The sequence below is a fragment of the Drosophila arizonae genome, chromosome 4 (genome assembly GCF_054131065.1).
Source record: "Drosophila arizonae isolate 15081-1271.41 chromosome 4, UAZ_ARI_1.0, whole genome shotgun sequence".
NCBI classification, from domain to species: Eukaryota; Metazoa; Arthropoda; class Insecta; order Diptera; family Drosophilidae; genus Drosophila; species Drosophila arizonae.
Window position 1 is genome coordinate 8,089,760 of NC_142924.1, and position 138,071 is coordinate 8,227,830.

Below are 138,071 nucleotides of genomic sequence, written 5' to 3' on the forward strand. Positions count from 1 at the left end.
TAACTGGGAATAATATATGTAAAATTGGAAAACAATAATAATTCCTGTACTAGATAAATGAATAAGGCTTCGTTAGAGCCTATATGACTCTGACTTTTGACTCTGACTTTGACTAAGCAAAGTACAAAGAACTCTATTAACTCTTATAGGTACTCTAAATAGTCTATCAATGAATTCTATTAACTCTTATAGGTACTCTAAGTAGTCTATCTAATAGTATTTCGTAGCTAACTGTAGCTTTGCAGCTCTCTTAATGCTCTGCGCCATGGCCCTTCCACATCTCTCTCTATTAGCTCTCCTGCTAACTCCTGCAATTCTTCTATGTGTGAGTTTTAATTCAGTATTGAAATGAGCTTCAGTTGCCATTGTTATGTAATAGGCGCTTTCGGCAGCTGCTTGCTTATGACTCAATCCATAATCTGTCATCCTCTTAGCCGAATTTCCCTCTGCATCGGCCTATGAGCACTCTCATCTGGCAATGTTGATGTTGCCGCCGCCATTTGTCCTCTTTTTGGCACTTACGCAGTCGCTTTGCCATTAACTGCTTCTGCCCCTGGCTTTGGCCCGGCCCACTTACGCCTGGCGATGCCAACTGATAAAAATTGATGCAAAATACGCAAAAAGTCGCGAAAATCCTCGTGGAAAATTTTCAAAATTTTCACAGCTGATTGTGCAAGTGCGACACACACACACACACACACACACACACAAGGCTCGTGGGACGTACGACCGGTCGCTCCTTTTTGCATATGCCTTACACCCGTCTCTATGTTGTTGCTCTCGCTCACTCTCGCTGCATCTTTCTCTGTCTCGCCAACAATGTGCATGGCATTATTTCTGGCAATGCCTTCGCACTCCCCTCCCATCCCTTACCCAGACAGTTGCTTCGCCGAACTCTGTTTGTTTGCATTTGCGTATCATCGACGCATGTCGCGAAGCATCGCCGGCTCGCTCCCGGCTGTCTGGTTCTGGTTCTGGTCCTGGTCCTGGCCGTGGCCCTGGTCCTGGTGTATCCTGACTGGTTGCCGACAACAATAATTCAGGCGAATTGCGTGCTGGATGGGAAATGCCTTTAATCTGTTCGAGTTGCCAACTGTCACGAAGCGAAATGAAATGGAAATCACACGCACTAATGGCAGACAGAGCCGGACCTAGAGCCCGGCCCAAGGACTCGCACTCGCACTCGTACTCGCACTTCTGCCAACCTTCGATCCGCTTGTTTTTTGTGTTGCTTTGGTGTTTTGTTGTTGCCATGGCATCAGCTTTACGCACTGTCTAATTCGATTTGTTCTACGCCAACACTTTCATAATTTTCCATATCCTTGCTTTACTATCCGCTGTCTATTACAGGCCCTCGACTCAATCGGACGCAGCGCTGGCTGTCTTATCTGCCATCTCGCAGTGCTATGCCTAACCTCAAGAGCAACCCCGTGCCCCTGCTGCCTCGCTGTCTCTAGTTTTTTATACACTTGCCCTAGACAAGGGCCCACGCTATCGCTGGCAATCAATCTGCCCGGCGCACATATCTCAACTTTTGCGTTTTTCAATCTGAGCATTTTGTGGGCTAAGTAAGTCCGCGATGGCCCCGTGCCGCTGGCGATGGCGATGGCAATGGCGATGTCACTTTCGCTGGCACAAGTCTTTAAAGGCCCAAGCTGTAGAGGCGGCCCAGCGGGAGGCCTTTTTTGATGTCACAAAAGGATTCACTTGATATTCATCAACATCAGTGCCTGTCAAACAGTCAGCCAGTGAGGCAGGGCAGACGGACAGACGGACAGGCGGGCAGACAATACCCCAGACCGCGCAACAGTCTCAGTCCCAATTTCAATACCAATCCCAATCCCAATCCCAATTCCAGACTCAACTTCAACGTCCATGCCATGCTGCCTGTCATGTTGCTCTGTTTGCTAGTGGACTGCACTCTGACTACCTCTCCCTCTCCCTCTCTCTCACTCTCTCTCTTTTCCGAGTGTGGGTGGCTCTCTGCAGCCCCGTTGCAATTTGATGCGTCTGGCTCGCATGTGCAACGAGAGAATTATATGCCATCGCGTTGGCGATACTAATCTGATTAGTGTCAAAAAAAAAAAAAAAAGTAGAGGAAAAAAATTCGCTTCAATTGCAGACGGACAGCTTTGACAGGGAGTTGGCGATTGAGCACTTTATGAGCGATGTTCTATCGGATTATTGTTGGGTTTCATAACTAGATCAACTGGTTAGCGGTTTCACGTGTCTCCATAGCTGAAAACGGCTTAAATATATCATATTAAACTCACATCCAATTATGCTTCAAGCGCGCTGTCTCAATGGCCCACAGAAGGAAATTTAGTTGTATAAATTTTAAAACTATATACGAACTTGTAATTATATTTAAATATGTTTTAAAACTATATAAAAAAAATTTAATTAATTTTCATTTGGGTGATTATATCATGTACTCATGTATTATACTAATCTAGCATTTTTTTTTTTAAATTGGCCAAACAAAATATTCTGCCTTGCTTCACATTTTTAGGCCTTGCCAAATCGCCTTAGCCGGCAGCACCACGCTGCGTTCAATTAAAACGCATTTAAAAGCGCTGGATGCGAATGGGTGGGTGGATGGTTGAGGCAGTGGCAGAGGCTGAACCCCAAAGCTTGACAAAACTGCGGCAACTCATTGCGCTCGAGCGTCGTTTTAATTTAAAGGTATTTAAGGCGATCCATCATAGCGTATCAGTGGGCCAGAGACAAGACGGAGTCGCCGGCCTCTACGCTTGCAACTTGATATGAGCGCAGCAATCTGTTATGCAATCGCCCAAGCGAGCGCCCGTCCCTCCTTCTGTCCGCTCGTCGCCCCGTGGCGCATTATATTGGCCTGTCACAAGGGAGCAATTCGATGTCTCTGGTGCTGCTGCTGCTGCATCTCATCGAGAGTCGAGCGGACGCATTAGTGGCGGGTCGGTGGGTGACAGCACTTGCGTTTGACTTCCAACACTTTGGGCAATTGTTTAGCCTCGCGTACGGGAACAGAAGGCGGAACAATCGCCGGAACATAAAAATGCCAAAAAGGAAGCAGACACAAAAAAAGGGATGTTCAAAGCGAACGGTGGCTGGTGTGGGATGGGTGTGGGGTGGGGGCAGAATATATGCCGAGCCGCTGAGCCGCTGAGCCGCTGAGCCGCTGAGCGTTGACAAAAGGCCTTGCCGTTTCATTTAGCAGCCATGCAGCTCGCCCCACCCCACCCACAGTCGACCGTGCACCCCTCTGCTGTTCGCTCTCTCGCCCTCTCACTCGCTCACTCACGCAGTCACGCGCTCGCTCTCTCTCTCTCCGTCTCTTTCGTGCGCTTGTCGCCTTGCTCGCGGTCTTAAAACGATGATTAGGTTGTTATTTTAATTTGCCCATTGATATATCCTCGTTGTTGTTTTGCCCTGACTTTGCCTTTGTGCCAGGGTGGCTGCTGGTAGGCATTTCAGATTGTTTGCTGTTGTTGTAGCTGTTGTTGTTGCTTTGTTCTGCTGAAGCGGTGGTAGCATTGTCAGCGTATTTAGCAGTCACGCCGTAGCCAACAGAGAGCCGCGGCTCAACTCGTCTTCGAGTCAACTACGCGTAACGTGTCCGCAATTTGTCATCGATTTTGTATTGCAGCATTTTAGGCGTAACGAGGGGTTGAACCCGGTCCGTGCACCAAATAGTGCCGCAAGGGTGCGAGTCGGACTGCTCTTGCTGCTCGGCAATGATGCGCAAATGTTTAAATTATACTAATTAATAAATTGACTTCTAATGCAAACATTTCGTACAAATGTTGAAATTATTTGACCGACTTCACACCGAGCTGCCTTCATGCGACCTTGAAGCGTCTCGTTGAAGTTTTTGCCGCTTAAGCAAAACTTTGCCAATTTACATTATTTTCATAATACGAAGAGCAAGAACAATAAGCTGCGTAGTTTATTTAAATTTATTTTAATGAAGCTACAACAAGACTGCCAACTGCCAATGGAGCAACATTTTCTCCATTCTCTGAGTGAGTGGGAGAGAGAGAGAGAGAAAGAGAGTGGGGCAGTGCGAGTGGGAGGCCACGCACGCGGAAATTTCATGCCCGAACGAATTAAGTTTCAAAAGACACGAAAGGGTTGCGAGGACACGTGAAAAGGCTTGTCTGGCAGTCGGCCCAAGCGGCAGGACGACGGTGTTAATGCGCTCGCCGACAAGTGCCTGGAGCTTCCTTGCGCCGGAGGCTTTCGCCGTGAAAGGAGTAAATTAAATGATTAATACGCTTCGACTGACTGCGGCTCACGTTTAATTATCCTTTTGGCCGGCCACGCCGTGTTCTGGTTAGGCATTGGCATTCGTTACGGTTTTACGCTTATCAGGCAACTGTCAACGCTCCGCTCACTCGGCTCATTAGGCGCAACAACAACGAAGCGAGTACGAGCTGTAGCTATAGCTGCTGAGCAGACACTAACAGAGACGAGCTCTATTTCAGCAGATATCCCTCCCTCTCTCTCTTACTCTATCTATCTCTCTCTCTCTCTCTCTCTCTCTCTCTCTCTCTCTCTCTCTATGTCTTTCTGTGAAGCACAAAACAAACAGCAACATTTTTTGCTTGTCAAACAGAGGCAAATCAAGAGGCAAACTATTCACAGGATATTCCCTCTATGTATGTGTGTGTGTGGCCAGCAATTGACCATGGACATGACCACCAAGCTCTCTCTTTAAGTATGTGTGTATGTATGAGTGTGACTAAAGCAAACTCCTTAAATAAATACTCGCAGACAATACATATATATAGCTGGAATCAAATATGTTCATAGAGCATACATACATATGTATTTATGTATATAAATACAGTATGATTATCATCGCTCAACTCTAGTTGGTCTAGGATTACTGCGCGGGCTGAAGAAACATTTAATTAAATTAACATTGAATTAAGTTCGCCCAAAGCCACAATTGTGTTTTCAAATATTCTAAAGAAATTGAAGCCGGCAAAAGCTGGCAAAAAGAACTAGTTCCATATGAACGCACCGTCAGACGTGCCGCGCAACGCTGGCCACAAAAAAGAATAAAAGAAAAAGCTCAACAAACTAAATGACGAAAAACACAGAAAACGCGAGCGAAACCAAGCAAAACAAATACACAAAAGAGACGCTCTCTCTCTCTCTCTCTCTCTCTCTCTCTATCAGGGCTGTCAATGCCGGATGCTGCCACTACCCTTGCCACAATAACAACAAGAGCAACAACAACAACGAGTACAACGCCAAACGAAAGCGATCCTCATTTGTATTCCAGACGCGCACTGCGATGTGAGCGCTGCAACGAATGCTAACAGGAATCCTCGACACAGGCTCTGCCAGCGATGCTGATGAAAGTGGGTGCTATGTGTGTGTGTGTGTGTGTGTGCTTTTTTGCGTGGGTCGATATAGAGGAAGCGCCAAATATTAAAGAGCCAAGTCTTTAAGCGAAACCTAAGTCCGGAAAGAAAGTGCACTTCAGTCCTTAGCTAATTGAAAAGAGCACAAAGGACATTCGCAGAGTACTAGACGCATCGCTGCCGCTGACAGCAGTGCGGCCATTTTGTCTAAAACTTGCTTAGACTAGGGCAGCGTCTGCGCATTGCTCGCATGTGGAGAATCTGGGCGAGAGCGTTAAGATCTTAAGTGGCCCAGATGCTAGGCGGGCCACAGGCATAACAGCAATCAGCTGATTGACAAACAACTCTCACACACACATACGCACACACAGCGACAAGGACATGGCTTGCATGCATGGCCATGCCAGGACCTTCGTCTAGAGGAACTCGTTGCTCGTAATTCAAATGCAAAACTCGTGCGAAATTTTGTTGCTGCTGCTGCTGCTGCCGCTGCTGTTGCTGCTGCTGGTGTCTCGCCTGCTGTCCTTGCTGCATCCTTGCGATGACGTCATCACACAGACAGTCGCCAGCGCCATTTTCGTCGATTTGTAATTCAAAATTTGTTTTCGAATACATTTTCCACTTCGACATTCACACGGGCGCGCTTACAGAATTTCAAATTTGTTTATTTTTTGCCGGCTCTATTGCCCTCTCTCTCACTCTCTCGATTCTGTTGTCTTTGTTGCGCTGCTTTGAGCTTTTCATTTTTATGCATGCAGCAGCCGTTAAAATTCAACAGTTTGCACAAATAAAAATTCGAAAAAAAACAGTTAACAAACATATCAAATATATGTATATGTGTGTGTATTGCTGCATCAGAGTGTCCACATGTGCGTGTGTGTGTGTGTGTGTGGAAGGGCAAGGTTACGCGCACGCGACGACTGCGACTCATAAACTAATTTATGATTATTACACGAGAGCTGATTTTTTATGCCTTCAGCGTATCGTACAGTAACCCCCAGCGCACACACACATACACATACATCTATATAGTAAGAGAGAGAGTGTGTGTGTGTGTGTCATCCCGTGACGCTCCACTTTCCATTTCATTCGCAGACTCTGCTCACATCTTCTCCAGACGCCTGCCGCCTCCTTGGTTGAGGTAGATCACGAAAAAGTTTTTATTGCAGAAATTTTACTTTCCTTTTTTTCACTTCTTTTTTTTTTTTTTTTTTTTTTTTGACTCATTTGTTACTTTTATTTTTCTTTACCAAGCAAACACACACACACACATACAGACACGCACTGGCAGCATTTGTGCTTTTGTTTATTGTGCCATTTTATGAGCGGGCCATAATTTGTTGTTAATATCGAAAGAGCAAGACGCAGTCGCCGGCTCTGGAGGAGGCTCGTCTCTAGCTCATCAGTGATGCAGACGAGCATGTGACCCACTGATATTGAAAGTTTTTATGCACTTGCCAGAGTAGCAGCAGACCAGAGCTGAGCAGCTGCAGTCTTTTGCTCCTGACCTTAGGCAATTTGCATGAAGAGCTCGGAGCACAGGCAGAGGAAGTGTAAATGCGAGCATCCTATTCGCATGATGATGAGGTGGCTTATAAGGCATTGCCTCACTCAAAGCCAATAGCCATGCCAGACACAAATAGAGAAAGATAGGGGGGAGGGAGAGAGTGGCATTGTATTCAAGCTAAATATATAGATATTTTCAGACGTCAAAACTAAAATTAGATATTTGCAAAAACTGGTTCACATGCCGGTCTCAGACGTAATCATCGTGAATTCAGCAGATTCAGAATAAGAGCTCTTGTTATCAACTCAGGTGTCACATAATTGAGCCTGTTCAACATGTTCTCGAATCGATTAAGATGCAACGCAGTCGATTTTAATGCTAAAACTTAGGGAATCGTGTGATTGGCATTAAAATAAATTAGGTATGCATGCATATTATTTGCTATCATTTACTTTCAACAAAGCTTAGAATGCACCATAAAATTAGTGCCGATTAATATAGAAGTTGACAAACTTGTTTGAACTCTATAAGTACTCTTCGCTTGCTCAATCCAATCCTAGTTCGCTGCCAGCTAGATACGTGACGAGATCGGCGAAATGATGTCCGCAAGTTGGCCAAGCCTGGTAAGTTAAGGACTTGCAGCACTCCTTCCTCAATAAAGTTAAACTTGTTACATATAGTTATTCCTGGTTCTACTTGCCCATTCGGCTATGCCATTGCAAGCGGATTCTTGCCAACCGTTCATTGAAATTGTCCATCTCAACGAAATCTTAAGGTAAGGAAAGTGCGGAAAGTGGGATTTACAGCTATACAAATAAATATGACTAACTGATTAACATATAGAGTTAATAAAAATGGGCGAGTTTATGAGACGAACATGACAGAAGCGGAAGTGCTTGAACAATTCAAGAAGCTATGCTTTCCCTTCGAAGAAATTGAGAAGCTGGGCGAAAACATCGATAATTTTCAAATCCTAACAACAATGTACAGATGCAAGTACGGCGTCTGTTTCCATTCTCCTGTAAATGGTAATACTTTCAAATGTTGTACTGGCTAATATATTTTATTTCGTTGCCATTGTGTTCAAGTATATCAACCAATAATAAAGTATGGTGAAGCATGAATCTTACAATATGAGCAAGCAAACGTTATGCTCATGTCTGTTGGATAGCTCTTCAAGCTTTCCCTTTTAATCTGAAAATATATATATGATTATGAGTACATATTATTATAAGTGGCTCTACAATAGATATCTAAATGCTGAAGATTTACAGATTTCAAATTTCAGTGCAGTTGAAAGTGCCTATTGCTATGTTACCTTCATGGCGCTTGGCATGAGCTGGGAAATCAACGCGCGGCAATCGGGAAAACTTAACAAATTTCCTGACAAACCGCTGCATAAGTTTGTGCCGGCTGCCACATCGATCATAATTTTCAACTGGCTGTAGCTGTGATTTGTACCAAGTCCTTGAGTTGTATGAGAGGGATAAAGAGAGAGAGAGAGAGAGAGACATAAACAGAAAGAGAGAGTCTTTTGGCAGCGCAGCACAAGAGCGGAAAATGTTAAAATAACGCGCTAACTTGGTTACCAAGTTTGCGCATTTTTCACTCGACTCGCTGCCAGCTTCACACTGGCTGCCCTGGCCTAGTCGAGCCTGCTTCAGTCTGGCCTCGTCTGGACTGGGCTGCTCTGGCCTTCTCTCTGCCGGCAGTTTTTCTTCGCCGCCTTCTTTTGTGCAATGTGGGCAAAAGTTTGGCGCTGCCGCTGCCGCTGCCGCTGCCAGAGCGTTTATGCAAATGAGGTGCAAACGCATGCACACAGCAACAGCAACAGGAACAGCAACAGCTAGAGCTAGAGATGCGAGCTGTAGCTGGAAGCTGCGAAGCAGACAGACAAACATGGCGGGAGGCGCCTTTGGGGCAGGGACAGTTAGACAAACAGGCAGACATTATCCTGTGTCGCTGCTCTGCATAACTTTCACTGACGTGAACGGAAGCGAGCTCGGAGACGGTGCTGGCACCGCCACTACAGACTGTAGCTGCTTTCGATGAGCAGGACAATGTGTGTGATTTGTGCGCCCCTTCTGGAGTGCTGCGAGCAGAAAGAAACAAAAGTAGACGCAGATAAAGCAGTAGTCAAAGCAATCACTCAAACGTGATGAATACGCTAACAGGACAACGCAGAGACCTCAAGGCTGATCGTAGAAAGCTATCTTAAGGAAATATCCCAAATTTTTATATTTTTAAAATTTATTTTCTATTTAAATCTATTTATCAATATATCAATATCTAATTATGAATAATTATTAAAATTAACTTTTGTGTTTGTAGTCAACAAAGCTTCGCTTTTTCACTTTTGCTATATATTTCCGGATGCTGATATTAGAACTTTAAAATCATAGGCTGGTTAATATACTTTTTATGTTTTTGTCATTATACTCAAATATTTCAATGATGTAGCACGAGACTAAGCTTTCAAATCCTGCCCTGTTAATCTTTGGCAACAGCTTCTCAGACTGATGAGCAGAAATAAACGGAACTACACACAGATCAAGCGTTGGTCGAAGGAGATGAACACGCTAGCTACAAATAACGGAGCAACTGAGAGACCTTAAAACTCTAGTCGGAAATTCATAAGTAAATTAACCTTTGATTTTGTAGAGTAACTAACCTAATTTAACTAATTTATTTACTATGATTTTATCATTGTTTCAATTGTTTCCATAGCTTCAATGAACGATTGTCGTTTTAGTAGAATATTAGAATGCCTATTACCCAATTTATAAACTATTTATTTGTAATAAAACAAAAGTAATCAAATCATTTTATAGCTCTAATAAAAGCTTTTACTTGCTTCTCAGCTCACTTTCTCTCGCTAAGCTCTCCCTCTCTCCCTCTCTCTCTCTCTCTCTCTCTCTCTCTCTCTCTCTATCTCCCTCTGGCTGCTGTTGCTTTAATAAAATCTATGAAACTTTGTAATTATATAGCAGCTACGCACATATAAGCAGCCTCCTTCTCCCTCTCCCTCTCTCTCTCTCTATCTCTAGGCTTCTCTTTGTGTATCCAATTTGTGTCTGGCTGCAGCTAGTTCTGTCTCACTCTCTCACACTCTCTCCCTCTCTGTAATATCAATTCATCATAAAATGAGATTTATGACAAAAACAAAAGCCTTATCGCAGACAGTATTTATGTAGACAGGTTGCAACTGGCACTGCACCACCCACCATCCATCCAGCCACCCAACCACCCATCAACTGATAGACAGACACGCCATTTGAAATGACAACACATACGAAAGCCACAGCCAAAACCAAAACCAAAGCCAGAGGCAGAGCCAGAGCGAAAAGCGAGAGCTCTGGACGATTGGGTGTTGAGCGAGGGCTTTAAAGCGGCTGCAAATCGATAAGCCTCAATTTGAATTCCATTTTAAAGTCGGCCCAGAGGGGAATATCGAGTATACGCCGTGTGTCGTTTGTTTTTCAATCAACGCGTGCATGAAGCCGCACACATTTGCCAAATCAGCTTTAATTAAGAAAATGGCACAAAAATAAAGGGAAAAGCAGAAAAATAGAAAAAACGAAATGTACTAAGGGTGGGTCAAATGTGTTTTAAGGGTACATTAGGGGATCGCATTTTGTTGCTGTTGCTGTTCTTGTTGTTGTTGCTACACCTCAATGCCAACTAGCAATTATTTATTATTTGGCGTTGCTTTGTTTCGCAGACCAAACGTGCCGAGCTCCCCAATGGGCTGCCCACACACACCGGAAGACAGGAAAAAAATACAACGGCAATGCGTGCAATACGCATGCGTCTATTTCCTGTTGCTGTGGCAACCCCCACACACACACAAACACACACACACACACACACACACAGGAACCCAGCATTTGAATATTCACGCACACAATAAACTCAAATACTATAAAAGAAGGTGGGCGGGGTTGGACACCTTGCCATGCAAATACGCGACATTCCCCCGATGGGAGCTGCCGCTGCCGACTCCTCTCTTTGGCTGCCTCGTCCTTCGTCCTGCGTCCTGCTGCGGCACTGCTTTCGGTTTGTGTGTTGTTTGTTATTTGTCGCTGCCAATGTGCGTTGGTATGCGTGCATGCGTGTGTGTGTGTCTGTGCGTGTGTGCGTCCGTTCAACCCCCAGCAAATGCTCGGCACGTTCCTCAGCCTGTCATGTACTCCCCCTGTAGGTATTTCCAGTTGGGCAACGAAAATTGGGAGCAAACTTCTGCGTCAGTCCATGTTGCCATTTTGTGTGCATGTGTGTGTGTGTGTGTGTGTGTGAGTGTGTGTGCGTGTGTTTGTTGTGGACACTGTCGCCAAATAGAAAAACCGTTCACATATCCATTGATATATATATATATGTATATGTATATATAATATCTTGTAGATGGCTATCATCTCAGCTGCCATAGAGTCTTTCGGTCAATCATTGATAAGATTCGGACAGAGATTCGTTTCATTAACGCACTGAGCGCCAGTCCTCGACAGGGCTGTCAAATCGGCGCACTTTATCGATTTGCCGAAAAATGATAGAGTGAACAACGCATTAAAATGGCACAACATGCAAATAAATTTGACAGATTGGCAGCGGCCCAAAGGGACGGCTGGGGCACAGCTCAACACGCACGACTGCAGAAGGGTTAAGATTGAAGGCATTCCACAAATGCACACACACACACACACACAGAGATTTGATTACAAATGTGTGAGTGCGTATTCATAAACATACATGTGCATACATTAGTATATAAGTATGTATGCGAATGTTTGCTAATGTGCATAGACGTAGCTGAACAAGTTTGAGAGGGGGTTGGAGTGAAACAGTTAAAGGCAAAGGAAATTCAATTTGAATTGAAATTATAAATAAATAAATATTATAAAATTTTGTTTTTTATGTTAAATATATTTAAATAAATATATAATAATGAAAATATAAATATATGAAATAATAGTAATAATAATAATGCTAAAGTAACTGATAATACATATCTATAATCAATATATAATATTGATATAATATATCTGTAATAGTTTGATATACATATATGGATATATATTAAATAGAAATCGAATTTCAAATCTTAAGGCTAAGATAAGTAGGAATGAAATATAATGCATTATACAATAAATTAATAATTATATCAAATTTTGTAGTTTTTAAACTTGGAAGTACCTCAAATAAGGAATATTTATATAACCGAATCTAGAATTTCATTGCTTGTCGAAATGATCTATGGGATTATCTATAATATATTCACATAGCTAAGACCCTTCTATTATGCTTGTTACTCTAAGCGACCCCCTCTACTGCACGCCTCTGCCGTGTGTCACAAACACTATTTCAAGTGCTGTGGGACATTTACTCCACTCTCGACTCGACTCTACTATGTTGGAGTTGTATTAGTCGTTGTACATAACCACAAGCACACACACACACACAGAGCCCCAACCTCACCTGCCTCTGCCCAGCACCAACCATCCCATGCCCACCCCCTTGGCCATAGGCTGCCAACATTTACCTTGTGTTTCGTTATCAATAAAGCGAAATTTAGTTTTGATTTCGTGTTTGTTGTTGTTATTGAAATTCATTGAACCAATTTTAATATTTTATTTGCTGCAGCACGCACAGGACATGAAACATGCCAGAGACAACTAACGGTACGTAAAACCCTTTCACATAAATGTGTGAGCGTTCGTGTGTGTGGGTGTGTGAATTGCGTTCCCAATGCATGTGTGTGTGTGTGTGTGTGACTATTTCCTGTGGCCGCCATTGTCGTTGCTTTTGTTGTTGTTGTCATAATAGCGCGCCACTGTTTCTGTTGTTTCTTTTAGGCTTTGTTTTTGCTTTTTTTTGTTGCTGCTTTTCACTGTTGTTGTTGTTGTCTTTTTGTTGTTGTTGTTTTTGCGCATCGTAACAAAATTTGAATATTTTTTCTCGCTGCTCAGCAAATGGATTTTTTTCACAGATTTTCGTTGCCCTTTTTTCGCGTGCTGTTGCTATAGCTCGCTCTGTGTGTGTGTGTGTGTTAGTATACTTACATATATATGTGCGCGTGTCTGTCTGTGTGTGTGTATCGCCTTTCGCTTTGTTCGCCCGCTTATGATACCGTTATGATGTATTTTATTGCCACAACAAAACCAAAGCAACGCAACGGAACGCAACGCAACGGCACGCCCCCAAAACACCGCCTCATAGAGTGCAGCCCAACCCCCACGCCTTTAGCCACTCGAGGCGCCCTAGCCCCAGCCCCTTCCGATGTTGGAACAGGAAACCGGCGACATTGTAAATTTTGTGTTGTCTCGTTGTGTTTTTTTTTTGTCTCTCTGCCCGCACTTTTTGGCCATTATAGATATGTTTTTCGATTCATTCAGCTTTTGGCTCGCTTTTTTTTTTTTTTTTTTTTGGTTTTGCTATAGAAAAACCAAAGCCTTTTGTAATTGTTGTTGTCTTTGTGCTTTGATTTAATGTTGATAACAATAACAAGAGAGTCAACAAAAAAATATATAGCCCAAAACTTTGACAGAACGTTAAGGAAAGTACAAAAAAAAAAAAAAAAAAAGGAAAGGGGAAAGACGAAACAAACTTTGACGCATTTTTTTATTGGCGGAATTTAAGGAAGGATGTCTGAGACCAGTTGAAGGGGTTGACTTTTATAGTTTGTCCTGATTCATTTTAATAGCCCCAATAAGCATGTCTAATGAGCAACATAAGTAGGTTGCGACAGCAACTAACAACGATGAGACTACACTGAAACAAAATTAATGAAATCTTAATGAAATATTGCTTTTAACTAATTTTGTCTATCTAACCACAGTGTTAGCCAAAGACAGCTACAAATAATTTATGAATATGCAATCCATATATATTATTTCAAAATTTAATTCATATTTCTTTCAGTGTAGAGATTTGACTTCACACACAAAGGCAGGTAGAGTTTGGTTATATAAATATATAACAAATCATATATCAAATACGCTTTTATATTTTCATAATTAATTTACCTCGACTAATTATGAATAATTTACCTCGACTAATTTCTGTCAGTGTATTTTTAGCGGCCATGCGTGTTCTTCCATAAAGTCACATTAGCTGCGTTTGTAGCTATATAACAATTCCCTATATATTATTACTTTGGGACTTTGATAGTTTTCTGGTCTTTGTTTTAATGCTTTCGGCACGCAAATTTCTAGTAGCTGCAACTAAGCTTAATCGGAAAGTATCAACAGCTCTCCGCCCTCTGCTCCCTGGTACCTGCTCCCTGCACTTAAAGCTGAATTTAAAGCTGAGGCAACGCCTGCTGCAATTTGGTTTCGCCTCGCCGCGAGACTCGTTTGTTTTTGTTGTGTGTGCAGCAATCGGTAGACAATGCGTAAGGATATGCCAGCAAGGATATGCGAGACAGTCGAGACACACGCACACACACACATAAACGCCCACACACACACACACACACATTTAAAATTATGCAAATTTTATTGCGCAAACTGCTGCGTGGCGTCGTCGTTGGCAGAGAGCGCACAGGAAGCATGTTTTACAGAGTCTCGGACACACAGCAAGGACCTGCAGGACGTGGCTGCCTTTAAATGAAGAGCAAAGCTTTCATTATGGCAACAATGTTAAAATTATTGAGCAGACGACCCTCGAACCCACAAGAAGAACAAGCAGACGCAGCTGCAGCTGCAGCAGCAGCAGCAGCAGCAGTCGCAGTTGGAGAAGAAGAAGACAAAGAAATAGAAAAGAAAACGAATAAGCAGAACAGGAAAGAACAACCTCTGATCCAAGACTAACAAAAATGCACTTTAGTCGCCGACGTAGCACAGCGTGAAAATCGACTAGGCGGCATTTAGTGGTCGAGTGAAAAATTGCTCAAGTCGTCGGTTGGCCGGCACGGAAATGCGCGCCTACAAGGCCGGGGGGTCAGCAAGCCGAGCAGTTCCGTAGTCCACGTCGACGGCACTCCTAACCCAAATCGCTTAGCGAGCGCGCCAAACAGTTTACAGTTTGCGAATGGGCCAAAACACAGGCACCAGCAGAAACAGAAGCAGAAGCAGAAGCACAAGCAGCTGCAGCAACAGAAACACCACAAACAGAAGCAGCAGCAGCAGCAGCTGGGTGCAAATGCCGGCACTGGCGCCATCTATCGGCTGTTGGCTAATGATAGCAGCCATTTTGTTTATGCTTGTCCCGCTCGCAAGCACGCAGCACACATAGCGCCGTCTCGCTCCTTCCAGTCACCTGCTCAGTGCGACTGCGTCGCTCTGGCAACGCCCACTCTCTGAGCGCAGCGTCTGCGCACTGCCATACGCCGACGCTCAGCCGCAAGCCACGCCCCGTCGACAGCCAGACACGGGCCAGCGCACACACACAGCCGCGCTTCTGTGTGCACATTGGCTTCCAGTGCGAGAAGAGCGCAGACCAGCTGGCTCGCTCTTCAAGACGATTTTCAACTCTGGGCGAAGCTTTTTTGCACGCGTCAAAGATGTTCACATTTGAATTTGAATTTGTGCGCCAAAAAGCGGCAGAAAATGTTGAACATGTTTTCGACAAAGCAAAAATTTGAATCAAATATCGCATGCTAAACAAGCGACGGCGCCTAATTTCATAAACAAACACTCCGCTCATTACGCCAATAATTAGCCGCATAAAATGTGTAACGAGCGAGATAACTGGAAGTGGCCGAGCATGTGACGTAGCAGTTGCCATGTTTAATAAACACTTTGCATGCTCATTAAAATTATCTTCAAGCATAAGCTTGAGGTGTGGAAAAAACACTCACACACTCACACACACACACAGAGCTGATCAGCTGATCTGTTTCTCTATGTCTGACGCGTTCGCTCTCGCTCTCGCTCTCGTTCTCTCTCCCACACTGGCTGCTGTTGATCGTACGTCTGTGTGTATGCAAATTGCTGGTCCACTCTCTTGCTCTCCTTTCTCCCTCTCACACACTATCTCCCTCCCGCTCTCTCGCTCTGGCTGTCTGTTAGCTTATTATTCATTTATTTGTTTGTTTTAATTTAATGATTTTTTGCGCGCAAAGCAGTTTTTCTTGCTCGTTTTTACTCGCTCAACGATTAACATAAAAATGCATTGAGGTGACTTTTACTTTCAAGGTGATCGAGAATAACAACAGCAACAAGAACGCCGCCGATGACGACGTCGACGGCGACGGCGACGTTGTGCCAGTCATGGGAGCTGCCTTTTAATTATGCTTTAGGCAGGTGCTCAGCTGCCGGCGAGTCCTGCGCGTCCTTTGGCTTGCTGGCATATCAATAAACTGTTTAGGGTTCCCTTTTGTTGCCCCTTAGATCGCTTATCGCGCGTAGCCGTAACTGACTTTATGAGCTCCCATGTTGCTAGGGGATCCGTTACATTTTCAATTTGGTCGCGTTACATGCTAATGACACACTGGCAGCTGCGCAGTCGGCGTCGCTGTCGCCGCCGTGAACTTGACCGTGGCTATCAGCGTTAAAAGATCTTTCTCTCTCTCTCTCTTTTAGATCAGCAACTTTTGCACTGGCCACGCAGACGGGCAATTTTCGGAGCGGCCTAAGCGTGGACCCGTCCATTAATAATGCCGGGGCCGAGGCCTGAGCGCTACGCTCCAGTGCACCCCAGTGGAACTCCAGTGGAACTGCATTTTGGGTTTTAGTTCACGCTCCGATCCGGTTATGATACGCTCCATGTATCTCTGGTCGCTGATCGCTGGTCTCTTGATCGCTGCTCAGCGCAGCGTGCCGTGCATTCCATTGCAATGGCCAGCTAATGGATAGAGCTGTCTTAGCTTACAGAACTGGGAAATGGAATGGGAATGGGAATGCGACTGCGAGTGCGACTGCGACTGCGACTGCGAGTGCGATAAGCCAAGTTGTTCAATTAGAAATGCGATTTGCGCTAATCCCAAGACATGCGAACAACTTCCCAAACAGCTGGCGAAAGTCACCCAGATAAACGGACAACTGTACGCTAATTACACACAGCTCCACAGACAGACTTGGAGCCAAATTCTAGACAGCTGACGAGTCTAGCTTCTCGCCAAACAGCAAAACTCGGATCATCACTCAAGACTCAAACGTGACTTTGGTTGCCAAAAAGAAAAAAATATATAAAGAATGCTGCAAACCACATCAAACGCACCCACATCAGCCACAGAGGCAGAGGGAAAGGGAGGTCGCTCAAAACCCAACCGAGTTCCATAAAAATTATACCAGTTCGCAGCATAATCTGGCAGACATGTGTGAATTTGCGGCATTATCAGCCAGCGAAGATCTATTTCAGAGCCACAACAAAAGCGAGACGAGCAGCAGCAACAACAAGACTTTGCTCAGATTTCACGCCAGTTTTCCCACAGTCGATCAACATAAAATGCGATATAGTCGAGATATTTGACAGTTACGTGATTTCTTTCTTTCTTTCGGTTTACCTTTGCGTTTCATATCATGTTTATAATTTTTATCGTGCAAATTGCACCAACAGCAACAGCAACAACAAAATATATTCAAATCCCAAGCAATTCGCGCCGCCAGATGGCGCTGCCCTTAGTGAAGCCACAAACCCAACAAGCCCCCCCAAATAAACAGAAAATAATATTCAATAGCCTTGTGCCAGGACATGCGTGTTGGCACTCAAAGCCAAAGCGACCCAATCCAGTTGGAGTTTATTGTGGAGTTTCTCTGTGGATTCAGTCTGCAACAGCAGCGACTCGGGGGCGGACGTTGCTGTGCGAAACGGACGGCAAAGGGCGGCTATATTATATTTTATTTTAATGAATAGGATAACTTTTAACTATTTAGTATAGCAATTAGAAATTAGAAATGTTTGTTAACTTTTAGTTTTTTTTTTGTTTTTTTTTTTTTTTTTTTGAAAAATTGTTTCTTTAAAGTTTGCTCTTGTTAAATTTATTGATATTTTTAATATATTTTAACTTTTCTTTTATTGACCAAAAATAAATTAACATAAAAGAAAAATATTGGCAAAATTAATGAAAGTCTACATCTATTAACATTAGAAGTGAAAAACTTTAGGAGGTTGAATATCTCTATTTTATTTTATGTCTTACCTTAAATATTAATATATATGTATTTAGCTAAAGGTGATTTTTCTTTGCTAGCTACAATTTTAAGATCCTTAAATAATAGTTCTTTTTGAATATGCATATATATGTTTTGCACTTGGAATTTGAATACAATAAATCTGGATCTAACTTTCTAAAGTTGATCACCTACTATTGCTAAGAATAAGCACTAATAGGGCGGTTGTTTATTCTACTTTATATAAATGCATTTACAGAAGGTCTTATCTCTAACATACTTTCGATATTTTCTACCTTAAGTAAAATTAATATTTTCTACCTTAAGTAAGTTTACTTGTCGTGGCTTATTAGCAATTCCAAGCAGCTGATATCAAATCAAGTCTGGATGTTTTAATATGTCAGGCATGATTTTAATAATAAATAAGTAATACTTACTTATTGAAGCTTTTATAACAATCCTCTTCTCCTCTATGATCTCAGACCGAACTTGATAAGCAGCACAACTAGGAGAACCTGGGATCAGTTTGAATCTCCAATATTATTCCCAGCCAAGTTTTCTCCAAGATCAAAATATTAATAATAATTCGTCCCGAGTTTTAGTACCCACTGTGTTCTACCCATTCTCTTCACTTTCCACTTAATACCCATTTGTTTTTGGCCGTTTCGAACAGCTTGAAGCAACTGTAAATGGTCTCACCCACGCTTCTGCTGGGAGTTACCATTTATAGTGTCCAACTGGCATAACATTCCCATGTTCCTCAATGCCTCATAATTTACCTGCGCCAGACACCGAAAAATAATACCAACAACAACAGCAACAACAGCAACAAGAAGAAAATATCATGAAAAATTAGCATAATGTTTTTCGATGGAAAACTGGCTAAACTAACAACGTGGAGCAGCGCTGTAGACGCAGCATTTCCACAACTTTGCGTTAATTTTCTAAATATTTTCTAAAAGTGTTCAAATTGCATTTGCGACTGGTGCCGCAGGCCATGGAAAATTGAGAAAATTCACTAAAGTTTGCCACGTTTTCAGCTTTTCCAGCAGCTACAGTGGAGTTTTTCATGTTTTTCTTTTTTCTTCTTTTTGTTTTTTTTTTTTTTTTTTGTATAATTTAAAATTATGAACTAAAATAATTTAATTTCAGAGCTTAGCACGCAGAGGCGATGACGATGACGACGATGCGGATGACGTTTGATGCCCCTGGCAGCAGCAGATGGGCGTGTTTAGGGGACGGGCAGAGGGGCAGCAGCATGGAGTGGGCAGTCAGGAAATTGAGTGCATTATATTATATATACATATATATAGTTATATATATTTTATAAAGTTAGTTGCTGGCGCACAATAAATACAAAAGCGCGTCGACTCTATAAATATGCATGAGCATTGTGTGCACAAAAGAATGCAACGCCCCTTCTGCCTGGCTCAGCCCCTCCTGCAGCTGCCCACGTTGTACACCTTGAGGCTGGAGGGCTGCATCCATTTGACATCGCGTGCCGTCGAGTGATTTTCCCGCCGCATTGGCCAATTCTAGAGGCGAACAGCAACAACAACAACAACAACAGAGATAATAATAATAATTAAAGCGCGCAGCGTGCAAAAGCAAATCTCAGATGCGAGTGGCATGCAACAACAATCAGAGAATCGCCTCTGCTGGCGCTGCCCCGTTTCGCCATTTTGGGGGCGCCTCACTTCCGGCGACCATTAACACATGTGTGACAAAGCGTGATGGCTACGAGCTGCAACGGTTGCTGCCGCAAGAGGCAGGGGCAGCTGAGCTGAAGCTCTAGCTGGAGCTGGAGCTGGATCTGGTGCTGCAGCTGGAGCCATGGCCAGGCAGTCATTGGGCATTGGCTGACATTTGATTGTTATTTTCCAGGTAGACAAACTGCATCTGCTGTGCTTCCCATTGCGTGTAATTCATTATTTTGTTGTTAATGCTGCACTGCGAGAAATTATGGGTGAAGAAAATGAACTCAACAAGAACGAGAAATATATTGACTCAACATAAGAACTCTGTATATATAAAACCAAGTTATCGATAAAGATATTTATCAATACACGTGATATCGATTTAATATTCAAAATGCAATATGTTAATTCCGCTAACTATTAGAGGAAATTCGAAATATAACAACAACAAAAATGAGCATCACACTTTCCATGAAAAACTTTTGTATTCCATATATTTAAAAAATGAGCAACATTTTAGTGTATATTATAGTATTACGTCAGTCAAGAGCATTTATATATTTATATTTACTTTGAAAATTTGTTAGAAAAGTTAAGGAATTTATACTCACGCCAAACCGATGTGTGGCCCATCGCTGTGATCACCAATGTTAAGGATCAAGGAGTTTCTGTGTCGTTATGGACTGTTAGAAATGACCGAACCACTGCCCAGCAGCTCGAACTGCACCATCTGCTTCGACATGGCCAACGATGAGGACGAGGTGCTGATCGTCCATCGTCTGCCCTGCGGCCACCTGTTCCACAAGAACTGCATTCTGCGCTGGCTGAGCTGCAACAACGTCTGCCCCAATTGCCGCCGCGAAGTGGACACGGCCCCCTGTCGAAGCTATCCACGAATCGATGAACATCAACCCATGGGCGCCGCAGTGCTCCTTTGGCCACGCGGTCGTCCGCCCGTCTCCACCTACATCCATCGCCTGCAGCCCTCGAGCAATGTGATGGCCGATCATAGCATGACCGCCGGCAATCAAGAGATATAGTTGGATCAGCCATATGCGTATGGGAGTGGCTATACGTTAGCACCCAGATATAATTATTTGTTTCATTATTTTTTTATTTCTTTTGGGTTACTGTTCAATATTTTTGGTTTTATTAGTTGCAAGTTTTGTTTGAAAATTCAATAAATGCTGATGCGTTTCTCTCAGTGTACGCGCATTGTTCATCAACAGTAGAGGCAGTAGCAACAACAACAACAACGAAGCAATACATAAAAACATTCAACATCCGCAATCGCAGTCGACGTCGACGTCAACGTCGCTGCTGCCGTCGCAGTTGTCTGGGCAGCATTGCAAATTTCTACATGGCCGCTCAACTGAAAATTGTTTGTGCACTTTTTAATTTTTCGCTTTTTTTAACATGGCGTTTGTTGTTGTTTTTCGCAGTTTCCCGTTGGTTAGGTTTTTTGATTTTATGTTTTTTATTTATTTTATTTTTTATTTTTGCATTTGTTTTGGTGTTATTTTTTTGTTTGCTTCAGTCGAGGGATTTATTTATTATTTTAATTATATTAATTTGATTGCGAGCCGTAATCAATGCAAAGCGCCTCAAGGCTTTGTAAATTATATGGATGATGTGCTTAATGGGAATTTCGCTCATTAAAATGACAACTTATTAAAATCGCAATACTTAAACTAAAAAAATAGCTATAAAATGTGAATTAAATTAGTATATTATTTTCATTTAATTGTTAAGCAAATTAATGCAAGTCTATCAAATGACAATTATTTATGCATATTTTACCTTGATTTGCGGTAATTATTTATATCTGATATGAGTCGAAAGCAAAATATATAAATCACTTTGCGTCTAGTAACAAAAAAATAAATTGTTTATATATAAATAAATGAATATATAATATATAATATGATAGAATGAGCTATAGATTATTTGTATATAGATTAGCAATACTTTACTTGAATTTTGATCTAAAAATAAATATTGTTGAGAATAGAATAAGCTAAAAATTTGTATTTTTTTTCTCTTTTTTTCTTAATAAATTGGAATTGGTAATAATTCAGAAAACATAATTAAAATAGTAAATTTGCTGAGGAATATTTGAAGTATATTGTTTTAATCACTTAATATAAAAGCAAAATATATTTTGAATGACTTTTGTAATGGAATATTGCAAGATATAAATGTGTATAAATGTATTAAATATAAATATTTTGCTTGGTGAGAAAATTGCTGTAGAATTTAGGTTACTAATATTGTTTATAATTCAGAAAGTATTTTTAAAGTATTTACTATAGATATTTTACACAATTTTTGCAGTATTTTTGATGTGCATATTATTTTTATATTTCAAGAATTTCTTAATCCCGATTTGAATTACTCAAGTGCCTCAACTGGACAAGATTAAGCAATTCTTGTAGTAACTTCTATAATCTTCAGCTCGAACCACATTTGGCTGGTCAAGAGAAGTCTTTAAATCAAATTGAAAACAAACAAGGAAATGTCTTGTATTTGACTCCTGTGGTCAGGAATGCAAATTCCTTGGCCGAGGCACGCCGGCAAGGAGCAGCATTTGTTTATTGGCGTTGCATGGGGCCCATTTGGACATTTGGACATTTGGCCATTTTTCGGACACACAGGGATCGCATGAATATCTTGAGCTAAAGACGGAAGTTTGATTTGCTAATGAACCGAAAGGATGTCCTGACTGTAAACTTTCGTCGTTGCTGGTCGAAATATATTGGCCAGAAAATCACATTTGATTTGTTGTTTGCGACTTGGCTTTGGCATGCCAGGCACGTTTGCGTGTTGCCACACACAGAGCACACCGAACACACCGAACACAGAGAGAACATGGTTGGGTCATGTTAGGTGTGTTTTGTTTGTCTATTGGTCCGTTGACTTGTTGCATGCGTGTCAAGTGTCAGGCGGACGTCAGGACAGAGCCCCTTGGGGTATATTTAAATGAAATTTTAGCGACAATTCAGCCTCAAGTGCTGAAATGAACCAGCTAATGGCCGTGCTTATGTGCCGGAGGCTTCATTATAATCAACAACATGATGGCAAAACAGCTTTTCTTGCCATTTCATTTGCATGCCATTGCCATAATTTTCCACCTGCCACACTCACACACACATAGACTAGAAATATTTACTCAGCCATTTGACTCAATAATAGGCATGATTGTTTATATGCTGCCCCCATTCGCTCGGCTTTTGAATGCTTTTTATTAAATTGCAGAAGCAACTGGCAAATTTATTGCAATTTCTTCTTCTTTTTTCGCTTCTCTTCTAGCGAAACGTCTTTGGCGCTAACCTTCAGCGGCTGTCGTTGCCATTAGCCAGAAAGCCACCACGGTCCTCCCCCTCTCACCCGCCCTTACGGGCGCCCTCTGTGTCTGTGCCTTTGTTTTTGAAGTAGGCAACATTGTGAAAGTGCAAGAAGGTAGAAGAAGCAAGAGGAAAAAAACCGAAGAAACAACATGGAGAACTTAAGTAAACATTAATTTACATAACTTCTGTGCAAATGACGACAACGGGCAGCGGGCCACCGAGTGGATGTGGATGTGGGTGAAGATGTGGCTGTGGCTGTGGCTGTGGGTCTATATCTCTGGGTAAGGGTGACCCACACACAAGTGAAACAGAAGCCGGATCTGGCTCCGGACGCAGGCGTCAGCGCTCTTGTAGCCCGGCGTTATTAAAAAATTTAAAGCATGTTTTGTGGCGCGGCGCGGGGCAGCGCAGGACGAGAGGACGAGAGGCGTTCCAGGCGCTTGAAACACTGGCAATATGGCTCTGCTTAGTTGTCAACGCCCCAACATTGTGTGCGCGAATATGTGTGTGTGTGCGGATGTTTGTGTTTGTGATCGACTGCGCACATAAGCAAGCAGCGTTGCTCTTGGTTTTTTTTGTTCCTGTTTCATATCCTTGTAGCGGCAACCGGCGATTGTGTCAGAGAAGTGCCAACGTCTGTTTTCAATGTTGCCAGAGTCGTTGCCTTTTGTAGCCACTTGTGTGTGTATATGTGTGGGTGTGTGTGGGTATGTGACAACACTAAAGAGTCAGCTATAACAACTGAGGCAATGCGCTACAAAGAGCTATAAAAACACAGAAGTTAAAGAATATCCAAAGAAAGAAACGTATATCTAGAATATAAAGAAATCCAAATGATATACATTTCTATGATTTATATTATGTTAATTTTCCATATTATTGCAAGTCCATTTCCAATAAACTATCTCTAATATTATGTTAATTTTCCACAGTATTCCAAAGCTAATGCATTTCTAAGAAACTATCTCTAATATCTATATATGCCACATCACAATTGATTCATTTTTTGCGTGAATCAAACATAGCTGAGCCCTTAAATACCCTACAGAAGAATTAATCAAGCGAGCTACAATGACAGCGCATATTATTTTCTTCTTTGTGTCATTACCAGAGCGCCCCAGCCCACTGCGCTAAAAGCAACCACTCTCCCTCCCCCTCCCCCTACGCCCTGCTCCACACAGCGCAGCTTAGCGAAATTGTTTGCGAAAATACAACACAATATTCAAGAATAATGATGACATTGTTGACTTCAGTGCCCCGCGCGTCATATCAAAAAAAAAAAAAAAAAAGAGAAGGAACAGAGAGAGAGAGAGAGAGTGTGAGAGAGAGGCAAGAAACCCCCATATAACCGCAAGGACATCTTCCGCAGGATTAAACGCCCTAAACGCCCCGCTTTAGACACTGCAACGCCCACAATGTGACTAAGCGAGAGAGAGATAGATATATATATACACGCATACATATATATAGCTGAAGAAAAGTTGAAAAAAATGCGATTACCATATTGTATGATATGCGGCTATAACCGGAAGAGGAACGGCACAGAGAGTGGAGACCGCGTTGCCCGCTTGGCAAACAAACTTTCGAAATATAAATTGAAATGAATTGAAGTTATGGCATTAGACAGTTTCTGAAATTATCATGTGACATGCAGGCAGAGCAGAGCAGAGCAGCAGCCCCCAAATCCCCAATGGGCTACACTCTCTATGCGAATTTGCATTTAGAATATGTTGCATACTTTTAAGCGCAGCGGACCTGAGTTGTCAGAGCCCATATAAGGCAGAAGCACAATCTTAATAGAATTGACTCGCAAAGGAAGAGAAGATCGGAGCTATCTTTATCTAGTTTACTAGATACTAGTTTCTAGAACAGACCAATAGCTTAACAAAGATTTTCTTAAAATTCATTCAAATTTATTTATAATTTATATATTTATTTATATATTTTTTATCAAAGCTTTATATCAAATATATATTTTATTTTAATGTTTATGTTTGTATTTCATTTCTAGGTTAATGAGATAATTTAAATTTGTTACAAGCGAGAGATTGGAAAACTTAGGCATAAGAAATTATAATTGTGTGTTTGAACGGTGCTCGTAGAGCTGCCTTCGTGATGAGCATTGAGTTGAGTTGATGATGAGCTAGACGCTAAGCTAAGGCTAAATAACTACGGCAAGGCCAAGTGGCTACCAGCTGAGCTCCTCGGGCAGGCCGCCAGGGTACTCGCCCGTGAGGCAGGCCGTGCAGTAGCCCGACTTGAGCGGATTCACGTGCGTCTTGTTCATCTGCACCGCCTTGATCAGGCCCTCGACGCTGAGGTAGGCCAGGCTGTCGGCGCCCACGTGTTTCGCCAGCTGCGTGGCGTTCAGCTTGTTGGCAATGAGCTCCTCGCGCGTGGGTATGTTGATGCCCATGTAGCAGGGATACTGCAGCGGGGGGCTGGCGATGCGAATGTGCACCTCGATGGCGCCCGCGTCGCGCAGCAGCTTGATGATGGGGCCAATCGTGTTGCCACGCACAATGGAGTCGTCGATGAGGACGATGCGCTTGCCCTCCACGTTTTGGGCGAGGGCGCCGAACTTCTTGGCCACGCCCAGCTGACGCAAGCGATTCGAGGGCTGAATGAAGGTGCGTCCCACATAGCGATTCTTACAGAGCACCTCGCCAAAGGGCAGCCCCGACTCACGGGCGTAGCCGTGTGCCGCCGCCGTGCCCGACTCCGGCACAGAGCTCACCAGATCCGCATCCAGCGGCGATTCGCGCGCCAGCTGCCGGCCGCACTGCAGCCGCGCCGAGTAGACCATCTGACCCTCGAACATGGAGTCGCTGCGCGCGAAGTAGACGTACTCGAAGATGCAGAAGGCCATGCGCTTGTAGTCCGGTCGCTCCACAATGTCCACGGTGCGATAGCCATTGCGGGACAGCTCGATGATCTCGCCCGGCTCCACCTCGCGCACGTAGCGAGCGCCGATGGAGAGGAAGCCGCAGCTCTCGCTGCTCACCACCCAGCCCTCGGCCAGCTGATCCTCAATGTTCGCGTGGCCGGCATCGAAGGCCACGATCTTGCCCAGGCAGAGCGGCCGATTGCCATACGAGTCCCGCACGGCGTATATCTTGTCCTTGTGCATGACCACCAGGGAGTAGGAGAGTGGCGCCAGCGTCATGAAGTGGCGTATGCGCGCCGGCCAATTGGGCCCATCGTGCTCCGACACATCCTCGGGCGCACAGCACAGTGACTGGGCGATCAGCTCGCTGTCGCTGTGCGTCGAGAGGCCCACGCCCCGCTCGAGCACCTCGCGGCGCAGCGACTCGCAGTTGACCAGCTCTCCATTGTGGGCAATGGCCAGGGCGCCGTGTGCCGTGTGAACAACGAAGGGCTGGCAGTTGACCACCTCGGAGGCCGCGGCAGTGGAGTAGCGGGTGTGCCCGATGCCCAGGTTGCCCTTCAGCTTGCGTATGGCCTCGTCGTTGAAGATGTTGTTGATCATGCCCATGCCCTTGTGCACGTTGAAGTTCTTGGAGCTCTTGCCCAGGCTGGTGGCAATGCCCGCCGACTCCTGGCCGCGATGCTGCAGCGCCACCAGGCCCAGGCAGATCATCTGTGCAATGTCCAGCTGCAAGCAAATCCAGATTCACACATCAATAATATTCGTGGCAAACGAATGTTTCGAATGCTTCCAATGCCATGGCAACAGCTGACAAGCTGACGACCGATAACGCGCTCTCTGATTCTCTGATTCTCTGATAGTGCACACATATTTTCCTGTTATTTTCCATTTCATTACAAGCAACAACAACAACGACGACGACGACGACGACATCAATACTATAACTGATTTCAAGCAATTACAACCGCAATGCTGCGCTCAGCTTTGAGCTGCGCTGCCTTGCATTGACGTCATCGTCATCGTCGCTGGCGCTGGCACTGGCCTGGGCCTGGCCCCCTCGACTGAGAAACGGGGGGCTGAACGAGCTGTTTCATGACCTACTTGCGATCAGTTTACACTAGAGGAGCTCTGCTCCAATGCCACCCAGCTGGCAAAAGTGATCGACGCAATCACGTGATCAATGAGTTTTTGAATCTAAATCAAAGATTTACCAATGGTTTCTCAATAAATGCTAAGAAATTCATAAGCGAGTGAGCTTCAGTGAAACAAAGCTAAATCTGCTAGAGTATATATATGCGTACGTATATAAACCATGAGATAATTTATAAAATTTATAGAGCGTGCAATAAATTTGCGATCGATTCAAATGCTGTCAGAGGGAGAAGAAATATATTCCATTCTATTTGACCCATGTGAGAAACTGTTTGATATGATTTATCCTACTAAAACTAAGTGAATAATCTAGGATAAGTTTTAATCTGAAACAAAAACTATATATTCGTATAAGTGAGAAGAGATCTGTATGCAAGGAAGGAATTGTCCATCAGCGCTCAACAGTTTAAACTAAAATTTACTTCTTATCTAGACTAAAGGATCCTCACAGAATTCTATATATGTATATATATATTTACATATATATTCCAAGTCTCACTCTCATAACAATATTATTTAATCACCTGTGTAGGATATTCGCCGCAGGCAATGGCACCAAACACTCCACACTCGCAGGTCATGCCCGTCACATGGTCTCCCTTGGGCTGCTCCGATTTGTAGATCTTATTGGGAAATACTTTTACGGCTGCACTGCTGGCAACGACTTCTCGCTCCCGGCTGCAACATGACTGAGCATCTGTTGAATAAAGATTTGCATGTTACTACAGCTGATCCTCGACTGAGCGCACATTCTCTGCCTGTGATGCTTACCACAAACATTTCCACATTCACTTTCAGCCATAGTCAGATTTTTATTTTGTATATTGATTTCTTCTCGAATCGTGTGTTTATTTGTGTGTGTGTGTGTGTGTGTGTGTGTGTGTGATCGATCAGTGCACTCCAACTGGCTTGTCGATCGTTTCCTATGTACAAATTGAGACACTTAACACTTGGCACGAGATCCGTTTCCTTCGAGTTCTACTATTCACGTCTGCATTGAATGAATGCCAGTGGAATTATGAGTGTTCAAGTTACAAGCGCGGTATATTAAAGCTTCGAAAATCAGAAGCACTGATCAGCTATATACATATACATATGCATCAGCGTATACATACATACATATACATAATCGTAAGTGTATATGGCATGTGTACATCATGTAGCTGATGCTGATAACTGCGTCGCTTGCATTTTCGCAAAAGGTTCCCAACCGCAGCAGATCACTTGATATTGTTTTCAATAGCACTGCGAATGTACAACAACAACGGCAACAGCAACAAAAATAAACAAATCACAGATAAAACAAACAATGCTCGCATTCCATGCCACAAAATTATGTTGAGCGGCTAACTCGATCAACTTCTCATTGATCTTGGGGCCAGGCTAATGGAATTTGAAATTGTACAATCGATTGTATTGATTGCAGCATTCGGTTACCTTGACTCACGCTGCCAGATAATTTTCCACAGCGATCTTGCCTCATGCAGCGCCGCTTATCACAGCTTTGTTGCGGCTTACCGCCTTATCACCAAGCGGCGCATTGGAAAATGCGTGCAATGACGCATTTTGGTTGACTTAGAAGCGTAAACAATAACAGATTAAAGATTTCAGATTCCAGATTTGTTATTATTTTCCTTTTGCAATAATTGGGCTGCATTATCAGAAGAGTTAATAATACACAGACCCCCCAAGCAGCTCGATCGATAAGTGGCCAAGCGGAGTCGATCGCACGATCGCAGAGCTGTAAACAAAACCAACAGAGAAAAATCTCTGAAAAGTTCTGCAAGAATATTACGAAATTGAAATACTCTAACTGAAAGAATGTTGAATATATGCAAAATTACTTTAATATACATAAGCTATCTTAATTTAGAATTGCTTATCGATAACTTGATATAAATCGATCTTTCATTTTTAATTAACAAAAAAAAATTTTAAAACTGTCTGTATATTTAAAAAAAAATTCACCGATGAGAGATCATAAAATGAAATCGGTCAGTCAATCTAAATAGATCTACCTGCTTTCGATAACAGATCATGCAAATTTATCGATCAGTTGATATACTAACAATATCTTTCCATTCAAAAACTCATTTAAAATGGAAATATCAGTTTTATAATTCAATTGGTAGTTAACGATCGTTTTATTACAGTATAGCTCTTAAATAGTCTATAAAGCTTAAACTCATAAAACTCATATAACTATTAAATATATTCAGGTAAACCTGCAGTAACTGTAACTGTAGTAAATGCGACTTATCGCCATCTATAATTAGCACGCGCACGCTCTTATATACATGCATATATTATACATGAAATTATTTATAAACAAGTTGTTTATGTGGTTGCCTGGCTAACTTGTCAGACTGATCGATCGATCAGTTTAACTGATTCCTGGACTAACCTAAGTGAGCTGTTGAGGTTGCCGATCTGATTAGGTGGGCCAGTGTGTATATATAGATTACCGTAAACAGGCATAGGTATCAGCATGCTAATATGTAGAGCACCCAGAGCAGACCAGACAAAATGTGATGATATTTACGAGCAGTATTGCGTAAGATTAGCACTGCGAGGTCTAGACAGAGCATTTCGTGTGCTGTGCATGCTATTAGTGAGAGTTATTTGAAGCACGCATTACCTTCTCTTCTTTTATTACCAAAAGAGACACACACACACACACGCACTCGCGCGCACATCTGACCATAAAGAAACAAACAAAGCGCCAAGCAAGCAAACATACTTAGTTAATAAGATGCCGCATAATGTGCAAATGAAAATGACCAAAATGACGAGGAAAAGCGAAACCCAGTGACCAGTGTCCAGTGACCAGTGAAGAAAAATGGGCATCCGAACATGGTGGTTGGGCTGGGTGGTGCTTTGGCATCGAATGTGTAACCACTTGAATTTCATTTGGCGAAAAGCTTTATCGAAAATTATGCGAATGCTGCTGACTTCTGGCAAGTGGCTGAGGCTGAGGCTGAGGCAGCGGGCGATGGCGACTCCCTCCTTAACTCTCAACTAACTGCTTAGAAGCCTGATAAAAATCCAGCACACAAAACTAGACAAACAGATAATAAAGAGGGAAAATGATGCTGCCAAACCCAAACCCAAACCCAAACCCAAACCCCAAGCCCAGGCATAGAGACAAACCGAAACCGAAATGAACCGCATCGCAGGCGGTGGGTGAAAGGGGCAGGAGGTCGTGTGGATTGTGTGGATGCTTCGCATATGTGAGCCCCCCGCGTTGTGAGCGTGGCGTCCAGTTGCTGCCCTCTGCCCCGCCCCGCGCTGCCCCTCGAGCCGGCAGTGCCACAGCCTTGGCTCATGCATAATTCAGCAGAATTCTGAATGATTATTCTTTATGGGACTGTTTATTTCTTTTGACCATTTATTTCAAGTTGGTGCGTTGCGTTTCTTTTTTTTTCTTTTTTTTTTCTTTTTGCTCTCTGCGAACAGCTTCTTTTTTTTTTTGTGCTTTTCATTATTTTTATACAGTTTCCAGTTGCTTGCGCTCGGAATGATTTCGAGCAACGGTGACGCAAAAATCATCAAATGGACAAACGGCGACTGCTCGAAAATAACCACATGAAGGCACTTGCCTTGTCCTGGCCACTGGCCACTGGCCACTGGCTGTTGGCATCTGCGTTGTCTATTCAACCAAAAAGTGCCACACCCCCGGGCGGCCACTCAGCCAACCACACATGACTCTGACATCCCTCGGCCTTCTATTGTAGCTGCTGGACTGCGCCGCTTTCAACGCATCATTTGATTTTATTTTATGTGCCCAAAGTGGCCAAAAAATAAAATAAAATAAAATAGAAACTGAAAAGAGTAAAGACAAAAAACAAAGAGTTTTTATTTGTTTTTGTGTGGCCGCAATTGAATAAAATGTTACTCTAATGCAAGTCGAAGGGGCACTTGCCGTTATTGTTTCTCCACTTGCCAATAGATATTGGCAATAGCTCTGCCAGATAGCGGGCATCGCAGTGCGGTCGCTGCATGAGAATAACTTCATTAGGAAATGGCACACCCGTTCGCCGACAGCCGACAGACGACGCTGTCCAACAGCGGACTGCCAAAGGTAGACCCCAGCCTGGGAGACCTACAGAGATCATGTGAACTCTCCCGCGTTATCAGAGCAGCAGCAGCGGGCGATAAAGCCGACGCCCAGTCGAACAGAGAACACATAAAAATAATGAATGACTTGATATTTCGAAATACCCTGTATATATCAGTTGCATGCTCGTTTCAATGTATATATTTAAAGATTGATAATGCAATGCAATTTGGTAAATGACCAGACTAGAAACACAGATAAATGTAGGTGTGCATATACTCAACATGTAATCAAATTACTTTTACTCTCCACATTGAGAGGAAAGAGAAAAATAAAGTGGGGATAAGATTTTAAATAATATAAAGGAAAAGTAAGTCTAAAAAAGTCTCTTTTTTTATGATAACATTCCAAGCAGTAAAGCCAATGAGTCATAGTTGAATTCAAGAGATACGGAAATAAAATATGAAACCAGGATACATTACTTTCCCAAAAGGTAGACGTATTTAGATATGTGTGTGAGCTTTTACGTCTGCTCTAGAAGGATGATAACTGCTTGGTCGTCAGTCTATAAGTTATTCTACCTACTGCACTAACTTTAACATTTAATCATAATTAAAGTTAAATTTATAATAATCCACTTTAGCATCTCTATAATGCTTTTAAAGCTTACACATATATAAATTACAACACATAAAGGGTATTTTCCAATCGACTACTCCCAAATATTATTTTTATCAGTGCAATGCAGCAAAAATTTCTCAGCAAATGACATTTAAATTTTTTATAATTTAATTTCTATGAAATTAGAAGCTCAAAATCAAGCGCTAGCTAAATTATATATTTAATAGCTATTAATTAGACGCTTGATAAATGGGCTAGCCATAATATGGTATAGCTATAATATTATAATAACAAAAATAAATTCATTTGAAAATTCGCCTTTTCACTTTCTTTGCTTAGTCATCCAACGGAATCGCAATTACAATTGCAGCGAATAAAAGTTTTAATTACGCCAAAAAATCAAAATTTACTTTTCACGTTTGTTTTTGGCGAGTCTTGGCTGAGTCTTGGCCTGGGTCGTGTCTCTGGCTCAATCGATGGGAATTTCAATTAAAACTAATTGAAAAGCGCATAAACTTTGTCTGTGGCCAAGTAAACAAAACCAGTTCGCCAAGTCGAAGAACTTTGATGGCTTCAATGGCTCAATATTGAAAGGGCAGTTCCTTGCTGCCACGCCCTCCTCCTGCTCCTCCTCTTTCGGCAGCGTCCCCCCTCAATTGAAGGACAGTTCGTTTGGCAACGTTTTTAATTCGTTTACGTTTATTATTTATTCCGCGGCAAAAAAACAAAAATAAAAACGCTTTTCTCTTACGGTTTGGCTGACTTTTCCTTTGCCCTGCCAGCGTTTTCCTAAATTATTGTTCACTGTTTGCTCGCCTTGTTGTTTGTGTTTGCGTTTGTCTTTCGGCCATTCTTTATATACAATTTGCATATACACACTATGTAGTATTTTATATAGAGAGAGAGAGACGTCGTTCACAATTTTCATTTAAGCGCGCGCTTCTTATATTTTTGTTTTATTTTCTGGCAACATTTGCATAACGAAGCAGCAACAACAACAACAACAACAGGAACAATCAGCAGCCTGGCCTGACGTCCTGCTGCTGCGCTCAACTTTTAAGTTGGCTTCGAAACGCGTATTTAGGTGGCATTTGCTTTGCCTTCAATTTGTCCAGCGATGCGTGGGCCGGCACGCCCAGAAGCCCAGACGCCCATGCGCCCACCAAACGTCGAGCTCTAATTAATTTCCCCAATAACCGTACAAGCCCCGCTAAAGGTAGCAGCTGTCCACGAGGCCGAGATGTATCTGCATCTGGATCTGGATCTGGATCTTTACGAACTAGCACAGCAATTGTTGTTGAAGCGCCAGGCCGCATAGCTAATGAGCGAGGGCCCCTAGACAGCCAGACAACAGATCGTAGCCCAAAACTGATTGATGTGTGTCAGTCCAAAAAACAACAAAGTCAGAGAGAGAGAGAGAGAGGGGGAGAGAGAGGGAGGGAGAGAACGTGCCCGAAAACCTTTCGAAACACATAATCTTAATGGCTTTCAAATTGTGGCACATTAAGCAGCTGGTAATTGATATACAAACAAAGTGTGACAGAGAAAGGGCGAGGGAGAGGATGAGGCTGCAGAAGGGGAACTGCGGCCATGTCTACATGTGTAACGACAAGCTGCGCGACTGAGAACAACACAGAGACCAAGACAGAGACCGAGAGACACCCAGTGAAACTCGTTCGCAAGTTAATTAAAATTTCAGAAACGTAAATTGAATTACGAACACAAATTGTAAGCGACTCGTCTCCACGCTCAGCCACCAACTGCTCCAGTTACGCGTGAGAATTTCTGCCCACTCTCTGCATACAATTTCAATTCCGACAATCGAAGGGAACGCTGCGACACATTCCCAGGAAGACAGGAAGGCTGCTCAATTGCAGCCAATAATCATAAAATTTAATAAAGGTATTTCGCTTGACCGTTAACGCGCAGCGAGTCTCCCTCTCGCTCCCCCTCTCACCACCTCTCGCTGTGTGGCTAGGACGAGCACTGCTGGCAACAGTGGGTTAATGTATGCAAAACGCATTCAAATTTTATGTATCGCCCGCAACGATCTGCTCTATCCACTTACTACCTCCCAACGGCAACAACAACATAATTCGCTCTGCATTTGGTTGCCTACCTTCCATGTGTTCCATGTGTGCTCTGTGGCTCGCCCCTGCCTCAGTTCGTGGTGCTAGATACACACATATACAGATGTATATGTGTATATTGCATGCTCTATTGGGTTTTGGGCAATGCTCGTATCTATGGCACTTAACGGACGCGGCCTTCTCTGCATGTAAATTGCATAGTTTGGGACACTTTGGGTCAGCTAATGAGGGCGATTTGCAGGCGCTCGTCTGGCATGGGAATGAGCTGAGAAAAAGTCGCGTTTCTTCTACACTCGTCAACATACATAGTATATATGTATATAGAGCAGAACAAGGTCAATGGTATAGTTAACTGATTCAAACATAAATCAAGCCATTAAATTGAAAGCTTTGATAGCTAACTAGGTGTTACAATGTATTGGCAGAGATATGAAGACTTAGGCATACATAATTAAATCTTTATTATAATTATAATTTCTATTGTCACTTTCATATAAAACTGGATCTCTACTATAAGACAGCAGCTCAGTTCCAACTCTTGAAGAATAAAAGCAAACTGTATAAAAATTTACTTTTCCAAAACATTTTACTGCCAGATCCAAATCTTTTTTTTTAATCTTCATGATCTTCTTAGAAATACATATATGATTGTTATTTAGTAACTCCAACTTAATTGATGACTCTCACACTCCGACCAAGAGGGCTATCTAAATTTAGTGACTCGTTTATCTTCGTGCGAAATCTGAAGAGAAACTAAAAACGGAAAGCACTAAAAAATCTCGCATATGCTTAAGCCATTGCGAGTGCCACTCGAGGGTTTACAGACAATTGCACTTTATGAACCGCAAATCGCATCAATTATAAGATGAACTCGCAGTGCTGTGCAAAGTTTTACAACTTGGCAAACAAGTCGACGCTTAAGTTTTGGCAATAAATCAAATTTGCTTCAAGCCATAAAAACGCCACACATTAGCACAACAAAAAGGACGCAGGACAAAGCGCGCTATCCACCTACTCCCCTCTCTCTCCCGCTCACGCTCTCGGATAGTCGTAAATCTGAAAATCACTTGTCGCGATTTGAGCTGCCGTGCTGCTAGCAAGGACTCGGCTCAAGGACTCGCAGAGGCGCATTAAATTTTACGCATTATTAGAAGAAGCCAACACAAAGGATAACAACGAAAAATTAGGCACATTTGCGGCTAAACGCAGGGATGTCAGCCTGTCAAATGTCCTCGACTTGGCCAGGGGTAGGGCCAGCAGTAGGGGTAGTGCCAGCAGCAGGGGCAGAGCCAGGGAGCCGGGGTTGGTTTAGAGTTTAGCGCTCGTCGCATCATTCCACTTCATTGGCGGCTTTTGTAACATTTGTTTGTGACGTTAATTTATACAATAATTGTGACAAGGACCAAGGACCAAGGACCAAGCACCATTTAGCCATGGACAACGCCGCATGCGCTGCCCCAAAAGGAAACTTCCGCTCCCGACTCCAACTCCGCTGACTCGGCTAGTTAATATAGAAACGCGAGCCGACATTTGACTAAGGTTTTTAATACGCATCTCTTCATCCGGACATTGGCCATTAGCCAGCGCTGTCTGACGTCACGTTTTTAATGGAATTTTTATGTATTTGTTGTGTGCAGCTTTTACATGCGAATCAGGCTTGGAATTTCACAAAATTTATTCTAAATTATATTCATATAAATGTTAAAAAAGTTGCACGGCCTGCACACACACGCACACACGTGTGACACATGAATATTGAAAGTGTGTGTGTGTGTGTGTATGCCTAACACACACTCCATTGCCAGTCTGTGCTTTGCCATCTCCAACTTTCATTACGAAACGCATCTCATATGAGAAAGTTTTGCGGCCCAGCGACAAGCGTCCAGCCCCTCAGACCCGGCCCATTTCTGCAGCTGCCACATCCACCTGAGACAGACAGGTGTTAAAAGCCAGGGGTCTGCATATATTAATATCCCAAATGCGAATGTTCCGGCACAGGTAGCTTAGCAAAAGAGAACAGAAAAAAAATAAATAAAAAACGAAAGAAAAACATTAAAATTTTCATGAAAAATGTCATCAACAAAAGTTTGAAATGCAAATAATTTTGTTGTTGTAGTTGTAGTTGTTGCTGCTGCTGCTGTTGCTGTTGAGTGCTCTTCGGGCGGACAAAGAATGTCTCTGCGGCAGACACACATCAACACACACACACACACGCACACACACACAGTAGTGTGATATATCCATTTGATATGCTTAGCAACTGCGTGAGGAATGGAATATATAAAAAAAATAAGCGTAGCTTGCTTTTTGGGGCTACGTTTTTGGCACACACATCACGAACGAGGCGATGAAGCCATCAGGCATCAGGCAACGGGCCCAGCGGCATTAGAATGCATTTAGAAACGCATTTATCATCACGTCGGGATTTGTATTTGGCTCAGAGCAGGAAACCACATTGCAAACGCCAGGCACAATCAGCGGGCAAATCCGCAGCAGCTGATCGATTATGATTGATGTGTGCTATAAAAAGTGGCAGATAAAAGATATATATGATAAACCATATATATGATAAACCAATTGCAATTAAAATTTAAATATAGATAAGCGCGCGGGCGTGGCTCTACGTGATTTCATTAGCAAATCACAGAGAAATCAAATCAAAGCCAAAGCCAAAGCTACAGCTCTGGAGCTGGTGCTCGCTCCACTGCAGCAATGCTGCGAGGGTGTCTGCTTGGCTGCATGGCTGCCTGGCAGCCTGGCTGTCTTGTCCTTATGGGCGCACTCAACGCTCAGCACTTGGCTGCACTCAAGTGTCGCGACGTCGCCATTAAGGCATTCGCCACGCTCAATTCGCAACATGGACACACGGAGTCCGCATCAGCAGCAGAGCCAGCTCATACGAGTCGCGACAACAGTTATAATATAAAAATGGCGTCTTAAGTCAGTTGGCTGACGCCCCCAACTGGGCGAGCAAGTCATTAACTCGGCTCAAGAGCTTTTATCTCGCCACTTGAACGCATCTTAGCCTACCCCTGCTCGAGCACAACAGCCTCCCATCCGCCCGATTTCCCCCACCCTGCTGCTCTCTTCCACTAACTGTCATTGGCAGTCGCCATTTTCTACTGCTCGCTCTCTCTTTCTCTGTCTGTCTGTATCTGTTTCTCTATATTTTCTGTTAATTTCCATGGCGCAATTACACGCAACTGATAAACACACAAATTGCACCCAGATTAAAAAGCAAACGGGAACAAGTTTTATGGCTCGCCCGTCGCGCTGAACCGACTCGACCGACTGACTGGAGCCGACATAAAAATTAAATAATTTCACTACAATTGTCTAGCTACAAAGAAAAAAACAACAGAATTATCTAAATGAAAGATTGCACTGAACCATCTGAAGACATTCAATGGAGTTTGTTTGCAGCTGCTGAGAGTAGAGCAAGAGATACAAAGAGAACTGCAATTTATTGTATTTTAATAGTATATTACTAGACAGAATTCTTGGAAATCGATAATCTGATTGTAATAGAATAGTCGACAGTCTCCATATATATAATATTCTACTAATATCAGATTTTTGATTTTAGGAAATGCTGTCCAGTAATATTTTTCCTGAATCAAACATTCCCCAAATGAAATTCATCTGCTGCATTATTATATGTTATATAGAAGTTGATTTTGAATAAGCAAAATTCTTCTCAAATTTGTAACTATATACATAATATTGTAGATGGAGAAAAAGAAATCGAATAAGATTTGTCAGGGAAAGAATCTTCTGTTCACAATCTATATAAGATTTTTCAATTAAGTTTTCATACAAGAATCAAAGACCGCTAGAAAAACTGATGTATAAGGGAAATATAATACATTTTTCTATTAAAATACTTCAAGAATTTCCTTCCACTCCACTCTATAGAGCACTCAAGTTTCGACTCTGATTGCCTTTCAATGATTTCCCATTTGATTGCTGAGTTGTCAAGAATTTTGCGCGCATTTTACGAGCGCTATAAAAGCAGCAGAACGACATATGTAAGCTGGATATCAAAAAGTCAGATTGTATAAATTGGAAATCGTGGATAAATCTATTAACTAATTAAAATAGTTGCAGAACATAAAATCGAATGGCGCACATGCAGCAATCAATTAATTCTGTGCGTGGGCGTCGCTGGACAAGCGTGTATCAATTATTTTAATGACGCCCTGGCCAAGGGGGCGACAGAGCTGATGGTCACTGTCTGTTGCTCACATTAGGATGCACCCCTGTGCAGTGGTCAGACAATTGACAGTTTATCAGCTAAGAGAGGGGAGGGGAGGGGGGTAGCTGTTCAATGAGGCGTTGAGGTGCGGATTTGTATATCGAGCTGAACGGAAAGTCAACCCTCGAATGCGATTTTAAACAATTTGAACAATTTGTTAAGCAATTTGCGGTTGACGCCTCGCACACCAATAACAACAATAAATTAGTTCGATTTCGGGGTGCCACACCCACGCGAGGGGAGTTCATACAATTAAAATGGATTCGACATTCTGTTAACACTAATGAGCCACGTTCCCAAGTGCGCATATGTGCGCGATTTATTGGCAATTTAATTGGAAAATTCATCAAGTCTTAATTGCTCATTAGGAAGTGTCGACTTGACTTGACTTTTGCATTTTACTTGCATTCGAGATTTGTTGCCAAATGCTGCAAGACAATGCAAATTTTGCGCAATGCCAAAACTTAAATCTCCACAGTCGCAGCCGCAGCCTCAGCTCTCTCAAGATACGCGACCACAAGCTGCTCCCCAGCCACGCTTATCTCGGCGAGGAGTGACATGGCCGCAGGAATTAATGCAGTTCTTCGTCCGATTTGCATAATCGCTGTCAACTCAACCCAAAGCCAAAAAAGTCGCACGGCCCCGGCCCAGGCCCCGGCCGTAGTCATGGCTCACTCACTCATGCAATTGACACACATCATTTCACGCACTGACGCCTTTCAATAAACCAAATTTATCACAAGCGCACAATCTAACTAGTAGCTGAAAGACAGAAAGAGAGAGAGGGGGAGAGTGGGAGAATCAACAATTTAAAATCCTTGAACATATTTGGGAAACGACAATTGGGACACGGGACACACGCGCCCGCTACCAAAGCAGATACAAGTGTAATCAGTCAAGCGTTTTGTCAGCCATACACAGAGTGACATCATCATCATCATCATCATCGTCATCGTCATCGCCATCGCCATCCTCTGGCTGAGCCAAGGACCTTGTCAGGAATCTGCATATCAAAAAACCCAAACAGAAAGGCGAAAAAAACTCGAGCCCTTACCCCAAATTGCTGCGATGAGTTCGCTTCGTGTCGCACTCTGAAAAGGGTTGCTGATTAGAGACCGTTCAGGGTAGGGTTCGTGAACCATGAATGAATGGATGATGGCTCGGTTTGCGGTTCGCCTGCCACGCCAAGGTGCGACACCCACCACAGCAGCAGTAGCAGCAGTAGCATCAGCCAAGCCAGCCAAACCAACTGCAATCCGTTCTGAAATTATCCACACTAATTCCAGAAGCCTCAACGCAGTTATTTTGTAAATCTCGACGCATTCTGTTGATGTTTTTAATTAATTTTCAACGCCAGCGCTGACAGCTCTTTCTCTCTTTGCGTTTGGGTAGGGTTTGGATTTGGGTTTGGGTTAGGGTTTGGGCTCGGAATTCTCCATTTCGCTTGAATTTTTTGATATGATAAACATGTTGAGGTGTTGATTTCTGATCCGCATTAATTTGTCAATCGCAAGTCGTGCGTTTTGCCACTTCTCTTTCCTGGAGTGAGCTAATCCGATTCCTGTTTGATGGGTTCATCGTGGCTTCAGATGACATCAATAATTTAATGTAAATTGCAAGAAATTCCTGATTAGATTCGATAAGATGAAAATATACAACAATTCCTTAAACATTTTTGTAAATTTATTACGTCTGAATTTGAAACATTTCAAACTTTAAGCGAATGTATCTCGATCACTTCCCAAAGTATTTCTGCCAGTTTACTAAGACTCGACGAGTCGAGGCCCGAATGGGACTTATTAATAAGGCCAGTGGACGACTCCTGCTGCTTGGCGGAGCTCAATCAACATTGCATTGATTCATAAGCCTCATTACGACACCCAGCACAGCACAGGCAGTTGATATGCTGGCCAGGGCGTCTGTTCCTGCACCCGCAGCTGGCCATACCCGAGATGTTTTCATCATGAGCTGCTAGCCGCAAACGGCCAACTGACGATTGCAACTACAACTACAACTTGTTGTTGTTGTTGCTGTTTTTGTTGTGGCCTGCCGGCCATTCTGCACATTCACAAAATTGATTTCATTCACAACATGCCACGTTTGCCTCATTAAATCATCACTCAGAAGCTATCAATGTTCGATTTGCCATTGGCCAACATATGCTTCCAGCTGCCTGGTTGATATTCATGTAAAAATCGCTTTAAGCGCACAAAAATGCAAGTTGCTCGACAGGAGGCGGGAGACGGGAGACGGGAGACGAGTGGCGTGAGGAGAGAAGGGCTCCAGTGAAGCAAATTAATTATGAATCAGAGAACAATGTAATTACATGAAATCCGATCGATGAACATGGGGCCCACTGGCACAAAAGGCAGTGAAAAACGCTCGGCCAGAAAATGCAATTGACATTTTTACAACGTTGTTGTTACAAAGGAACGCCAACCATGTCGCCTGGCAGCCAAGAACAGCAGGGAAAGTTGCTTGAGAAACATGACAAATATCTGTGACAATCGACTGATTGTTGGGTGCCAGCATCAGCTGCAGTTTCAGCTGCAGCTTCAGCTTCAGTTTCAGCAGCGAACTGCAGCCATGTGGATCCATGGAACCCGTTTGCGCACGCGTGAATGCCGCTGAGCCAGCGGGAATTGTTTAATGGCGCTAAACGGCCTGTTGTGCCAGCGGATGCAGTTCGCTCCAAAAAGTGCTCCCCAGCCCGCTGCCCGCTGCCCGCTGCCCCCTGCCCGCTGACTGCCAACTGCCAACTGCCAACTGCCAACTGCTGACTGCTGTACTAATAGTTAAAGATAAATATCGCAGCGGGTTGGCAGTGTAGCTTTAAGGCCAAAACCAGCCGACGGACTACGCCTACATTCTGTCTAAAAGCAAACCCAACATCTGCAGGGGCCTTGCCAAACAACAGAGCGAAAAAAAAAAAATTGAATTGACTACAAAGCAGCTCCGCCTTTTTCGCATTAGTTGGAGCATATAAAAAGGAAAACAGAAAGCCCTAAAAAAATACAAAAGCAAAGGGTTGTGTACGCAAAATGTGAGACTAAAGTCAGCTAAATGTGGCCAAAATATTTAAAGTTATTTTTACTTACATTTTCATGAAAAGTTCATTTCAATACATATAAAAATACAAAATAAAATATAAAAATTTTTTACTTGTTTCAAATTTAGTTAAAAATTGTTTCAACAAAGTTTCCTTAAAGCTTATATTTTTATATATATACAATTTTATTCGTATTTATTTTGTTCTTTGCATTGGCAACTGCGCATGGAAAGTTTTTTGCATTAGAGCTCCTCCTATTTTGAACGCGCGAATGGCAAAGCGCACACTACTCACACAGCGAGACAGTTGCCCTTACTCACACACATACAGACGCACACAGACTCACACAGGCAGAGACCGAGTAGGAGCTCTCTCACATACGGCAGCTGGCGCAGCTTCGACTATTTTCGTAGCATACTTTTAGGTGGTGGCTGCATCTTCGTACGAGCGGCAGTGTCGCTGCTTATATACCCGCCACTAATACATACGAACTATGTGTATATATTCATTTATACCCTGACTGTCACTGCAGCGGCACGCCCACCGACTGCCGCCCATCGGCCACCTGCCCGCCTGCCCACCTGCCCAGCTGCCCACACGTAAATTTCAATTTGTCTGCAGCTTGGAAATTGCTTTTTTGTGCATTTTGTCAAATGAATTTTCCACGTCTCTCACAGGACTTATTTGGAATTTGTTTGCAGCATCTCTTTGCTTGATTTATACGCATTATGTTTACTTTTTTTTCTGCTCTTTTTTTCTCATTTCTTCTTTTTTGTCATCTTCTTTTACGGCGCTGCTGAAATTCTTATCTCGTCGTCAACTAATTTTGTGATTGCACGCTGCGAGCCAGCGAGCTAAAAGACAGAAACGCTCTGAATTTAAATTGGATTTTTGCGCACATTAAAATGCATTTTACATGGTGTTAGTTATGAATGCGAATATGAGAAAATAACGAAGCCCCAGCCAAGCCAGCCCCAACGTTGGTGCTCGCCCTCAAGTGGGCCAACAAATAGCCAGACCTGGCCCGAAATACACTAAATGTTTACGTTTCCTGAGCGTTGGCAAACATTTAGCAATGTTTCCACAATTCGCAAATAATTGCCGACATACCAAGAGTGAATGGAGCCATAAAACGAGGCCCTGCCCGGGTCAGCTGACGTGACGCCTGGCCACAAAATGCACAGCCAGCAAAATAAAAGGAAAACAACACAAAATAAGCTGAAAAAATGACCAATGTAACGAAATACTCGTTACGTGGCCATAACACAGAACATGGCTAATTCTTGCATGACAATTTCACATTCATAACCCTTTTGTCCACGCTGTCCGCTTTTGGCTGGCTGCCAGTCTTCCGACCCATAATTATGCTCTCCCTATAGACCTCAACAGCGCTGGGGCATTGCGACCTGATCAAGGCGTTTGCCAAGCCAACATCTCTGATCTATTTATCTAACTATAGAACTTGCTTTTTCCTATAATCCTAATAAATCCACTCTCTATATGTTTCTCTCACAATCGTGCTCTCTGTTTTTATCCCTTTCTATTTCATTCTTCCTCTTACATTCTCTTCATTTTTGTATCTTTCCATATCTACCTCTGTTTCTCTCCCGCTCTCTCTACATATATATCTCTCTCATTCTCTCCCTCTATAACTCTCTATCTGTCTCTTTCTCGCTTTATTTATACATCTCCCATTCTCTCTCTAACTCTCTCTATATTCCCCTCATTATATCTATCTATATCTATATCTCCCCATTTCTATCTCAATCTCTCCATCTATCTGTCTCTCTCACTCTCTCACACACACTCTCTATCTATTTATCTTTCCCATTCTCTCTCTATCTCTATCTTTCCTTCTCTCTCTCTATCTCTCTCTCTCTCTCTGTCTCCCAACCTTCTCTTCCTTTTCGTCTCTCTCTCTGTCTCTCTGTCTTTTTATTCTCTATCTCTATTAAATTTTACTGAATTAAGCACTGCTCTACACAGAATCTACTAGTCGAGCATTCCCCACTAAAATATGCCTAGACATTTTTTATATATATGCTGCGCGGCTTTTTTTGTAAGCCGCGATTTGCGATTGTTCTTTTCAAGCGTTCTGTTAATTGTTAATTTTTATGGTCTGGCAATTGCCGCAGCAACAACAACAACGACAACAACAAACACAGCGACAACAATCAGATGAGACAGACAACGAGAACCAGTGAAAATGAAGAAATTAAAGTGCCCCAGAGAGGCAAAGGCAAAGACTGGGCTGGGACTGGAGCTGGTTTTGGGGCTGGCCAGCGCAACTAGAGGCAACTAGAAGTGGCAGCGCCTATAAAAACAATTTAGCCAGGCTATAAAATACCGAAAATAGCTTCAAAATTGAATTTCCAAGATGCGTGCAGCGTTTTATTGATAGCCAGATAGAGATACTTAGGCACACACATACATATAGTATCTATCTGCGTGTGTGTGTGTGTATGGGAATTGGGTTCTTTAGCGATTGCCTGCCAACACCCACAGCAACACGAAACATCAAAGCCCAAACCAGTCAGCGAGCCCATTAAAGGCGATTCGCTTCTTTTTTTTAAATATATTTATTTTGATACTCTGATACTCGGGCAACCCTTTCACGCACTTACGCAGCCAAAGCAAATATTGAGTGCGAATGGGGGTGGGGGGTTGGCTTGGGGTGGTGTGGTGTGGGAGAGAGTATTTCAATTTTAAAGTAAATATTTGCCTCCAGGGTGCTTTAGATATTTATTACCTTTTTTTGGAAAGAACTGCTCGCCGGACATCGATAGGGCACTGGTCAGTAGTGGACATTAGCCAAAAGCAATTTAGGGCCATAAATTTGCGACTTTCGAGTGGTGGCAAATGGCGTTAAATGCGACTGTCAATTGGCAACTGCCACTGCCACGGCCAAGGCAAATGCAAACAAATTACAATTATGCTAGAGTCCCCGAGTCCACCATAATGGTCTAATAGCCGACAATCCCCATGAATAGACAGCTGACAAATGATGCCGGAGCTGGGCGACATTAAGCGATTAACTCGTTCCTCGAAGCCCTGAGAGTCGGAGCTGGCGAAGAGGCAGGTGGAACTTAACATATTGTTAACGTGGGCAAGCGAATGTCTTAAGGGGATTTCAATGTCCTTGCCTGATGATGCGTTCGCTGCGCTCTCTCTCTCTCTGCTCTCTGCTCCCTGCGCTCTCTGCCCCTGTCGGCCGGCCAATGACATGCAAATATATGCAGATCTGCGCTTTTGTCATGTCAACGCAGGCAAATCGAGAGGTAACCCAAAAAATTTTCTAACCAACTTAACTTGTCGATTTTATTTTTCTCTCTTCGCATTCTTCGGCTGTATAAATTGTACTCCTTTTTGGATATTTGCTTAAATCTGCGCGCATGTTTTCTGTGGTAAATAAAAAATGCAAAATAAATGCGTAAATCTCTGGAAACTGGAGGAAAGGTCGGGGCCCACTGAGCACAGCAGCATGGTAAATGTGTCTGCAAACTTTTTGCAGGTGCCATCCGTATCTTTTGTGTGTCTGGCCGATTTCAGATTTCAGTTTCAATGCAGACGAGCACAACAACAACAGAAACAACAACAACAAAGACGACAACGACAATGTTGGCAACAACAAGCAGAGACAGTTCATCAACTTGACTTGTGATTTCCGGTTTTTTCCTTTCATTCTTTTTAGACTCATTCACGAAAGTGAAATGAGTATATTGGTTTTGTGCAATGTCCGTCTTGCTGTCCGTCCGTCTGTCCGTCTGTCCGTCTGTCCGTCTGTCCGTCTGTCCGTATGAACGCAATCTATTTCGGCGCTATTGAAGCTAGAGACTTGAAATTTGGAACATATACTCGTGTATATCTCCGATTTATAAAGTGTTAAAATTTTCCCGATCCGCCCACTAGGGGCGTGGCAAATCGGAAAATGCATTTTCCGATATACCAGAAATCATGTTTGTTGAAGAGCTAGAAAGCTGAAATTTGGTATGTAGGTCCGCGCCAACCACCCAAGATCACAAGCTATGGCGGATATATCTCCGCCCATTAGGGGCGTGGCAAATCGGACAAAACTGTATCTCCTAAAGTTATAAACCTAGAATGCTGAAATTTTGCACGTAAGCTAATGTTTTAATTCTATGAAGATGGGTGAAAAAATTATATATCTATGTCCCTTAGGGGCGTGGCAAATCGGACCTGAAGATATAGTGATTTTTCGAATTCTGCTATATGTTAGGCACTATTGATGCTAGAGATCTGAAATTTGGTATATATACGCGGGTTGATCACCCAAGTCCAACGAGCTATGGTAGATATATGTCTGCCCATAGGGGGCGTGGCAAACCGCAAAAGTTTATATCTCCTACAATTTAAGAGCTAGAAGCTTCAAATTTGGATAGTTAAGTTACTGGTAGCCTCCTCTATCGATGCCCCAAAAATAATTTTTAAGCCTCTTTAGGGGCGTGGCATATCGAAAAATACCCTGTAATTTTCACATTTTTTGAGCGTAAGAATTCAAATTTTGCATTTAGGTAACCGGTTACTCGTTCTAAGAACTGGCTAAAATTGAGGAGTCGACGGCCACTAGGGGCGTGGCAATCGGCATTTACAGTGCCCGTATCGCGACATTTATATGCGTCAGCCATCTATTTATGCATTTGTACATATAAATAAGCTTAATAGATATTCATAATACAAAAGGAAACATTTTTATGAATTTAAAAAAATTTAAAAGAAGCTAAAATAACAAAAATTTGCAATTTACAAAAAAGTGTTTTCCGCGGGATTTGAACTCGCACCCAACCCAAACAGCATGTTTGTCAAAATAGCTAAAATTATGGTCGTCGGCGCTTCAGCCTACAGCACCACCGCGTCGTTTCGATCAATAGAAGTTAAAACGAAATCACATTATTGTTATGACGCCACATAGCAAAGAAAAGCCAGAGTGGTGGCTGGAAATTCAAAAACAATGCAAAGACAAATCAATCGCGACGAGATTCTTAGAATATGCTAGAGTACGCATTTATGTGTGCATACATACACACATACAAATGAGCGCGTGTATAAGGCTGGAATGCTTGATGCTATGCGTGCAGACTTACATATATACATATGTATGTATTTGCATATATGTATTTGAGGGCTATTTAAGAAGAAACAAATTTAAACTTATAAAATTATTCGACTAAGAAAATGAAAAGTATTAAGTGCCATTCAGTCAAGCTCGCACCTTCCCAATAAAATATCTATTTTATAAAAAACGAAAAATGTATGAAAAAAAAAAAAAAAACATAGTAGAGGTTCGAACCTCCCTACTCTAACGTTACTTGCGCCGCCCTTAGCACCCGCGCCATTGCTTTGCTCGAGCACTCAGCTGCTAAAATAGAATAGCTTAATAAGAGAGCGTCATCAGACAAAACTACAGTAACGGCTAGAAAGTCCAGAAATCAATCGAAATTCTAAGAATGTGAGAAAAGGCGCGCTTCTGTCTGTACGCATAGAATAGACGATGAGTGTGTGCACATGTATAGTAAAATCGCGCTGATCTGCTGCTAGCTTGAAGCCGGTATCCAATATATGGATATAAATACATGTATATTATTAAAAGTCAAAATTGTATAAATTATATACATATGCATGTAATTTGAATGCAATTATGCAATGATCATAGCAATAGCTATCGATGATTTTCCCATTTTAAATGGGATCATGCCCTGTTTTTTGTTGCGCACTAGACTTGAAAATTGCACTATATACTCTGGTTGACAGCGTTTGGGCTGTGAATGAGTCTTCTGCAATCGGTATCGCCCGACTGCAACGTTCTTACTTGTTTTTTTTTGTTCCTCGTTACTTACTTTAAAAGCGGATTAGGCGAAGACAACGCCCACGGTGGCATGGGGCTGGCAAAGGCTTAACGTGCATGTCTGATAGTTGACTTGGGTATGTATGCAAAGCCCATAAGGCATGGAACAGACTGGAAATGCTAAGGCGGTAGGGCTAGTGAGAAGTGCATAGAGAGGCGAATGAAATACGAAGGCAATAATTAATGACAGCTACGGCTGGTTGGGCATGAAATATAAGAATACTTAAGGGAGCAAATGTATATGATATAAAAGAAAAGCTCAATGTCATACTTCCATTAAAATAATATCATATAATAAGAAACTAGTCCTAGCGTGAGGTGAAAGCACATCTAGAAAACACTTATATGATGCAGCTAAGTGAGAAGCGCATAGAGAGGCAAACATGAATAAAAAAATAAATACGCAAATAAATATGAGTAAACATATGTTATTTAGTATGAAAAATTAAAAAAAAAAAAATATTTAAGAAATTAAAATAATTTACTATTAATAAAAATAAAAAATACTTTTCAGAAAATGAAATTCTTGTGTAAAAAAATGATAATAAATTATATCAGTATATTAAATAGGTGGATTAAATTTGTAACAATGCTTAAAATATGTTATGTAGTCAAAAAGTTACTCATCATTGAATTCGGCTGGGAACAATGCAAATACATCCTTTGATCCATATATTAGGTAACTCACTCGCCCGTTTTTTACAATTGAGAAATTCTTGGCAAAAAATGAAGAGGAGAGCTCTGTACATGCCAAGCTCAACAGCTGGCGCAGCTTGTTTGGAATTCTCACATCGTGAACCGTGTTTAGAAGAGCCCACCAACGCCCACCCAGTGCCGAGAGGCAAGGTGTGTGCCACACCCACCACCTACCACCCATCACTCTGTATGGATGGAGTTGGCATATGCGTGGCACGACGATGCAGCAAAAACAAATTTCGAGCGTAGAAAAAATAAAGCGAAAATGTTTTAACGCTTCGCCGCGTAATGACAACAAACAAATCGCTTCATTTAACAAATAATAGCTGCCAGCAGCGACGCCAAAGAACAAACAGCAGCTACAACAAAAGCAACAACAACAACAACAACAGACAGTGAAAACAATTTACGGCACAAAGAATTTTCAACTGAAAAAATAATCGCTTATTGAACACGTCGCCGACGCTGAAATACACAAAAGAAGCACACGGCCCACATGCCACGCCCACAAACCGAGTGGCACTTGTGTCAGACGTCGCGTCGTATGAGCTTTAGATCACACGAGCGTGCATATTTGGCAATTAAATGCGAAATACCAACGATGGGCAGCCAACAGGTGAACATTAATTATGCCACGCCCATAGCAAAGGTAGAGTCGTGGCGAGGGCGTGCACAATGCATGAGCATTTTGCTGCAACTAGAATGAGAATGAGAATGTAGCTGCCGCAGCCATAACATGGCCCTAATTAACAACAAGGCGGCTTACAATAGCCAAACTGTAATTATCAAGATAATAACCACAATTCGTTTATGAGGAATGGCCACAAAGCACGCAGACTAAACACACACACACGCAGAAGAGGTGAGACAGAAGCTTAAGCAATTATCCAATTGCCGTGCAAGATAAAGTTTAATGAATTTTTCAAATTTATTTAGCTATGTCCAAAGCACTAAATACACCCATTTATTATTGTATTATACCCACATCTAAGCAACTAGCGATAAGAAGGGCTTATAAAAAAGCCATAGACTATGGCGAAAGCCCAGACAGTGAACTGATCGTACGCTGGTGAAGTATGTATCTAAAACTTGTGCTGCTGTTGGCCTGCCTGGGCCTGGCTAGGACAGTCGAACAGGTGCGCTATGACAACTACAAGCTATACCAAGTGCAAATCAATCATCTGCAAGACTCCCAACTGCTCCATGGGAATGAGCAAGTGCTGAAGGTAAGTTCTGATCTATCACTGCGTATTTCCCTAAAGCCCCTTCTCTGAAACAGCTCGATACATGGCGTGAGGCGCGCAATCTGGGCGAATTCTCGGACATTATGCTGCCGCCTGAGTACCAGGAGATGTTCGAATCGCTGCTCAACTACCACAACGTGAGCTATAATCTCAGGTTCAACAACGTGCAGCGCCTGATCGACGAGCAGCGGCCAAAGCAACGAACGAGCTCGATGGAGTGGACCCAGTACCACACTCTGGACGAGATCTACGCCTGGCTGGATCAAATCGAGAAACTTTACTCGCACCTTGTGACGCCCTTTACGATTGGAAAGTCCTATGAGGGTCGTCCGATACGTGGCATCAAGATCTCCTACAAGCCGGGCAACAGCGCCGTCTTCATCGAGTCGAACATTCACGCACGTGAATGGATCACCTCGGCTGCCATCACGTACTTCATAGAAGAGCTGCTCGTGCCGCGCAATCCGGCTGTCAGAGACATAGCTCAGAGTATGGACTGGTATATAATACCTGTGCTAAATACGGACGGCTTTGTGTATTCACACGAAGTGGTAAGGCCCCATAAATAATTTGGTAGCCCCACTATGTATTGCCTCTGGTCTGCCGACTCGATTACGAGGCGTTTTTCTGTCTTATCAATCGCATCGGCAGCTCGCTCTTCCAGTTTTTGATTATCTTTATGATTTCCTTTTGTATTAGGATCGTTTTTGGCGTAAATCGCGTTTACCCTCAGATCCCACAGGAAAATGCATAGGAACCGATTTGAATCGCAACTTTAATTATCGCTGGATGCGTAAGCTAATGTCTATATAAACTGGTAAATCTATTAATAGTATTTATAAATTCCTCTTCAGAGATTGGCGCTTCTGCTGATCCTTGTATGGACACCTTTGCTGGTCCCTACGCCGAATCCGATCCGGAAATCAGTCAGCTGACGAGCTACATCAACAGCTCCATACCCGAGGGCAGCATTAAGATCTATATATCCCTGCATTCCTACGGCCAATATGTGCTCTCACCCTGGGGCCACACGGCTGAGGAGTTCCCCGAACACTATCCACAGATGATGGCTGTGGCCAAGGGATTTGCCGATGCTCTCCACAGGCGTAATGGCACGGTGTTCACTTATGGCTCCAGTCCTACGCTTCGTTGTAAGACTCGTCTATTTATAGAACACTATATGCATCTAGTTAACTCTCTAATACTATAGCTTATGTTACTGGTGCGGGTAAGGAATGGGCCTATGCTGTGAAGAACATTATCATACCCTATACCATAGAGCTGCCTGACAAGGGCCAATACGGTTTCGCATTGCCTCCAGAGTATATCATACCCGTATCACGTGAACTCACTGATGGATTCGTTGGCATGATACAGGCAGCCCGAGAAATTCATGTACTGTAATAAAGCACGACCCTAAAACTGGGAAAGTATTTTAATATTCTAGCCTTTATCTGGTAAATTTATTCTATAAAATTGTTTAATTTCTTAGGATTTTTTATATACGTCACATTAACAAAAAGAAAATCTCTTTATCAGTTGGAAAAGAGTTAAAAGTAGCTGGGTCATATTTCAAAGCTGTGGCCAAAACCTTGACATGCTGCTTCCTCCACATTTCATAACTGCGGCTCAGCGCATACGTGAAGAGCTGTCCGAAAAATATTTAAACAAGCAAATTGAACTTGAGGCAAATATGCAACTTCCTTCCTAGCGCGGCTCGCTTCGCTTCGCCTTGGAGCTGGGATATTAAGGCTACGTAAGTCTACAACATGTGGCTACGAAAAAAAGGCAGAGAACAGCAAACGGAGGCAAATGCTAAACACTTTCCGGCATTGACATTTCTTTCAGTTTGTTGCACATATTGCGCATACGCCACGTCTGCATCGGACTCCCGATTTATGTAATGTCAATGTTTTTAGCCACAATTAACAAGAGCAGAGTGCGGCAAAAAAAAAGCACGCCAGGAAGCGGCTGTCCGCGATATTTATGACATTTTAAGGACTGGCATCCGGCTAACAGCGCGACTCGCCGTATTAAAGCTGCACCCAAAGTATTCTGGGCCAAAGCCCCAAATACAGTCATTTATTGTATTATACCCACACCTAAGCAACTAGCGATAAGAGGAGCTTATCAAAAAGCCATAGACTATGGCTAAGGCCCAGACAGTCGACGACCGATCGTTCGCTGGTGAAGTATGTATCTAAAACTTGTGCTGCTGTTGGCCTGCCTGGGCCTGGCTAGGACAGTCGAACAGGTGCGCTATGACAACTACAAGCTATACCAAGTGCATATCAATCATCTGCAAGACTCCCAACTGCTCCATGAGTATGAGCAAGTGCTGAAGGTAAGTTCTGATCTATCACTGCGTATTTCCCTAAAGCCCCTTCTCTGAAACAGCTCGATACATGGCGTGAGGCGCGCAATCTGGGCGAATTCTCGGACATTATGCTGCCGCCTCAGTACCAGGAGGTGTTCGAATCGCTGCTCAACCGCCACAACGTGAGCTACACTCTGAGATTCGACAACGTGCAGCGCCTGATCGACGAGCAGCGGCCAAAGCAACGAACGAGCTCGATGGAGTGGACCCAGTATCACACTCTGGACGAGATCTACGCCTGGCTGGATCAAATCCAGAAGCTGTACTCGCACCTTGTGACGCCCTTTACGATTGGAAAGTCCTATGAGGGTCGTCCGATACGTGGCATCAAGATCTCCTACAAGCCGGGCAACAGCGCCGTCTTCATCGAGTCGAACATTCACGCACGTGAATGGATCACCTCGGCTACCATCACGTACTTCATCGATGAGCTGCTCGTGCCGCGCAATCCGGCTGTCAGAGACATAGCGCAGAGTGTGGATTGGTACATAATACCTGTGCTAAATACGGACGGCTTTGTGTATTCACACGAAGTGGTAAGGCCCCATAAATAGTTTGGTAGCCCCACAATATATTTGAGATAAGATTGTATCCAAACAACATAAGTGCCGACTCGATTACGAGGCGCTTTTCTGCCTTATCAATCGCATCGGCAGCTATTCCAGTTTTTGATTATCTTTATGATTTCTTTTTGTATTAGGAACGTCTTTGGCGTAAATCGCGTTTACCCTCCGATCCCACAGGAAAATGCATAGGAACCGATTTGAATCGCAACTTTAATTATCGCTGGATGCGTAAGTCTATGTAAACTGGTATACCTATTATAGTACTGATAAATTTCCCTTCAGAGATTGGCGCTTCTGCTGATCCTTGCGAGCAAACTTATGCTGGTCCCTACGCCGAATCCGATCCGGAAATCAGTCAGCTGACGAGCTACATCAACAGCTCCATACCCGAGGGCAGCATTAAGATCTATATATCCCTGCATTCCTACGGCCAATATGTGCTCTCGCCCTGGGGCCACACTGCTGAGGAGTTTCCCGAACACTATCCACAGATGATGGCTGTGGCCAAGGGATTTGCTGAAGCTCTCCACAGACGTAATGGCACGGTGTTCGTTTATGGCTCTAGTGCTACGACTCTTTGTAAGACTCGTCTATTTATAGAAAACTATATTTATCTAATGAACTCTCTGATATTTTAGATGAAGTTTCTGGTTCAGGTAAAGAATGGGCTTATGCTGTAAAGAACATTATCATACCCTATACCATAGAGCTGCCTGACAAGGGCCAATACGGTTTCGTATTGCCCCCCGAGTATATCATACCCGTGTCCCGAGAACTCACTGAGGGATTTGTGGGCATGATACAGGCAGCTCGTGAAATCGATATACTCTAATAAAGCGCGAGTCTAAAACTGGAAAAATATTTTAATATTCTAGTCATCTGGTTAAGTTATTCTAGAAAAATCATTCATTTGGGATTCTTAAATTTTGAACAAAAAAAAATCTCTTTAGCAGTTGGAAAAGAGTTAAAAGTGGCTGGGTCATATTTCAAAGTTGTGGCCAAAAACCTTGACATGCTGCTTCCTCCACATTTCATAACTGCGGCTCAGCGCATACGTGAAGAGCTGTCCGAAAAATATTTAAACAAGCAAATTGAACTTGAGGCAAACATGCAACTTCCTTCCTAGCGGGGCTCGCTTCGCTTATCCTTGGTCCTTGGACACTTTTCGCATGGCATGCAAAGCTGCCATTTGTGGAGCTGGGACATTTTAAGGCTAATTAAATCCACAACATGTGGCTACGAAAAAAAACGGAACGGGCAGAGAACAGCAAATGGAGGCAAATGCTAAACATTTTCCGGCATTGACATTTCTTTCAGTTTGTTGCACATATTGCGCATACGCCACGTCTGCATCGGACTCCCGATTTATGTAATGTCAATGTTTTTAGCCACAATTAACAAGAGCAGAGTGCGGTAAAAAAAAAGCACGCCAGGAAGCGGCTGTCCGCGATATTTATGACATTTTAAGGACTGGCATCCGGCTAACAGCGCGACTCGCTGTCTTAAAGCTGCCCCCAAAGTATTCTGGGCCAGCTCAGTGCAATTAAATATGCGGCGCTGGCTTATCGCACGCGCAACCACGAGTTTTTCTTTGCTTAAAAGTTTTACACAATTTCCACGCCCCACGCGCCAAGGTGTTGAAAGTTGTTGAACGCAACTTTTCGCCACAGGCCCCTCCCCATGACACGGACGGCTTTAATCCGGCTTGCTAGCTTTATTGCGCGCTGATAAGAAATTAATGTGCATGAATTTATTGGTGCGAGTCGCTGCCTGCTGGCAATTAGCGCGCTAATCAAATAAGCCACAGCTAATTGTTGTTAGAGCTGAACATTGCTGAGCAGCTAGCAGTAGAGTGTCGCCCCACAGAACCACAGTTGTCTCTAGTAAGCAGGGTAACTGCATGCTCTTAACTAAAATAATCCAAGGCAAGAGTTCTGAGTGGTGCCATAGCGGTACATGTTATCTGCACTAGTCCAGGGTCTAGTTGAGTTTAGGGTGAGTAAAAATTCGCTACTGGTGAGGAAGCATAGAAATTCGCTCCTACCAGAGCTAGCCACGGCAAATAATTTCTATCCTCTCAGCTGAGGCTCTGCAAGCAGCAGCAGTCGATAAGCAACTGAAAGTAAAATTCATTTGAGTTGATCGATATTTTATTTATTAATATTTGGCGCTTACAGTAAATTAGCTAAGCTATGCCAAAGAACAACAGTTCATGTTACTGACTGATAACGAGCGGCAAGCTAAGAGCTATTAAGTAGCCGATAAGATATCGATCAGCTGCGATACTATATCAATCATAAAGCTCTGCTGTAGGGCAGGTATTGATTACAATCATAACTTTTAAAGCTAACTAAAATCAATGATAAATATTACAGCATGTACATATTTTAGAATTTACAACTTATCGATATAATATCGATGAACAGAGACAACTTAACATCGATCAATAAAAGCTCAACAGTAAGCTCTAAAAACTTTTTAATAATTAAACGGCTGTCGATATAAGCACAGATTATATTATATAAACAGGTAATAATACATCTAACAATCCAACAGGTTACGATATATACAAAAAGGATATAGGATATAAGGATAATAGGCTGATCAAGTTAATCGAAAACGATATTATCTGATGAAGCCACAGCTTAGGTAAATCATAAATAGTCGATATATGATCGATGTCATTTATCGATATAGATAACGTAAACTCGATAAACTTAGACTTAAATTTTTATCAGCTATTCAGGTTTTATATTGATTATCACACGCATACAAAATCAACTTAAATCAATGTCGATCGATAAAGCTTTATGTTTTTATAAACAATCCATAAAGTTTTTGGCGCACGAGCCTTTATTTTAATTAACATTAGATTGGCTGTTACCAACTACTAAAACCTAGTTGATGTCTACTTATTTTTTTAAGGAAGTATATATGTAAAAGCTGCCACCTCGCCCTAGATGCCCTTAACTGCCTGGGAAGTCTGATGGGTGTGCGACTGGCGTTCTGGCCAAGTGGCACCATCTAAAAACCTCACACTCCCGGCAGGGTCGTTAATAAAACACACGTTGGCACACCTCATGCGGTGACAGCGACAAGAGCAACTACAACCCCCAGCTAGCTGTGCGAATCTGTGAGAGCCGCGCGAAATATGACCAAGAGCCGAAAGTCCTTTAAGCACTCGCCGCAGGACAGCTCGGAGGCATAAAAAGGCCTAAACAGAATTTCGCACTAATACCGGCGACAAGTCAAACTGAAGGCTGAAATCTCCACCAGCGAGCACAGAAATTTATGTGCTCCGGGGCGGTGCCTTCATTATGCAGTGACCTACAATGAAATGGGCTGCCGTTGCACAAAATTTATGTGCAAAGTTGAGAGACAGCCTAAGTACCACGGGGCTTGCCCAGACAACTTCAAGTTCTCAGCTCTATGCTGACACGGCAGCCAGCTACAAGAATCAAAGTTTCCAAAAGCTTCAATTCTGATAAAAAATAATATAATATAAAAACTAAATTGCTTTCGATTCAATGAAGCATATAATAAAACCAGCGATAAAATCGCCAAATCAACAAGCATAGGCCATGGCTAAGACCAGGGCAGTTTATCGCAAGTGCTTCGATCGAGAGGTATGTATCTAAAATTTGTGCTGCTATTGGCCTGCCTGAGCCTGGCTAAGGCTACTAACCAGGTGCGCTATGACAACTACAAGCTGTACAAAGTCCATATCAAGGATGCTGCAGATCTCCAGCTGCTCAATGAGAATGAGAAAGCTCTGAAGGTAAGTTCAGCCTTATTTCGTTCCTATTTTCCTACAGCCTTTCCTCTGAAACAGCTTAATAAATGGCGGCCTGCGAGTCGTCCAGGCGACTCAGCGGATATTATGCTGTCGCCTAGGTACCAGGAGGCGTTTGAGTCTCTGCTCCACAGCCACAACGTGAGCTATAGCATCAAGATCGACAACGTGCAGCGCCTGATCGATGAGCAGCGGCCAAAGCAACGAATGAGCTCGATGGAGTGGACCCAGTACCACACTCTGGACGAGATCTACGCCTGGCTGGATCTGATCGAGGCGCGTTACCCTCACGTAGTCACACCCTTCTCGATTGGCAACTCGCATGAGGGTCGTCCGATACGTGGCATCAAGATCTCCTACAAGCCGGGCAACAGCGCCGTCTTCATCGAGTCAAATATTCACGGAAATGAATGGATCACCTCGGCTACGATCACATACTTCATCGATGAGCTGCTCGTGCCCAGAAATCCGGCTGTTAGGGATATAGCCCAAAATGTGGACTGGTACATTATTCCCGTGCTAAATGTGGATGGCTTTAGCTACTCACACAATGTGGTAAGTGTAAAAAAAATCCGCGTGCTATAGATGATTGCTGTAAATATAAAGATAAGATTATATTGTTCTGATTATAGAACTGCCAAAAAACAACTAAGAGGCATTAATAAATTTGATAATATTCTTTAGAATTGTAAATAGTCATTAAGCAAATAATATTTGATTATTCAGGAACGTTTGTGGCGAAAGTCTCGTCTGAGCTCGGATCCCACTGGAGAATGCGTAGGAACCGATTTAAATCGCAATTTTAATTATCGCTGGATGGGTAAGTAAACAACTAGGAAAATCTTTTAGCTTTACAATGAAATCGATATCGATTTTCAGAGGCTGGCGCTTCTGCTGATCCTTGCTGGTCCATCGCCCGAGTCCGATCCGGAAATTAGTCAACTGACGAGCTACATTAACAACTCCATACCGGAGGGTATTATAAAGATCTACATATCCATGCACTCGTATAGCCAGCTAGTGCTCTCGCCCTGGGGCCATACGGCCGAGGAGTTTCCGCCACACTATCCGCAGATGATGGGCGTAGCCAAAGGATTTGCCGATGCAGTCTCCAGGCGCTATGGCACGCCATATAGCTATGGATCCAGCGCCGCAACTCTATGTAAGATCTATGGGCTTCTGTTCTGATTCTATATGTTAACTGTACTTAAACACTTCAGATGAAGTTTCTGGTGCGGGCAAGGACTGGGCCTATGGCGTCAAGAACATAACCATACCCTTTACCTTAGAGCTACGCGATAGGGGCGAATTCGGATTCTTGCTGCCGCCAGAGTATATATTACCTGTGGCCCGTGAGACCACGGAGGGATTCGTCGGCCTGATACAGGCTGCCCGTGGAATTAATGTCTTGTGAGCAGCTTAGCACTCAATAAAGAAACCCCCACCAAAAAAAAAAAAAAGAAAAAGAAAAACACAGTCAAACAGTCAGAAACAGCCCCCATTGTTGGCTCCCCAATGCAGACGGCGCCACTGCGCTCAGGGCTTTTGCTCCGCCCCAAAAACGAACAGCGCGCCGAAGCTTCCAATCAGCGACGACGATGCGGCCAAACAGAAACGAATCGTGCCGAGCTCTGGCACTGTGATAAGGCAGAAGCAGCAGCAGCGAACAGCTAACGGTTGTCGCCTGCATTTTCTTTGCCTTTTTTTTTTTTGTGTGTTTGCGCTTTCCACACAGGCTGCTGCTGGTTTTCTTTCTTCTTTTCTTTTTTTTTTTTTTTTGTTTGCTTTTCAAGTGTGAAAGGCGCCGTTGGCCGCCAAGTCTCCGCCTATTTTCAACGCGCGCGCAGCATCCTGCTGGGCTGGATGCCAACTCATCATGCATGCGATGAGCATACACATAACTGTATATGTGTATAACTGTGTGTGTGTGTGTGTGTGTGTGTGTGTGGGTCTCCTACTCGTATGCGCGTTAGCAAACAAAAATAAACGCAGCGAATGAGAAGCGACCAACGAAATTCTTTAGTTCAGTTCAACATGGCGTCTATCCAGGCTTATATGTTACCAGATATATATATATATATATGTATCTATATATAGTGCTGTACATAAGCTGTTCATATAACGGGCAACGCCATGTCTATTATTATTATTGTTGCCTTGCACTTATTTTTTTCAATTTGTCTAATGAAATTGCTTTTTCCACTTGCAGGCCAAAAACGAAAAAGAAGCAAAAAAAAATGAGAATAGTAAAAGAAATCTTTGGGAAATTCGAGAAAATATCACGTTGACACTTTTCGCACTGCTCCTTGGCTGCATGTATATGTACGTACACATGCGTATGTATACGTGTGCGTGTGCATGTGTGTGTGTGTGTGCCTTTTTTACTCACTGCTCATTCTGCATATAAATTGAAATTTACGAGCTTCGCTTTTCTTGTTTCTGCCGTTGTTGTTGCTGCTGCTGCTGTTGCTGTTGCTGTTGCTGTTGCTGGTGTTGTCAGTTGCACCTTTATGACAATTTTCCTAGCTGGCACTTTTCTATTTCACTGTTTTCTTTCTGCTAGCTTTTTTCCTTCCTCTGATGTCGTCTGTGCTGCGCATATTGCGGTGATGAATTTTTCCCTTTGAGTTATGCAAGCGCTGCTGCACACCCAAAAGCCAGCAATAAAAACTTACTTAGCCAAATTGCTGTAAAGCAAATGAAGGATAAGAAATTTGCCTAATAAAAGTGTCCCGGGCAATCAGTTATGGCAATTGAAATAGCTCCCAACGGATTCGAGCATCAAAATAATGCAAAGCATTTTCATAATATACAAAACTAATATCGGGAATTGGGGGAGCAATGCTCATGAATGCAGTAGTAGTAGAAATATAATTTAGATAGTTTTCTAATAAAGTTTGTTTCGATAGAGAATATGTAAGTGTGTTATTCGGTATGATTATTATTATCACTTAATCAAAATCTGTATAAATATATCATTCTATACGGCTTAAGCTATGATCTAAAGTGGCTGAGTGGTCTATACAGGGACTAATACATTGCCCTCTTTCATTATCTAAGCCAAAGCTCATATATTTAATATTTTAACAATGATTTATTATTAATAAAAAAATAAAAACAAATTAAATACAAATCATGATAAAAACGATCATTATTTTTAATGATTTATGAACGTTTTTATCATGATTTGTTTGTAGAAAGTGTTATAAACTTTCTATAATCTAATCTATTATAAACATTCTACAATCTACCATTTAAAATTGTATGATTAAAGTTGTATGATTCATAACGTTTTTATCTTATTTTGATTTAATTTTATAACTTCAACTAACTTTGCTAGATACTTTAGTAATACTTATAGTGATATCTCTCAATTTCTGCATTCACACTGGAAAATTCTTAGCTACTTTAGTAATACATATAAAGATACCTCCAATACCTTCCTGTGGTATACTCTGTTTACACATTCAACGGCAGACTAGAGGCTAGAAAGCATATGACATTGCCTGACAGTCAGTCTGGGTCTGAGTCATTCATTAGAAGTTGAGTTGGATGCAGTTGGCTGCCAATTATGAAACGAGTGCAGAGAGCCGTTCGTTCGTTCGCTCGCTCTAATTTGATAATTCAATTCTGCAATCAATTGCCGATGACAGCCAATCAAAAATCAAATCAAATGCGTTGCCTTTACGCATGGCCAAGCCCCAAAACGAAATCGCTTTAATTGCTGCCAAGGCAATAAACTTCAACGCCAATTGACGCTTGACACTTGAGCTGAGCTGAGCTGAGTTGAGTTGAGTTGAGCTGAGCTGAGCTGAGCTAAGAGCAGTGAGAACGAATCGAAGCGTAGCGACTGATAGCTCTTGGAGCTTGGAAAGTATGACGAGGAGAAGAGCTGCTGACTGGCTTTTGATATTCCCAGGTGCGGCGTCTGCGCCATTTTAGGACGCAATGGCAACGAGAATGTCCATAGGAGAAAGAGTCTTGGCCAGGCAGAGGCATAGTGCACCATTTCGTGGCGAGCTGGGTAACTGGGATCGGGGCTCATGGTACGCCTACCAAGAGTTATGACAGGCCACAGAGCCTGGCATCCCAATAAGGCAAAAGGTGCGTCCGTTTATGGACTGACGGCGACGATGGCGTGTTGACAATGATGTGGATGATTGGTGTTTGCTGTGTTGTTTCGTAAGAAGCAAGGGTAAACAGTCCCCTGACCCCGCCAAGACGACTTGTCCCGTTTACGTTTCCTGTGAATTGGCCAAAGCACAGCAGATCAGCAGGCATCTAGAGGGAAGAGAGAGAGAGACAGAGAGAGAGGGAGAGAGAGAGAGAGTCGCGTCGCCGTTGCCTTATATGAACCGGGGAGACATTTGTCTAGACGGACTGGAAAAAATCACAGCAGAATCATTCAACAATGCCAAGTTTGGAGGCAGCTACTCAATGATTGCCATGAATGAAACCCACGTTGCCCAGCCGACCGAGCAATTAGTATGCGCCGATTGTGATCAGTCGGAAGTAATGCTAATTTTATCTTCTTCTTATTCTTCTCCTTTACTCTTTTTGTACACACTGGCAGGCAGCCCTAAGTAGCCCCCAGCCTCCCAACCGAGCCATGGCCTTTCACTTGCTCCGCAAGCTACTGAGCTACTTTTTCCAAGGAATCCAAAAATGGTCTGATGCATCGGCCCAGGAGATGTCATTAACATTAGAGAACAGGTGAATGAATGCACCTGACAGACGACAGCCGACAGCCAAGAGGCGACAGCTAACAGGCGACAGCTGAGCCCTGGCAACTCCATTATGCAGTCTATGCCATTAAGAGCGTTAACGGGGAGCATTAGTATCCTGGCAGCAACACCTGACGCACCAACAACAGCAACGAGGTCAACTTCAGACAAAGGCATGCAAATGCGATTTTCCCGGGACCCAAAGCCTTGTTGCTGAAATAAGTAAGAAAACAACTTTTACGCTAAGCAGATGAACAACATTTGCATACAAGCCCAGGCGAGGCGAGACGAGGCCAGGCCAGGACACGCTGCGCCGCTGTCCTTGCAGGACTTTTCCTCTTCTTTTTTTTTTTTTTTTTTGATGCGGAGGATGCGAAATCAAAAGCTTTTTAAAGGATATTTCATATAATTTCACGCTTAAGCGACAGCATGGGCCGGACAAGTTGTTTGCTTAGCGGCCAAGGAAATTGGAAAAAAGCCGGAAAAGCGGGCCAAAAAAACACTCGAGACGCAGAGAGACGACTCCCCCGCAACTCAAGAGCAGCCGTTACTTTACCCACGTGCCTGGCCAAGACGAGCTGAGACAGGCCGTGTGCTCGTCTTTCAATCTTACTTTTGATTGGCGCCCCTTCCTGCTGCTGCGGCTCCTGCTCCTGCTGCTCTTAGAGAAAATTTGCATGCGCCTTTTAAATCAATTATTGTTAAATATTTATTTCTTGACAGTCCATTTTAGAGGGGTTGGCCTGTGTGGCCGGGGCATATTATCCTAACATAAATTACATGATTGATTTCATTCGAGCGCAACAATAGAACTCAGCCACATAGGAGCTGCCTCCAACAGGACGTGGAGCACGCAGCGCGTAAGCACTAGAGAAAACAATGGCAGAAAAAAAAAGTAAAAAAGTAAACAAGATGCAAATACACTTCATACTATGGCTTTGCCTTTGCCTTTGGCTTTGGCTTTCTCTTTGGCTGTGGCTTTGGCTTAGGGCCTTGATTAAAAAGCTTCTGAATTAGCATATCATTTGCCGCACTGTAGTCTCTATAAATACTTAATGGAATGGCAGGGCCTGAAGTCTATATGATATATGTAGCTGTGTGCCATGCATAGCAATAAGAGAAAACTCAATTGATCTGTCAAGCACTGCAGAGATGTCTTCCAAATATATTTAAAGAATATGTTTCCATGCTGAAAAATATATCAAAGGACATGCAAATTTAATTAGAGCATCCTGTAGTAGCTGTAGATATTTGATAGGAATAGAGGCGTAAGGACTTCTAATTGTTATGAGTTCATGTTCTACAAAGTAAGAGATAATAAGCTAATATTTAATAATAATAAAAATATAATGATTAAACAATCTGACTATAAACTCTACACACATACTCTATATATTTTATTTTTTTAAATATAATTATATTTTTCTGAGTGAAACTTCTTTGTATTATTAAATTTTTAACTATTAAAATATCTTTTTAATATATATTTATTTTTATTGAAATATCATCATTATGATATTTTATATTATTATTATTTTATTTTTATATAAAACTAATTATTTAAAATATTTTCATTAAATTATTCTGAGATTAACTTTAACACATACCAGAAATATAAAAATCAATTGAATTAAAATTTCTGTTTTATTTTCATTTTATTTCAATTATTTTTATGCTTGACGAGATCTATATAGATAATATAAAATATAATATATAAAATATATTAGATAATTCATATTATATGAAAAACTATAATTTAAATTTAGCTCTACATAAAAGTGTAGACATTAAATTTTAGTCCAACTTCTGCCTCTTAGGCTCTTTTGGCTTGCTCAAAGCTTCTCCTAGCATCCACCTCAGTTCAGTTTGTTTTTCTCACTTACTACCTGTATCAGTATATTTATTTAGGTTTATATTTCTTTGCGTATTTCTTTTCAGTTTTTATTTCGTATGGCCTGTCCGCTGAGTCTCTGTGTGTGTGTGTGTGTGTCGAGAGGAGCTGCGTGTGTTTTGCTCGCTGGCGCGTTGACATTGCCATCAAAATGCTTTGACGTGGTTTTTGATTGACAGGAAACTCATAAATAATTCATGTCATTAAATCATGTTACATTTTTTCTCTTCTTTCAGCTTTCCAGCTTCATCTTCTGCAGCCGCAGCAGCAACATCTTCAGCTCCTCCAGCTGCGTGGCTGCGGCTAGCGGGCTGAGGGCAGCCGCGAGTCCATTGAAACGGGTTTTCCTGGAGCAAAGTGGTGGACGGCGCATTGCTGGACATTTAGCGAGGCTCTGGCCAAGCTCTATGCGCAAGAGCTAGCAATTAAATGTCAAGACTGTTTCCCTAGTCTTGGCCCTCTCTGCGCCCTCCACGCGCCCTTCCTCACGCATCTTCTTGATGTAACTGTAACTCAATTCAGTGGGCACTCGAATTTTTTAATATTTCTTGCTGAAAAACTTGAAGGAAATAAGTTTTCAATGAATATAATTATGCAAAGCAGCTGTTGCCTCCTTCCATGCGCCCCTGCCCCCTGCTCGCTCAGTGGGTGGGCTCGGACCTTGGAAGGCGCTAAAAAACGCATTAAAATTACCAGAAATGACGTAGATGACAAAAAAAACAAAAAACAGAAAAAAATTTAGAAAATGTTGATATGAAAGCAGCTTGGGCATATTTAAATAATTCCAGAGCCCAGTCCCCAGCACCCAGACCTCAGACTCCCTGTGACTCCCAAGCTTGCTGTCATAATATTTTCATATTATTTTTCGCTTGTTTTAATTTCTTGTAGCAAGATTTCATATATATTTTTTTGTTGCTTTTCCCGTCATTTTCCTTAGATTTGCTGTCAATTGTCCTTCAGCGCGTCTGAAGGCAAAAGTTTTTAATTTTTATCAAAGATTTTCGGCGCAGTTTTTAATGAAATTTCTGCTGCTGCTGTTGCTGGTCTGCCAAAAAGGATTCTCCTGCTTGCTGCGCGCATAATTTGCATAAATTTCTTTCATATTTTTTTTTTTTTTTTTTTTTTTTTTTTGTATATTTGTTCCGCTCGCCATTGGCAGCGGCAGCCATTTTTAATTTGTGAGTGTCCTTTAAGGAAACTTCTTCAGCAAGTTTTAATTAAAGTAATTTATGAGCTTGCTCTGATCGCTGCTGCTGCTGCTGCTGTTTACTTTAAGCTGGCAAATCATTTTAATTGCTTTGCGATTTCTCTTCTTTTCGGTGCCACGCCCACTCGACAGTGTCTGCCTTTGTTGTTTGTGCGGCGATAATAATTACACGTCACGCTGCCACGCAATCAAAACATTATTTGTGCAAAATCACGCAGCTGAACTGAAGCGGAAGTGATGAAGGACTCCAGGACCTATGTACAGGACTTATTGGCTGCACGCGTCCTCGCGTCGTCGACGAGGAACAAAAACCAAAAGCCAACAGCAAAACAAAAAAGTTTAAACAATTTTTGTTGCCTTCCCATAAGCCACACCCCAGTGTCTAGGCTGACGTTCAACTCTCAACTCTCAACTCCCAACTCTCGAATCTCGAATCTCAGTCTCTGCCCCTGGGGCCGGCACCTCACGCGTGTTAAATTCAACGCAGCGCGTGCGGTCACGTGGCCGATGGGCGGCCGGGCGGGTTGCCACGCCCACAGCCATGATAGTCGCAATCGCTGTGCTGAGATTTTTCATCAGTCACTCGCTGATTTCTCATCAAGCACCAATCAACAAATGGCAGCGGGGAAACAGAAATCGCAGCACAAAATCGACGAAAATTATGTAAATTGTTTTCCATTTTTGTGGTCGCCGAGCGAAAAAGGATAAACGAGTGCGAAAATTTGCCTAAATGCTTGACAGCCAGCTGTGCCAGGACTGGCAGGACTAGCAGGACATGCCAGCAGGCCAGCCAGCCAGTGCAGCAGCAGCGGCAACAACTCCAAACTGTTGCACGCAAAACAATGTGACAGAAACATATGTTGCCGCAATCAACAACAGCGAAAACCCCCAAAACCCTCGAGCCATGTGCAAATGTATGCGCAACCCTTTGACAGATTGACAACAGCTGAAATTCACAATTGACTGTCGATATTAGGGATTTACGAGAGAGATAGAGAGTGAGAGACTCAGAGTGAGTGGTACGATGGTATGGAACACTCCAATGAGTTAACTTAGACGAGAGGAATGGAGAATGGTAAGTAGGCACGGTGGCTTTTGCTTAAGCGAGAGGAAGAAAAATGGAATAGATGGAGTTTTGCCTATCTTTCAATAAAAAACCTGCAGTGGAATCAGAGTATGCAACAATAAATAAAAATAATTACTAAGATCTCTAAGATCTCTAAGATCCATAGATGAAAAAAAAAAAAAAAAAACAAATATAATATACGACAAAATTATAATAATTAATAAGAAATAATTTTAAGATCTATAGGTAGGTAAAATAAAACATATTAAAATACTACCAAAAATTATGGTAATAATAAATTCAAATTGTCAAATAAATGCTAGATATAGGTTTTTAGTTAAAATAGTTGTAACATATATATATATAAATTATTATTATTTATTTATTTATTTAGGCAATTCGAAGAGGCATGCCACAGCTTTATTATTTTTCTATTCAATTTTAATAAGCTTAATTTTATATAAAAAATCTCGCTCTTAAGCGGATGAATTTCGTTTCCCATACATATTTCATATATTAGCAAGCCCTTAGATTAATCGAGCTCTTATATAGCAACATAGTCTCAACTCTAACCATTTACATAAGATGTTACTCTGTTTGTTGGCTTGTGTAATGCGAGCGCTAGATCAATATTATGATATGGCTTCGCATTTGTTGTTTATTACTTCCTGCTCGTGCTCGACACACTATCCATTTCATATTTCGAGTTGACTTTGGCTCCTTTATTTTTTGTTCCCATCGGAAAGGACATCCCCTGCTAGTTATCCTGTCCACCCCCTGCCGGGCTAACCGACACACGTCCGCGGCAATAAAAGCGCAAACGTTTCAATTCCGTTGCGGCTGACAAATGCACAAGAATTGCCAACGATTCAGCCCCAAAACAGCAAAAATATTATAATGATAAAAAAAATAAAATAATACGCATAGAGTAGGGCAGGACATCTGAACTTTATCTGACGGCCGTCGAGTGTTTTGATTTGTAACGTTTCTCACTTCATTATTATGCAATAAATTCACATGGCAAACTCGCATAATGGCCACAGACTAGCGGCATATCTCATGTGGGCCTAGGGGCGAGTTATTAGGGGGTTGTTCACCCTGTTGTTTTTGCCAGCGGAAATAGAGCATCACACTGGACGCTCAGATTGTGCAAAATAATGATACTGAACATGACAAAGCGACGATTTTCTTTAATATAAATTACACAAGAGTTTCCCGGACTTTGCACTATACTAAATTATCTGTTCTTTGCCAAAAGCTTTATGCTTGGGGTTGAAAAATCAACTTTAAGAAGCTGCGTGTTGCCAACTACATGCGAAAAGCTTCTTCAAGCTTTTGTGAAGCACAAATGCGCATTACCAAAAAGCTTACAAAGCATGAGCTTTAAGTTTCAAGCAAATCAGAATTGGACTTCAGCTTTCATTCAAGCAGCGAAAAGCATGCCCCGTAGCGCTGAAAGCTTCTCAGAACACAAACCCCCACCCAACAACAGCAGCAGCAACAAAAAGTGCTCAATCACTCGAGAAACAAAAACCCACCCCTTGTGTTTGGCACAGACGTGAGAGACGATTTGATGTCTTGAGCATAAAAGCTCTCTGGCCATGCTTTGGCATGTGTGTTGGCATGTAAGCTGCGCTCCGCTCAGTTGTCGTTGCTCTCTCTCTCGCTCTCTCTCTCTCACTGTCGCCCTCACACTCTTGTTGTCGCTCTCGCTATTGCCACTGCCGATTGAGAAAAGCACAAAAAGTGCTGTGTGACACAAAGAGGAGTGTCAAGCAGCATAAATTTCAGCATACAAAATTCCACACACAAGCGACGCGTCGCAGTCCGAAAACTTTTTCGGCGAGTTTTCCGCAGAAAATCCATAAAAATGAAAGAACCGAGTGTAAATATACAATGAAAATTGATGCGCAAAAGTTCCTTTTAGTCTTAAAGCAAATTGTGTAAATAAAAGTAAGCGGTAAATGCAGCACGGCACAAGCAAAATATGCCGCTAAACAAATTGTTTGTGATTCCGGAATCGAAATTGAAAAACGCTGCTCGCTGGGGCCGAGTGATGGTTGTGCCCAAGTGGCGCTCCGTATAAATCAAACAAGTTTCTATGAAAACGCGCACACGTTAAAACGAATATGAAAACGAAACGTCGAAATGCTTGAATACAAAATGCCAAATGGGAAATGAAAATCATAAATAAAACATAAATTATGTTTTTGGCAGCAGCAACAAAAATAATAATCCATACAAAAAATATATGTATATATAGTAAATATATATGAACGCCGCGCAACAAACGAAAATACAGATATATTTTGATTTTTTTTTATAAATAGAAAAATCAATTTCGCACGCAGCGCGCACTCAAACACACACAAACACACGCACACACATAAAAACACACACGCACGCACACAGGAGCAAGAAGCAGCAGCAGCAGAAGCAGTAGAAGCAGCGGGAAGAGAGAGACAATGCTGGAGCTTGCTCTCGCTCTCGCTGCGGCTCTCTCGCGCTCACTCTCTCTTTGAACGAGTGTGTTGGCTTCGGCTACTTGGCGCCTCGCTGCCTGCCCCATTCGCCTGCCCAAGTGGGTGTGTGTATGAGCGGGTGTATGTGTGCGTGTGTGTGTGCTTGTGTGTGTCTATTATAAGTTTTACTGTGAGCGAGCAAGAGGCAGACGCTCTGCTATGGTCAGCTCGCTGCTGCTCCGCTATGTGAGAATAATTGAATATAATTCAAGTGTTTTTGTTGCATTATTTGTTGTGCTTATTATTGTTATTTGTTTAAATTAGCAACAACAACACAAGCAACAACAACGCTCGCGAGTGTTGAAAGCTGTAAAACGCGCGCGTCTTGGCAGAAGCTAAAATCCAAGCAGAAACATAAATCGAAACGGGAGTAGCAGCAACAACAGAAACAGCAGCAGCAACAGTGACGACAACAACAATTACGGTAGTGAGACAAATAGTATGGCAACCCTAGAGCCAAACCCTTTTATGGGTCCTGTGCCGCGGTGCCGTGTGCATGTTTACAAATTGACGCTGCAAATTGAATTTATCGCTCGCACAGAGCGAAACAAGTGGTTGGGGCCACACACACACACACACAAGCACAAACACAAGCTCACACACATACGCGCGCACGCACAGTCGGAGAAACAACAACAGTGGGTCGGCCGGGTGGTTCAGTGTGGCCAAGCAACGGTATTTGCAACGGTATCTGTCGCTAGGTACGGTCCAAGGCAAAAAGTTAATTTCCGCTACTTTTAAAAGTTTTTATGCGCTCAGTGTATGCGTGTTTGTGTGTGTGTGTGTGTGTGTGTATTTGTGTTTATGTGTGTTTGGTTTGATCTGGAAATGATGGGGTGGGTGGGCGTTTTACGCACGACGTCGACTGAGCAGGCAACAACTATGTCGTAGACATAGTCGACAAATGAGATTCTTGAACAAGTGGCCAATGTGGAATGTTCCATTCTCGCAAATGTGTTTTCATTTTGTTGTTATGATATTTTTGTACGATTGTTGTTGTTGTTGTTTGATGATGATGTTGATGTCGCATTAAAAAACGATCTCGACACGCACAGCAACAACAACAAGCAGAAATCAAATAAATTAAATTTACACACATAGTTAAATTAGTGAAAATTGAATAAAATCGAAAGAAAAAAAAAAGAAGAAACACAGCAGAGACGTGTGACAAAAACGTAAATAAAATAGAGGTATACAAAGAGAGCGGGAAAGAGCGAGAGAGGGCGAGCGAGCGAAAGAGAGAGACCTACAAAGAGCGCGCCAGCAAGCGAGCGAGGGCAGCAGATACAGGTCGTCAGCAGACTACACAGAACGTGTCGAGCAACAAATTAATGAATTAAACAAAACAAAATAAGTCCAAAACATACAAAAACAACAAATAAAAGAAGAAGAACAGCAACAAAGGCAACACAACAGCACAACGTCAGCGTCAACGTCAGCGACGCCGTCAGCAGCCGCAGCCGCAGCCGCAGTCGCAGCAGCACAGTCAGAAAATGGGCTGTGGGCAGAGCAAAATACATTTATATCCCAGGAAATCGAAGAGTAAAGCAAACGGCAAGAAAGGAGGACACGGTAAGCAGCAAATCAAAGGAGTTGCGCCTATGTATGTATATATGTATGTACGAATGACTGTATGTATGTGTGTGTGTGAGTGAGTGCGTTTGCATGTGTGCGATTGTGTCTATTTGCCTTGACGACACACACACACACACACACACAGTCACAGATGGGCACATATGACAAAAGCTTACACGCATGACGACATCAATTTGCCTTGCAGCTATGTATAGGTGCGTCTGTGTGCACGTGTGTGTGTGTGTGTGGGTGTGCGTGTAAGCCACCTGTTTTCACAATGAGGACATCATTGATTAATATGACAGCAGCAGGGCTTAGGCCCTGCAGTTGCCAACTAAAGACTAGGCTTATAAGCTGCACACACATGCAAGCCTTAAATATAAACACGTGTGTGCCTGTATGTACGTATGTATGTGTGTGTGCATGTGTATGTGCGCTTATAATAAAACACAGTAAAATAAAATTGTTGCCCTAGCCTACATTCAAAAGTTTTCGGCAAAGCCCTGAGAGCCTTTTGTCATCAGGTTGTTGTTGTTGCTGTTTTTACAGCCTTTCTCTCGCTTTTGCGTGTGTGTATGTGTGACTGTGTGTGAGTACGGATGTGTGTGCGTGTGTGTAATTAACTACTAAAAGGCAACTTGTTGTTGCAATGGGCGCACCAGTTGTGTGGGTGTGGTCCCCTTGGGGCCCTTGTCTCTATTTATGTATGTGCATGAATGTCGCTTTGTGTATGTATATACACACGGATGTATGTGTATGTGTGTGTGTGGGTGCTCGTGTGTTTGGGCTGCGCTCAAAACGGGTTAACAAAAGTGTAGCATACACAATGGCGCCTTTGTGCCATAAAAGACCCAAATTCTGATGGCCTTAGGTTCGTTCGTCAGGCTCTCGCCTTTTTCGACTATGGCTAGATTAATTATAAAGTTTTTCATTCATATCGTATTTTTGTGCTGCGGCTGATGAATTTGCATTAAAATGCATGGCTCGTCTTAATTAAATTGGCCAAAGGCAGCGCCAAGTACCTCGAAAAGGGATGACGAACCGAATCAGACTTTAAGAAGATGATCCAAGGATGAGTCCCTTGACAGGATATCAGCTCAAGCGAATGTTTCTTAACTTTTTAATTTTGGATTCGAAACCGTAGCTGTTTACGCCTCGATTCATGAGCATTACTGATATCTCGAATACTTGAACTGCCTTCAGCTGTTGTCCTACTTTTCTATGACTTCGCCAAATGTCCTTCAGGCACTCGCTGTGAACATTTTATTGCTTTAGTTTTCCACTTAATGAATACTTACATATGTTGTCTCCGTTCATTTTCTTTGCTTAGCCGACTCGGATGCTGAGACGGATGAGGATGAAGGTCACATTGAGGATGCTGAGAAGGCGCAACAACGCGAGCGCGAGAAGCATGACGAGACCGAGGAACAAAGCAATAAGGACATACAGGACACCGAGGAGGACGTGGCCGTCTCGCTGCTGCGTGCCAAAAACCTGTCGCTGCTCCAAAGCCAGTAAGTAGCAACTATCCAGAGTGCCATGTGCCACTCCCCCCAACCCCCCAAAATCCATCTCAACTAAAACTGCCTGCACCTTGCAGAGAAATATCATCAAGCCAACAGAACTTCTTTCGCATGCTGGACAAGAAGATCGACGAGGTGAGCCCAGGACCCAATCACTAAGCCAAGACTCGACTAAAGCAGTTCTCTTTGCAGGGGCCCGACTATGACTCGGCCAGCGAGACGGAAATTGCCTTGGAGGAGGCACGACTGAATGCGCTGGTACAGCATTGGGAGTCCGCTAGCCTCTCCGCATCCATATGCTCCTCCGCCAGCCGCTCGCTGCAGACGACGCCGATACGTCAGGTGGCCCAAGTGCCGCTCAAGGCGAGAGGCGGTACGAGAGAACCCGCTGGCCATCTACTGCAGCCCTCCTCGGCGTGCAACACGCTGCCTACTACTGAGTATCTACCTCAGCACGTCATGGCGGGGCGACAGCAACAGCAGCAGCAGCAGCAACAGCAGCAACTACAACAACAACAACAGCAGCAACAACAGCAGCAGCAGCAGCAACATCAAGCGGCAGCGATCTATCAGCAGCAGCAGCAGCAGCTAATCCTCTCGCAGCAGTTGCTGCCACAACTCGATGCCAATCTCGTCAATACGTCCAATGCCAATGCAGCGGCCGCCGCGCAGCTCAATCAGCTGCAACAGCAGCAGCAACAGCAGCTGGTGCTCTACCAGCAACATCAGCAACAACAGCAACAGCAGCAACAACAACAGCAACAGCAACAGCTCGCTACGTATGGTGGGCATATGTTGACGCTTCCTGCCGGCGCCAAGCCTCAAACTGTCAGTCCCAAGCGACTGCTCTATGGCGCCATACCCCCGCCGCCCGTTTGCGCAGCTCCTGTTCAGTATATTGCCGCCAGCTCGCCGCTGATGCAGACGGGCGTGACGGGCTTCCTAAATGGCGCCGGCGCCACAGCCGGTCGCGCACCCCTGCAGCTATCCTACTACGGAGTACCGAGCACTGCCTCCCAAAATGTCGCCCAGCAAGCGGCTCCAGTTCCCATCGCCTCCGAATCTTACGAACCACAAACCGCTCCACACAGCCAAAGCCAGCAGCAGCAGCAGCAGCAGCAACACTTACAGCAGCAACAGTTGCAACAACAGCAGCAGCAACAGTTGCAGCCACAAACGTCGCAGCTGCAACAGCCGCCAAATGCAGCCGGCGCCTACTACGGCGAGGTCATGCACACTGTGCAGGTGAGTGGGCGTGGCCATGACTGGGCGGTTTGAAGATCACAGAGATCAGTGGGTATTACATTGGGTTGGGTTAGTGAGGCGTCTCGAAAACAAAGACTATTCAGTTATCCATATGAACTCCACTTGAGACTCCATTAAATATTATTAACAAATTTCTATCGTCTGCAGCCCGCGCCACCCACGGAATACAAATTTCCCCCGGCAATCAGCGTGCAGAGATTGGCGCCGCAGGTGCAGCGGCAGCTGCGCGAGACGCAGGAACTCATAAAAGACTCGTGCCCGCAGCTGTATGCGGCGGGCTATGGGAGCCCAGGACCACCGATACGCAATCCCAACAGGAATCCAACTAGAACTAGACCCACCCTGGAGACGCAGTTCTCGCAGGAACTCTCGTGATATCTATATATGTAAACAGCAAAGCAAGCAGAATCCCCTAGCAAACCACTAAAACAAAATGCAAAAACAAAAACCAACACAGAATTAGTCAACTGCGCCAAAGAACAAAATTAAGCAAAATTAACAAACACAAAATTTAATTATACAAAAAAAAAAAAAAAAAAAGAAAAGAAAATGCAAAAAAAAAAAAAAAAAACGAAAAAAATCGATAAAATTGTAAAACTGCACTCAATGTTTCAGTACTCCTCGCCCTCCTCCCCCCAATTGGGTAGTCAAGAGCCCAGAAAACGACAAATTAGAACAGCAACTAATACTACTGAAAATTATGCGAATCAGGAATATATTGCATTATAACTATAACTATATATATATACATAGTTATGCAGACACACGCCCCCAAGTAATCAGCCGGCAGCCAAAGAGCGGGGGATAGAATGCCAGACAAATAGTTTAAGGATCGAGTATATAACACTTTACTATACAATGTACGCCAAGCAAGCCCAGACGTTAGCAAGTTACAAAAGCAACAAAGCAACAAAAACACAAAGAAAACAAACACAACACAACACAACAAAAATGACTTCTACATTCTCACAATTTTGTTAGTCATAATCATATTCATCGTGTAATTTTTAAAAATCAATTCTGTAAAATGTGTGAGGTAAACAAATTGTCAAGAAACCCAAAGAGAAAATTAAGCTGGATCGGATAGATGCAAAAATGATAGCCACTGATAAGAGATCATTTCAATTAATGATGATGATGATGATGAATGATGATGATGACGGTGATGCTGTCTAGTAATATTTGTATACTTTAGTTCTATTTATTATTATGATAATTTTGGATGTATAATAGTTTTTTCTTATATAAAAAAAAAATATATATATATATATATTTAAAAATGAAAATAAATGCAAATCAATTAAGTTAAGCGAAAGCCATCGATGAGTCACCAAGCGGAGGAACCGTAAGTAAAGACCAATTATTGCTGATGTTGAATTAACTCCTTTATTCATAAGTTGTAAATCAATTCATAAGTTTACATTAAATGGAATTATACATTTTAGTTATTTTTATTTATTCTTTTGTTGTTCTTGTTGCTATTGTTTTGTGAAAGTTGTTGTGAAGTTTCAGCTAAGCAATTAGACTAGTCACATAATATGGTTTAAGACGATGTAACACGCATTTGATTCTAAGAAATTATATCATATTTGTTTGTCTCTGTTTCAGTGTCGCTTGGAGCATTGCAAATTACAATTTTGCATTATTATTAATATAGATTATTGAATAGGATTGATTATTCGAGAATAGTCACAGAAATCAAATACGCTGGGGCCAATTATAATCTAAATCAGTTGGCAACCGAATTGCCCAAATGTCTGACTAAAACAAATGCTTATAACTAAATGATTTGTGGTGTTTGTATGTGCTTATGTTAGAGTGTGTTGGTGTGTTCGTGTGTATTTATGTATGTGCGATTACAGGTGAACGAAAAGTGAATTTATCAAATTGCAAGCGTATTTGATTCCAGTTTAAACCATATTATATTACTAATATGTGTGGGCGGAGGAGATCTACTTGAGTCTGGGATCTTAGATGATGCCTAAGACTTTAATATACTCGAAGTTGCATACGCTGATGTGCACGTTTTCTTTTGTCTGCACGTGATAGTGTGAGTGTATGTGTGTATGTGAGTTGTGTGTATTTATATTTTAGTGATGGAAAGGAAATTATATTCGAGCAGAAATTAACCTAGACCCTTAGGGGATCTAGTCCTTTAGGCTCGTACAATTTGGCGTTACTGTTAAGTTTAGTTTTGTACGGGTAATGGTGGTGGTGGCATCACGTACGGCATTGCGTATGGGGCTCGATAGGCGCTAGCCGCTATGCTGGGTGCACCTCCGTTCAGCGACACTGTCGCCATGCTACTGGACATGCTCGTATACTGTCCGTATGCCTGTGGCGGCATGGCGGCTGCTCCTCCCACCGGCAACTGCTGCGGTTGCGGCTGTTGTGGCTGCTGTTGCGGCTGTGGCTGCGGCTGCTGCTGCTGTTGTTGCTGTTGCTGCTGCTGTTGTTGTTGGTGTGTAATGGGTGGTGGTGGCATATTGAAATTCAAGGCGAAGCGAGAGCGCTTCTGTTCGACGCCATAGCCATAGCCAGCAGCGGCTGCTGCGGCTGCCTGAGCAGCGGCCAGATGTTGTGGCTGCTGATGCTGCTGCCCGCCCGAAGCTTGGGTCTTCGGCTCAAAGCAAGCGGCATTCGGATTGAAACGTGAGAACTGCACTCCATTGGGTTGCTGTGATGGTGTCTGCTGCTGCTGTTGTTGTTGCTGCTGCTGCTGCTGCTGTTGCTGTTGCTGATAGCCAATGGCTGGCGGACGATAGCCACCAGAAGAAGGCGGCGAATTACGCGATACCTTTTGGTCATAGCGCGGCGGACCAGCCGGGTTGTAGCCATTGTTGCCATTGCCATTTCTATTCATGTTGTTGTTGTTATTGATGTTCTGGTTGTTGCGATAGTTGTTGGAGTTGCCCATTTGCGAATTGCGCCCCTGATAGCCACCAGTGTTGCCGCGATAGTTGCTGCCACCACGTTTCTGATAGCCAGCATTGGAAGCCATGTTCATCAGCTTGGGATTAATGGTCTATATAGGAGAAAATAACAGGAGACACATTTATAAAGAGGATATAAGAGCTGAAATGTTTGGTGTTCAATCAATTACCTGATTGGCCTCGCGCAGCACTTGAATCAAATCATTGGCCTTGTTGGCATTGGAGTGCGTAAACAAGGTGTACGCAGTGCCCGTATTATTGGAACGACCGGTACGCCCGATGCGGTGCACATAATCCTCCGAGTTGGAAGGATAATCATAATTGATCACAAACTTGACATCGTCAACGTCTGTTTTGCGTTTCGATTTGAAAATTGAAAAAGTTATGAATGTTAAACATGTTTTACAAATTATACGTTTCTCTTTGATATTCTCAATACATACTCAAGAACTATAAACAAAAACAGAAACTTATGTGTGTGTTTTATTCATTTTGTGTGTGTGCTTTTTTTTTTTTTTAATGAAATATTTTTTGTTTGTTGCTAAAATTAATATAAGCACTTTAATTTATAACTTGTTTTGCAAACACATTCGATTTGCTCTACATATTTTATGGTTTTGATTTGAACAAAAATTTCGCCATCAATACTATTTAGCGTATATTAACAACTATACATCTTTGGCAAACAGATATATGTTTTTTCTATACTGCAGAAATGGTGGACCTCGACCTTTGTGTTCTCGTTTTTTTTTTTTTTTTTTTTTTTTCATTTTGAAATACACAAATCTTTATTTTAATATATATTATATTTTTTTTAAGCTTAATGCATACAAGAGACGGCTTGATTAAACTTAAGATGTAGGTTTTATAATAAGAATGTGATGAGTGGGTGCTAGGAGCCAGTTAGTTCTTATGAGTCTACCGGGGAATGGGGGAGAGGTTGAAGGAGGGGGTGTGACTATTATTAACGGTAGGTTGCTAGGACGAAAGAGGGACGTGTTAGTGACTGACTGACTGACTGGGTGAATGAGTGAGAGAGGAGGAAGCGAACGAGTTGGTTCATAATTAGCCTAGTACTTACCCCGTGTGCGATCTATGATTAGATATTAGATAGGGCTTACGTAATAAATGTTGTTACGGCACTGTTGTTGTTGTTTCGGTTGTAGCTGTTGTAGATGTAGCCTGGGCGCGGAGCTAAAGTGATGAGAGTTCCGCGTTGCTAAAAACTTAAGAATTCAACCCTCAACTTGTATATAAAGCTTAACTTTTTTATCTGTTTTGTGTATACAACTTTTAACATTTAACTTTTCTCTTGTTATGGTTTTTCTTTTTCTTTTTTTTTTACTTTTGCCATATAAAAATCGAAGTCCATTTCAAAAAGTGCTGATGATATTTTTGTTCACACACAAATTTAGGTTTTATACATATAGGAGCGACGTAATATACAATATACATAATACTTTTATAATAATTACAAATAAACTACGAAAATAAGCATCAGTCAAAAATTTCTTGGCCGCAAAATATATCGCTAACTCAATTTTTTTTTTTTAATTCCGAATTCAAACAAATAAAAAATAAAAATATTGTTAAAAAAATATTAGTTTACAACTCTTTGAAGAACTGGCCATTCTATTCAAGAGCGTAATTTAAAAAAAAATTGTCAGCGATCCTTAAATGTATGTATACCGTTGTAGAGTAGTTGTCTAACAATTCGTGAAGGATATTTTAGAGAATATGACTTATCAGTATCAACAGTCAAGTCATGTATATCAGTTCTTTCAGCTCTAGCCTGCTATCAATCGGAAAAACTGCGCTAGATTTCCTCTACAAAGGCATTTCATATTCGGCTAACCGAAGAACCCGATTTCTTAATTTTCTTATTTTAGATTTAATCAATTTACTCGTATTTTGCTAAGCCATTGAGTCCTTGACTGACAACATATTGCATATGGTATGTTAGGTTACTCAAGTGTAATATGACGAAGCACAACTAAAGACTAGATAGAAAAACGTAGAGCAACAAACTAAAAACACAATAAAGTACATATATGTGGAATAAACTTCATATAACCAGCAAAATGCAGGGAGAACACATTCCCTCATTATTATTTCGACCACACCATTTTAAAGATATTTTTTTAAGTTTTTCTTTTTCTTTTTGGGAACGGCAAAAAAAAGTTTAAAGCGAACGAATAAATGTAAATAAAAAGAGAAAATTAAAATATCTTTCAATGCTTCGCCGGTCGGAAGCAAACGAGAGGAAAGTTGGATTGGAGAGAAGACTTAGACATGCAATGCACAAATTAACCTGTAAATGCACAAAGGTCAACTTGTCCCACTCGAACGGTGAGAGAGAAGCGGAGAATAAGAGAATGTGAAAGAAAAGTGAAAGCCAAGGAATGAGAGAGAAAGAGTAATAGGCTGGTCGGTGTTGGCCGATTCATCGCTGACTGTCGCTGCCAGACGACGACGACGACGAATCAAATAATGAAACAAAACCATTTTGGCATTTGGCATTTTGGTCATGTTGTTGATCCACAGCAACACTTGCTCGGTTATTGGTTATGGAGCGCATCAAAAAAGACAACAGCACAGCTTGGCATTAGCCAGCTGCTGGCGCAAAAGCTACGAAACACTCACCCAATCCGCGTGCGGCCACATCGGTGGCCACCAGTATGGAGTGGCGTCCATTGCGGAAACTCGATAGCACAAAGTCGCGTTCCTGCTGCGACTTGTCGCCATGAATGGCACACGCACGCCAGCCCTGGCGTGATATATTGCGTGTTATCTCATCCACACGCTTCTTGGTCTCCACAAATATGATGGTCTTGGTCTCATTCTCACCAGAGATTTGGGTTAGCAACTGTATGAGCTTAACGATCTTTTCCGACTCATCACAGACATCGACAATCTGGAGTATGTTATGATTGGCGCTCAACGACAGAGAGCCAATGTTGACCTGAATGTAGTTGTTGAGAAATTCTTCGGCCAGCTGGCGAACCTCCTTGGGCCAGGTGGCGGACCACATGAGCACCTGACGATCTGGGCGTATCTGCTGCATAATTTTACGGATTTGCGGCTCAAAGCCCATGTCCAGCATGCGATCGGCCTCGTCCAACACCAGATAGGTGCAGCGCTTAAGCGAGGTGGTTCCGCGCTCCAAGAAATCAATCAAGCGTCCAGGAGTCGCAATGACAATCTCGACGCCACGCTCCAAATCGCGAGCTTGCTGGCCCTTGGGGGCACCGCCGAAAATGCAGGTGTTGCGCACCTGAGTGTTCGACCCAAACTCACTAGCTACCTGCTGGATTTGCTGGGCCAGCTCGCGTGTGGGTGCGAGTACCAAAGCAATGGGTCCATCGCCACGTTCCAAGCGCGGCTGATTGTTAATGTGGACCACAGCGGGCAAGACATAGGCCAATGTCTTGCCCGAACCGGTTTGGGCCACGGCCACCAGATCACGGCCACTTAATGCGATGGGCATACCCTGAGCTTGAATAGCTGTGGGCTTGGTAAAGCCCTGCTTGCGTATCTCATTCATTACATAGTCAGGGAAACCGCCCTCCTCAAATTCAATGCTAGGAGTGGGCACCTCATTGCCTTTAATAGTTATCTCGTTGCTGCTCAAGAAGGTTTCTGTCTCCCCTTGAGTGCGAGCCAACACAGATTCACAAGGCTTGTAGAAGTTCTTGCGGAATGGTGTAAGCGACACCTCTGCCCAAATAATTGATGGCAGATGGGCGCCATGAGTGGACGTGCGGTTGCTGTTCTGTCCACCATTAAAACCTCCTCCATCGCGAGCTCCTGGGCCGCCCATATTCATGCGACCTCCATTGAATCCACCAGTACCAGCGCCACCGCCGGGTCCACCACGAATGTAGGGAGCCGAGCGATTACGCTGGAACATTCCAGCACCGCCGCCAGCGCCCATACGATTGTTGGGCATACCACCGGCGGGTGCACTTCCCATATAACCATTTACCTGTCCGTTATACCTGGAACGAGCGTTGTGCGCCATTAATTATAATTTTGAGCATCAAAAGTAGTTCCAAACTTTTTTTTCTACTTTTCGATGTGATTTTCACTAGCTACTCTCTCGGCCATTTTGAATTATCGATTTTTAGCAAATCTACGAAAAAAAATTTCCCCCTCTGCAGCAGTCTCATTGCCACATGTGTGGTTTTTTACGAAAAACAACGTAAATATGATGTACCCCAATGCAAATTATTGTTACTTACATGTTCATTTTTATCAGCACTTAAATTGCACAATTATTTGCCAAATATTTTATCTTTTTTCACTTTTTTTTGCAATTTTCACTTCACCTTACAATTTTCCAGGTTTTGCACCTACGTCAGTATTAGAGATGAAAGAAACTGCTGGCTTACTTATGCTCGATATTGGACTTATTCGATATTTATAAATCAAAGCAACTCTGTTTTACACAAATAGAAAAAGCACTAAAGTAGAGTGACACCATTAAATGTATACTGAAATGAAATGAAATGTTATGACTGCTGCATTTTTATTAGAGGTTGCAATTTTTAATGACTACTTTTTAAAAATAAACGGATTTTTTGCCTTTGTCAAACACTGTTTATTTTCACTTTAACAGATAATTAATCGCAAATATGCTTAATGTCACTCCACCATTATTTAAAATTGATTTCAGCCTTTATTAAAAATGCGCACCAGCTATAAAAAGAATCGTCCATTTGATTTCAAGCTCATCGATCATGTCGAGCCTAATACCGTGTTGTATAAACGCCAGACCGGACTTTCGAACTATGATGTTATGAAAGTTAAGACGGAGATCTGGTCGAAAATAGCTGAGATAATGGATTGTGATGGTAAATTGGACTATTTCTTAGTGAACTATCAATAATTGTGGATTTCTTTTCAGTGGATTTCTGCCTAATGCGCTGGAATAATTTACATTATCAGTATCGCAAGGAATCAAGGCGACCTGGCGGTTCAACCTGGCCCTATTTTAAGCGATTACAATTCTTAACAGATGCGCGATCGCGACCTAAGGCCAAGGCGAAAGTCGAGAGGCAACCAAATGTAGAGCAGAAAGAATCCTTTGTGGATCAGAATACGTGGCAGTCGTATGAAGATTGCGTTGTGATGCATGTTACCGATATGGAACAGCATGATGACAATACCTTGATAATTGAGGAAATTATTGAGCCAAGCGATCCAATGCTACAAGAAGAAATCATTTTCGAGGAAGCCGATGAGGTTGTGGAGCAGCATCTGCAGCCAAGCATAGAACCCACTGCTAAAGAAAGGACACCTCTTGCTGTGGACGCACCGCCATCGTCATCCACAAGCGATTATCTGCAAATGAGCCGGATTCTGGGGCAACTTAAGGGCGTACAGAAAGTGCGAGCGGAACGTCGGATTTTGGCTTTCCTGCTCAAGTGTCAGCTTCGAGCTCTAGTAGACGAGCCCATCAACGATTTGGTTATTTAAATATAAGGCTTAGCATTGTAAATAGACCTTTAATAAACAAACTAAAAGAAAAAATAAAACATTTTCTATGCATCAACCTTGCACTTGTCCAAATCATGCCACGCCACGTTTGGCTTTGTTATGAACTGATCGCGACTTAAACTATCCAACATAAGTGCCTGTATCCTCACGTATTTCACCAGACGCTCAATTTGAGTGTAATCGTCACAATCCATTTCGAAGAAGCGACGCCATAGAGCAGACGCCAGCACTCGATCATCGGACATGATGCCCTCGTCGTAGGCGATCAGTGCCGCCTGAAATTGTTCCGAGAGAGTCTCTATTTGCCTCCTCGTTTGAGAGGGATTATTCGCCTGCAGAGCAAATAAAATAGATTAATCAACGACCTTAGTGGAGTTTTAGCACTTACCCCAAGTTTCTTGGCGCGTGTATTTACATCTCCCCACATTGCCTCCACGATGCAGTTTCTCAGGAAGCGTCCATCTTCGCCAGTTTCTGATCCTTCGGCCATGGAGCGCATCATTAGCAGCCAGACATGCAGCTCAGTGACCAGGAACCAGGAGTTGAACGTGTTTGGCAAATTAAAATCGCGAAAGAAGGCAACATAGTTGATCTTGTCCGCCACACTCTCATACAGCAGATGACTCGTGACCTTGAGGCGCTGCAATGAATTTTGTTTTTAGATCTATCTATTATGTATTCTTTATTTATAGTACTCACGGCTTTTGTATTGGGCGTAAAGCCCACTTTGTTCAGAACACGTTTCAATATGCTACCATCTTCCGCAGTTTGTTTTGTTGTTTTCCCAGGACTGTCCACAACACCAGTGGAGCAGAGTCGGCATTGGTGGGTGAATCTTACTGCCGCAGTTGCTGCCACACGATGCGTATATGTTTGTTGCGCTACCTGTGGGATAAAAACAACCGCCAGTGTCGTTTATATAAGAGTGGTGCAGGTGCAGTTGCAGAAGCCACTGCTAAGAGTCAAACTTTGTGATTTCATTTGTTTACATACCAGTCCTGATGTAGTTAAGACACTCCCAAGCCTCGCAGCTGCGCGTGTGCACAACATGCTTTAATTAAACTGAATTTTAATTGTTTAAACCGAAACGCAATGTTCTAATAACATGTAGTGCTGCCAACTTGACCAAAACCAATTCCGGCACGACAACCAAACAGCTGCCTTAACACCCCACATCCGACTTAACAGAGCCGCTCAACAGCAATAAACAGCTGACTTGTTAGATTTGCTCCACTGTTAACAGAATTGTAATGTTATGACCAGCTTTTTCAATCCGTTTGTGAAATTGTATTAATATAATAAGAACTAATTATGCTACGCTTAAGTTCTCAAATATGCAAGCAAAGCGTCACACTGCAACGCCTGGCTGGCTGCACAAATACGATTCCCACAATCAGGCTGCAATTGGTCACCAGAAAGATGACACAACAGCACCCAAAAGTGGACTTCACAACGAGTATTCCGATTGCCAAGAAGAAGGATAAAATCACAGCACTCGGTTGGTTCCTACTCGTAAGTAAGCTGTTGAAAAGCCTTACGTCCACTAATCGGCTTATGTCAGATCATACCCGCCACAACATTTGGTCTAGGCGTTTGGCAAGTGAAGCGCAAAATCTGGAAGGAGCAACTAATTAAGGACCTGGATAAGCAACTGCATATGGAGCCCGTTGATCTGCCGGATGAGTGAGTGGAAATGCTGGCATCAAAAGCTTCTGATTTAAGACTGCCTTTTTTATTTAGTTTAAGCCAGCTATCACAAATGGAGTACCGTTTGGTTAAGCTGCGTGGCCGGTTTTTGCATGACAAGGAGATGTTGATGGGACCCCGCTCGCTCATCCGGCCAGATGGAGGGGAAACACAAGGTGGACTATTCTCACAGCGCGACTCCGGCAACGGCTACCTCGTCATCACACCGTTCCAATTGGCTGACAGGGAGTAAGCCCTAGAAATACTATATCAATAGTAATCCCTTAATCCAATTTCGCTTCAACAGTGACATTGTCCTGGTTAACCGGGGCTGGATCTCGCGCAAGCATACTGAGAAGGAGACACGCGCCTTGGGACAGTACCAAAACGAGGTGGAACTGACGGCCGTTGTACGCCAAGGCGAGACGCGTCCACAGTTCACGCCAGATCACAAAGATGGCCAAGTCTATCTCTATCGCGACTTGAACAGGATGTGCAAGAGCTCTGGCGCCCAGCCCATCTTCCTCGATGCGGTCTATGATCCAAAAGCGCCAGAGGGCAGTCCCATAGGTGGACAGACTCGCGTTACACTGCGCAACGATCATCTCTCCTACCTGGTTACCTGGTTCAGCTTGTCCGCAGCTACCGCATACCTTTGGCATCGTCAGATTGTTAGGAGAATACCGTTTTGATTGATCAATGCATGAATAAATGTTTGTTTATTTTATTATAAAATTTACATAATATGTGTAAATGCTTGTTCAGCGATCAATTAATACAGAAATGCAGCTCCTGTATATAGTAAAGAAATAGGGCAGCCCGTTTGCAACGGCAATCGTTATATATGTATTTAGATATTGCAACTGGAACGACATCTGGTTGTAGGAATAGATGTGGGAATACTTAGGCGTATCTAGCGGAATACTTGAACTATTTATATATATAACAATACATATATATATATAAAGCACAAAAGCATATTTACATTTAGGTGCGTAAATACTGGAAATTGTTGACAGATTTAAGTCTTAATGCCACGCCCACACGCCTACAGCTGCGGCACAATGCCCCATGAGCGAAGAAGTCCCGCCCGTTGATATTTCTTTCCAATCGTCTGCACATGGAATCCAATCTGCAACAAACGCTCGTGATCCAAAATCTTGCGCCCGTCGAATATGTACGCCGGCTTCATCATCGACTGATAGATGCGCTTGTAGTCCAGATCCACAAATTCATCCCATTCCGTGCAGAGGACCAGAGCGTGCGTAGCTCGCACGGCGCTATAGGGATCGCTGTGTATCTGAACCGCCTTCTTGACATTCTCTGGAGATTCCGTTACGCTGGGATGCGTTAGATCGTCAATGATTTGCTCCGGCTCCACCTTGGGATCGTAAATGTCCAGCTTGGCGCCCTCCTCCAGCAGCGTCTGGCAAACGGTAATCGCAGCCGTTTCGCGAGTGTCGCCCGTGTTCTTCTTGAAGGCGAATCCAAGGATTGCAATGCGCTTGTCCGATACCGTGTTGAACAAGCTCTCGATGATCTTCTGTGAGAAGCGGCGCTTCTGGTATTCATTCATGTCTATCACCTGCTGCCAGTAGGCCGCCACCTCAGGCAGGTTGAGGTTCTCGCATATGTAGATCAGGTTTAAAATATCCTTCTGGAAGCAGCTACCCCCGAAGCCGACCGAGGCTTGCAGAAACTTGGAACCGATGCGCGAGTCCAGACCCACGGCGCGCGCCACCTCCGACACATCCGCTCCGGTTGATTCGCACACCGCGGACAGCGAATTGATGCTGGAGATGCGCTGCGCTAGGAATGCATTGGCCGCCAACTTGGAGAGCTCACTGCTCCACGTATTCGTGGTTAGTATATGCTTCTTCGGTATCCAATGCTCATAGATCCACGACAGCTTCTCCACCGCCTGATGGCCCTCGGCCGTTTCCTCGCCGCCAATCAAGACGCGATCCGCATTCAGTAAATCGTTGATGGCAGTGCCCTCGGCCAGGAACTCGGGATTCGATAGTATGTCATAGTGGATGCCCGGCTTCTGATTCGCTCGCAATATATGCATAATGCTCTCAGCCGCTCGCACCGGCACCGTGCTCTTCTCCACGACGATTTTGTTGGACTGCGCTATCTCGGCTATCATGCGTGCTGCACTCTCCACATACTTCAGATCCGCAGCACGACCTGAAAGTGGATACAGTCTAATTATAAATATACGATTAATGTAGGGGGAGGCGAGTCTTACCCTTGCCGCTGCCGCAGGTCTTCGTTGGCGTATTGACGGAAATGAAAATCAGATCAGCTTCTTTGATGGCTGTCGTAATGTCCGTGGAGAAAAATAGGTTCACATTGCGGCACTTCTTGACCACCTCATCGAGACCGGGCTGCGGCGCAACAGAAATACCGTTTTAATCGGAAAATTATAAATATATACATATTAAACATAGATTAATCTGGCCCCCTTTTAGGCAAAGCGAACAACCCAAACGTTCGTTCCACTGAATGGATTGAAAGAGATAAGATTATTCGAGGTTTGCCTCCAGCTAATCTTATCAAATGTTTTCTTTTTTTTTTTAGATAAATAAATACATATACCAAGAATATATTGAACCAGGTATATGTATGTATTTATTTAAATTGGTAATTTTCCATAGACCATCAGGTTTGCATTTTAATCAGAATTATGGTTTATTGAACTTTTTACATGATAATTTTGAAGAAGAAGCAGGCGCTAAATAATGTGGAAATGAGAACAAGAAGAATAAGAAGTTGCGGAAGTAGAGCAAAACACAAATGCTGAGCAAAGCGCAAAACTCTGTTTGTCATCAAATCAGTTTGAGGCAATCTAATAGCTAAACTAATTTTAGAGTTATCTTTTATTTATTTATATATTTTTTAATGGACTGCTCTATCACATAATTGATTTTAGGACTATCGATGGCCATGCAATTGGTAAACAAATTTGAAGTTTGCCTGCTCTAATTAATGAAGTTCTACATATATCTGTCTGTCCGTTGATAAGCTGCAAATGGAAAATGCAATTAGCGTATTTGCATTTCTTAGAGAATTGCAACAGTCTATTTGGCACCTGGGCAAATATGTGCACAAGAAACTATGAGTGCAGTCGATGTCAACATTATCTATTATTATTTTTATCTTTGTTCCTCCTCTTATTTGCTATATCTGTTTCGAAAACATTGTTAATGCAGTTGCAATGATGTAATCACACTGAGATGGCCATCAAAACTTTTATATGCATATGCAAGGTGGTTATGTTAAAGTCTTGGACTATTGACAGATATTACGCCATAGAATAAATAAAACTTACTCTATTGTTCGGCTCTCATCCGTGGCAGTGGGAAACCCGTTTGGAATTCTTGCAAAATTTAATGTTATTTTTTTGTTTTTATATTATCCAGCACGGACTGATAAGGGGACACTGCTGCTTATCTGGCTCACAAGACGTAATGTGGACGGGCTGATAAGGATTGGGGTAATAATGAGGCGCGGGCGGAAACGAGTCTAGAATATCACAAAATAAAAAGCGAAAACGGAAATGCGACAACAAAGAGGAGTAAAAGAGAAAGAGATATTGCCCAAGCCCAAGTAACATGTGAGGATTCTATCAGCTTTGCCTTAAAGGGCTTCCCACCTGCCACAGTAGGTCAAATCGATATCGCTATCTTGTAAGCGAGTGTAATTATTTGGCAAGCATGTACACGCACTTGTGTTAGTGAACACATATGTCTGCACTCTGTGTGTGTGTGTGCACCTTGTGAATGACTAATGAATGCTTGCCTGCCGTCGGCATGTGAGGTTCACTCTTCTCTGCTGGGCAGCAGAGGGAGGAGAGTGACCATTGACCTTGCCGAGCACCAATTGTGTTTGTGTTCGCAATGATCAGGTGCCCTCTCTCCGACTCTATTGTGAGCCGAGCAGCACGCAGTCAAACGCACGGCTGTTGTGCGTGCTTCAGATCGAGAGGGCTAGAAAGGTGCGCGCTGTGTACAATTCAGTTTTCAAACCGTTGGGGAACTGGTTTGCGTCTCTAACTGTTTGTCAGACAGCCGCTGAGCCGTGTACTTGAAACATGGACAAGAGAAGTTCATCGACGTCTGGCCACTTGTATCTGTGGCTCTGATTGATGTGTCTGTTGTTTGTTTAGGATTCTTGCTTGAATTTATTATTCATCTCTTGTATAGCACGAGCGTGATAGATCTCTATATCAGACGCACACACACGCACGTACACAATCAATGCATTTGTTCTAGCACACTCTCGCACACACACACAAGCACATTGAAACAAGCATTCGCAAACGTCAGTGCATCTGCACATTTGCACATTAATTTATTGCGGATGTAACACGATCAACAATTTGACAATAACTTAGACTAACCTCGTAAATGGGCAATTTCTCCGAATTCCATTGTGCGATTCTCTCGGCGCTTTTATCGACCAGCGTTATGCTTATATCTGGACACTTCAGTGCCATTACCGCACATGTTGGGCCGCCGACATAACCAGCGCCAATGCAACAGACCTTCATTGTTGTATTAAATCGATTTTATAATACACACACGCAGAAATAATTTAAAATAACGCCCGAATGTCAAATTACGCTCAACAATTATTTGAAACAATACATATGCACGCAAGTGTTTAATGCTTCCTCGACGGCGTCTGAATAACATCTGTTAACAAAAAGTCCAATCAGACTGTAAAAAGGCAAAAGTGCTCTAAGTTGTTGGTGAACTGTCAGACACCCATTACTCTGTTTAAATGGCTTGAAACTCACCACTTCTACCAAATGTTATACATATGTTTTATTTATTAATTCCAACATGCATTTGTATGCTAGGCAATAAAAGGCGAACTTCTCGCATACTAACTTTTCACTTCGGTCACGCTTAATCAATTTGAAATGTATGTGTAGAAAAGAGTAGAATATATGAGCCTTTAGTATTTAACCAAGTATACCCCATATTGGCATTGTTCTGTGGAATTAAATAAATCTTAATCTCTACAAATAACAGTTGCTGTTAAATTTCGCTCTTGATAGTCCAATGTAAGCGTTAACAGAATTCTGTTAATAGTGGTCAGCTAACAGCACAGTTGTTGACAAAGAACAATCGATAACGCTTGCATTAATGAGACTGTTGGCGCACTCTTTTGAAAACGAATTAAAATGAATAAAATTGTTACAGTTGGCTTGGAAGTTAGGTTTTAATGAATATATGTATTTATCTAAAAAAATCAGTAGAATATTTAAATTTTAGTCTCCAGAAAAAATTTTAGGTCTGCTTCTTCCCTAAAAGCCATGCTTCAGTTATTAAGTCTTGTAAAATGGTCTCGGCTGAGATTCCAAAGGATTCCATCAGTAACCAATGCAAATTTTCGTTACATGTCCTGTAAATCTAAAAAGCCAGAAGGAGGCGATAAAGACAAAAAAGGAGGTAAGGAAATAATTTCATGTTAAAGGTATGCGGTACCGAGCTATTAACTCTTGTAGCTAAGGAAGGAGGGTGCAAGGAAGGAGGCAGCAAAAAAGAAACGGATCACACTAAAATTAGTGGCGGAGCCAAATGCCAAAAAAAGAAGCAGGGCGGTTCAGAGGAAGAACAAAAAAATGCCGATCAGAAACTTTGCGAAAAGTTAATCGAAAAACGTGAGAAGGCAAGTGAAACGTCAAAAGATAAGGGTAAAGCTGAGGGAAAAGGCAAAGCGCCGTGCGCACACGCCCAGGCAGCTTCAGCCCCAAAGTGTCCGTGCAAGCCGTGCCCCACACCACGTAAGGCAATCAGCATAGTATTATTTCAACATTAATTTAAGCGAATATTCCATATGTCATCTAGCACCGTGTGAGGGCCATGCGAAAATGTGGCAGAGAATCACCTTGATGTGTGCACTACCATTGATAGCCATACTGTCAGTCCTTGTCCTAACCGGACATCATGAGCATGAGCGGCCCGAATTTAAAAAGTGGGGACACATGTATGTGCGCACAAAGCCATTCTACTTCGGCGACGGGCTTAGGAGTCGCTTCCACAATCCTCACGTGAATCCTTTGCCGGATGGCTATGAGGATGAGATCGATGTGGAGGCCATTGGCAAGACACCCGAGACGGACAAGGAGAGGGAGGAACGCCTGAAAGAATTTGGAAAGTTGAATAAGACCTGGCAAAAGCACAATAAGAATCGGGAGGCCGAAGCTAAGAAGCGACAGGCAGCAGCCGACAAGGAAGCCAAAAAACAGCTGGAGCAGGCCTTGAAAGAAGAGAAAAAACAACAAGCAGAGGAGGCCAAGGAGCTTAAGCGACTAGAGGCCGAAGCTGCCAAGGAGCGCAAGCGACTAGAGGCCGAGGCTGAGAAGGACCGCAAGCAACAGTTGGCCTTCAGTGAAAAGGAGCGCAAGCGACAAGAGGCCGAAGAAAAAGCTGCTGCCAAAGAAGCCAAGGAGATGAACTATGAGTTCACCAAGGATGAGCCTGAGGAATCTGATCCCCAAGAAGACTTCAATTCAACGAATTCAATCTAAATAGTCCTGAAGCAGCTGGCGTCGAAGCATAATAAAATTTTGGTGTGATAAAATACGTTTGGGAACATGCTTCTTTTATTGTTTTTATTCTAATGAGATCTACATTGAAATTACAAAAATACAGAATCTAAAATATTCATGAAATATTTTTAACTACAGCTAAAATAGGGTTTGTCTGATTTTTTCTTAAATGCTCTTTTTTATTAGTCTATGCTAATAAAAACGTAGAAGTGGGAAATTGAACATCTTAACATTTCCTTACGTCCGGCACAATCTTGCACTCGGCAAAGGCGTCAGCGGCCTTGCCTTCCTTCTTGGCGCACGGTGGGCACTCGACACAGCAGATGTCGTCCTTGGGCGTTGCTTTCAGCAGCCCATTGATATTCTCGCCCGGAGCTGGCTTCAGGCGAGTGCCCGAGTCGACACGCGACTGGACAGCTGGTTTGCCCTTCGGCTGTGGCTTGGGCAGCTGGTAGCTGGGTCCGTCCGGTGGATTGGGACTGCCCCAATGTTCCTCGGGCACTTCCCAAATGATCAGTGATCCATCCGTGCTGCCTGTAACGAAAGTCTTGCCACATGGACTGTACGCAGCGCTAATTACGGACGAAGCATGCTCCGAGCCAATACCGACCACATCGCCACTGTTATAGTCCCACAGCTTCACCTGCAGATCGCTGCCAACGCTAACGAAATAGTCGCCTGTGGCATTCATGGAAAGACAGTTCACCGACGATTTCTTCGAGGCGGCTAGTTCGCGTATTAGTGCGCCGTTGTAGACCATCCAATAGATGATTCGGCCATCGGAGCCGCAGGTGAGTATCTGCACTCCAGTGGGGAAATAGAGCACCGACATGAACTGCGTGTTGGCAGTGACCACCTGCTTGCGGGTCATGCGATTGATGTCCCAAATGACGCAGGAGCCGTCAGTGCAAGCGGAAATTACTTCCGTGTCCAGATAGTTGATGTCCAGCGAGGTGATGGGACCCGAATGATCCTTCAGCACGCCCACTAAATTCTGACGATACGGTTCGATCTTCCACACGCGCACCTGGCCCTCGATGCCTCCAGTGACGATAAAGCGACCCGTTGATGCAATGGCCAACGCACTGCAGCCTAAGAGAATATCCAGTGTAAATGGTAAATGGACTACAATTTAAGAATCAAAATTCACCCTTGTTGTGAGCATTGGGTATAGCATAGATGAGACGCCCTGTTATGGGGGTAAAGGCGCGAATAATGCCGTCGTTCCATACGGACACAATGCTGGTTCCGTCGTGGGCGAAGCGAACCGCGGCACAGTTGAAATTGTACACCATGATCCGCAGCAGCTCCTGCTTGCGATTGGAGGACCAGATGCGAATGCTCTCGTGGCCAGCGGTGGCAAAAACAGCTGCATAGTTTCTGCAATAGTTGGGAATGAGGAGACAAACATGACGGGAAGCACTGTGGCTGGACCTACTTGGGAAATGTTATGAAGTAGACTGCCTTGGCATGGCAGGTGCGCAGCAGCTTCAAAATCCAGGAGTTGATGTTCAGCATGTAAATTTCATTCGTGTCGGTGCAGATGTAGAATTTCTCCGGAGTGCTGCGCACAAAGGACGAGATGCGACCCGAGACGCGAGTTCGCTTAACCTTAATGAGCAGAAGGAGAAGAAGTAGCTTAAAAGGAACATAACTGCAGAAAGCTTAAGTGTGGGGCTTACCACGCGCAAGTAGGGCCAAGTGGGTTCCGGATAGTCTCGGAAGTTTATCAATGGCACCTCGGTACGCTCCTCGACCAGTTGCACCTCACCATCGCCAGCGCCAATCAGCAGACGTCCTCCCTCCAGCACATAGAGGGCACGCACGCCATTCACATAGCGATTGCAGTCGCGCCCCGTGGGCTTGCGTGGATTGTGCGTGCCGAAGGCACCTAGAATGCCGCTTGTCGTGCCCGGCCGGGTCACATTGTCCCTGTCGCAGCAGTTGAGTACGATCTTAATGATGTCGCCAGTGCCACTGCCCAGATACGCGAACTCATCCTTTTTATCGATGCGAGCACAGTAGAACGTGCGAGTTTTGCTGGCCAAATGGACGTCCTGCACATAGAGCTTCTTCTGCTCGCGCACAATGCTCCACAGGCGCAGATGGCGATCGCCAGCAGTGAGAAAGAAGTACGGATTGTTATGCATCGGACGGATGGTCAGGGCATTGCCTGAGATAGCACGTGAAGCGGCTTGGCGACAAATGGGCGAGCTGCAAGTGGAGAAGAGAAGCAGTTCATCAACTGGAAGAAATTGGAGGCAGTTTGCAATAATTACAATGTCTGCACATCAAACACAATTACGGAGCCGTCATCCTTGCCGCCAATGGATATAACAAAGCGTTCCTCGGCCGTAAAGCAAATAGCCTGCACCTTCACCTTGTGCAAATCATGACGTCCAATCTCCTTGCGTGACTCATAGTCCCATACGATGACATAGCCACGGAAGCCCATATGGTTGATCTGACCGGAGGCGATGTACTTGCCGCTCTTGCTGACATCCAGGCAGGATATGCTGTTTGTGTGCCCGGCAACAAACTCTTGTGTGTTCTTAGCGAAGTCGGCAATGGCTATTTTGTTACCCAATGGAAAGATTGCAGCCCGGGTAACGGGATGCTGACGCACACCATTCTCCACTTTGCCATTGATGCCGAAAATTGCTAGTGGCGTAAGCTGCTTACATTCTTTTATTGGGTTAGCCATTATCGTACACAAAATATATATTTAAATTATGCTGTTCTACGTTCTGGCTTGTTGGACTGGCTACATCGACCTGCCACTGACAATATGCACAGCAACTGCTTATTTTTTGTTTGAAAATTAAGCAACCGTTGCCTGGGAGCCGTTTTCAAACAGGGTGGCAGCGTCGTGCCAATCATTTGAGTACTTTTCAAATGATTTTCCAGAAAAGCTATTATGCCAATATTCCAATACATCTGCCAGCAGCAGCCAGATGTTACCTATAAAAAGTAGAATAATTAATCTCTAGCACAAAATAAGTAAACAGTGAACGCAATGTTTGCAACTAGGTGGCAACGCCAAATCACAGCCGGCAAAATAACAAAGCATAAAGAAATCGGTACGCATATATGTATGTGTGTCTATATACAACACACACATACATACGTATGGCAAATAGAACTATATAAGTTGCATTCCTGTGCCATTTTTACAGTTAGTCGAGCAAACGGCGGTTGTGCTAATCAAATAACAGCTCACTTGACCTGAACTCAACAATAATAACAACAACAGCAGCAAAAACAATAGTAAAGACAACAGCAAAAGCCAAAGACCGCAGCAATTGTGATAAAGCTGAAATATGCTACATCCCAAGGGATTATGTCTGCCTCTTCTGGTGCTCGTCTGTTTAATTGCGCAGTCCAGCAGCTTGGGTTTCCGAAACGGCCGTCATATGAATGGCTTTTTGGGGCAACCAAGTTCGATGCCCACCTTGCAGCGATCTTTGGATGTAGAGGATTTGTGGTTCGAGCAGCGTTTGAATCACTTTAAGCCAGACGACACGCGCACATGGCAGCAGCGTTACTTTGTAAACGATGCCTTCTACAGGAATGACAGTCAGGCTCCGGTGTTTCTGATGATTGGCGGCGAAGGGGAGGCCACGAAGAACTGGATGCGTGAGGGTGCTTGGATCCACTATGCCGAGCACTTCGGCGCGCTGTGCATTCAGCTGGAGCATCGTTTCTATGGCAAGAGCCATCCGACTAGTGATCTGTCTAACAGCAACTTGGCTTACCTTAGCTCGGAGCAGGCGCTGGCCGACTTGGCTAACTTTGTGTCGGCCATGAAGCGCCAATACAACATGGCGGACTCTCAGAAATGGATTGCTTTTGGTGGCTCTTATCCCGGTTCACTGGCTGCTTGGGCACGCGAGAAGTATCCTCATTTGATTGATGGCGCCATTAGCTCCAGTGGTCCACTGCTGGCCCAAGTGGATTTCACCCAATACTTCGAAGTGGTAAAAGCATCGCTGGCCAGCTACAAGCCGGAGTGCGTGGAGGCTGTGTCACGTGGCTTCGCACAGGTGGAGATTCTGCTGAAGCACATGATAGGCCAGCGCAATCTGGACGAGAAATTCAAGTACGAAACCAATTTCTACATTATATTATATATATATATGTATGTATATTCATTCATTTTATTATTAGAACGTGCACGCCCCTCAAAGATTCAATTGAGAATAAATTGGACATTGCGAATCTATTTGAGAACATTGCTAGCAATTTCGCTGGCGTGGTGCAGTACAACAAAGACAATAGCCCGCATGCCAAGATAACCATCGATCAGGTAGATGCCACTTAGCCAAGCCAATGCACCTTCTAGCAGACCATCCCCTTGCTTACAGATCTGCGACGTGATGCTGAACACGACTATGGGACCGCCAGTTACCCGTTTGGGCGCTGTTAACGATCTGTTGCTGAAGCAGTCGAAGACCAAGTGCCTGGACTACAAGTACGACAAGATGATAGCTGAAATGAAGAACGTGTCGTGGGACTCTGAGGTGGCCAAAGGCATGCGCCAATGGACGTACCAGACTTGCACTGAGTTTGGCTTCTATCAGACCTCTGAGAACAAGTCGGACACTTTCGGTGATCGCTTTGGCATCGACTTTTTCATACGCCAGTGCATGGACATCTTCTCGGATCGCATGAATGGCAAGTTTCTGGAACAGGCTGTGGCCCAGACGAACAAGTACTACGGCGCACTTAAGCCAGGGACAACAAATGTACTTTACGTGCACGGCTCCATCGATCCATGGCATGCACTCGGGCTCTACGTCTCCACCAATTCAAACACGCCCGCAATCTATATCGAAGGTGAGGAGTCGATTTCACTTGACTGGATGTAATTTCATAACCAACTGAATATTTTTGCAGGCACCGCACATTGCGCCAACATGTACGAGCCGGCCAATTGCGATCCGCCGCAGCTGAAGGAGGCGCGCAATAAGATACTTAAATATTTGGCCAAACTATTGGACGGCTATGCCAGCTTCGCTAGCTTCACCTGAATTCGGAGCAACAAAATATCAATTGTGCGAACAAAGCAAACGCAAAAGCAATAAATATACCACAAATACACTTACACATGGCGCATGTGTCATGAAATTTGAGATTTATTAGCTTTGTTTAATGTTTTGCGTATGCCGTACATGACATATATATATATATATGGATTGAGGTTTATATATACATTATATCATGCTTCACTTCCATCTGAATTTGATTGCTGTGCTTAATCCTTCTTGGCCTCCTCCATTTTCTCGTGGAATTTCTTCCAGTAGAGCCTGACCGTCTTATTCTGTACTACCTTCTCATCGACGAAGCGGATGGTCCAATTGGCAGTCAAGAAGAGAAGGTCATAGATGAATGCCAACGTCCGAAAGACGAACTTCTCCACCTGCTCCTTGCTGGGCAAATTAGCGGCCGCATCCTGCAAGTTCTTAATGGCATCATCGACCATTTTATTCCCAGAGCCCGATCCAGAACGTTCAGGATCCGACGGTCCACTTGAGCTAGACTGGCCAACCACTTTGTTCGATTCCTCCCCCGACATGGGCGAACAGGTCGACGACTGCGACGTTGATGACGATTTGGATTCATCTCTTCCATGTTTTTCACTCTCTGTAATGATGTGTGTGGCGGCCTGCAATTGGGAGGTGACCGCAGCCCGCTTACTAGTTGCCTTGCCATAGTCGCGTATGGGGTCACCGCCCAAAGCAGCTGGCTGCGGCTGCGGAAACGAGTCACCGCCCCCTACATTGCCCATACTGGCAGGCTGATCCATGTTACCAATTATGCCGGTTGGGCCGCCGCGAAGGGATCCCTTGATCTTTGAATCATCGCTAGCATAGAAGCGAACAAGAGGGCGGCAGTATGCGTTGGAAAAGCGTAGCTTGTTCTGGGCTGCGATTGGGAAATCTTTAAATTTAAAATCATTCAGGTTCAATGCGCGATTTGCGGGAGAACAACTTACCAATTCCCTGAGCCGAAAGCAGTGTTAGTGGAAGCTTTCCACGCTGGCTGATCGAAATAACTGCGCGCAGCATATTGAATTACTAAACCTCTGCTTCGATTTTTATTTATTAATGTCCTACACAATATTAAACAGAGCTATTTGAACTACCTGAATATTTTACAAATGTAAGATTTTGTCAAACAAAAATTAACTCAACCTACTTGCACGAAAGCTGACAGGAAAAGAAGGCACTTCTCTGTCGCCGACTTAAACTCACCACACAGTAGTGTTGAACAGTGTTGCACAACGATCCTTAGCTGCAGATGGCTTTAAACCGATGCTCGTATACTGCCCCATTGAATTGCAATTCTTGCAAATGTGTGTGTGTGTTTTTTTTTTTTAGCTTTGTCTTTATTTAGGCTATTACTAATTAATTAGTAAAATTTCTAGTTACATGTAGAGGGCATACAAAAATTAGACCCACGCACACTCTTCGTTATTTAATTATTATTTTGTTTTTGTTTTTTAGTGCGCTAAGCTCTTGGCAAATTCATGACAGTATTGGAAAACGTGCCGAAAATGCAGCGCGTAAAAGATAAAGTAAACAAATGTTGGAAAGTTCACCTCTTTTACGCCATGCAAATTTGTCACATAATTAAATTACTTAAATCTTAACTAAGCACAAAGGTAGCTGGCCACATCTGTGGGCTACACATCTGGACAGCCATCTTTACCAAGCTCCTGGCGTCTACTTTACACTGTGTTAAATTACATACATACAGTAGATACGTATTTTAATTAGTTCACTTATAGCATTTTTAACGGTTAACTTAATTAATTGCAGTTGGTTATTTGTTCCGCGACTACTGGCAACAAAAATCGGTTTTAAATATATATGTAAGTAAATATAACTCAAGAGCTTGTAAAGCGTATTCGTATTGAAAGCATATACATATGAGTATATACATAAAATACAGATTACAAATATGTGGTTTTATGTTTATAGTTAATTAATTATAATGTAATGGAAATGTTTGCGCGTTTTCCTTTAATACTAAGACGCACTTTAATCGCATAAGCTGCTCCCTCTCTCTCCCATTAGAAAAGACCGATTTGCTTCAGATTGTTCTTGATGATGACATCAGTGACTGCATCGAATACAAATTTCACGTTGTTTGTATCTGTGGCGCAGGTTAAATGCGTATATATCTCTTTTTGGTCTTTTCGTTTGTTGAGATTTTCAAACTTCATGCGAATATAGTTGGCGGCCTCCTCGAATGTATTGGAACCTGTCATAGAGAGAGAATATAAATATTAATATAGTTTCCATTTAATTTCCATTGTTGCCTTACCAGTGTATTCTGGGAAGCATATCGTTAGGGGAGATCGCTTAATTTTCTCCTCAAACAAATCCTTTTTGTTCAAGAATAATATAATGGATGTTTCCACAAACCATTTGGAATTACATATGGAATCGAAGAGCTTCAGTGATTCAATCATGCGATTCATTTCCTCATCCTCAGCCAGAACCAAGTCGTAACCTGTAACGAAATGATAGAGGTTAGTGTATTCTATTTATTAATGAAGAATTTCCCATTTTCACCTGAGAGTGCCACACAAAAGATAATAGCTGTCACGCCCTCAAAGCAATGAATCCACTTCTTGCGCTCCGAACGCTGTCCGCCCACATCGAATAGTCTGCAAAATAATATCAAATTAATAATTTGCATCACGATTCTTAAGGAATTCTTTCGCCTTACTTAAAGTGCAGCTGTTTGCAAGTGAAATGCGTCTCAATGATTCCAGTGGTCTTCACACGTGTTCGCAGCACATCCTGCTGTGTGGGTATGTAGTTGGGCTGCGCGATGCGGTCCAGTGAGTTCAGATAGTAGCCAGCCGAGTCGTTCAGCTGATATTCGCGCGAGCGTGCAAACGATTGCTGCACACCAGCGTCCGACCAAAGCTTCTTCATCAGCAGCACGATCTCCGGCAGCAGGATGCCCTCGTCGGCGGCCGAGGCGTGTGTAAAGAATTGGCGCGCAATGTCTGTTTTTGCAGGATCCGCAAATTCGATCTTTAGCCGGCCCATCGCTCGTATTATGACCATCAAACTCTGTACGGTGTTGCTGTAGACGACGCGTCGGTACTCCTCGCACTCCTCCTGCGAGTAGCCCGTCTCGTGAATGATCTTCATCTGTTTGACTATTGTCGATTTGCCCGACTCGCCGGCGCCTGCAAATGCAACCAGAATTACAAATGTGAAAAATGTGGAACGGATGTTGGCTCAACCATATGGGCGTGACCTGCCAATCAGCAAACAATTGGAGCTCCTCTGTGACTGTGTCATGCGTAAAAAGCGCCGATGAATGAATGAATGAAGCTAACAATATATATGTATACACGCGAGGGGGCAGGAAGCGGGCGGCCATTCATGAATGAATGGATGCTACAAATTGTTCAATTGTCTTTGGGTTCAAGAGGCCAAAAAGCTAGCTGCCGAGCCGAGCCGAGCCGTACGAGCGTGCTCAATTGCGTTCATGTTGGTCATGTAATATCGGCAGTAATTGAGCTGGCATAGCTTTATGCCGCATGTAATATCAAGCATACAGCTTGTAAATATGCGAATATTTGGAGGTGTTTGAAGTATGTAAATCTCTTTTCTAGGCCAATATATTATGTACGAAGAATGCTTCTATATACTTAATAAATGCTCACACTGTATATCATTTATCATGTTTGTTTGCTGTTTATTTGCCCACTGGCCAATCCTATGCTGTTCGTTGAACTTCGATTTATCAAAATTCAAAAGAAGTTTAAACATACCTTGAAAACATAAATAAATGCCAAGCTTTTTATTAGTGTACAAAATATACATGAGTTGAGCAAGACGCATAAATGCACAGAGTAAACAAAATGAAGAAGCTTATTTGAGGCAGTCCAATAGATAAGAAAAACTGATGTTACGTGTTTTCTAGTTTCCCCCCAACTGCAACTAAAAAGAGTTGAACAAAATTAATGTTTTTATCGCAGACATGATTTTTGCCAGCTACCGGTCCTAGTACATTTGACGTTGTAAAGCAATATATGATGTCCACGATTGCAACAAAGGCGCATTATGCCAACATTATTATTATTATTTTTTGTTTTTTGTTTGTTTTTTGCAACATTCGATGGCTTTTTATTATTGCTGCATAGGGTTTTGTGTGGTTGGGTCCATTCCCAGACAGACAGAGCTTTGGAGGAAACGCGGGAAGGTAGTCAACTTGATTAGGTAATTGCGAGAGCTCGACTTTAGTACTTTCACTTTTGCAGCAAAGCCAAAGTACCGCCCGATCGCATATACATAGTATATACTATATGCGCTTAAGCACGTATTTACATACATATATCTATATATGTTTATGATTGTTAAAATCATAGCTAACAATGCATACTAATTTAGGCAATGAAAATTATGTCGTTATAATAAGTAATAGCTTAAAAGACGGTCAACTCGGCTTTAATGGCTGATTAACAAATATTCAAAATTTGTATCGTGCCACCGAATAATAAAACAAAGCAAATGAGCAAGAGAGAGAGGGAAAGAGAGATAGAGGCAGTTCGCAACAATGGCGAAAAAAGGTCAATTTAATAATAACAACAAAAACATGAAGAAACGCACGCACACTATGATAAATCATGTATTCATTTATCAATGCACCGTTAGCTGTGCCATAATAAGCGCCCGATGCGACGAAAGGAGACAGCAAGAGAAGAGCGTAGAACTCGCAAGGCGGTGCGTACAAAGAGAGGGAGAGCGCCACTTCGAAAAACTCTATAATCATCATCAGCATCGCTCATCAAGATAATCAGCGGTATTCAAATTAACTTCATTACCCCACGCCTCTTTTGGAGGCGTGTCAATATTCAATTCTATGCTATTTCATGATTGCAGTTCCTATGCAATTAGATAATTAAATGCACATAGACGATGACTAAAGGCAAGCCAACACACTCACACACACTCTCACACGTTTGGACAGGAAAAGTTCACAGCAATCAGTCCATAGCATTTCGCTCATTTGCGCTCACCGCATGACTAATCGTTATCGACTTTTATTGGCGCCTCCAAGCGGCTGGCGACTGAACTTTCCGATAAGTAAAGTGAGAAAAGAAATGTGTTAATCAGACGTGCGAGCGAGCAGAGAAGAGCTGGAAGTAAACAAATGGAAGTCTGTTGGCATTTAATCGTCGCTGACGTTGGCCATAGGAAGTGCACCACGCCATGATTTATTTATGGGGAATTTGATCCAATCACATACATATGTAGCTACCAACCGTCTGGGCAATCAGGGAAGGAAATCAAATCTACATTTGCCATTAATTTAGCTGAAAATGGCTGTTGCAAAGCTGACGTAAAGGTCATTTATTGATAATATTGATAAGGCACCGAAAGACGAACGATTTATGGCGATAAGAACAGCACATTAAAAACATTGAATGTATATGTATATATATATGTATGTGTGATGATAATACGAATGAATGTGCTAGTGTGCGAGAGTATGTGTATGTTTGTGCGTGTTTATTAAATACTTAAAAATTACTGATTAAGCTATTTGTGTTGACAGTTTGTGTTGGGTTACCGAGGGGTCTCCGCTTGCTGTCAGTGTCGAATATTGTTTATGTGTCGCTCGGCATGCTAATGGAACGTATTAAATGCATGTTTATTTATTTTATGGTTGTTTGGTCTGATGTGGGAAATGTGAGAGAGAAACTGATCAACATAAAATAAACGGAGTATTTGGAAGTGGAAATCGCCAAAGAAAGCTCTGAATTCCACTTTCCAAATTGAGCAGCGTTCCAAAGGGTGGCAGACTGGGCGAGAGTGAGAGTGAAACCGACATGAAATTAAGTGCCATAATTCAACTGGAGAGGCTGCTCGCAGATACAGATACAAAGAAGGGTGCAATGGTCAGACAGCGGCTGCAACAATAGCAAAAATTTTTATTAAATCTACACGAATAAAGCGGAGCAGAGCATAAGCCAAACACAAGCAGACACACAGCTGCATTTGATGTGGGGGCCATTTATTTGCGCTAATATCGTTCACCCCACTTTAAATGTCAGTGTACAAGCAACAACAACAACAGCTGCCCCAGCCAATTAGGCCTGCGCGATAGAGCAAGCGAAAGAGGCAAAGAGAGCGAGAGAGGGAGGGAGAGCTCTTGGCGAATGCGGTTGGTATAATGAACGTGCGCAGGCGCAGCAGCCAGCATAGGCAGAGATAATGCTAACAGAAGCAAAACAATAACAACAACAACAACAAGTACAATAACACATGTATGAACAATAAAACAAATACGAGCGCAAATGTTAGCAACTGGTGCAAGGTGTTTTTCTCATTGCCTGCCTTGCTTGCTAGAAACTACACTAACATACATAGTTGATGTCACTTTTACGAGCAGCTGCAACTGCAACACAGTTCCCGTGAAATAGATAGACAAGTTGAATTGTCCTTGGAGGAAATAATAAATAAATCTTTAAAATTCGTCTACCCCAAAAAAATTCTATGAACAAACCAAATTTTTCTGTCAACTTCTAGCAGCAGTCAGAGCAGATTTTTTGTTGACCAGTGAGTTCATCTCATGTATCATTTAACTGGCATGCCGACTCACCCTGCCCATCCTCTCACCCATCCATCGACAGCCCCCTTTGAGTCATCGAAGAATGAATGGACGGAGCGCCGCTTCATTAGCAAAAGCTATCAAGTGCAACTTTGTTCAGTTGTGTTAGTTGTTGTTGCCGTTGGTGTTGGTTGGAAAGCTGGAAAATCCATTCCATTGTTTGCAACATTTTGAGTGAATGAAAACGCGCACTCAAGATAATTTCTCGACTCGCTGTTTGTATAGAAATTTAATTGCAGAAGGCCAAAAACGCGATGCGGCATCCAATTTCACTACGCAAGCGCAACATGCAGAGGTCAAAGTTGAAGCGATGGCGTCGCAACGCCTCAATGCACATTTCTCACCAACAACAAGTGCCACTCAACACACACACAAACATGCACACATACACGTTTATACAAGCATGCTTCACTTGTGTATATATGCGAATGTGTGTGTGTGTGTATGTGTAAGAAGAACCGCAGCACAAACATGTTTCCATTGGCAAGATGGAAGGAGAAGGCTAAGGCGTCCCACTTGTTGGAACCACAGCCGCCGCCGCAGACATTTGGTTTTAATTTACTTTCAATTTCTTATCGCAATTGAATTATTGACATGTGCATTGCATAATGCGCGACCATAGCCAAAGATGAATCGAACGAGTATCAAGTTGCGCACGAACAAAAATTTGAGAGACAAAAAATTCGAGAGAATAAAAGACCGCATTACAACGGTTTTCGTTAGCTTCCAGTTGTGAAAAAAACCCACCCCACTTGAAAATAGCTCACAAATATTTGTGCATGGCGTCGCAATTTTAGGCGAAAACTTAAGGTCTTAATTAGTACGTATATATGGGTGTATGTGTATATATTGGAAAGTTGTGAGAGACGCACCCAAGAGCAGCAGCTTAACCTCAGAGGCGGCGCGTTCTCCTTCGGCTCTGAGCGCCCGGTCGATGTTTTTGGAACGTTCGATGGCTTCTTTATCTCGTGCTGTACTCACGGCACAACCCATTTTGTTATTATCGCTGTTTACTGCTTGTTAACCAACTCGTGATCAGCTTTTTGGCGAAATTTCCGCCTGTAATTAATTAATTTTCACTCCCGTTTTTTCGGTACTTTTAATTAGCCACTGCAGATCGTTGCGTCTGCGCGTCGTCTGTACACTTTTTTTTGTGTGTTGCTTCTCCTCCTCCTTTCACACAAACACATACACACGCATGTACACACGCGCAGTCAATGTTTGAGCCGACGCAGACGTAGCGGGCTGTAGATTTTACACTTTCCAAAATACTCGCGGCGGCGGCCTTATAAAATTATTTAAATTTTCTAATGGTAAGTCTGGCGGCAGTGCGAAATAATTTTCTATTTGTTAAAATTGCTCTTAGCGTTCGCGAGCGTGAATCACTTTTTGACTGCTACTGCGGTTCCCACTCTCATACTAAAAAAACACCACCAGTATGCATTACCTGGTCACACTGGAAACGATCAGCGTTTGTCAGTGCTGTTAAAATACAAAACATTTTTAGAGCTGATCAACACTTTAAAGTTGAGCAAGTGTGACGTCACCGCATTCTGTTGTAGTGTTGCCAGACTCTAGTGTGCGCCATACATATAGCTAATTGCTATAAAACACAAAATTCAAATACAGAATTTGGCGCGATTTTCCATCTTACATAAAATAAATGAATTAAATTGGGATTGGATTGACGCTATCATACACCACTTGATTTGAAAATATTATATGTTGAAATTGGTTTAGAGCTGGATGCTCAAGTGCACATTATTGAGAATGTATCCAAAATTTCAATATCAAAAATTTGCCCTTTGCCTTGCATATGTTTATTGAAATAACGCTTTAAGTATAAACAAACAGGACGCACACAACATTGTTCTCGACTCCTCGGAAGTGCACGGCGTTTGCCTCCAAACCGTATGTTCGCAAGCCGAAAAAAGTTCTCAGGGCAAACTAGCAGCACACACAGAGAGTGTGTGTGAGAGAGAGACGCGCATAAATAATATTTGCTTTAGCCTTTCGGGACAATACGATTACGAGAATTTGAAATGGAATGGGAATGTCATCTACGTTGGCGGCCAACAGCAGCAGCCAGCGCCAAATGGTAGCAGTTGCATTCGGATATCATTTGTACTTTTCGAAAGTAGAACGAGCATTGATTGGCTTGGGTTGCGGGGCAGCAAACTGGAACAGCTTTTGATAAGTCATTTATTCGCATATGAGTGGAAGCTGTTGATAATCGAACTGATGCTGGAAGGATTGATAGGTTGCGGAACTGTGAACTGGAATAGCTTTTCACAACTCATTTATCTACATACATATGGAAAACTTTTGGGGTCGCAGTGCAAAAGCTGCAGCAGCATCAACGCCGACGAGGACGTCACATGTTGCGCCCTGTGCCCTGCGCCCCAGCGCTTTGTCTACGTGGATGCCATCAACGGGTCATGATTTACACATGTTTACACGAAGATTGAGGAAGGCAGCGGGGGAGTTGGGATGCCCGCATGAATGAATGATAGCCGCATTGCAGCAATGTTGCTGTTGTAATTTATCGTAAAAACTAAAGCGGCAACGGAGGCTAGAGAATTATGGAATTATGCGGTTAGAGGGGCTAGGGCCCATAGGCGGGTGAAGGAGTGCGAGGAGTGCAGATGCTCAACGCTTTGGGTGGTCCAATTGGTTGGCATCGCGTCGCGCGAGTGCAATGCGGCGCATGCAAAGCGCATGCCGTCTTCTTCTTGCTCGGCTGTCTTACTCGTCATCGGCATCATCGTGATCATAGCTGTTGTTGTATTAGCTGTGGTTGCGCTCTTGTTGCTGTTGTTGTTGTTGTTGCTGTTGTTGTTTTTGCTTGTTGAATAAAAACCGTTTGCTGATGCCAACAAATTTGACGAACGTCGACGTCAACGTCGGCCAAACTTCAATCGGCGTGCGCACAAAAGCAAAAACTAAAGCAAACAACAACAACAACCACAGCTACATCAGCAGCAGAAGCAGAAGCAACAACAACAGTTAAAGGATGGCAAGGCCTTGAAATAGATATGAGCATGCGTATGCATGTGTGCGTGTATCTGTGTGAGTAGTTGTGTTGCTCGCTCTCCCACACCTCTACACACACACACACACGGGGCAGACACCGTTTAGCACATGTGTTGCCAGATTGCCTGGGCAAACTCAAGATTAAGATTAATTTCGTCGATAATTTGAAAGAGGAAAAAGAACACAACGCGCAGACACTTTTGGAAAACTTTGCGTGGCGGCTTTTTATGCGTTGAAAGGTTGAGCAGACACACGGCGGCTGCTCATCTCGTATCTGGAAGCTAGCTATGGGCGTGCTCCACACTCAACTGCGGCTCCGTTGCCTGCCTTTAGACACTCTCTTGATAGATGGATGCTCGACCGCCCGTCGATCGTCGACTGCGTCAATCGCTTTGATTTTCGGCACTTTACAAAGCCGTCGAACAAATCAATGGGCTGACAACTACAGAAAATAAATACCTAAAACTTGTGAATGCCAGATTAAAGAGTTAGCATATTGTATGTACTAAAAAAAAAAATACTGAAAATAATTGCGACATTCCAGTTGGAAAGAATTTACTGTTCATTTGAATGGTCGGCGAAATGGGAGTCTAAAATCGTAAAACTGAGAAATATGTGCAAGTATTTAACTAAAATTAGCAGCATTCAATTTGTTTACATTGAAAAAGTAATAATTACCCAAAATACAGAGAGCCTAAGAAGACAAAAATGTGCTGTATACAATCCCACACACACATACATGTACGCACATAGGTCGATCGATCGGTTGGCTCCTAGACCCAAGGAAAAGTACAGATGAAAAATTAAAAAAAAAAAAAAAATTTTATTTCGACTGTTGAGTCGGCAGTCGACACAAGTGCGGCCCGTGTCGAGATTTGGTATTGTTTACATTAGCCATAGGGAAAACCGAATCGTACATGGCCATACGGCTGCAACCTGCCCGGGAATGGGGCAGGGATTCCGGGCTGCAGTAGCAGCAGGAAACAAATATCAGTGGCAGTGCAATTGAATTGCCATAAAAACTGGTGCTTTGGCTCTCGAGTCTCGCGTCTCGGTTCTCGGGTCTCGGGTCTGGGTGTGAAATTTATGAATTCCCGTTCCAGTAGCAACGGCAGCCAGTTGAATATTTTTGTCATGGATGGCAGTGATCTGAGATGAGAGCTACGTGGGAGCTTTTAAGCACCTGCCAGCTGATAGAATGCAGTTTTCCAGCGAATTATGCAATTATCATTTCCAATTGAATTTCTCTATTTTGCGCCAAATCATTTTAGTATATATCTGATCTAGTTCGGATCGAATTTGTGAGATCTTTGCTAGACTTTGACAGGGGCAGCAGCCTCAAAGTCATAAAATGTCGATGGAACTACACAGTCTTTATTTTATCACTCTTTATGGTTATAATACTTTTTTTTTCTTGTTTCGTTAGTTCCCTGGCCTGGCCAGCTATTTTCGCTTGGATCTTACTTGTTTCTTTATGGCTTTATAATGTCTAGAGCGCTGCGTTTTATGATCTTCGTGTGCTCGCCAGCCAGCAGTGAACTATATATGCAAGTGATTCATGTTGCTGCATAATCTGTGATCTATTATGTGAATTGTTGTGCCTGGGCGCCGCCATTTGGTCAGTTTCCTAAAAATAAGAACATTCGACATTTTTAAAGAGATCTTTCGTCCCGTTCAGTGATTTTAAATGCAGCTCATTTTTTGCTTGGATTCTTCTTATCGCCCTCCTTCTTCTGCCCCTCCTTCTTCTCCCCCTCTTTCGGCTTGCAACGAGGACCTGGGTCACTGCCTGTCTAACAATATGCCATCATTAATATCAAACCGTATTTCAAAGTGACTTGTTCTACGTACGCTTTGTTGGGCAAGGATTTTCATCAAGTTGCTTCAGAGGGCTATCCGTTCCCTTTATTGTTTTGGAGCCCTTTCTGGCACTGAGTGCTCGACTGGTGCTCAATCTGAGCGGGAAAGATTTCAACGAACGTCTCATTTCAGAATTTGGTAGAAGGCTTTACTAAAATCTAAAATTTATCTGTAAAGTAAACTAAAAGTGTTTTTATTTTAACTTGAATTAGTAAATTCACATCACAATTTACGCAGCCTGCTTTGCTCTTGCTTTTTAGGGATTTAGGAGATTAATATGTTAGTTAATAATAATTAAAACTGATAGCTAATTAGTTGTCATTATAAAAATACAAATGCTTAGAGACTCTACTAATTACCAAAACATCGACTTATTCGTATTACAAATCTTTAGATTAATAACTCAACTGACATGTGCCAGACGCCGCAGATTTGCTGGCTCTGGTTTTGGTATTTGAAATTTGGATATTGGATTACACATTCCCCGACTCCTCCGCTACCGGATCTCAAGTGGCGACCACACATTACCGAAAACCCGAGTCCGAGCATCAAGTGTGGACCGCAGCGACAATGTCTGGGAGTCGAAGCCATGTCAAAATATTTGTCAGCGCCTCGTTTTACGCCGTACAATTGAGCGACGGACTGCCGCTGCGTCAGGATGTCGCCTGTAATTAACCCAAATTTAAATATATGCGATCTCCCCCTGCGAGCCACTTGAAAGGCTATGCATTGGTAGTTCGACATATATGTATGTATGAGTTTGTATATATGTATGTATATGTATCATTTCATTTTCTGCCCGATTCTCTGGTATTCCACAATTATCATTTATCATAGTCTTTTGTATGCCTAGCTGGAGTTCATGAGATGACTGCCAATTATTCCTGGAGCAGCATGCTTCGACACATCCGATCAAGCATGCCACATGCCACACAGGTGCGCTGTCCCGCAAGGCCAACAGAAAAGAGTCGAAAGGAAAAACAGCGCAATAAAAAACGCTGAAATGTGGGATGAGCTTGAATATAAAATGTACAAAAGCCAAGAACAAAGCAAAAAAATTATGTGAGCGACAACAACAACAACCGCAACAACAAGAGCAATAAGAAGCCCAAGAACAATTACCAAGAGGCAATGACGACAATACGCGTCAGTTGAAATGAAACAGATGCCAAAAGTTCGAAGATCGAAGATCGAAGAGCGGCTGCACGCAGCAGCAGTCGCAGCAGCCGTCGCAGTAGCCGTCGCAGTCGCAGCCAACAGCTTGCCACATGCCGCATACATATTTGAGTTCAACACTTATCACACAATCAGCGAAATTCCGCCTGGGCTGCTGGCATTGCTGGCATTGCAATATTTGTAATTTATATCGCTGGCTGGCTGAGGGAGCGATTAAATCGCATTAATTTCATTGCTGTTGCTGTTTCCTGTTTGCGCTTCCTTTCGCACAGCATTTTCCATTTTCCATTCTCACCTGGCTGGGTGAGTCAACGGATTTTTAAGTGCCGGCTATTAAACCAAAAGCTAAACAAAAACCCAAACCAAGTGCCAAGTAAAAATGACTTTTGTGAGCCACAACGGATCGTCTGTCGGTTGCCTTTAAAAGTATTTCGTTTTCTTTAAATGCTCTCCCTCTCTCTCTCGCTCTCTCTCTTTTACTTACTCTGCTGCTTTGTCTCTTTCTTTCTTTCTTAATTTTCTGTTCAATTTGGCGCAATTATTGCGCACCGAATAGTCTATAAATTGTTCAATTTTATTGCGCCAGCTTCGACAGCTGAATGCCGCACCAACTGCCCCATTCAACTGAGACTGCCCGTTGCGTGTGCTTTCTCTGTCTCTCTCTCTTTCTCTCTCTCGCTCCCTCTCGCTATCTGTGTATCTCTTACTCACTCTCCCCCTCTCGCTCACTCTGCGTGTGTAGGTTTTTATGATATTGCCACAGTTTGCATGGTAGTTTGGCAATGGCATCCAGATCGCACAATAACTGGCAGCTGGCAGCCAAACACACGTCGTGTTGGCCATCTTGCGCAAATGTCGGCTGCGGCAGCGACGTCGGCAGCGGCGGCCATTTTGAAATTGGAAATCTGAAATTGTAATCCGGTTGAGCAGGCAAGGTGTTTATGGCCCCACTGTCGCTATTTGAGTGCCAAGTGTGGCAACATTCTGGCCAGCCAAAACATAAAAAATTGATAAGAAACAAGTTTTAGCTGAGCCAACAAATGTATTTGGCTTGAATAGCTTGAGAGCAAATGTATGATGGTTAGATGAAATCGATGGACCTAGTTATGATAAATTGTTCAGTATAAACCCCTTATGCATAATACATTATGAGTATATAATTTTTGTATCGGTTAAGGTCTTGAGATATTGCTTAAGATGGAATGCTTGATAAACTTATATATAATTTGTTTAAATTTGTTTTTTTTTTTTTTTAACTGTTAATATACAATGAATATAAAAATATATATTAAAGAGTTTGTTCAGCTGCTCAGCTGAGCAATTCATTTTCGAAAGATTTCCTTAAACATCTAAAAATGGATGGATTTAAATGAAATTCTTGAATTTTAAGCAATATTTTAAAATAAATTTATTATATATTTATATATAATTTATAATTTATATATAAATTTATCAATTATTCAAAATCAATAAATAGCATTAATTGAAATAGAAATAAAGAACTACTTATGAGGTCGCCACTCTCATCATATAAAATCAGATTATATACATCAATGAGTAAGCACACAAAACATTTGAAATAAAAATGGTTTTGCTTTATAAACATTTGTTTCTTTTCGCCAAATTATTGTATTTGTTCTTCATTCTCACTTTACTGTTTATAAATACATTTATTGCGTTGGTTTGTCACCGAGTTGTATCCAAACAGAATTCCATAAGCAATTCCCTACTTAACGCCCAACCAAATGCTAAAATATCGCATAAATATTTACAAAAAGCAAAGTCGTGGGAAAAAACAATAACAAATTGGTCTTAGATATTTAAAAAATATATTGAAGTATGTGTATGTATGTATATTGTTTCTATTTGGATAATGCGTTCCACATTAAGTAGCCGCAGCACGTGACTCGAGTTCTGCATAAAAGCTGGGGGCATAAACAAATCCGGGAATCTACTTATGAAGGCATAAAACCTAACTATTTGGCTAGATCTGGGCTAGGAATTGCAACAAAACAAAAGTGTAAATATTTAAACAAAGAAATGAGCACAGCTAAAGAGTGAGACAGAGGTCGATGGAGAGGGAGATAGGGAGAGAGAGGCCGCATATCTTAACTAGAGACTGCATAATTTTGCTCGCAGCAGCGTGTGTGTAAATATTTTGAATTTTTGACTATTTGATTATTTGTTGTCCGGCGGATCAACTGTCTTAATAAACGTTGCGAGCTGCTGCGGCGCGGGACGGGGCGAGACGGCGGCATGGCAGGTGGCAGGGCGTGGCCCGAGGAAGCTGCAATTGTTTGCTTTTGCCTGTTGTTGTAGGTCAGTGTGCAAAAACAAATGCGCCGCAGCTCCAACTTGTATATAGAACGCCTCCTCGGGGGCGTGGTCGCGGCTGTGGCTGTGGAGGCGGCAAAGGAATCGTGTGTTTAGAGTGTGTTTAATTGTTAAATGTTTATTAAACTACAGCACGAGGCAAGTTTAAACAATGCTGGCCATGGCCGGCATTTGGTATTGTTTGGTATTCTTTTGCATTGCCCAGAGAGCAAGAGCAAGAGGGAGCGGGAGCGGGAGAGGTAGAGGGCGGGGGAGCAATGGAGTATGAATGAGAGAGAGGTAGAGCATCGCTGAATCAATGGGATCGCCGCTTTGTGTACTACAACTCAACTTGCTGCAGACGGCGGACGCGTCGTATACATAATTTTGTTTACAAACGTCCATAATAGTAAACAATTTGGCCATTTAATAACATTAACATTAAATTAAAAGCAAAACAAACGCCGTACAAGAAGCGAAAATATCAAGTGAGATGAATTGTATATGCTTATCTTTATTATGATTATTTGAACTTGAAACAGGAAAATACGAGATGTTGATGACGACTTTTGTTTGGGAATTCCCTGATGAAGCCTGTGGATGGATTATAGAGATAGAGATGGGGAAAGAGAGAGAGAGAGAGAGAGAGATAAATAGAGAGCAATTGCAATTGCCAGCGGACCACACAAGATCCAGTGTGAGCTGTGTTGGCGGAACTGTTGACCCAGTTAATATGACGCACTGTTTGGCTTTGCCCTGGAATCGATGGCTATAAATACAAGGCGCGATGTCATGTCAAAGAAATTTCGATCGGCCAGGCAGTGGGGGCTAAATGGCTAAACATTTTGCCAGAAAAAAGCTGAAAATCAAGGAAATGCGACAGGAAAACAGATGAAAATAAAGCAAAATCAAAGAAAGGTCAAGAAATTTGTATACAAATGTATATATTTTTAACTCTTTAAATTGATTTATAGCTGCTGTTGTGTTGTTGTTGTTGTTGTTGTTGTTGCTCTGATAAATTCCATTTGCTCTTTGTATTTTGGTCAATGTCATTTAGTAAGAAAAACGATTTCTTTTAAATCTTCTCTCGCACCTGGGCAATTAATTAATCGCCAGAGCCAGAGCCAGAGCCACAGCCACAGCCATAGGCCAATACAATTGGAATTGTATTGTTTCGGATGCCTGTTTAATTTATTCCTCACTCACAATAAATTCGTTTTTCTTGCTTTCTGGATGTGCAGCAACGAAAACAGCACGCAAAAACCGAAATAAGAAATAATAATAATCAAACGTAAAAATAATTTATGGCCTGTCCGCAGAGACCAGCAGAAAAATGGCATACACATACATATGCATGTACATAAATATATATATATATGTAAATACATATATACATGACTTTAAATGCTGTGTGGAAAAATGCTCCACAATTGCCCCCCAGAATGGTTGCCCTTGTTGTTGTTGTTATTGTTGTTGCTTTTGCGGTTATTGTCTGCGAGTTCCGCGAAAAGTTCTCTGAAATGGCGAGTGCTTTGGCAAATTGTCTGCTTCTGATATATTTGCCAAATGAAATTAAAATATCTTTCAGGCCACGCAAAAGTCAAATAAAATTCCACAAAACAAAAGGAAGAAAATAATAAGAATTGATTATATAGCTAACAAAATTGTGCGCTGACGTTGTTGTTGTTGCTGTTGCTGCCCGCAGCGCCAATCGCGCCTGACGCATTCGACAAATAGAATTCGTTTAATGTAAACAAAACTCCGCCTCCGTGTGCCTCTCTCTCTGTATGTATGTGTGTGTGTGTGTGCGCGTATTTGGGGATTGAAACGTTGCCCGATCTCTTGGCACCAAAAAAACAGAAAAACGAAAAAAGCAAGTTGCGTGTGTGGAGAGCAGAGCGCACAGCGTAGTGCGCAGAGAGCTGAGAGCTGAGAGCGGCCTCGTCGCCATCGTCAACGTCGCGTCGTCACGGTCGCGAGTCGGCGTAGTGCTGACAGCAATGGCGTCACTCAGGGAACGGCCACAATGCATGGAGCCACAGCCAGCAGCAGTAGAAACAGCGGCAGAGACCCAGGCCCGAACCCGTACCCGTACCCGTACCCGGAGCCGAGCCATACAGAGAACGACTAAATCAATTAACAGCTCGTTTGAATGCCGCGCCAGGGCATTGGGAACAAACGGCAACGGCCATCGGTTTCCTTTCGATGAGTGCCAAATGTTAATTCATTTGCACTAATTGGGGTTTCGAGATCTGGGTTTCCCAACTATTTATTAACTGTTGAGTGTGCCAGAAACAGGAGACCGACACGCTCGACGTGGGCACAATATCTATATGCTAATGACGGGTATCATTCTAGGAATTATTTAACACTGTATAGCATATGTATAATAATAATCTAGGTATATGAAGAAATTTTCTTAAAATTAATTTATTCACTTGGCTTTGGTATTGCAGGAGCTCTATAATAGGTGTGAAAATTTTTTATTTGATTGAATTGGAATTAATTAATAGAATTATTCAATGTGCCTATCAAGATTTCAATGATAAATTGTAATCAAAACTCAGCCATCGAACGATAATCCCTTCAGGTTCATTATCATTTCATAAAATAAAAATCACAAGAAAAAGAGTGTGTGTGTGAGAGAGAGAGATAAAAAGAGAAGACTTCTGGACAAAATTGATAATTAAGTTATCCAATGAGACCTAAACATAATAATGGATATTCAATTAGAATAGAAACCTATTAAAGATTCTGATTTTGAGAGGGAGAGACGGAGAGAGAGAGAGATCACTTTTGATATTTTGTGCAAGGCTTCTAAGCTTGAAGGTCGCAAACTTTATAGCAACAAAAAGTTGACAGACTTGCCTTTAACCAACTATAGTAGATTGCCTATATAACTAGAGCTAAACTAACGAGCGACTATAAGCCAAGAAGTCAGTATCAAAAGTATCGATATTTACTCTCTCTCTCTCTCTCTTTTTCTCTCTCTGTGCAGATGATGTTTCTAATGCGTGAAGTCGAAACTCTAGGATAACTGCTAGTCGGATATTTATTTATATATTACCTTATACACATATAATACCATTGAGAAAAGAAACACTACTCAATTGGATCGTTTGACCAGCTCGCTCGTATTGCTGCAGTTCTGAGTCAAAGACCCAGCCGCACGCTGTCTGTTCCTGGATGTTTGTCATGCCAATGCGTAGCTCAGGCTCCAATGGCAACCACAGATATGTCACATGCAGTGCTACCTATACGCAAAACAGATCCAGAGAGAGACAGAGGGAGAGGAAGAGAGAAGCAGCGAGCCAAATGGCAGGCCAATTAGCTGCAAGTCGAATTGGAAATGCGAGAGTGAGCGACGTGCATGCAGCCGAGAGAGCAAGGGTGCGAGCGAGAGCGGGAGAGTGAGAGCGCATTTGCGTAAGGCGTAGGCGAACTAAAAAAAGAATATTTATGCTCCGATCAAGTGGAGCGTCGACCATCGAGGCCCGAGCACAATTCAGAGCGATGAGAACGTTGAAATCGCTAACAGCTTGCAGTTAGTCGAGAGTAGCGAAGCCGCGCGGTCGTATCACCAAAGGCAACGGATCAAACTGAGAAACTAATAGCAATATAAAATAAAAGAAACTGTGAAACTGTGAACTGAAGATAGAACTTGGCTAAAAGGCAAAGACTTCGATTTGGCAAGTAGAGAAAGTGCGTAAAATGATCAAGAGCGAGGAAGTGGCATCTGAGCTGAGCAGCCGCACAATGATTGCTGACCCACTGGGTGGCTTTGTGGGTGGCTCGCACTATCATCCGCATCACACGCATCATGCGCTGGGCAGCGGTGCCCAGCATCTGCATGCGCACACCTTTACGCATCACACACCCTCGCACCTGTATCGCGCTGGGAATGCGCTGCCCGCTGGCAATTTCCAAGTGATGGGCGGCGATTCACCCACAGAGCTGGTCGACGAGAAGCCAAACATTAGCTATATGGAGCGCAAGTACTATGCGCCCACGCTAGAGACCACGGGCAGTGCCACGCCCAACGCACAGCACTATGGGCTGAGTGCACTGCACAGCATGGGCACGCCGCCGGCATCGTCGAGTCCGATCCCGCCATATGGCGTGCTGATGCCAGCCCACTCCGTTGGCTCCGTCTCGCCCAATTCCAGCTCCAAGACGCCCACCGATCAGGACATGTGCATCAGCTCGTCGGTGGTGAAGCCGCTGCAGCTCCAGCATATGAACCACCAATATGCCTCCACCATCAAGTACTGCACCAACAACACCATAGTCAGCGCCAATGACTACCATCAGCTGGCTTTGCACGAATCGGAGCAACAGCAGCAGCAGCAACAGCAGCAGCAACAACAGCAGCAGCAACAACAGCAACAACAGCAGCAGCAACAACAACAGCAACAACAGCAACACTCTCCCGGCGGCTACATGCCACGGCACTCCGCCTCGCCCACCCAGGTCATTGCGAATACCCACGGTCATGGCATGTCTGTGCTGAACTACTCGAGTGCCAGCTCCTCGCCTGCCAAGTCACTCAACGGCTCCGAGACGCCAGGCACGAGCGCAGCTCACGACAGTGCCAATGCACAGCAGTCGAAGCTGAGTGGCTCCAGTGCTCAAGATAGCAGCACGCCGGATACGACCAAGAAGTCCGGCACTCGTCGTCCCGAGAAACCAGCTCTAAGCTACATCAACATGATCGGGCATGCCATCAAGGAGTCGCCCACGGGCAAACTGACGCTCAGCGAGATCTACGCATATCTGCAAAAGAGGTGGGTACCACATCTCAAGTACAGTATATATTAGTGTCGATGCATACATATATTGGAAACTGAGCTCGGGCGATCGAGTCCCGTTGTTATATAATTCTAACCACTTGAGATTGAGGCTATAATGCGCAGTATTGAATGTCGTCCAACATGTGTGAAGCTTAAGAGTTTGAAAGGCTTTTTATGTCGTGGGCTTTTTGCGTCTGAGCCCAGCCAGGCAGCTCCAATGTCAGAAGTTGTTGGAGTTTGTAGGAATGGTTCAAGTTTTTAAAATAATATAAAATAGAAGACTATTTCATATCGACAGTTTGATAGTAAGTTTTATACATAACTATTCTCAAGTAATCTCTTACGTATATGCTATTAGCTATTAGTTAAATAGTCGTAAATAAAAAGTATCCACTCTGGCATCTAGACCATTTATAGAGATTGCCAATAATAATCCTTTATAATTTATATATTATTTTATGAGAAGTAAATGTACAAGTCTTTAAATCTAAACAATCTGGCTAAGAGCGCTAAAGTATGGCTCAGCTTTTGGCTCTTGTCGGCCATTGCATTCCCAAGTGCCGCAGCCAGTAACAGAATCTCATGTGACCAGCTGGGGCCCATTACCGACATCGACACCCAGCCATTGGGTACCGGACACCGGGCCCAGATATAGCCAACACGAGAGTTGCTGGGAGCGGAGTGCGGGGTGCGGGGAGAGAGTGGCTAGGCACCTAAAAGTGTTTCGATTTTCATGTGTCGCTTGCGTTTATTTACTCTCCTCCGATATTATTTAGTCAACAAAAATATGATCAGTTCCAGTTACCCCAGCCCAGCGCCAAGGCCCGAGCTCAATGGCCATCAATGGCTGGAGCTCTCTGTCAGGCGCATCCTTTTGATTGCTCATATTTCTCAGAGCATGGCACTTTATATGTTTGGGTATTGGCGACGATCACGACTGGGAACCAGACAGAGGCGGAACGGAATGGGCCATGGCAACGCTTGAATGCAAAATGCGTGAGAGGATTTAGCGCTGACAACGATTGTTTGTTGTTGCCCATGTCTGAGAGCCCGAAAATTTTTTAATTGACTTTTGTGACGGACACTCAAAGCTCATTAGAATAAAGAGAGATAGATAGAGGGCGGGAGTAAGAAATACTATGAGAGAGGGTTGAGAGGGGAGTTATATTGGATGTGCAGCTGAAACCAATTGCTTATATAAATAAACTGAATCTGAATCTGTGGCCGTCTCTGTTTTTGCTTGCAGTTATGAATTCTTTCGCGGACCCTACGTGGGCTGGAAGAACTCGGTGCGTCACAATCTCAGCCTGAACGAGTGCTTCAAGAAGCTGCCCAAGGGCATGGGCGTCGGCAAGCCCGGCAAGGGCAACTACTGGACCATCGATGAGAACTCGGCGCACTTGTTCGAGGATGAGGGCAGTCTGCGACGTCGTCCACGCGGCTATCGTTCCAAGATCAAGGTCAAGACGTATACAGTTAATCCGAACAGCTTCTACACCGGCAGCTATGCCGATGCGGGCATGGTAAGCTTCCGATATTCACATTAAAGACAAATATTTCATTCACTTTTTCCACACCTGCAGGACAATGCCAACTTCTATGCAACGCCCGCCTATGCCAGCTACGATTACAGCGCTGCAGCTGCAGGTCCCTCGGCTGGGCAGGGCTTCAGCGATGCCTGGAACGTGCATGCGGCTCACAGTGGAGCGCCATCTGTTGGCGTCGGCACGCTGCCGCAGTACTCCAACATCACCTGCCTCACGGCCGTGGGCAACAATCTGAATGGCTCCCCAACTCCTCCGTTGGCGCACTCGGCTCTGGGTATGTCCTCGACGGTGGGCCCCTCCAGCTCGCCCGGGGCGGCGCTTCAAAGTGATTATGCGCCAGCCGCCAGTCTCGTGGCTGCCGGCTACTCCTATACAACAAGTGGCAACGGCTTGGATAACGGTAAGTGCCCCACTGAGCCAGTGCGTCGCGCTCTCTGCCTGGGTGTTCCTGTCAATCAGAGCCGTTTAATCGCTCACTGAGTTCACAGGGTGTGCGTGTGTGTGTGCGGGGCATTTTGATCTCGAATTACCACCGCATAGCAACATATGGTACGAGTTTTATTGCTGCCGCTGTCGACATCGGCGTCGGCATCGACGTCACCGTCACCGTCGCCGTCGCCTTCGCCTTCGGAGTCCGCGGCAGCATCGGCGTCTTGGCACTGTGTGAATCATAAAAGGCGCTTTTTAATCGTGTCTTGTTTGTTTCCTCTGCTTGGGCTATTTCGCAGGTCTGCGCTCCATGTCGCTGCAGCAGCTGCCGGCATTGTCCTCCATACAGACGTCGCAGTCGCAATCGCATCATCATCATCATTCACATCATTCGCAACACCCGCATCATGGCAGCATGACGCCGCCGCCATCTCAATCGGGCAACCATGCCGATCGTTCGCCAATCGATTTCAAACCGGTTTACCTGCCCATGACTCCGCCTCCGACAGCGGTGAATGGCGGCTACTATGAGACAATCAAATATTCAAATTAGCTTAGCCAAATCTGATTAGCCCTATAATCCTCTACATCTATGAGTTATTTTGCATTATTACCTCAAAGGATAATCAATTAATAAGTGTTAGGCCCTAAGTAGTTGCAGACAATTTAGTTGCTTAAAGCGTAAGCAAAATTAATTATTATCAAATAAAGTATATTAAATTAGCATGTATTTATAAAGCAAATAGTCAAGCATTGTTTGTGATCAATCTGTTCAAATTGTCTATAAATATGTTCGACTGGCAGATGCCCTATAATCAATTGTACTCTTAATTATTCAGTTTATATTTTTCTTTGCTTCTATTCTCGGATAATAAGTTTCTTATTAAAAAATAAAATAAAACACATGATATTAAATATATAAAGACATTTTTCATTTATCTTGGAATATTATAATAATAATTAGAACTAACATTATATAATGAATAATCTATACATAGTTGTGAAAAGCTGGGAAAGATTTTAAAATAATTAAAATGACAGAAAACCCAAAAACCTAAAAAGTTGTACGCATAAAAATATTTTTGATAAGGTTTCTAAAATATACCAATTTTTAAATTTTAAAATTGCGCGCAATATACAGAGGGAATTTAGTGAATTTACGCACAGCCAACTTCACGTAAGCAGCATAATTGCGTACAGGGAAGTTGGCTGTGGTACATGAAAGCAGTGCTCGCAGTGCAGTGCACTGCTTAGCTATACGCTGCTTGAAACGAGTCGTTATTTAAATTTTACTTTTGAATGTTCATTTTCCAACAGTCTGGCAGCATTTGCTGAAATTTGTTTTCAACAATTCCTTTTAAATTTACATTTTCGCGCCTATTTAACAAAAAATACTGCGTACTGTGTACATGTTCAGAGACAAGACAAACTAAATTATTTATAGCTGAAATTGGTGTATACTAACTTTTGATAAAATAGTGTAAGCCTTAAGTTCAAGCTATTTATGATGCGCCAAAGGTTTGCTATTCGCATTCTCTTTTATTTATTTGAGATTAAAAAAAAAAAATAAAAAATAATTTGCACCTATTTATTTATTTACTATAGTACCTGTTGAATAACTTACAATTTATAGCATTTAATATTAATCTCATTATGTATACCCGTGTTAGTTGAAATGCTAAGCACCCACTCAAGATGAAGCGAACTAACCAGCTCAAAGGATAATAATATTCGCTCAGTATTTAAATCTAATTCCAGGCACATGCCCACCGCATTGTCCTGGAGATTAGCAATCCAATTATTCAGTTAATTGTCTCACCTTTATGGGCAAATTAAAATCTCATGCAGAGTCAAATGGAACGCAATGCAAAGGCCAAGGCAACCCAAACTGAGCCTTTGAACTGACCATTGTGCGGGCCAAAAGGTAAAGGCAGCAGAAATCGCATCAAGAAGTCGTCGCCATTGATAATTATCGCCAGAGACGAAGACGGGGATGAAGCTGAAACGATGACGATGAGGACGAGGATGAGGACTAGGATGTGGTCAAAGGAGACTCAATCTTAGTAAAACCAAAAGACAAACAGTGAAACGGCAGTCGAGGTAACTTTTGAGTGAAAAATTTTACAGTCAAAGGATAATCGGGATTAAATCTTCTTGAAAAGTTAATGTTTACACACGCACCTACCGTTGGCGATGCGCCGATGACAACGGCAAAAGGCAGCAAAAAAAAAAAAAAAAAAGAGAGAAAAAAGATGCAAAAATTATGAAAATATTGTCACAAGTGCTGCAGCCAGCGCTGCGTTGTCCAGCGACGGCAGCGACGGCAGCGACGGCAGCGATGGCAGCGATGGCAGCGGCATTCGCAGTGGCAGGACAATTGCAGGCGGCAATCAAAACATGCAATTGTCCTTTTTCGTTCCGTTTCGAATCGAACTGAGAGCTGCGAACTGAGAGCTGAGAGCTGAGGCCGAGCCGTCGTAAGAGGATTTGTGCGTCAAATAAACACACGAACAGAACCACAATCGAACCCAGGCCGGGCCCAGGCCTAGGACCAGTCCGAGTGACAGGACAACGGTCAGAGCTGCTCGGGCAGACTGTGAAAAACCGAAAACCAAATCGAAGATGCAGCCACAGCAGCAGCAGCAGCAGCAGCAGCACCAGCCTACATAAATAAATAAATAAAATGATTTGGACATTTTTAATTTTTGCCAAAAAATAAAGGAGAATCCTACGTTTTTCTTTGCGCTAAAATAAACATTTTTTTTTTAAACGTAGTTTTTATTTATTTTAAATTTATGCGAAATTAAAAACGTTTTTCGCAAGGATTTTCGACTGGCGAATGTTTTCATAGGCACGCATAGCAAATTGCCAGGTTCCAAACTATTTGTCTCCCCATCTCTCTATCTGTCTCTCTATCTCTCTGTCTGCCTGTGAAAGGAAATATTTATAGTGTGCAACAATAGATCGATGGATCCTTTATATAGCGAATTCTATTGCCAATTTTACATTCGAATCGTTTACACACAAAGTCTCGAGTATGTCGCGCGTATTTCCCCATATAAATAAACAAAAGTCTTGTTCGAATAACATGGCATGGAATATTTATAAAATAAACATTAGACCAGCGCAGCAACAACAGCAGCAGCAGCAGCAGCATCAACAACAACAACAATACAAGTTTAGAGTCTTGAATGGAATAGCACCGTAGTCGGCATTGGAGACTCTGTTTTATGAATGAATTAAGCGCTGCAATGCAAAGTGTTTGAGTTATGCTCGGGCAGGTATAACACATTTCTTCAATGGGTTGTGAACGGCTGCGACTCTGCGAATGAATATAAAACTTAATATATGCCAGAGAATTCATTCAACTGTGCCGCTCGCCTCAGTAAAGTTGAATATTCAAATAGTCTTTCAGCTTTCTTGCAACAGACAAATGCTGCGTTTGGAGATGTTCAAATTGTAAGAGGCTATTCAAGGGAAAGTGAGAAAATATGAATAAAATTATTTATAAAGTAGAGTTGGAAAATTGTACACAACTTGAAGATAAATGTGATCCTCTATTTTTCTTTGAGCTATTTAAGTTTTTAATAAACTTAACCGAAATCCCTATCGATCGCTTAATTTAGATTTATTAAACTTAATTAAAATCTCACTCACTACTTCTTCTTATTTTTTACAATTCACTTTATTGAAGTTTTTAGGTATTTAATAATTTTTAATTAAATTCCAATCATTCTTCAAAAAACTGTTGTTTATTCAATAACATTTTCTTTTAATTTCATGAATTAACTTATCCAATTCAATGTAATTTCCATTTCCCTTTCCATTTATTAATACAAGTATTTAATTAGCATGCCATTTGAAGATGTCCCGTTCCTTAATACTCTGCGCACTTCAGTTGCGAATTTTCGTGGAAAAGCGCATACAACTGAAGCATCAGCTCATTACTTAAGCAAAAAGTACACACCTCAGAGTGCTCCCGTTTTGGCCCGCAGCAGGAGCGTGGCCGGGTCCAGGAGCTGGCCACACCCACACACCCAGCCGGCGGCTGACTACTGCTGGGCAATAAAAACTGTAAAACCGCAAATAAGCCACAAAACCGCAGGACACGCGCGGCATAAGCAAAGCAAAGCAAAGCAAACCAGGCAATGCGACCAGGCACCAGCAGCTTCCTCATCATCATCATCATCATTATCGCTCGTGGGGGGGAAAACCGACCATATGAAACGGTAGCACGAGTTCCGCACGTCACAGGCCAGGTAAACTCTCCAGCTAAGCCATGGACCGGGGAAATACCCAATCGAATTTCTGCTGGTTTCATTAAGAATTCCCGCGGCGCGCATTAAAGTCTAAACATGCCAACCCCGCAGCCAGCAAAAAGTTTTCCCCTGCTGATCGAACGCGCTTAAGCATTATGATGATTAGCATCCGGTGATTGGTGTTTTGGCTGACCACAAGGATTGGTGTTCAGGTAGCTTAAGACTTAGCGCCGCCGTCTTGCCATGAATTTCCGCTGCTTTAGGCCTAAAACCGGAAGATTTTCACCATGATTATGATTGCGATTATGATTATTATGATTAAACTAATAGCGGAAATTTCCCAGCTGCACGCAACCCCTTCAATCCACATCCCACATCCCTACTCCCACATCCCATGCTCACATCAAATTTCTTGGAAAAACAAAACCAAAATTTTGTATCTACAACTAATCTGCTAAATTGGCTATGCAAAAGAACGAACTACGTATGCATAATGAGAGCTCGAACCATATACAAATCATAAATTTTAATGAGTGGCCAATATTGAACGAACCAACCAACCACCCAGCCGCCCAGTCACCCAGCCATCTAGCCATCTAGCCATCCAACCACCCAACACCCTCAACAACGCCCAGCAACCCGGCCGTTCCGCCACCCACCCCGCATACACCCAAAAATGTTACTATCCAACGAGAAAAGCAACCACGAGCGAGCCACTGCAGTGTGCAAGCAGTGCAATGAATGCGCCATTGCTGCGCTCTTGGTCTCTCTCACTCTTTGCTGCTTAGCTATGTGTGCAGTGCAGGCCACGCCTTCTATTGGCTGCGCATTCGTTTGTGGCTGCGCTTGTGTGTGTGCGCGCTGGCTCGTGTGTATGTGTGTGCGTGCGTGTGCTACGCTTTATTGGCCCAGCTGAGCGAGCAGCGACGCTACGTCGCCGCATGCATATTCATGAGAGAGCAGTGAGCAGTGAGCAGAGCAGAGCAGAGCAGCGCCAGCATTGTGTATGTGTGTGTGTGTGTGTCTGTTGGTATACGAGTTGCTCATGTGTGCGTGCGCATATTTCGCCTTATCAGCATTTTTAGGAGTGCGCGTTTTCAACCGAAAGATATTTTTCGATTCCTTCTTTTTTGCTAGGAAATTTATTATTGTTGCAGCTTAAATCCTGTTTTCCTGTATATGTGTGTGTGCGTGTGCGTGTGTGTGTTTGCCTGGTTCAAGTGCCGTTAACTGTCTGATTAGGGCACTCCGTGCACTCAACGCTTTAAAATAAATATTGTTCTTAGATTACTTCTAGTAAAAATACTAAAATCTGCCCAAAAATATAAAAAGGCCAGCAATTGCTAAATTAAATAGGCAATGAATTGCCATATGGCTCTCCCTTTGTTCGTCTCGCCAACTGTCTGAACGCCCCTCACTTCACTCGACATGTGTTGCAAATTGTCCTCTACTCTCCCAGCTATTAGTCTGGCCGAACTCCCCGCTCTTCCTCTGCCTCTGCCTCTGCCCCCGCCCTGCTGCTGCACTAAGTGGACATCTGAAGCGACGCCTGCTCGTCGGCGATGTCAACGTTCTGTTGACTGCCTCAAATTGAGCGTGCAAAATGGCGAGCTGATTTTTTCCTTTTTGGCGACTGACGCCCCAACTTAATTGCGATTGTGCAAAAGAGATTCTATTTTTCAGATACTTGCACTGAGCTCATTTTGAATGGATGATCGGAACGATCTGTGTGCAAAAATATAAAAAACTATCTATGATATCATTCTTGATCAAGATAAATATAAATTGTAATATGATAGATGTACAAATAAATATGAAGAAAAGTCTATAGTTCAAGGCAAAATTTTGGGAAGAAGCTCTCCAGGGTATCTCTTAGTCTGTCATTCCCCAGCAGAGCACTTCTCGTTGTTTTTGTTGAAAATGTTTGACAAATTAATATGTTTCATATGCTAATACCGTGACGAACGTCGGCATTGCGTAATTCCCATTTTTAAATTGATTAAGTTCATCAAACTTTGTTATTTAGATGATTTGAGAAGATGAAGTATATGATGCGGCATATGATATATGTATAGTACAGATAGTAGAATATGGTATATATTCTATGTAAGTTAAATGGGGATCCCAACACTCACTATCTCTCTCTCTCTCTTGCTCTTTCCCTATCGTCATACTGACTGCATATAGGAGCCCTTCATTAATTTATAATCACTTTTACCTGTCATTTAATCATATAAGCTCGAAGAAAATTTACCTTTGCCACTAGATACTTAAAGACTGATTAAACTTTCACTGCAGTTGGTAAAAATTGGTTGGAGTGAGAGAGATTAAAACAACATTTGCATAGGTCAAATGACAGCTAAAATGGAGCAGGAGCAAAAGAGACAAGTGCGACATGAGTCAGGGACTGGAACTGGAATTGAGATAGAGATGGAGATGGAGTTGGAGACCGGGTCCCAGATTGGGACAGACGGGCATGGCAACTGCGCAAAAAATAACATGAACTGTGCAAAATGCAGAGACAGACCGAGTCACACACACACACTCACACACACATATACACACATTGACAATCAGGGCTCCAATGCCAAAAGACGAAAATTTGTAAAATCAGCAGCGATGTCTGCGACGCCAAAAAGCAAGAAAATGAAATGCGCAAATGGCGCAGTGGAAGGAGACAGAGAGAGAAAAAAGAGAAGAGGAGAGCAGGGAGATAGAGAGGAAGTTAGGGCTAGAGGAGTGGCAGAAATGAAAGGCGAAGCTGTGGCAATGTCTGTAGCACTGCAGCCTCATTCGAATTTCAAATGCAGCCAAAGGACTCTTCACGGGAAATGACCGGACATGGACACGGCCTTCTACACATTCACATTCGTGGCGAGCTCCATATGAGATGCTGTGGAGCTGTGGTCCAGCTGAGGTCCTTCATGTCGTCTTCCTGCATGCGGCTCGCATACGAAAAATTATGTTAAAACAATAAAAATATTTGTCAAAATAATGCGATTGCGCTAATAGAGCCAAATATTATTTTTGTATCAATTATCCAGGTTATCGAAATACGCACCGAAAGAGATAGGGCAACGTGGAGGGAAACGCAGTGCGTTTGAAAGAGTGCAGAGAGCAGTCTGATAATATATATTTATATATGTATGTATGTAGCTCTGTTTGTGTATGGGCTTTTTTATATGAGCTGCCAATTTATTGAATGCAAATGAAATTTATTATACTTTTAAATTATCACAATATACACATATATATACAAACGCACACACACACACAAACACACGTGCATACAGCTGAAAATAAGCAAACAGAACCGTGGGAGAACCCAGTTTGAATCAGTCTGTAACTCAACACACTCACACATACACACACACACACACTCGCACATACTCACGCACACACTCTCGCACACACACTTGCCCAAATAAACATATAAAATTTACTTTAAAGCTGACAAAGTCAATAAATATTGTTGTACGAAAAAATATTGTTTCAATAAGCAAAAACCAAATAAAAAAATTGTTTCAATGTGCTCTGCAAAAAAGTGCCTGTTGGCTCAAAAACAACAACAGAACAGGCGTCTATATGTGATAAAAAAACGTGAGAAAATATAAGCACTGCAGCACGGCAGGGGAAATGCAACCAAAGGGCTGCCCTCTATGCATACATATGTACATACATACATATAGCAGATCTTGATACAGGTAGGGATACTTTTAATTAGCATCATATCATTTAGACACCTTTACATATATACTTTGCTTTCATGTATTTGGATATTTAATAATTTCAATATTATGAAAATCTGCCCATTTTAAACAATATTAATTGAATTGAATATGAACCAAGTCTTAGCCAGCTTTATTTGCTATAAAAATGGAAAAATGTAAGGAAATTACGCGCTCAAATTAATGCGTAAGCCGAAACCACATAAAAGTCGCGGTTGGAGCAGTCAAAAGCCACCCACAACTTTGCGGTCTCCGCACCAGGTGCTACGACAAATATTGCGCTTTCCTTCTTGCTTGGAGGAGGTGCGAGCGAGAGCGCTGCATTTGGCTAGGCCGCATTTTAAGCATTAGTTTGAACAACATAAATAGAGGCAATGAGGCAGGCTGTTAGGCTGAGGCTCAGGCCCAGGATCTGGCTCTGGCATATGGTATAGTGACTGGTGAAGCAACTATTTCCACTTCCACTTCGAGGTCCACTTCCCACACCCGAGAACCGAGCCAAGCTATACAGAAAAAGTGCCACTTTACAGGGGCGTACGTACAGAATCATGAATGGCGGCCACCTCGTGAGTGTACATGTGTATGTGTGTGTGTGTGTGTGTGTGTGAAAGAGAGTATCTCAGTGCGTGTGCGTGTGTGTGTGAGTGTTTGCGCACACACATAGCTGTAGGTCTTCACTTAGTGACTGCTGCGAATAGAACGTGCTGCCGTCGGTGGTTGGTCACCAATACAAACGTAGCTACGCTCACCGAGGGACACACACACACGCATGCACCCATACACAAGCGAGCACTGTGAGCGTTGGCGTCACAGTCACAGTCGCAGTCGCTGCCTCTGCCGCTGCCGCTGTCGCTGTCGCTGCCACTGCCGAGATTCGCCGCGTCGCATTGACTCGAGCTATATGTTATTTCAGTTACACAGATTCAGTATCAGACGTGTTACTATCCCGAACGGTTCTTCGCCGCTGCGTTGTGCCTGCACGTCCGATGCGATTGCTTGTTGTTGTGCTAGCACACATACAGATATAGATACAGAGACACATATACACACGTATATTGGCACTGCTACAACTTGTTTAAGCAAATATTATTAGAACAAATAATAAGCGCGCCGCAGCAGCAACAGCAGCAGCCGCAGCAAAAAATAAATAAAATAAAAAAAAACCCTGTGAAGTGAGCCAAACAAAATACAAAAACAAAAAAGAAACAAAAAGAAAAGAAACGAAACGAAGCAAAACTAAAAGAAGCTGCTTAAAGTTCTTGTGCCGGACAATTTGCAGTGGCGGCTCAGTCCGCAAAACTCAATATACAGTTAATTATCCAGCGTTGACTACAACTACATATATAACCAAATATATGATGCATACGCTGTTCAGTGATCAGAACTCGTTCTCCCGCCACTATGCCCAAACGGCCGCCGGCTATACGTCCGCCTCGGCGGTGGCAGCCGCCAGCAGCGCCTCGGCGGCGGCAGCGGCCCATTATGCGTACGATCAGTACTCGCGATATCCGTACTCGGCCAGCGCCTACGGACTGGGCGCACCGCATCAGAACAAGGAGATTGTGAAGCCGCCGTACTCGTATATAGCGCTCATCGCCATGGCCATACAGAATGCCTCCGACAAGAAGGTGACACTGAATGGCATCTATCAGTATATAATGGAGAGGTTTCCCTACTATCGGGACAACAAGCAGGGCTGGCAGAACTCCATACGCCACAATCTCAGCCTGAACGAGTGCTTCGTGAAGGTGGCCCGCGACGATAAGAAGCCGGGCAAGGGCTCGTATTGGACGCTGGATCCGGACTCGTACAACATGTTCGACAATGGCTCGTTTCTGCGACGTCGTCGTCGGTTCAAGAAGAAGGACGTGATGCGGGAGAAGGAGGAGGCGATCAAGCGTCAAGCCATGATGAACGAAAAGCTGGCCGAGATGAAGCCCCTGAAGCTGATGACCAATGGCATACTGGAAGCCAAACACATGGCCGCCCATGCGGCCCACTTCAAGAAGGAGCCGCTCATGGACCTGGGCTGCCTCAGCGGCAAGGATGTCTCGCATGCAGCGATGCTCAACTCCTGCCACGATAGCCTGGCGCAGATGAACCACTTGACGGGCGGCGTGGAGCATGCCGGCTTCACCGTCGACTCCCTGATGAATGTCTACAATCCGCGCATCCATCACAGCGCCTATCCGTATCACTTGAACGATGACAATCTGACGGTGGCCAGCAGTCAGATGCATCATGCCCATCACGCCGCGGCTGCGCACCACGCCCAGCAGCTGCGACATGTGGCCCACGTTTCGCATCCCCTGACGCCGGGCAACGGCAATGGAATACAGTCGTCGGGCGCTTCACCCACCACGATCTCAACGCCGCATGGACCGGCGCATGGTGGCTGGTATACACCGGAGACGCCGCCATCGGAGCCCATTACCAATGGGGCTGGCCAGAGTGGCACGCCCACGCATCCCAGCAACGGCAACCCCAACCACAGCAGCAACAGCAACAACAATAACAACAGCAGCATACACAACAACAACAACAATCCGGCTATCTCCGCCTCGGTGCTGACCAGCAGTCCCAGCTCAGCGTTGGGCTTCCGCGACATGATCTTCGAGCAGAATCAATCCTGCCAGCTGGACACGGGCAGCCCGACGGGCAGCATACAGTCGGCCAGTCCGCCGGCCTCGGCCAGCGTTGCGGCTGCCTCGGCCGCCGCCGCAGCGGCCGTGATCAACAGTCATCATCATCATCATCATCACGTGTCGCACCTGAGCGGGAATCTGGGCAATCTGGGCCAGCTGAGCAATCTCAGCCACTATCGGCCGCATGTGGGTCACTATCAGGAGTATGGCATCAAGTACGGCGTCTAAGCAGGGGGCGAATCGTGTCGAAGTGGGCGTGGCAGCTGTGCTCTCTTGTATATTCCTGTAAATATATTCCCAAGCACGACTCACAGCAGCAACTGCAGCAGAAAGTATCTCAATGTCAATGAATTTATTATTATTGTTTTTATTTTCTTTTTTGTGTTCTTTTCGAATTGTTTTTATTTGTATTTGGTGTTTGCTGCTCACACACACACACACACACACACATCAATTTTGTTGGCAAATCGCGTATACGAGGTGTGGGCCAAGCGAACGCTCGTCGAACGTCTTTAGTTGTTAGTTTTATACAATCTAATAGCATTAAACACTACAATTAATAACTACAATTAACTACTTATTAATAATTGTTATCACTTTAGGGCGTAGTTATGTCTGGTATGCAATTTGTGATGAGTTTTTGCAATGCGATCAATTTTCATTTACCCAGTAGCAAGTATTTCTAAAGCAAATCCAAAATGATAATGAAATCGAAAATGCGAATTCAATGAAAAGCAAACTATTTAAAGCAACAACAACAACAGCAACATATTATGATAGTGAATCGCTTAGTAATATTACTACAATTAACTAGCCTAGCCTACTTAAGCAATAATAAATTATGAATAATTATAAAACGAAAACCTATTATCAAATTAGCGTCTAGAAAAAAAACCCTGTATTAAACAACAAACAGTAAAAAAAGAAAAAAAAAATATGTTAAAATATCAAAAATGATTGCGAGTTTTATTTCCATCTACACCAGAATCGAAGTTGCACTCCCACATGGCAGTGCAGAAAACAGACTTTTCAGATGAAATCGATAGCATACGCAAATTCCGATGACTGGCCACTGATAAAACCAATAATATATATACACACATATAAATATGCATATGTCTGTAGTACGTATATGTATTAGATGGATATTGAATGACCATTCAGCGGGAAAGAAGAAGCCATCGATCAGCTGAATGAATGAGTCACTCGGAAGGGAAATATGACAGTGGAATATCGGGTGGACTACAGTTGGTCATATTGCACGCGCCTCAACAGTACTCTCCAGACGGTCTCCAATGTTGGCTAAAAGTCCAACGCGCATCGAATTGCCATATGCGACGACAATAATCAATAGACGATTTCTATTATGTCTCATTGTGAATTAGAGCTAAACATCAGCCTATTTAACATGAAATTCAGATTCACGGTGGAGTTTTGTTTATTACGAGTCAGGGTATACTTGATATTCTTATAGATGTCTTACATTCATTAACCTGGGCATTTTATATAGCATAGCAAATAGAATTTGCAGCCCAACTAAATGGGTATTGTATTATATTCATATTAGGGTATGCGAAGCTCCTTTGATATGCATTGAATATAATATAATACGATGCAGTTCATAGTATGAGATGTATATGGAAGGCTGTCTCACAATAGCTTCTATTTTAACTAAGTTCAACTACATTTATCAACTGATTTAGCTCTACTTCTAGTAGACAAGCATCAGATCGTAAGACCTGTTCTCGTAGCTCAAAGAAAATCCTCTATTATTCCAAATTTCCTAAATGCTACACCAATTGCTTAGCTTTCACTAAAACATTTCCATTGCCCAACAATAGGCGCATAAATTGTAAGCCTTTAGTTAAAATAACTCACAAGAAATTCCCGCAACTAAGCCACGCCTCTAATTGCCAAACAATTGCTGTTAATTGGTAGAAAGTAAAACACAAAAGTGGAATACGACTGCAAAAATGCGTAACGCTAATGATGAGTGCGAAAAAATCGATGTATGGCCGAGGTACGCTTATTAGCCGAATCGAATCGAATCGAATCGAACCAGTTACCCAATCAATCTAGCGACAGCTACGCTGATTAACTGCCAAAAAAAAAAAAAAAAAAAAGAAATAAAAGGCCAAAGAAAAAATGGTGTTGTGGCTGCTGTCTGTCAATATTCGCTGATGATGTTGTATAGATTGTTGTCATGGTCTACTCCAGTGTCTGCGCCTCCATTATGCGGCTATCAACGAACGGCGATCCATCGTCACTTGAGAAACCCGCCTGGCGCCACAGCGGCATTGAGATTGAGATTGCGATGACCACGACTTCGGCTTCGACTTCGACTTCAATTTCGACGACGACAACGATATTGATGTGGGCTAAACTATGCTCAGGTGTCGCTCCAGCTGAAGCACAAACTTGGCTTTGCTGGGCTAAGGGCCATTGGGCCATTGTCTTCAATGGCATACATGTCTTGAGCCGCGCCATGGCATGCCATGCCGATCTGGGTGGGCACAGCCGGCACACAAATGAGCGCTCAAGTGCGAATGAAAAGTGTGCCAAAGCTAGCGGCTCGGCATTTAGGCCTACAAGCGTGCTCACACTGTGCTACAAAAACAAGTGGTATGTGGGCTGCGAGACAGACAAAAAAGAAAACTATATAAGTATATACACACATGCATGTATTTGTAGGGTATGAGTAATGTACGTATATCATTTGAAACAGCTGTTAAAATACCCGTGCTCATTATAAGATAACGATTCTTAACTGCTGTTAAGTGATATCAACTAATCATTTGCTATTTAAGGCTGAACGCCTGGTAAAATGTTGTATATATTTACTATAGTACATATTAGGATATAATGGGAAATATTGAAGCCTTTAGTATTTAAGTTCATTCTTATGATTTTTGATCAGATTTCAGCTATGGAAGAGTACTGCAGCAGTTCATTTTACAGTCTGAAGTAAGTAGCTCCCTGATTTAAGTATTCATAGCCTCGGTTTGACAGAGCCTTGAAACCAAGCTACTTTTGGCCAAGAGCCAAGGCTGAAAGGCTGAGCAACTTAAAGCAAAGCTTTACTGCAGAAATATATGAGTCGGCAACTATTTCAACTTCGATTCATGGAAAATATTTGAGTTCTAGGTATAATAAACTTCTTTTTCTCTAGCGCTGTTATAAATATATGTGTGTGTAGGCATGATCATAAGCCAACTGCTCTCTCTCTTTCTCTCCCTTTTCCCTCTTCAACTTGCGCTGGCTATGCAAATTCAGCGCATTCTGTAGAATCGACAAATATGTATGTATTTTATTTTTTGGGCTGCTGCGATTGTTGCGTTGACAAAGCCGCGCCTCGACGAGGCTTGAGTCCATTCGGTGTCAAAAGCAACAAAATTAAATGCGAAAACAACAAAACTGAGAGGGAAGAAATAAAAGAAATTGTGTCGAAAATGAAAAATATGCCCACAGCAGCCGTCGCCAACGCGAGCTGCGGCCGCAGATTGCGCGGGTGGTCCAAATGGCAGGGGAGGAGTGAGGATGGCAGAGGACAAGAAAAACAAAGCGTTGGCGACAACACCAAAATGTTGCACTGTTTGCTTAGCGATAAGGACACACACACACACACACACACACATACACATGGCCAGATGCAGATGCAGGACACAGCGTGCAGGACAACAATGGCACACACACACACACACACGCATAGTGTGCGTGTAGTTGTAATCAAATCATTGACAGAGCGGCCCAAAAGCAACCCAATCATAAATATTGACAGCTGCTGTCTGCGCTCGTCCTGGAGCCAGGCCCGATTTACATAAATATTATTGCAAGCCTAATTAAATGCAAGTATTAGCTGCTAGCAGCACCTACCGCACCCCGACTCCTGCCCACCCTGCCGCCCCACCAGGCAACAGCTGCACAGGAATATCTATAAATTTGTTTGCTTCGCTCGCTGTGCAGCGAGCTCCTTTGTAATTTTTACGTTTTGTCACTCCCCTACCTCCCTCCCTCCCTCTCTCTCTCTCTCTTTTTACATTGCCATCTCGCTCTGGCTGTGCACATACATATATACTTGCACATATTTATTTACCTGCCCAGTTGTGTTGATGACCTGTTATCATTGCGCCGTTATAACAATAAATTCTACTGCCATCGCCTGACGACGACGCCTGATGACAACAGAAGCGTATAATATTGTTGTCCTTGTTGTTCTTGTTGCTGTTACTGTTACTGTTGCTGTTGCTTTTGTTGTTGGTGTTTGTCTTGCGCGGTTTTGCTGTTGTTTTGGCAGCTGTCGTTGCAATTAACCAGGCTATAATAGAGACTCGCCAACTCTAAAGTAAATTTACATTGCGCAACACGAACATTAATAGACTTTAATTATTGTATTAAATTACATGAAGCACTCAATGAAGTGGACTATAATATGACGATGCCTAGGGGCCAACAGCTTATTAGAGAAGTTTCAAATATACCCACCAATAAAAAAAATATATATATAATCCACTTTCTATTATTGCTTATAGAGAAGCTCTCCACATGAGCCTGCTCGCCTTTCAGTTTCCTCTATATGATCTCTCTTTAAAAGCTACTCTTGAACGGATTATATGTAAATATCGTCTAATATTTGGTTTCTTTCAACTTTCAAGATCAAAGCTCCAAAATGCCCTAACTTTACTGCGATCGCTGAACAAATAATACTTAATATCGGCTGCAAGAGCACATAGAGTAAACTTCCGGTTCCCTTTGTCAGCTGTAGAGTCCATAAAGCTATGGCCGAGTTTTAGTGCCAACAACAATAGAAACAACAACAACAACAACAACAACTGCATTTTTATGGCATTAAACAAACTTTGAGAGCGAATGTTTTCGAACACTTTTGAAGTTTTATTGAGTTATAAATACGCAAAATGGCTTTGGAGTTGCCTCGCCCCAAGCGAACCTAAACTCGGCAATTTTCAAATTAAATTTATGATCGATTTATGCCAAAAACAAAACAAACCAACAAAAGAAGAGAAGAGAAGAGAAGAAAAAGAGAAAAAGTAGCAAGCAAATATGCAAAATGAAAAATCAGCGCCAGGCGTCGACATTTGAGTAAATTAGCCGCTCGCCAAGCCGAGGAGGGGAGGTGGGGACTAGAAGAGATCCGGGCGCAGGCAATTTATTGGCCTAGGCTGACGGACGACGCGACGATGGCAACAACAAAAGCAGCGAAAATTATGTGCAGCCAGGCAGGCAGGAAAATTGCAACAACAACATTTGATTGACTGTTGCGCTTGAAATGCTTTGATCTGGGTCTTGGCAGCAAATTGGGGAGAGGAGCGAGAGAGAGACAAAGACAGAGAGACTAGATGAACTGCAACGACAGCAGTTGCCAGCTGACGCCAGCAGATGGCGCTCAATTGGTGATAAACGTCGAGTCGACATCGACGACGTCGCCTCGGCCCCCCCTCCGCCCCATTGGATCGTCGTCGAGTGCAGCGAATGAAGCTATCGGCGCAGCATATTTGATTATTGCAATCTGATGTGCAGTTTATTTTGCTTATCAGCTTTGGCTGCTTTGATGTCACGCACGGTTCACGTTGGCATTGCGATTGGCTCGTCACCGGGCCGGCGGCTCAATGTTTATGCCCGTCAGCCGGCCAACGAATTTTGGGCCATTTGATGCTGCCGACGTCGACGCAGTTGGCAAGCAGTCGGGCGCGACATAAGCAAATAAATAAGAACGCATTTCAATTTGAATTGGGCTTTGAAATTGGATTTGGATTAGGAATTGGAATCGGAATCGGAATCGGAGTCGGAGTCGCAATCGGTGACAGAAATAGAAGCTGCAAACTCAGCACTATCAAAGTGCGAGGCCGCCGTCAGGCCCAAGTCAAATAATCACACACAGCAGCAGCAGAGCTCCAGCTGAAGATATCGTAAAGCTAAAAGAATAACAGCAACAACAACAACAACAGCAACTCGTTGCCTGCAAATACTTACTAAACGCATTGTTTATTTTTGAATTTTGTTGCGCGTAAATCACGGAAACGACTTCTTACCAACTCCGCTGCCCGGTTTCTTCTGCGCGGCCAGACAAATTGTCGACAATTTCCATGGAAGTGCCATAAATCAAATGTAAGCTTTCCACACATGCACACACACACACAGATAGAGTTTGTGGAATTGTGTGTTAATTGATTTTTCGATTTACATATTTTGCCGGAAATTTAGATAACTAAATTTCAATATTCGATCAATCAAAATTCTTAACAAATTCTTATTAATTTCGGCATGAAACAGAAACAATCTTATATGCTTTAAATGATGCTACAATTTTATATGAAAACAATCGAAATCTAAGCAAATATTTTCTATTTGTATTTCCAGCTAGAAGATTTTCATGTGAAATGTTTTTTATTTGGATAGTTAGTATATTGTTAATTTAAACAGATTTATTTTAGAATTTCACGTTGATCCAAATCTTATTAGTAGCATAAGTAGCATTCCCTTCTCAGCTCTACTCTAGCAATGCTCTGGCATACCTTGCGTATGCGTGATTTCTCTGAATTAACTTGAAGCACCTGCGATTGTTGCTCGCGCAGTTCAATGTATGAATGAATGAAGGGAAAGAAACCATTCAATAAAACAAAAGACAGACACATTTGGTTTATCGTTTCGTAACATTGCTCATGGTGGGGGAGGAGGGGCGGGAGGCACTGGAGCACCTCAGTGGGGCCAGGCCAGTCGCCAGGCAAATACCTCATGCAGCGCACACGTACCACAATCGGAGCTCTAGTCTATTGTTTAAACAATTAACAATAACATAAATGCATGCATAATTGCAGCGATATCGTGTGTAATTTCAAGCGCTTTCGACGGAAGCCCGCGCCCCACGACACCCGCCAGCGAGTCGTCAACATTTCGAGTCTGCGTCTGGCTCCACTGATCGATCCAGTGCACCCGATAGCCATTCGCCTTGGCCGTGCGAACAGGTGCAGCGCTTGGCCGCTCTCAAGTGCTTTTTGGCATTGTCAAACTGTGTAGCACATTTCATTTGTGGTAAATGCCTGAGGCAATAGCTGGATGAGTTTCCCGGGTCCAGCGAGAGCTGCGCTGGCGCCAAGCTGTTTATCGTCGCCTGCAAACTAAACAAACCGCATCCAGGAAAGAGACGCAGAAAGAGAGATAGAGAGAGTGAGAGAGAGTGGAGGCGGGGTGTTTTCAGAGGGCTGAAGCTGCTGCATTTGCATGTGCTGCGGGCAGGGGTGGGTTCACTGCACCGCGGGCGCACTGCAGATTTATCGCCCACGGAGGTGGTAACGCGTCTTCCATGTGGCTATAAAACAGACACCCAAACTGGGCTGCCGTAGCGCCAGCTCATGCTGTGCTGCAGTCGGGCATGCCCGCTAGTCCGGCGGTTGGCTGTGGACAGTGGGCGTGCCTACTTAGTCTACGCCCAAGATCTATTTATTGATACATTCAAGCCGGAAAGTTGCACCCGGCTGGTGGTCAGCAGAGGAACTCAATTAGCCCGAGTCCAAGTGCTGACAGTGAAAAGTGTTGCATGTGGTCAGCATCCGTGGCTCATCAGCTGCCACTTGCAGCTCCACTCGCTATCATCCATCTCCGTCCAGCTTTCACTTCAGCTGCTGCACTCGCTCTCAAGGGCAGTCCTGGCCATGTTTACGGAAGCAGCCGCGAAAATAGTTTTCATTGTAAATATAATAATTGAAATTGCAATAGCAGCAGCAGCAGCAGCAGCAGCAGCAGAGGCGGCAGCAGCAGCAGAGGCACAATAAACTGCGCCTGAGCGACTCATTTGGAAATGGATTGGCAGATAAATCTATCGGCTGCATTCTGCAGTTTTCACATAAACCATATGGCAGCCGGGGTCCAGAGCCGAAGTAGGTGCTAATTTATGGTAACGACAGCATCCAGCGCGTAACAAAAACAGACATTGTATTTTGGCATTTGAATCTGCATCGATCTGCCCTCTCGCATGGCAACCACCTAATTGGCATTGGGATCGGTGGATCGGTGGATCGGTGGATCGGTGGATCGGTTAGATCGCTGTTCACATTCATCCGCAACGGCACGGTAAATATTTATTGCTTTGTTTAGGTAACCCAAATTATAATATAAAGCCAGCAGCAGGCAGCAAAATGTAGCATCCAAAAATCTTTAATTCCCATCGGATCATAGATCATAGCGATCTGGCAACGCTGTCTGTGCGCCAGTCTCTGCCAGTATGGATTCAGATCGATGGATATTAATTTGTTTGCAAACACATTTCGAGCGTTTTGCCCAATTTGTAGCCGAAAGTATCTGTAAGATACAACACATGCCAAACTCGTGCAGTCCGCTGTATCTGCATCTCTAGCTGTTAATGTGGATGTAAATGTGGATGTGGATGTGGATGTGAATGTGGATGTGGCCTCCTCAATGTCTGCTGCACTCATGCTGAGCGTCGAAAAGTCTACGATTTCCGTTCGTCATATAAATCAACTGAAAAACCTAAAGCAACAGCATTTCTACATTTTTATTGGTGCTGAGCATCTATTTTCTTCTTCTTCTTCTTCTTCTTGGTCTTCTTCGTCTTCATCGTCCAACGTGCTATTTATTTGTGCATAATAAGTTGTTGGGCAGGCGCAGGGCTCGAGACGGTGCGGATGGGGCAGGTCGAGGGGCCATAGACGCCAGCCTGGGGCGTGGGTGGGTGTAGCCGATGGCTGAAAATTTGTTGTCGATATCAAAATACCAAACAAATCGTCAGCTCGTCATTTTTCAGTCAGTTTTTTCTTCAATTTGTTATGGGCGAGAATGTGAGCAGCTAACGAGACTAGACTATGGCTGCTAAAAGTATGACAACCTGTGATGTGATGGAGTCATAAGCAGAGACAGAGAGGAGGATGTTAGATATGGATAGATAGAAAGATAGATCCATAGATGGAAAGATAATATATATAATTATAATTAAAAAATAAAATTAAATGGGTAGATTGATAGAATGAAAGTATAGAGGTAAATATCAGCAGATAGGATATTGGATAAATAAATAGTTAAATATGTTAATAAGTAAAAATATAATTTGTAAACCTGATATTTATGTGTCTATTCTGGTATCACTATATAGTTTTATTGTTCTATTTTTGCATTCATATTCAAATGTCTAGAAACCCTTTTAACTTCTCTTAGATTGTCGAACTTGTATGCCTATAGAATTTCTGATTATTCCCACTCTTTCATTCTCATTGTCTTTATACACTTCCACATGGCATTTGCCTATCGAACTACCGCTGTACACGAACTTCTGCTACGCACTGTACACATGCCAACCTGATGCTTCATATAGACATTGGGGCGCGCATGTTGTTTCTTATTTATGTACATACATATGTATTTTGTTGTTGTTGTTGTTGTTGTTGTTGCTTCTGCTGTTTGAGAAACAATTCATTAATGAATTTTAAAATGCTTCTAATCGATCGTTTGCGCTATAATTAATGTCAGTCGAAAGGCAATTGGAATGTGTGGCGTGAACGCGTTGCACGGATATAGAACCTGATTCATGTTCCATTCACGATGCTCAAGTTGAGATTTAAGGTTGTGCACCTGCTGTGCCACTTTGACCGACATTGCCAACTGAACTGCCGCCTCTGACCCAAAACTGAAGAAAATGGGAAAGGCAAAACGGCAAGCATAATCGAAATGGATATAGGAAGTGAATTAGCTGTCGGTTTGTGGGGATGCGCGGAATGCGCTAGAATTCTATTCTCTGGCCCACTCGCCCCACTCGCATTTGTATTTATTTCGCTCATAGCCTCATGGGATGTGAAACACTTGGTGCCGCGCTGTCTGCACGAGCCGCAGCAATAATAACAAGAACCACAATGACTGGAAACATGGGCGCTGGTGGTGGCGGTGGTGCTGGCGGTGGCGGTGGCAATAATTGTAACAACAACAAACAGCAACACATGCGTCTACTGCATATTTATGCAAGAGCCAACCACCAGATGCAAATGGATATAACTCAAAAACTGGCCTGACCCAAGGAGGCTGTGCGCTGTTTTTCCACGCCTAGCGTGAAAAGTGAAAAGTGTTGAGAAAAATGTATGAAACAAATGGCAAAGTCAAGCCAACATAACGAGAGACAAGACTAACAGAGCAGACCAACTGCAAATGAGCGAAGAGGCGACTCGATTCGCCTCGACTCGACTCGGCTCGGCTCAAGAATTGTTGTAATTTTTAACCAGTTTACTGAGCAAATATTTTATCAACATATTTTCAGAGACAACAATCAAATGTTTGTCTTGAAAATATTTAAATATTTACATTGTGAAAACAACTGCAGTCAACGAAGAAGGCGATGACGATGACGACGAGGAGGAGGAGGAGGAGCAGGGGGAGAAGGAGGAGGGCTAAGATGTCAGCAAGCCTTTGACTCTTTAAGAAACTGCGAATAGCTACTATATTTGGCTAGCATATATGTAAGTGTATGTGCATGTGTGCATGTGACTGTGAGTTGAGGCTTGACTAGATAGAGGCGTGGCTAGGTAAAGGCTGTTGCCTTTCCCATTGAAACTTTATACTTTACTTTTATATAAACCATAATATTATAAATAACTTGTAGTCGTTTAGTCAATTAGCTAAAAAACACGTATCTGTCAGAGGATTGCACTAATTAATTATGCCCAAACATAAGCTGACAGACATACACACATATACCTACAGCCACAATGATAACAATAGAGATTTATATTGTATTTGAAACTGTGAAAATTATCCGAGCGTTGCAGCTGGAAAATTTGTCGTCAATGGCGCGCGGTTAAGCAAACAAGGCGCAGAGCAAAAGACGTACAAAAAAAGCAGCTAAAAAGTAAAGATGCAGCCAAGGCCTTGAGCTACAAGTTGAGTACGGGCGTGGGTGCGACACACACACAAACACACACATGTAGAGGCAAGTCATTCGAGATTTCGCAGTCAATTTAACAAACGCCCCTGAAATGATTGCAAGGCGCGTGTGCGTGTGTGTGTGTGTGCGCAGACGTCGCGCTGCTGTTGATAAATACCCTAACCCAAAATGGAGCATATTAATTGGTAAACATCTTCTTTTTTTCTCCCGTTTTATTATTATTATTTTTTGTCTGCGACATAGTTTAACAAGGTAGTTGAGCCGCCATATCTTAACCCTGGCTAAGTACAATGAGCAATTTCCGCTGATGCTGCGGCTGATGCATTGGCTGTGTCTGTGTCTGTGTCTCTGGCTATGGCTGCCTACACACTCACTCACACACTCACACACACACACTGACAATTTTGGTCCTAAATAAACATTTCAACACCAACGAAAACGACGTTGACGACGACGACGTTGGCTTTGACTGTGGGACGGCAGCGCAGCCTCCGTCCCGTCGCCTCGGCGTTAAAGCGTTTCGAAAGTGGCGCGCGACGTGGACGAGAGAGTCTGTTAAATTGTCTGGCCAAACATATAGCAGCGTTTAACCGCAGCCAGTCGCTGCTACCCCTGGTTCGCTCACTTCCGCAGCCCGAGCCGCCCCTGCCGCGGCAGCCCTTGGCAGCCAAGCGTCGCTCATTCGCCGTCGCAATATGCTAAATAAACATTGGGCCACGTCATGGCTTATTGAATTGTCACTTATGCCCGAATTTGAGTTTTTGTTGCCATCACTGCGGCTCCTGCTGCTGCTCGGCTGCTCTCTAGTCGTTGCTCCCTCTGCCCAGAGTCGCTTCTTCCCTCTCTTCCGCTCTTCCGCTTCTCCCTGCTTCCCTGCTTCCCTGGCTCACCGTTTCACTGTTTGTCACATCATTTCAATGGGCATTCATAATGGCGACTATCTGACGTTTCCTTCTGCCAGCGGCTGCCAGTTGCCAGCAAAGTGCTTCCATTTAATTGGTTTTACTCCCATGGAAATTCAATTTCAGCACTTTGCAACTCGAAAGGCTCACATGCCTCACATGAGATACCCTAACATAATCAATAATCGATTTATGTTGTTTACACAAAGCGCTGCAGCAGCAGTCGGGGAATTCAATTTTGAAATGAATTCCATATTGTTTATGTGGCTTAACTTAGTACAGAAGAACTCTCTTGATGCGAATTATGAACGAGGGATTACACAGTTCTCCTAGAGATCTTTGGCTGAAGTGTTTTTTAATGAACTTTAACTATTTATTAGATATGGGGATGATTTATAGATTCCATTTAAATTAGCATATCTTTATACTTATTTTTTAATTAAGTTTCCATGCTCACTTCATTAAATTATATTAAATAACCCCTGCCTAATATCAAAATCCTCACCATAAATTGTCTAATAGTTTACTATAATTTAAGCAAATAATAAAACTGTAATATAAATCACATTTTTTATATCGCTCACAAATCAATCGATTCACACATTTGGCTCTTTCCTTAATATTAATTAACACCCATATACATATGTGTGCATGTGTGTGTGTGTGTGCACTGATATAGAAATCAAATTATGCACTGACAATTTAATTGAAATATTGCAAATCTATGCGCCATAAAATGTTAGAACAAATCTTCCACAAAATAACAAAAACAACAACAACAACAAGGGT

The 138,071-nt window shown here is 43.1% G+C and overlaps 18 protein-coding genes, 4 long non-coding RNA genes and 1 pseudogene across 36 annotated transcripts; 12 read left to right on the top strand and 11 right to left on the bottom strand.

Moving 5' to 3' along the window:
• Positions 1-7,405: 7,405 nt before the first annotated feature.
• On the top strand, positions 7,406-7,985 carry LOC149269064 (uncharacterized). Its single transcript, XM_089466995.1, has 3 exons — positions 7,406-7,484; positions 7,542-7,636; positions 7,705-7,985. The coding sequence occupies exons 1-3, from the start codon at positions 7,458-7,460 to the stop codon at positions 7,916-7,918; spliced, it is 336 nt and encodes a 111-aa protein (XP_089323121.1). The 5' UTR covers positions 7,406-7,457; the 3' UTR covers positions 7,919-7,985.
• A 12,081-nt stretch (positions 7,986-20,066) lies between these two features.
• LOC149269065 (uncharacterized) lies at positions 20,067-20,812 on the top strand. The gene has a single exon (XM_089467501.1). It carries the CDS (start codon positions 20,251-20,253, stop codon positions 20,641-20,643), a length of 393 nt encoding a protein of 130 aa, XP_089323627.1. The 5' UTR covers positions 20,067-20,250; the 3' UTR covers positions 20,644-20,812.
• A 4,050-nt stretch (positions 20,813-24,862) lies between these two features.
• On the bottom strand, positions 24,863-28,024 carry Prat2 (Phosphoribosylamidotransferase 2). Its single transcript, XM_018008785.2, has 3 exons — positions 27,764-28,024; positions 27,517-27,689; positions 24,863-26,566 (listed from the first exon to the last, which is right to left on the bottom strand). The coding sequence occupies exons 1-3, from the start codon at positions 27,792-27,794 to the stop codon at positions 25,139-25,141; spliced, it is 1,632 nt and encodes a 543-aa protein (XP_017864274.1). The 5' UTR covers positions 27,795-28,024; the 3' UTR covers positions 24,863-25,138.
• Positions 28,025-38,284: 10,260 nt separating this feature from the next.
• LOC149269066 (uncharacterized) lies at positions 38,285-47,913 on the bottom strand. Its single transcript, XR_016269658.1, has 2 exons — positions 39,070-47,913; positions 38,285-38,777 (listed from the first exon to the last, which is right to left on the bottom strand). It is a non-coding gene; the product is annotated as an uncharacterized LOC149269066 (long non-coding RNA).
• Positions 47,914-48,646: 733 nt separating this feature from the next.
• Positions 48,647-50,313, top strand: LOC108613554 (zinc carboxypeptidase). The gene is made up of 5 exons (XM_018007088.2): positions 48,647-48,849; positions 48,903-49,418; positions 49,567-49,660; positions 49,722-50,018; positions 50,078-50,313. Exons 1-5 carry the CDS (start codon positions 48,700-48,702, stop codon positions 50,269-50,271), a joined length of 1,251 nt encoding a protein of 416 aa, XP_017862577.2. The 5' UTR covers positions 48,647-48,699; the 3' UTR covers positions 50,272-50,313.
• Positions 50,314-50,425: 112 nt separating this feature from the next.
• LOC149269067 (zinc carboxypeptidase-like) lies at positions 50,426-52,671 on the top strand. Its single transcript, XM_089466880.1, has 6 exons — positions 50,426-50,623; positions 50,716-51,211; positions 51,265-51,780; positions 51,945-52,038; positions 52,093-52,389; positions 52,449-52,671. The coding sequence occupies exons 2-6, from the start codon at positions 51,062-51,064 to the stop codon at positions 52,640-52,642; spliced, it is 1,251 nt and encodes a 416-aa protein (XP_089323006.1). The 5' UTR covers positions 50,426-50,623; positions 50,716-51,061; the 3' UTR covers positions 52,643-52,671.
• Positions 52,672-55,438: 2,767 nt separating this feature from the next.
• On the top strand, positions 55,439-57,017 carry LOC108613555 (zinc carboxypeptidase-like; annotated as a pseudogene). The gene is made up of 5 exons (XR_016269692.1): positions 55,439-55,588; positions 55,643-56,158; positions 56,330-56,423; positions 56,483-56,765; positions 56,824-57,017. The product of XR_016269692.1 is annotated as a zinc carboxypeptidase-like (transcript).
• A 4,935-nt stretch (positions 57,018-61,952) lies between these two features.
• Positions 61,953-64,671, bottom strand: LOC108613563 (uncharacterized). The gene is made up of 2 exons (XR_001915843.2): positions 62,912-64,671; positions 61,953-62,777 (listed from the first exon to the last, which is right to left on the bottom strand). It is a non-coding gene; the product is annotated as an uncharacterized LOC108613563 (long non-coding RNA).
• Positions 64,672-66,195: 1,524 nt separating this feature from the next.
• tow (target of wingless repressor) lies at positions 66,196-73,100 on the top strand. 12 transcript variants are annotated; one of them, XM_089468607.1, is made up of 7 exons: positions 66,199-66,451; positions 67,278-67,437; positions 68,115-68,585; positions 69,919-70,102; positions 70,189-70,246; positions 70,304-71,356; positions 71,525-73,100. In XM_089468607.1, the coding sequence occupies exons 3-7, from the start codon at positions 68,507-68,509 to the stop codon at positions 71,750-71,752; spliced, it is 1,602 nt and encodes a 533-aa protein (XP_089324733.1). In that variant the 5' UTR covers positions 66,199-66,451; positions 67,278-67,437; positions 68,115-68,506; the 3' UTR covers positions 71,753-73,100. The 12 variants fall into 12 exon arrangements, with proteins under 12 accessions (XP_017862572.1, XP_089324733.1, XP_089324731.1 ...); XM_089468605.1 differs by having other exon boundaries at positions 66,199-66,444; XM_089468612.1 differs by having other exon boundaries at positions 66,199-66,376.
• Positions 72,738-78,709, bottom strand: LOC108613549 (uncharacterized). The gene is made up of 4 exons (XM_018007080.2): positions 78,552-78,709; positions 76,954-78,308; positions 74,481-74,659; positions 72,738-74,402 (listed from the first exon to the last, which is right to left on the bottom strand). The coding sequence occupies exons 1-4, from the start codon at positions 78,557-78,559 to the stop codon at positions 73,566-73,568; spliced, it is 2,379 nt and encodes a 792-aa protein (XP_017862569.1). The 5' UTR covers positions 78,560-78,709; the 3' UTR covers positions 72,738-73,565.
• LOC108613562 (uncharacterized) lies at positions 78,710-79,864 on the top strand. The gene is made up of 3 exons (XM_018007097.2): positions 78,710-78,847; positions 78,986-79,163; positions 79,217-79,864. The coding sequence occupies exons 1-3, from the start codon at positions 78,824-78,826 to the stop codon at positions 79,786-79,788; spliced, it is 774 nt and encodes a 257-aa protein (XP_017862586.2). The 5' UTR covers positions 78,710-78,823; the 3' UTR covers positions 79,789-79,864.
• On the bottom strand, positions 79,798-80,960 carry Uqcc1 (Ubiquinol-cytochrome c reductase complex assembly factor 1). The gene is made up of 4 exons (XM_018007093.2): positions 80,803-80,960; positions 80,509-80,694; positions 80,198-80,449; positions 79,798-80,141 (listed from the first exon to the last, which is right to left on the bottom strand). The coding sequence occupies exons 1-4, from the start codon at positions 80,857-80,859 to the stop codon at positions 79,854-79,856; spliced, it is 783 nt and encodes a 260-aa protein (XP_017862582.1). The 5' UTR covers positions 80,860-80,960; the 3' UTR covers positions 79,798-79,853.
• Positions 80,961-81,017: 57 nt separating this feature from the next.
• On the top strand, positions 81,018-82,249 carry Surf1 (surfeit locus protein 1). Its single transcript, XM_018007092.2, has 4 exons — positions 81,018-81,321; positions 81,371-81,492; positions 81,550-81,744; positions 81,803-82,249. The coding sequence occupies exons 1-4, from the start codon at positions 81,121-81,123 to the stop codon at positions 82,185-82,187; spliced, it is 903 nt and encodes a 300-aa protein (XP_017862581.1). The 5' UTR covers positions 81,018-81,120; the 3' UTR covers positions 82,188-82,249.
• Positions 82,204-86,433, bottom strand: sgl (UDP-glucose 6-dehydrogenase sgl). 2 transcript variants are annotated; one of them, XM_089468616.1, is made up of 4 exons: positions 86,300-86,433; positions 85,901-86,219; positions 83,747-83,885; positions 82,204-83,685 (listed from the first exon to the last, which is right to left on the bottom strand). In XM_089468616.1, the coding sequence occupies exons 2-4, from the start codon at positions 86,048-86,050 to the stop codon at positions 82,544-82,546; spliced, it is 1,431 nt and encodes a 476-aa protein (XP_089324742.1). In that variant the 5' UTR covers positions 86,051-86,219; positions 86,300-86,433; the 3' UTR covers positions 82,204-82,543. The 2 variants fall into 2 exon arrangements, with proteins under 2 accessions (XP_089324742.1, XP_017862575.1); XM_018007086.2 differs by lacking the exon at positions 86,300-86,433 and having other exon boundaries at positions 85,901-86,227.
• A 252-nt stretch (positions 86,434-86,685) lies between these two features.
• On the top strand, positions 86,686-88,094 carry COX6AL2 (Cytochrome c oxidase subunit 6A-like 2). Its single transcript, XM_018007090.2, has 3 exons — positions 86,686-86,957; positions 87,014-87,292; positions 87,357-88,094. The coding sequence occupies exons 1-3, from the start codon at positions 86,822-86,824 to the stop codon at positions 88,037-88,039; spliced, it is 1,098 nt and encodes a 365-aa protein (XP_017862579.1). The 5' UTR covers positions 86,686-86,821; the 3' UTR covers positions 88,040-88,094.
• Positions 88,093-90,908, bottom strand: LOC108613550 (cilia- and flagella-associated protein 52). The gene is made up of 5 exons (XM_018007081.2): positions 90,340-90,908; positions 89,743-90,274; positions 89,499-89,671; positions 89,211-89,440; positions 88,093-89,152 (listed from the first exon to the last, which is right to left on the bottom strand). The coding sequence occupies exons 1-5, from the start codon at positions 90,762-90,764 to the stop codon at positions 88,287-88,289; spliced, it is 2,226 nt and encodes a 741-aa protein (XP_017862570.1). The 5' UTR covers positions 90,765-90,908; the 3' UTR covers positions 88,093-88,286.
• A 221-nt stretch (positions 90,909-91,129) lies between these two features.
• Positions 91,130-93,198, top strand: LOC108613552 (putative serine protease K12H4.7). Its single transcript, XM_018007084.2, has 4 exons — positions 91,130-92,159; positions 92,228-92,366; positions 92,425-92,896; positions 92,957-93,198. Exons 1-4 carry the CDS (start codon positions 91,381-91,383, stop codon positions 93,088-93,090), a joined length of 1,524 nt encoding a protein of 507 aa, XP_017862573.1. The 5' UTR covers positions 91,130-91,380; the 3' UTR covers positions 93,091-93,198.
• LOC108613561 (uncharacterized) lies at positions 93,157-94,290 on the bottom strand. 2 transcript variants are annotated; one of them, XM_018007095.2, is made up of 2 exons: positions 94,056-94,290; positions 93,157-93,985 (listed from the first exon to the last, which is right to left on the bottom strand). In XM_018007095.2, the coding sequence occupies exons 1-2, from the start codon at positions 94,126-94,128 to the stop codon at positions 93,315-93,317; spliced, it is 744 nt and encodes a 247-aa protein (XP_017862584.1). In that variant the 5' UTR covers positions 94,129-94,290; the 3' UTR covers positions 93,157-93,314. The 2 variants fall into 2 exon arrangements, with proteins under 2 accessions (XP_017862584.1, XP_089324744.1); XM_089468618.1 differs by having other exon boundaries at positions 93,157-94,000.
• Positions 94,291-94,426: 136 nt separating this feature from the next.
• Positions 94,427-101,155, bottom strand: Galphai (G protein alpha i subunit). Its single transcript, XM_018007091.2, has 5 exons — positions 100,576-101,155; positions 95,798-96,269; positions 95,641-95,735; positions 95,390-95,578; positions 94,427-95,326 (listed from the first exon to the last, which is right to left on the bottom strand). Exons 1-5 carry the CDS (start codon positions 100,694-100,696, stop codon positions 95,136-95,138), a joined length of 1,068 nt encoding a protein of 355 aa, XP_017862580.1. The 5' UTR covers positions 100,697-101,155; the 3' UTR covers positions 94,427-95,135.
• Positions 96,875-100,569, bottom strand: LOC149269068 (uncharacterized). The gene is made up of 2 exons (XR_016270040.1): positions 98,036-100,569; positions 96,875-97,029 (listed from the first exon to the last, which is right to left on the bottom strand). It is a non-coding gene; the product is annotated as an uncharacterized LOC149269068 (long non-coding RNA).
• A 2,933-nt stretch (positions 101,156-104,088) lies between the features above and the next one.
• On the bottom strand, positions 104,089-105,093 carry LOC108612721 (uncharacterized). Its single transcript, XR_001915772.2, has 2 exons — positions 104,588-105,093; positions 104,089-104,525 (listed from the first exon to the last, which is right to left on the bottom strand). It is a non-coding gene; the product is annotated as an uncharacterized LOC108612721 (long non-coding RNA).
• Positions 105,094-111,116: 6,023 nt separating this feature from the next.
• On the top strand, positions 111,117-115,747 carry bin (biniou). Its single transcript, XM_018008941.2, has 4 exons — positions 111,117-112,869; positions 114,122-114,398; positions 114,459-114,822; positions 115,151-115,747. Exons 1-4 carry the CDS (start codon positions 111,797-111,799, stop codon positions 115,402-115,404), a joined length of 1,968 nt encoding a protein of 655 aa, XP_017864430.1. The 5' UTR covers positions 111,117-111,796; the 3' UTR covers positions 115,405-115,747.
• A 7,997-nt stretch (positions 115,748-123,744) lies between these two features.
• Positions 123,745-126,576, top strand: croc (forkhead box protein crocodile). The gene has a single exon (XM_018008942.2). It carries the CDS (start codon positions 124,194-124,196, stop codon positions 125,709-125,711), a length of 1,518 nt encoding a protein of 505 aa, XP_017864431.2. The 5' UTR covers positions 123,745-124,193; the 3' UTR covers positions 125,712-126,576.
• Positions 126,577-138,071: the final 11,495 nt, after the last annotated feature.

Coding starts and splice junctions, on each gene's coding strand:
- LOC149269064 (XM_089466995.1), top strand. CDS start 7,458: ATGATGTCCGCAAGTTGGCCAAGCCTG. Junction 7,485..7,541: donor CCGCAAGTTGGCCAAGCCTG/GTAAGTTAAGGA, acceptor TGTTACATATAG/TTATTCCTGGTTCTACTTGC. Junction 7,637..7,704: donor CATCTCAACGAAATCTTAAG/GTAAGGAAAGTG, acceptor ATTAACATATAG/AGTTAATAAAAATGGGCGAG.
- LOC149269065 (XM_089467501.1), top strand. CDS start 20,251: ATGTTAAGGATCAAGGAGTTTCTGTGTCGTTATGGACTGTTAGAAATG.
- Prat2 (XM_018008785.2), bottom strand. CDS start 27,794: ATGGCTGAAAGTGAATGTGGAAATGTTTGTG. Junction 27,690..27,763: donor TGAATGTGGAAATGTTTGTG/GTAAGCATCACA, acceptor TTTATTCAACAG/ATGCTCAGTCATGTTGCAGC. Junction 26,567..27,516: donor GCGGCGAATATCCTACACAG/GTGATTAAATAA, acceptor ATTTGCTTGCAG/CTGGACATTGCACAGATGAT.
- LOC108613554 (XM_018007088.2), top strand. CDS start 48,700: ATGTATCTAAAACTTGTGCTGCTGTTGGCCTGCCTGGGCCTGGCTAGG. Junction 48,850..48,902: donor GGAATGAGCAAGTGCTGAAG/GTAAGTTCTGAT, acceptor TCTCTGAAACAG/CTCGATACATGGCGTGAGGC. Junction 49,419..49,566: donor TTGTGTATTCACACGAAGTG/GTAAGGCCCCAT, acceptor CTTTTGTATTAG/GATCGTTTTTGGCGTAAATC.
- LOC149269067 (XM_089466880.1), top strand. CDS start 51,062: ATGTATCTAAAACTTGTGCTGCTGTTGGCCTGCCTGGGCCTGGCTAGG. Junction 52,039..52,092: donor CTTTAATTATCGCTGGATGC/GTAAGTCTATGT, acceptor ATTTCCCTTCAG/AGATTGGCGCTTCTGCTGAT. Junction 52,390..52,448: donor CTCTAGTGCTACGACTCTTT/GTAAGACTCGTC, acceptor CTGATATTTTAG/ATGAAGTTTCTGGTTCAGGT.
- tow (XM_089468607.1), top strand. CDS start 68,507: ATGGGCTGTGGGCAGAGCAAAATACATTTATATCCCAGGAAATCGAAG. Junction 70,103..70,188: donor CTGTCGCTGCTCCAAAGCCA/GTAAGTAGCAAC, acceptor TGCACCTTGCAG/AGAAATATCATCAAGCCAAC. Junction 71,357..71,524: donor AGGTCATGCACACTGTGCAG/GTGAGTGGGCGT, acceptor TATCGTCTGCAG/CCCGCGCCACCCACGGAATA.
- LOC108613549 (XM_018007080.2), bottom strand. Junction 74,660..76,953: donor TGTGGCCGCACGCGGATTGG/GTGAGTGTTTCG, acceptor AACGCAAAACAG/ACGTTGACGATGTCAAGTTT. Junction 74,403..74,480: donor TGCTGCGCGAGGCCAATCAG/GTAATTGATTGA, acceptor TCTCCTATATAG/ACCATTAATCCCAAGCTGAT.
- LOC108613562 (XM_018007097.2), top strand. CDS start 78,824: ATGACTGCTGCATTTTTATTAGAG. Junction 78,848..78,985: donor CTGCTGCATTTTTATTAGAG/GTTGCAATTTTT, acceptor AATTGATTTCAG/CCTTTATTAAAAATGCGCAC. Junction 79,164..79,216: donor TGAGATAATGGATTGTGATG/GTAAATTGGACT, acceptor ATTTCTTTTCAG/TGGATTTCTGCCTAATGCGC.
- Uqcc1 (XM_018007093.2), bottom strand. CDS start 80,859: ATGTTGTGCACACGCGCAGCTGCGAGGCTTGGGAGTGTCTTAACTACA. Junction 80,695..80,802: donor TCTTAACTACATCAGGACTG/GTATGTAAACAA, acceptor TTTATCCCACAG/GTAGCGCAACAAACATATAC. Junction 80,450..80,508: donor TTACGCCCAATACAAAAGCC/GTGAGTACTATA, acceptor AATTCATTGCAG/CGCCTCAAGGTCACGAGTCA.
- Surf1 (XM_018007092.2), top strand. CDS start 81,121: ATGCTACGCTTAAGTTCTCAAATATGCAAGCAAAGCGTCACACTGCAA. Junction 81,322..81,370: donor CACTCGGTTGGTTCCTACTC/GTAAGTAAGCTG, acceptor GGCTTATGTCAG/ATCATACCCGCCACAACATT. Junction 81,493..81,549: donor CCCGTTGATCTGCCGGATGA/GTGAGTGGAAAT, acceptor TTTTTTATTTAG/TTTAAGCCAGCTATCACAAA.
- sgl (XM_089468616.1), bottom strand. CDS start 86,050: ATGAAGGTCTGTTGCATTGGCGCTGGTTATGTCGGCGGCCCAACATGT. Junction 83,886..85,900: donor AGAAATTGCCCATTTACGAG/GTTAGTCTAAGT, acceptor GTTGCGCCGCAG/CCCGGTCTCGATGAGGTGGT. Junction 83,686..83,746: donor GACCTGCGGCAGCGGCAAGG/GTAAGACTCGCC, acceptor ATCCACTTTCAG/GTCGTGCTGCGGATCTGAAG.
- COX6AL2 (XM_018007090.2), top strand. CDS start 86,822: ATGCTTCAGTTATTAAGTCTTGTAAAATGGTCTCGGCTGAGATTCCAA. Junction 86,958..87,013: donor CGATAAAGACAAAAAAGGAG/GTAAGGAAATAA, acceptor TAACTCTTGTAG/CTAAGGAAGGAGGGTGCAAG. Junction 87,293..87,356: donor CAAGCCGTGCCCCACACCAC/GTAAGGCAATCA, acceptor TATGTCATCTAG/CACCGTGTGAGGGCCATGCG.
- LOC108613550 (XM_018007081.2), bottom strand. CDS start 90,764: ATGGCTAACCCAATAAAAGAATGTAAGCAGCTTACGCCACTAGCAATT. Junction 90,275..90,339: donor GTGTTTGATGTGCAGACATT/GTAATTATTGCA, acceptor CTCCACTTGCAG/CTCGCCCATTTGTCGCCAAG. Junction 89,672..89,742: donor CTTGGCCCTACTTGCGCGTG/GTAAGCCCCACA, acceptor CTGCTCATTAAG/GTTAAGCGAACTCGCGTCTC.
- LOC108613552 (XM_018007084.2), top strand. CDS start 91,381: ATGCTACATCCCAAGGGATTATGTCTGCCTCTTCTGGTGCTCGTCTGT. Junction 92,367..92,424: donor CCAAGATAACCATCGATCAG/GTAGATGCCACT, acceptor CCTTGCTTACAG/ATCTGCGACGTGATGCTGAA. Junction 92,897..92,956: donor GCCCGCAATCTATATCGAAG/GTGAGGAGTCGA, acceptor ATATTTTTGCAG/GCACCGCACATTGCGCCAAC.
- LOC108613561 (XM_089468618.1), bottom strand. CDS start 94,128: ATGCTGCGCGCAGTTATTTCGATCAGCCAGCGTGGAAAGCTTCCACTA. Junction 94,001..94,055: donor GCTTTCGGCTCAGGGAATTG/GTAAGTTGTTCT, acceptor TTAAATTTAAAG/ATTTCCCAATCGCAGCCCAG.
- Galphai (XM_018007091.2), bottom strand. CDS start 100,696: ATGGGTTGTGCCGTGAGTACAGCACGAGATAAAGAAGCCATCGAACGT. Junction 96,270..100,575: donor GGTTAAGCTGCTGCTCTTGG/GTGCGTCTCTCA, acceptor TTGCATTTGCAG/GCGCCGGCGAGTCGGGCAAA. Junction 95,736..95,797: donor TGCAAACAGCTGCACTTTAA/GTAAGGCGAAAG, acceptor ATTATTTTGCAG/ACTATTCGATGTGGGCGGAC.
- bin (XM_018008941.2), top strand. CDS start 111,797: ATGATCAAGAGCGAGGAAGTGGCATCTGAGCTGAGCAGCCGCACAATG. Junction 114,399..114,458: donor GCTATGCCGATGCGGGCATG/GTAAGCTTCCGA, acceptor CCACACCTGCAG/GACAATGCCAACTTCTATGC. Junction 114,823..115,150: donor TGGCAACGGCTTGGATAACG/GTAAGTGCCCCA, acceptor GCTATTTCGCAG/GTCTGCGCTCCATGTCGCTG.
- croc (XM_018008942.2), top strand. CDS start 124,194: ATGATGCATACGCTGTTCAGTGATCAGAACTCGTTCTCCCGCCACTAT.